Here is a 135,828-nt window from a genome sequence, read left to right on the forward strand (position 1 = left end):
GAAGCCACCGCAATGAGAAGCCCATGCACCGCAACGAACAGTAGCCCCCACTCACCGCAACTAGAGAAAGCCCGCGCTCAGCAACGAAAACCCAACACAGCCAAAAATAAATAAATAAAATAATTTTTTTAAAAAAAGGAAAAGACACTGATGAAAGAAATTAAAGCTGATACCAGCAGATGCAGAGATATACCACATTCTTGGATTGGAAGAATCAATACTGTGAAAATGACTATACTACCCAAAGCAATCTACAAATTCAATGCAATCCCTATCAAATTACCAATCGTGTTTTTTACGGTACTAGAGCAAAAAATCTTAAAATTTGTGTGGAGACACAAAAGACCCCAAATAGCCAAAGCAGTCTTGAGGGGAAAAAACAGAGTGGGAGGAATCAGACTCCCTGACTTCAGGCTATACTACAAAGCTACAGTAATCAAGACAATATGGTACTGGCACAGAAACACAGATCAATGGAACAAGATAGAAAGCCCAGAGATAAACCCACGCACCTATGGTCAACTACTCTATGACAAAGGAGGCAAGGATACACAATGGAGAAAAGACAGTCTCTTCAATAAGTGGTGCTGGGAAAACTGGACAGCTACATGTAAAAGAATGAAATTAGAACACTCCCTAACACCATACACAAAAATAAACTCAAAATGGATTTGAGACCTAAATGTAAGACCGGATACTATAAAACTCTTAGAGGAAAACATAGGAAGAACACTCTTTGACATAAATCACAGCAAGATCTTTTTTGATACACCTCCTAGAGTAATGGAAATAAAAAGAAAAACAAACATATGGGAGCTAATGAAACTTCAAAGCTTTTGCACAGCAAAGGAAACTATAAACAAGACTAAAAGACAACCCTCAGAATGGGAGAAAATGTTTGCAAATGAATCAATGGACAAAGGATTAATCTCAAAAATATATAAACAGCTCATGCAGCTCGATATTAAAAGAATAAACAACCCAATCCAAAAATGGGCAGAAGACCTAAATAGACATTTCTCCAAAGAAGACATACAGATGGCCAAGAAGCACATGAATAGCTGCTCAACATCACTATTAGAGAAATGCAAATCAAAACTAAAATGAGGTATCACCTCACACCAGTTAGAATGGGCTTCATCAGAAAATCTACAACCAACAAATGCTGGAGAAGGTGTGGAGAAAAGGGAACCCTCTTGCACTGTTTGTGGGAATGTAAACTGGTACAGCCACTATGGAGAACAATATGGAGGTTCCTTAAAAAACTAAAAATAGAACTACCATATGACCCAGCAATCCCACTACTGGGCATATACCCAGAGAAAACCACAATTCAAAAATACACATGCACCCCACTGTTCATTGCAGCACTATTTACAATAGCCAGGTCATGGAAGCAACCTAAATGCCCATCAACAGACGAATGGATAAAGAAGATGTGGTACATATATACAATGGAATATTACTCAGCCATAAAAAGGAACGAAATTGAGTCATTTGCTGAGATGTGGATGGATCTAGAGACTGTCATACAGAGTGAAGTAAGTCAGAAAGAGAAAAACAAATATCGTATATTAACGCATATATGTGGAACCCAGAAAAATGGTACAGATGAACCGTATGGACACCAAGGGGGGTAAGCCGCCGGGGCATGGGGGTGGTGGTGTGATGAATTGGGCGATTGGGATTGACATGTATACACTGATGTGTATAAAATTGATGACTAATAAGAACCTGCTGTATAAAAAAAACAGAAAAAACCTATTTATTAAATAATAATAAAAAATAAAGCTTTTTCAAAAACAAAGTTCTCATCTCATACACACACAAAATTGTAACTATGTGAGGTGAAGGATGATAACTAGACTTATTGTGGTGATAATTTCACACCATATGCAAACATCAAATTATTATGTTGCACTCCTGAACTAATACAATGTTGTATGTCAATCTTACCTCAATTTAAAGATCATTATGTACATCTAAAACTAATACAATGTTATATGTCAATTATATGTTTATTAAAAATTAAATTTTAAAATGGAAAATAAATAAAGTTAATATCTTCAGGACTTCCTCAGTGGCACAGTGGTTAAGAATCCAACTGCCAATGCAGGGGACATGGGTTCGATCCCTGGTCTGGGAAGATCCCACACACTGTGGAGCAATTAAGTCCGTGCACCACAACTACTGAGCCTGTGCTCTAGAGCCCGCAAGCCACAACTACTGAAGCCTGCACGTCTAGAGCCCGTGCTCCGCAACAAGAGAAGCCACCACAGTGAGAAGCCCATGCACCGCTGCAACTAGAGAAAGCCCGCGCGCAGCAATGAAGACGCAATGCAGCCAAAAATTAATTTTTAAAAATAATAATAAAGTTAATATCTTCACCTTACTGTTGAACAATAAAAATATCTTAGAATACTTAAACCCAACCATCTGTCACACAAACCCCACTATCATACTAATTTTGTTCACAACATAAGCTATATCTTGTTTTACTTAACTCTCAATATTTAACATTAGAATATAGAATTTAATCATTCTTATTTTCTTCATTTATCCAAATGTTTACTCTCTACTTTAGTCAACATTCCTTATACCTTAGATCTTTCTGGGATCATTCCCTTCTTTCTGAAGTTCATGAGATAATAGGCAAATACTACTGAAATATTACTGTTGTCTGTTACTAACAGACAAAACAGACTTCAAGGCAAAAAGCATTACTACAGATAAAGACAGTCATTATACAGCAACAAAAATATCAATTTACCAGGAGATACTACAAGCTAAAACATAGCTTCAAAATATATAAAGCAAAAATTGCTAGAACCCCAAAAAGAAGTGTGGGATTTCAATTCATATCCTCTATCTCTCTCTCCCTCCACCTCTCCCTCCCCGCTCCCCGCCCCCGCTCTGTAGTTGCTATATCAAGTACACAAAAATTAGGAAGGATTTGGAGGATTTGAACTACACAGTTTATAAGCTTGACGTGATGATCCGAATGGGCATATAGAATACATCCCCAACAATCAGAGAACACAATGTTCTTTTGAACACACAGGAAAGGTTTATAAAAACTGACAGTAAGTTCCAAAAACTGGTTATCATATTGAGCTTGTATGCTGAATACAATAAAATTCATCGATAAATTAATAATACCAAAAACCAAAAATAGAGCAGCATTACTTGTAAATTTTTTTTAAAAAACAAGTTCTAGAAAATCTCATGGGTCAAAGCAGCAATCATTATAGACACAGGACCCTGAATGATGTAAAACCTAATTTGAGGGTTTGTGGAAGACTTTCTCAAGGAAGTGCTTATATTAAAAAATAGAAAAGCTAAAGATTAATGTTCTAAGGATCCAAAATAAGCCTACAAAGTAAAAAAGAAAAAAACGTTAGGGCCTGAAGCTTGAGCTCCAGTATCTTCGAGGTAAATTTAAATCCTCCTCAGGGATCTAGAGAAGGCAAAAGGAGCTAAGGAAGAAGATATCCCTAGGCACCTTAATCATCAATAATTTGGATTTCATGTGTGACAATATTAGCTAATAGCAGCTAACTTTACTAAGCTAGGTAATGATGTTGTTCTAATTGCTTCACATGTGTTAACTCATTTGATCCTCATAGCAACCATTTGAAATATAAGATGGGTACTATTATCACACTCATTTTCAGACGAGGAACCTGCGATACAGAGAGATTACATATATTTTTCAAGACTGTACCCTGGAAATGCAAAGCCAGGTTACAAACTCAGCCTCTCAAGGTCCAGGTCCTATGGTCTTAAGTAAATATTAGATTACTATTCTCTATTAACAATAAAATCTTGCTAACAGTCATACAGGGAAGATAATTTTTTTTCTTTTTTCCGGTACGCGGGCCTCTCACCGCTGTGGCCTCTCCCGTTGCGGAGCACAGGCTCCGGATGCGCAGGCCCAGCAGCCACGGCCCACGGGACCAGCCGCTCCGCGGCACGTGGGATCCTCCTGGACCGGGGCACGAACCCGCGTCCCCTGCATCGGCAGGCGGACTCTCAACCACTGCGCCACCAGGGAAGCCCCAGGGAAGATAATTTTTAAAGTCACCACTCCATACAGCCTACCATATAAAAAAGCCATGAAATGAAAAGTGCACATCTTTATTCTCTTCTCTCTATAGTCAAACTCATCCTCTTACTGGCAGCCACAACCTACTCACTCTCGTAGTCTAGTGAAGAGAACAGCCCTATACCCAATGCTTAATGACGTAATAAGAATGGTCACATTATGTACAATTTCACACCCAGAGTGACTGGCCATTTGCAAGGTAATTAGTTGTGAGTATAGATTTTATTTGTAGCTGACATGATACTTTAATAAGAGCAGAAGCAATGAAAGAAGGCAAATAAGCAGCCCTAATTCTTTCCATGGCTACATTCATCTCCTGTGCTGAAAGAAGTGAGCCTGGGGGCGGAGGGGAAAGGTGTTGGCTGCCTAGAAGAGTAGCATTAGGATTTCTAAACACGCAGTGCTATGAAATCACTGGAATTTTGTATCATTAAAAATCACTATAAAATCGAAATAAATTTTGAGGTCAATAGATGTAATAAAATATGAAAGTAGACGCTACCAGCTCAGTGTGTTTTCCAAGTCCATGGTAGAGTGCTTCAGGGAACAATGAATGCATGAATGACCAACCGCCAATATAATATCTTTCATGAATATTAGTAATAAAATTCCCTGCAAGCTAAAACAGCTTTTGGAAATTCTATTAATCATATTATTCCAAGGTCTCAAGTAGTAGGTACAGCACTGACTTATAAAAGCTAGGGCATTTTAGTCACCTAAAAACAAGAACAATTTCCAAAATTTGCCGACTTTCTCTAAGAAAGGTATTTACATACTATGTAAAACTGCTACACAATGATCAAATTGCTTTACACTGGTATGCAAAGATTATCTCCAATTATTTATAATTTTGGTAACAAATGTTCAAAAGAAGTGAAGTCTTGGCTGAGGTTTTCCTTATACTTTTATTACACTGAGGTTTTTAGTGTAATGCTACCCAACGAAACAGATTTGTTTATATTAGGAGATTTAAGATAGGAAGTCAATTCATTTTAAAATTAATAGAAAAATGTTTTTGTGAGACACCAAAAATAACAAAATATTACAATACGATCATTACTGTGATTATTATTAATGAGTGGACAACTTTTGGACATTAAGTTGAAGATCTGGGTTTGTTGTTGTTTTTAATTAATTTTGTTGACCTTTATGAATCTTCCTTTCATCTATAAAGTAAAAACAGTTAACTTGCAATGAAGTGGTTATTAAGATGACATGAATTAATTTATGTGAACATATGTTCCAAATCATAAGGCACTAAGCAAATATATTTTTTAGGTTTTTTCAAAAGTGCTTAAAATATTTTGCCTCAACCAAAATTAGACAAATTTGTTCAAATGTCAATTTATTTTATAAAGTACACCAGACCCTTTCAGGAAACTACTTAAGGTTTCAGATAAACAAATACACGAATGCACACACATACACACACACACCAGAATTAGTGATATCTAGCAAACTATACATTAGTGAATTGGACATGTCTTTTACTTAAAGCCCAATTCTCAATCAAGCGATTTAATGAATTACCCTCATTAACAAAATAACATTTTAAAGCTTCTGTAATTTGTCTTAGTAGCAAAAAAAAATTATCTCATTTTGTCAATTCAACCATATCATTTAGATGAGTGCCTTCCAAAAGGAAAGAAGTCATCAGAAAACTGAATTCAGTTGCATCAGATAATATACAATCATATTTCCGATTTCAGCATATCCTAGATAGGTCAAGCATTATGCCAGCCATCACCATACTTCCCGTCCTAAGAAAACCTACAGCCAGTGGTGAGGGAGAAGCTGCAAATTGTTCCTTTTTTTTGTTTTATCACAGTTTGGTTGTATTAAATGTCTTATAATTGGCAGAGATCTATGCAAGCAGAGTTCTAAGTGATAAACCTTCAGGCCATACTTGATGCATTTGCCTCATAATGCGACCCTAAGCTTAACAGAATGTATAGAAGGGATAAAGTTTTTCTAAATGCATCCTGGCTGTTTTATTTACCTCTCTATTGACCCAGCAATTCCACTCCTAACCAAGAGAACTGAAAGCATACGTTCACTCAAAAACTTGTACACGAATGTCCATAATATTTAGTCAAAACATAGAAACAACCTAAATGTCTATCAATTGATGAATGGATAAACAAAAAGTAGTATATTCATACGATGGAATATTATTCAGCCATAAAAAAGAACAAAGTAGTGATTCATGCCACAACATGATGAACCCTGAAAATATCATAGTAACTGACAGAAGGCAGACACAAAAGGCCACGTACTGGATGATTCCATTAACATGACATGTCCAGAACAGGCACATCTATAGGGACAGAAAGTAGATGGGTTGCTGAGGACTTGGCGGTGAGGAGAGAATGGGGAGTGAAAGCTAACGGGAACAGGATTTCTTTTTGAGGTGATGAAAATGTTCTGGAATGACAGTGCTGACAGTTGCACAACTTTGTAAATACATTAAATACCACTGAATTATCTACTTTGAAAGGTGATTTTTTTGTTTTGTTTTGTTAAGTGAATTATATCTCAATTAAAAAAAAAAAATCCATCCCACCCTGTACATTCAGTCGTCTTTTTCTCTTCTGTCAACAGTTCCAGTCAAGTTGATATAATTTGTATCTGGGACAAGACAGCCGGAACATTCTTATCTCTGCACCTTTGATCTGAGATGCTCCCCAGGCCCTTCTTCCTACCTCTCCCTACTCCTTCTCCTTTACCACTCTGCAAAGTCCAGATCAAGTCCCACTTTTTCCAGAACACTTTCCATCCTTAGTTGACTAGTCTGCCAGAGGACAGGCAAGCCTTCTTTGTTTCATTCCTAATCATCAACACTGCTGAATTTAGTTGAATAATATACAAATGACTCTAACTGTAGCTGCAGATAGGGCTTTCACTTTATATCGCAGATTGGAAATATAGAAGCTCAGGCAATTTTTTCATATATGTTCTCAATTATAATGATCACGTGCAAGGCTTGTATCTAATACATGCCTTCTTTCAGTTAAACATTATTTGAAAAAAATGAGAAATGTATTATTTTTCCAAATAATTACATAAGCACTTTGCAAAAACAGGACTGCATTAAAAGATGAGCTAAATTGAATTATTGCCACATGACATGGATTAAAGGATATCATTCCACTTATCCTAACAAAAGGATTATCATAACATACAGTGGTTCCTTCAGAGGGATATGACTATATACATGAAATATATCAACAGTACTATAATTATCAGAATTCATGACTAAAGAAGCTAACAAAATCTTATTTCCAATTAGCACACAAATACAAACTGTTGAATTATTTCCACAATATGCCTCAGAGCACTTGTTCATTTGTTATAACCCTTAAGAAAAAAATTATTTTCTCTTTTACACATATTCCCCACAGAATTCTTTCTTGCAGAAAGGAGCAAAGTCGATATAAATAATTAAGAATTGCTTCTTCTTTGTTAATTTTGAGTCATCTTAATTAATTCCAATATATATACCCTCTGTTTATTGCACATACTACATGCAGAAATAAACTATTAAGAGTATCACACAATGCCTTTTTGAAGGTGCATTCGATTTGAAGCTATTCAGTATCTTTCAACCTGTGCCACACTTCAATAATGACTATTTAATAATTACAATCATCCCCTTAGTAGCTTGGCATTTCATTTTCCTTGCCCTATAGCACCCTACAGCTGAAGGCAAGGAACACTCTCTGTTGATTAGTTATTTAAGACCAGCAACAATAACTATACTGGAGAGAAGGCTACTTGGAGAGGATTACATAAGAGCTGGAGCTCAACAGCCTCAGACAGAGAGCAGCAAATTATAAACCCAAGTACTTCGTTGCATGTAACCAAATTGGCTAGTTGAAATGCTAATTGCCTTTCAGCAAAACTAAAGACAGACAGGGGACCTTGTGCTTCAGAGAAAGAAGTGAATTTTTATTCCACTTCTGCACTATTGTCTTGCTGAGAATCACTGGAAATCTATTCATAAAAGTAGCTCTTTCCCTAACCTTTAAATTGTGGGAATTTTATTCAGCCTGTACCACCACCTCCAACCTGATGTGCCAAGATGCGAACAGATGGTTGGATTTAAGCCATGTTAAGCCCCTAATAAAGTAAAGCATGAAAGAATTCTACTCCCAAATACATAGTACAAATCAAAAAAACATGCCTAGGGAAAAAGAATTTTGAATAACAAATACATTTATTAAATTTAAATAGTCAAATAATATAATCTTTAAAATGAATATTTTCAACGTAATTACATTCAAATGCATATGGAGAGCTGGCATTGCCTCTCTCAAAGAGAACCCACCCCCGCCCCCGGCCCTCCTTTTTAACTAATAATTTTGTATTAGTTCAAAACTCATTTATGGACATCTATTCCAACAGTCAGTTTTAGCCCTTTATATGAAAGAAGGTCCATTCTGGGTTTTCAGAATCCTGAATAAATGAATGAGAAATGTCCTTTCAGCATCTTGCCCTCATTCTGAGGTACAGGCAGACTTACGCCTGACTGCACCAGAAAGGGCCCCCATGACCACCTGCCCAACAGCTGGGGGAGGGACTTGGTGTGGTACGTTTTAAAGTGTATAGTGTGTCACAGTGCGATCAGAAAACACAGCCTTTGCATTACCACAGCCTCCTGTGTCCCAGCTCCACCCTCCTCCTCCTCTGCCACACCTCTATCAGGACAACAGAGCTCAGCTTCCTGTGTGGCCTGAGATCCTAGCATATCGGGGAACCCTCCAAACTTGCAAAGATGCCTCCTGTCCCCCCAGTCCTGCCTTCTGAAGGGAAAAAAAACAGGCCTGCATACGTGGCAAAATCAACTTTCTGTACTACTTCATTCTGCATGAGAGGGAAAGAGTCTGGTTTATTAGCAGTATGTTTATCTTCATTTCTCAACAGATATCTTTGTTTATATATTGTTTGAGCTGCCTGAGAGTGAGAGAATACTAAGACTAAATAGAGCTTTAAACCGTAAACGGTTAAATAAATAATTCAGTTCTCACCCTGATTCAGCAGGATTTAAGAGAAGAAAGACATCTCTCTGGCTGGATGTTCACCAAAATCTTTGGATAGTGGAGTTCCTGGTAATTTTTCTTTTTTTCTGTACTATTTGAATTTCCTACATGACTTTGTATTATCTTTACAATTGGAAAAAAAAAAAGTTATTTGCAAATCAGCGAGAGAGAAATGTACACTCAAATGTGTGTAATACTTAGCTGTGTGACTTTTTTTCTCACAACATCAGAGAAATGCCCAACCACATCTCTCCAACATACTATATTTCATAGTCAAATTAAACAATCATGATCTAAGCATCTTAATATGCTTTATAAGCAAGTGTAAACTGTCTAGTTACCCTCTACATGAAGTCAAAGTGGTAATGGCATAGTGCTTCCACTATGCAGATTTTGGACCCAGTACATAAAATAATCCCTTGTCACAGGTAAATAGTTAACAAAGCCACTTGTTCAATATATTAACCACTTTGTTAAACCCTAGAGACACTAGAGAAATATATAATACAGTCACTGTCCTCAAAGATTTTATATCCTAATTGGGGCAACTTTGAAATCTTCAATAACAGTAAGACAGCAATATAAAAAAGGGCATGGGGCAGCATTTGGTTGAGTGGCAATAAATTCAACATTTAATGACCAAGTTAACGGTAACATGCTTCTCACTTATTAGTTTCTAGGAATGTACAGATGACTAAAGTCATAAATGGGAAAATAGAATATATGTCTTTAAGTGAATCTCTTAACTTTTCTAAGTTTAGTTTCCCCAAATATAAAATAAAGGAATTGGTCTAGTTTGGCTCCAAGTCTCCTCCCAGTACTTGAGGAGTTCAATGATACATTCACCGCCTATGAATTTCTGAACAATAAAGGGTCACACACCTAATCTAAGTCAAAATGTATTTTCTTTGTGGACTCTCCCAGAGCATAGATCTTTCTGCCTCAGTTTCTTCATCTGCAAATCAAGGAAATAGTATTTGACAACTAAATATAAAGTTACTCTATTTAAAGGGCCTAGTAGAATTCCTGGTATATAGCGGACCTTCAAAATATGTGGCATACTATTATCATTCATTGTGGGAATATGTACAAAAGGATTTACTCACAGCTGATTCTTCTATGAACACTTTTTCTTTGAGTGTAGCATAGGCAAGGGCACCTCCAAGTAGAAAGATAATCTGAAATACTTTTGTGTAACACTAGCCTCTGACTTCCCATATTATTTCTAATTGTTACTTTTTATTACCACAAAAGCATTTGTGTTCCAAATATACCTCATGTTATCATTTTGGGACAATGAATACAATTAGCACTCAATATTTGATAAATACATATACATTATAAACTATAATCATTGTTATTAAAATATAATAAATGTTGACTGATACATCATTTCTATATGTGATGATATCGAGATTCAGTGTTGTTTCATAATTTACTTTCACTCCATTATGAACTTACATTTTAGTCTAAGATTATTTCTTAGCTGGTGTTTATGGGTGGTTTCAGCTTTTAATCTTCACATTCATTATAGTGTAGATGCTCAAAGCACTTGGGAAAAACCCTTGATCCAGCTCTTATTAACTTTGGACAAGGAGCTTAAACTTTCCGTGCCTCAGTGCCATTATCTGTAAATTGGGATAATACTATTTAATTTATGGTCTTGTGAGTGTTACATAAAATATCGCATATAAAGGCCTTCTCAGAATTCATTACATAGCAAGCATTCAATACTGGGTGACTGCTATTGTCATTCATCATGGAGATAGGCTTCGGTCAAACTTATTTTTAGCATACACAGTTTGGTTGCTCCTTTTTAAAAAGTTATAATCTTGAGACATAATAAGTCTTTCTAAGCACCTAGTCCAATCCCTTTACTTTATAAATAAAGAAACTAAGGCACAGAAGGATGGGTGAATGTCCAAAGTCACTGTAAGTTAATGGCAAAGCCTGCATGTTATACCTAAACGCATATATTTAAAACGTTTTATTGCAACACAGTTCAAGATGTATTTGGCACGTCCCAGCATCCTAGGAAATTACCCCAAAATAAATAAATTGCTGGTGTTCATTTGTATCATGACTAGAACATAGAACATCTTTTTTTCTTTTGTGTGGTTCCATCTGGCTCTTTTGATAACTGACACACAGCGGAGGAAAAAGAACTTTAGTAATGTAAGGTAATAACTTCTGCAAGAATTTGTATATAATGCTGAATACATCAGTTACAGTACACTTTTTGAGCTTTATCCTAATTGTCAGTAATTATGCACCTTCAAGATTCGATGTTAGTAATCTCTAAAACAGTGTGCATCTAACATATAAACACGTTACACAAGTTTTTAAAGGTTTTGGGTTTTGTGAAATTTTTGTTTTACTTTAAAACAATAGTTACACAGAATTAAAAAACACTGCACCTTAAAATCAGCTGCACCCCGATGAAAACTGCCATAATTTCTTAGTTTTAGCTTTAAGAAAAAAATCAATTTTAAAATAGCTTAAAACATTATAAATGTGTAAGTTTTTAATATGTATTATTCTACAGCTCCAGGCTAATTTCTAATTCCCTGAAATCAATTCCCTGAAAGTTCTTCGACGTAGCGGTTATTCTGGAACATAAGACTCCTTAAATTTATCTCAACCTTCCCGTTATTTATTTCCTAAGGCGCGCCTTTCTTGATCGGTTATTTTTCAGGCAGACTTTTTAAAATTAAAGCTAGGTTTCGAGTTTCAAACAGGCAGAAAGAGAATAAAAGAAACTTTTCCCTTTGCTCACTCTCTTCTCACCTTCTTTGAGATGAGGCAGCTGTGGAAAGGGCGGGTGACAGGAACGCCACGCTCAATGCACCGCCGCGGCCGTAGACAGGGCGGACGCGGGCGGCGCGGCTGAGTTAGCCGCAGCCCGCGGCACGCTCGCCGCCCACCTCCAGCAACAGGTGCTGGCGAACGACCCCGTGCCGCCGAGGATGCGGCGGCGCTCCCGTGGGCCACCGAGATGTCCGCAGCACCACCCCGCAGCCACAGCCTACCTGGCCCCGGGGACACCGACATCCGCACGCTCCCCGAGGTCCCCGTCGGTCCTCCCTTCGCACAGTCTCGCTCTGCCTCTCACTCGCGTCCCCACGCTTCGCCGGGGCTGCCGAGTCTTTCTCCCGCTGTCGGCTCAGGAAGGTGGCTCCATCCTCCCCCTCTCATCCTTCCCCCGCCTCCTCCCCCTCCATCCTCGTCTGCTCCAATAGGACTCGCGGCTCCCCGGGCTGCGCTCACCTGACCAGCGGAGTGGGGGTGGCCACCCAAGGCAGCGCGCCCTCGTCTGCGCAGCGGGCAGCTAGGTCCGCGCTCCGGCAGCGGGAACACCCTGTCTTGGCCGTCCCTAATGGACTCTTCCAGCAGCTAGGCCCCCGAGCTGACCTGCCTGCGCGCAGGAACACGCGAGTCCTGCAGCTGCAGCGCGTCTTCGACCTCGAGAGCGGACTGCGCTTTCTGGTAGACAGCTTTGACGAAACTTGCTAGTTTGACCACTTGGGCACAAGAACCCCACACACGCCTAGACAGCGGGGTACTCCGCCCTACGTACACCACTGTAAGCAATTGCTGGTGTTCTTTCCGGAGAGAAAAAACATTTACTGAGTCTTGTTCCGTTCCTAAAAGGACATTTGTTTTAACGTTGAAGCACGCCCTGAGATGTTCACCTCTTGAGAATTTGCGCGTGAGTTGGTGAAATATTAAAAATGAGGAATCTACTCTCACATACTCTTATAAGCACAGACTGAGGTCAACATCTGAGTAAGTTATCTGTCTCCTCGTTTATAAAATACGAGTATTAATTCTTACCTAAAAAGGCTGTTGGAAGGATTAGATGAATGAGATCGTGTGAGGTGCAACTCTTTACACCTGGTAAATCCTCAACAAATGTTGGCAGTTATTTCCAAGGCTTAAAAGTAAAGCCCCCAAGGTCAGACCATCTCATCGGCAACGTGCAAATCACCATCTGCATCAGAGATTTTTAAAGCACATGCAGCATTCTTAGAATCATAGACGTTTGAAACCAGGAGGGAGATTGAAATTAGCAATTAGCAGTCCAGCACCACCTCACCGCTGATTTTATGGTCGAAAAAATTAAAATAAATGCTGATTGAGTGGCTTAAAGGCATAGTTAGGACTAGGTCCTAGGTTTCCTATTTCCAAGGTTCCCTTCCTAAGGAACGGTGTAGGAACAGGAATAACCAGAATGTTACTTTGAGTTCCAAACTGCTATCCAGGAGTATTCATTTAGCATTATTATGAGCTGTTACTAAGTGCATCATCTCAAAGCTGCAACAGTCAACAAATGGCATCAAAGCCGAAAGTTACTCAGGCAAAAGGGTTCTGATGCAGAAATGGTGTGGGACTGCAAATGATGCACTTCAAAGCTTAAGAGAAGTTTGTGAGAAAAGCGACCTAAATGATCTAGGGGATTGAACAATTCCCCTGTGAGGCTCAGCTGCAAAGGTGGGTCTAGAAGCTGTAAATCCATGAGGCCTTATTAACAGATTCGCTTACTTACATTAGTTATTGTTAATATGTGTTTACTCTGCTAATACACCCCATGAATTTACAGCTTCTAAATTATTTAAAACCTCTTATAGCTTCCAGATTATTTGAAATGTCTTACTAAAATACATATTCAGCCCACAGGTTTTGTTTGTTTTTAATTTATTTTTAGCTGCATTGGGTCTTCCTCGCTGCACACGGGCTTTCTCTAGTTGCAGTGAGCAGGGGCTACTCTTCGTTGTGGTGCCCGGGCTTCTCATTGTGGTGGCTTCTCTTGTTGCAGAGCACGGGCTCTAGGCACTCGGGCTTCAGTAGTTTGGCACGCGGGCTCACTAGTTGTGGCTCGTGGGCTCTAGATGGCAGGCTCAGTAGTTGTGGCGCACGGGCTTAGTTGCTCCACAGCATGTGGAATCTTCCCGGACCAGGGCTCGAAACCCGTGTCCCCTGCATTGGCAGGCGGATTCTTAACCACTGGGCCACCAGGGAGGTCCACCCACAGTTTTATTGTATTATTAGGATGCTTAAAGGCTTTATTTGCAGCTAAATGATACTTTACTGAGACCCCAACAAAGTCAGTGTTTATCAATGAACTATTCTGTCTTTTTTTTTTTTTTTGAACTATTCTGTCTTAATCATTGTTTCACCAAGTTCTGTGATTAAAGCCATTCTGCACAACTGGACTTAGCATGCATTTTCACTCTGTGTGACACCATCCTAGGCCCCGTGTGGGTCAAAATGAAAACTTAACACCCACTGTCTTTCTCAAAGCTACCTCAGAGAATTAAGTAATTCATTAACAATTATTACTGAGTGTTTAGGAAGCAGAAAACACTGGAAGGCACTATGGGAAAAACAAGATCTCTAAATCACAACCCTGAGTTCACTGAGGTTGCACTCTCTCTCTGGGTAAGAGTTTAATGAACCACAAAGCAGAATATGCCAAGCAAAAAAATGAGCATCCCAGAGAGTAGTAGCAATGCTTCGAGAGGAAGAGATTATATAGAATGCTGAAAGCTTCTCCCAAGAGCTGAAAATAAAACCACAGCAAACAGTATAGCTGATATTTTTAGCTAAATCATGTAGATGTTACCAACTGCTGAAAGTATTCAATGCATGTCTGTCCATTGCACTTAAATCCAAACTCCTCACCTGGACTGCAAGAACCACATGATTCTGTCTTTTCTTTTCCAGCTTCAACTTGTCCCATTCTCCCTCTTTTCACTGTATTCCCATCACACTGAACTTCATTCTTTGGCTCAAACACAGCAAAATCATTCCTGCCTCAGAACCTTTGCACAAGCTTTCCTCTCTGCCTGGCACGCTGTTGTCAGAGATCTTCATATGGCTGGCTCCTTCCATCATATCTTTCATTTGAGGGGTGTCCTTTCCTTGGAGGTGTCTGCCCTGATTACTTCTGTGGGCACTCTTACCTACTACTTTGTTTTATTTTCTTCATATTATTTATCCCTAATAAAGATCTTATTTGTTTATTTAGGTGTTTTTGTCTGCCCATAGGAATGAAAGCTCCAAGAGTGTAGGTTCCATGTCTCTCTCATTGGCTGCTCTATAGCTAGTAGCTAGAATAGGCTCTGGGATATAGCAGAAAGTTAATATGTATGGAAGAAAGGGAGGGAGAGAGGAAAGGCCTATATAATAAGATTGTGTGAAGAACCTGGAGGCTATCATATCAAAAGGATTCCCAGAGCTTATTTTCTTGTACTTCACAATCCAGCCTTAGAAAACATGACTTGATCCCATGTTAAAGTACAAATATGCTGGAATCAGAGATATTTTAAACTTCTTCCATCATTTACAGCTTAGAGACCTGGTTCTTCAAGTCATGCTTTGATAAGGAAAACAGAAAGGAGGGGGATTACTGGGCATCTGGAAGTGGGAGGTGGAGGGGCCACTGAGAGAGAAGGGTGTTGAAAGGAAAGTTGAAAGATCTGAAGGCAAGTTGGCCTAATTCCCAATTCTGCCTAAATGCAGCACTGATGGAGTGTAAGTCTTTTTCACTATTGTAATCTTCATGAAATCAAATCAATCACTAAATTTCACACATTAAAGAATAATTAGTTTTCTTAAACTCTGTAAGGAAAGTATTGATGTCATACAATTTTTCTTCCTTCTCCAATTTAGTTAGTCTTGCATACTAATAAGCCTTGTAAATCTTCTCCAAAGATCTCTTCAGTTCCTTGAAAAAGGTGTTTCTCATACTTGACATTCTGAGTTTAGATATCTAAGTTTAGATATGCATAAGGGAATTTCATCAAAGGAACAAAACCAAGCTTAGGCAGTAGCTACTTCTCCTTCCTTCCAAAAAAACTAGAAGTAGGATGTTACTGCAGGAGTACCCAAATCTGTCTGCCAGAGGCTTCTTCTGTTTGGGCCCAGACAGGAAAAAATTAAGATTTGTCAGGAGCTTGCTACACTCCTGGACTCCTCTTTCTCTAGGTTCAGACCTGCCTAGGCTACTAGCCAATCAAATTTCCTCCCTTGCACCCCCAATATGTCATAAAGTTCTCAATAAATTTTAGTGTTTATCATCTTAGCACTTCATAATGGAAAAACAAACAGAGCTTAAATCCAAGCTCTCAAAGGGCCTGGCGCACTGTAGTAGCTCATTAAACATTTGTTGAATGAGTGATGTGACTGGACAAATACGTCAGAAGGAGGCCCCACTGTCGGACCCAGAATTTCATTTCGTGAGCCAAAGGAAACCATTCTCTGCCTCAAAGGGACCAGCGAATCCATTTAATAACTGAGGATACTTTAAGCTTGAGGTGCTTCTCCCAGTTTAGAAAAAGAAAAATATTCTTGGACATTTTGGACATAAAAATCTGAGCGAGTCCCTGAAATATAGCTATCCCTTGGTGTTACTGCTTCCTTGAACACTCTACTCCAAATTCATTTAATTAATCTCTTGCTTACTGATAATTAAAAGCCATCTGCCTCTGAGCTGCCAGACCTTGCTTTTCCTCTTCTTCAGAGAGCACCATAATCCTGCTAGCTACTATTCGTCTTCTAAGCGAGCACCTACTTAACCAGAAGCATCGCTAGACCTTCAGAATATGAACATGGACAAAATGCGGCCTCTGCCCTCCTATAGTCCACATTGAATAGGCGAAAGAAGACATAAATCATGATAATCAAAAGTACCATGTGACCATCAAAGAGATTACAAAGATGGTTCAGAGAAGGGAGAGATGAGATTACAGGACTGCATCAAGATGACTTTCCTCTTGGCTCTGATAGATCTGTCATATCCACCCGGCTCTGGTTCCCAGGGCTTGCGTTGTCCTGTCTGACAGAACAGCCAGCTGCTCCCAGTGACCTCTGGACCTGAGTTAACCATGCTGTGACTGAGTCACACTCAACAGGAAACATATAGAAAAACAATTTTAAACCTGTATGCCAGGGATCAGAAAACTTTTTCTATAAAGGGCCAGACAGTAAATATTTTAGACTTGCAGGCCATGCGGTCTCTGTTGCAACTATTCAACTCTGCCATTGTAGTGTGAAAGCACCCAAAGACAATATGTAAACAGATGAGCATGGCTGTGTTCCAATAAACCTTATTTACAAAAGCAGGCGGTGGCCAGAAATGGCCAAAGAGCCATAGTTTGCTGATCCCTGCTCTATGCAGAAGCAAAAGTTATTTTAGTTAGCAGGTTTTCTTTTATACTGCTATACTAAATTGATTAATTCACTCAACAAACATTTATTGAGTGCCAAGGATCTATGATGTTTCAGAAATGTAAAGATGAATAAGGATATGGTCTCAGTCCTTAAGAATATTTCTGTAGCAGAATTTGCTGTCCTGTTCCACAAGGTCCCTCTACATATTCCATTTATAATGTATTCTAGCCCTGAGTCTTTGCAAGAAGTCTGGACTATCCCCTGTCCTAGATCCACATTTTTATAATCTGCTGTTTCTTTTTTCTCTACCTAGTTTCTAATCAATGTTTTAATCTGACCTTCACAACAACTATATGTGCAGATTCTGGCTAAGTTCTTGCTTGTTCTGATCTAAACTTCTGACCCTTAACAAACTTGCCTTGAGTTCTACATTCTCACTCTTTAAAAAAAAAAAGAAAAGAAAAGAAACTTTAAAAAAGCAGCTAACAACTATTATCAACTTATGCATCAACTGGGGCTTCTTGTCCATCTGCTGTGTACATTGTACAGTATTAAAAATCAATGTACTGGGGCTTCCCTGGTGGTGCAGTGGTTGAGAGTCCGCCTGCCGATGCAGGGGACGCGGGTTCGTGCCCCAGTCCGGGAAGATCCCACATGCCGCGGAGCGGCTGGGCCCGTGAGCCATGGCCGCCGAGCCTGCGCGTCCGGAGCCTGTGCTCCACAACGGGAGAGGCCACAACAGTGAGAGGCCCGCATACCGCAAAAAAACAATGTACTGAATGGGCCATTTTCTGCTCCCATAGAACTGTTGATTTGGCCTAAGCCAGGAACAAGAGACAAGCACCTGACTTCTAAAGAAAGGGCCAACCATTGAGACCAGACTGTGCCTCCAGGGCTTTTTAAGAGGTGGAAAGATAAATATAGGACAATTACCTACCTCTACCCTCACCTCGGGGGGAAGAAAATCATCCCTGAGTAGTCAGCCTATGGGGGAGGTTCTTGCTTTTCTCTCTCTTTCAGAACTGTGTTAGAAATTGGAGATCATAGTAGAGAGGCAGGATTGGCTACTCATTCCAGCATTGTCTGCTCAGGCCAATAAATTTGTTGATCTGCCCTGACCCTACCACTAAGAGGAAAGAGAAATGAGAAAGAAAGAAGGCAGAACAGAGAGAAAGAGGGTAAGGGAGCAGCCTCACTGTCACCTTTGTACAAAAATGTGTAGATCTCTCATGGATTGTGATACCATGGAGGGTGATCTTTGGTAAAATCTTGTCAATACCTGACCCAAGAGAACAGCCCATGAAGTGGGAAGATCCCAGGAACAAGAGACTATGTACTTCTGGGAAGTAGCTGAAGGAGGCGATTAAGAAAAAACTGACTTCAAGGAAACATGCAATGGGAAGGGCTCGCAGAACCCACCAGGACATACCCATGTGCCTTTGAGAACATCAGCACGCCAGTCACACAGAGGATAGCTAGTCTGTATTATCCAGAGAAGCAGCCACAGCCCTAAAGGAGGGGGCTATGCCGACAAGCAGTCAAAGAGATGTTTGTCCTTCTCCTAGTCTCCCTCTCAGCTCTCAGCATCAGAAGAGTTAGACCTTGAAAAGGAACAGGTAGAAAAGACAGGTATTCTAGAACCAGAATCACCATACACACACACACTACATACTTCAACACCTAATCATGTCTCCTTTCCATTTCAGGTCCCTGGAGCCATTGGTCTGGCCTGTAGCTAGGAGGAAAAAGCTTTGAATCCAATTTGAGTTTGGCATATATTGAAATTATGGAACTCCCCAAGAGATTTGCTACCCAATGAGAAAGAATAATTTGACATAGGACACAGAGGGAAGAGACTGTAGACAACAATATTAAATCATATTTATGTTTGGAGTTCATGTTTGAACCCCACTGAATTAAAACTCCTCAGTAAACCAGCTATATCAGCATTTCCGAAAGCATGTACTGTGGATTTCAGTTTCCCAAATTTGCAAATGGCAAAAGGCTCTGTAATCAAACCATAAATGTGGGAAACATTCTTAAAAAACCATTAAGCACTTTAAAATGTTAAAGCATCTGAATACTATGGTAAATAAACCAGTTTAAATTTGCTTAGCTCACTGTTATATATATTTATTTGATCATAGAAACTTTCTTTTTCTATGAAATTCTTATTAATATTCTTCAAAATACACCTTTGAAAATTCTGTTCGAAAAAAATATCAAAGCCTGGTTAATAAGTCTAAACTCAAAGTCATATGAATGCCAACTGGGCAATTAATGGAAAGAAACCTGTTTCTTTTGGGTTTGGGTTCCTTGCCTGTCTGCGTCACTCCCTCCAGGACTGCAGGAGCTGTGCAACTCTTGGCAGTATCATTTACATGGAAATCTATGTGAGGGATGCCCCCTGGAGTTGTTCGCACCAATGAGGACCACATGAGAAAACATGTAACTTTATGAGGGGGTTGAAAAGCCGAAAAAGGTCTTGGAAAACTGAGAGGAGTAAGCCCTTCTGGGGAGTGTAAGGCTTAAGTCAGGAAATAAAGTTGGAAGCCTAGAATAAGTGGAAGGTTATCAATACCATAGCTCCCGAGAGGCATTTTTCATGTCTTTCCTACCCTATGCAAGACTTTCATGATCAAACTTCTGCAGACTGTAAAAAATTAATAAACAGAAACCTCAGTTAAAATGGGGTCAGTGGGGCTTCCCTGGTGGTGCAGTGGTTAAGAATCTGCCTGCCAATGCAGGGGACACAGGTTCGAGCCCTGGTCTGGGGAGATCTCACATGCCGCGGAGCAACTAAGCCCGTGCACCACAACTGCTGAGCCTGAACTCTAGAGCCTGCGAGCCACAACTACTGAGCCCCCGAGCTGCAACCACTGAAGCCTGCGCACCTAGAGCCCATGCTCTGCAACAAGAGAAGCCACCGCAATGAGAAGCCTACGCACCACAACAAACAACAAAGTGTAGCCCCCACTCGCCGCAGCTAGAGGAAGCCCGCACATAGCAATGAAGACCCAATGCAGCCAAAATTAAATAAATTAATTAATTAAGTTTATTTTTTTTTAAATGGGGGTCAGGGGACTTCCCTGGTGGCACAGTGGTTAAGACTCCACACTCCCTGTGCAGCGGGCCCAGGTTCGATCCCTGGTCAGGGAACTAGACCCCACGTGCATGTCACAAATAAGAGTTCACATGCCACAACTAAGGAGCCTGCGAGCCACAAATAAGACCCAGTGCAACCAAATAAATATATATATATATATTTTTTAAGTGGGGCTGGGAGACAAGAAGAGGGAGCTCTCGTGCCTTGTGGCAATAGCAGAGCCCAGGAGGGAGAAAGACTCCTCTCCTTTCCTGGCAAAGACTCAGGCAAAGAATAACTTTTGTTTACTGTAGTCCTTCCAACTTCCTTTTCCTCTCTATGAAAGTGTTCTCCTTTCCTTGCTGTGGGGGTACTTGCATGTGGCTCACCATGGTTGCAGGTCCTGAATTGCTATTCTCTGCTGATCCCAAAGAAACCCATCTTTGCTGGAAAACTATTTGGCAGTCTATCTGGTTTAGATCAACAAGACAAAAAACAAAACAAAAATGATACCAAAGCCCCAGGAAAGTTGACATCTGTACAGTCATATGCGGGAGGAGCCAGGACAAAGGAGTATGGCAGAAAGGGTTCATACACAGCTTCAGCTAGAGATGGCTTCACACCTTCCGGAGAAAAGACTTAGGCGTGAGGAAAGGCTTAGTCTCGAGCCCTGGTTGGTTCTAGTTGGGCAAGTTGGGGCTGCTAAAAGCTACTGCTCAGTAGCCAACAGAGGAGGGCCAACTGGAAGAGGCTGAAGAGCTAACAGGAGCCATGGTCCCCATATTTTCCTGTCTTGCCAAAGCCTTTGGTTACCCTGGCTCTTACCTATTTACAGGTTGTCTAGAGGTGACTAATTTGTCATGATTTATCACAATTATTTTCAAATCTTTAATGTGCCCTGTCAGAACCTTCTCTGTAAAAGATTTGGTTCCTACAGAGATGAAGTGTACAAAGAGTAGTTCCTCCTTAATTTAAGACTAGTTGTTTGACAAGGTAGCAGTCAACCCAGACCACAACAGAAGTTGAGATGGCATTTTAGAATCAGAAATGTGATGCAAAAAAATAAATAAATAACAACATTAAAACTTTTTCTCTCTTGCTTTTTTCATGTGAAATTAATATTTCAGTTTTTCTGTACTTGGTATTATCTCCCTTTTCCAAGTTTCTCATACTCTCAATATTTAATTTTTCTAAAATTAAGTAAAGGATGAATTAAGTGTGATTTTTATGTTCCACTACAAATGTTTTAAATCTTTATCTTCCCAAGTTAAAAATATTCTTCCTCAAGAAGTCCATTTACAAAAGCTGATAGTTGTGACTTTGTGAGAACGGTAGCACTGTTTCTATTTCTAAAGGCACAGAAGAACAGGGACTTCCCTGGTGGCGCAGTAGTTAAGAATCTGCCTGCAAATTCAGGGGACTCAGGTTCGAGCCCTGATCCAGGAAGATCCCACATGCCGCGGAGCAACTAAGCCTGTGTGCCACAACTACTGAGCCTGTGCTCTAGAGCCCGGGAGCCACCACTACTGAAGCCCGTGTGCCTAGAGCCTGTGCTCTGTAAGAAGAGAAGCCACCGCAATGAGAAGCCTGTGCACCGCAATGAAGAGTAGCCCCTTGCTCGCCACAACTAGAGAAAGCCCACGCATGGCAATGAAGACCGAATGCAGCCAAAAATAAACAAATAAATTTATTTAAAAAAAATAAAAATAAAGGCATTGAAGAACAAAAATAAAAGCATTTCTCATAGTTAGGTCCAGATGATGCCAAGGGGTAAAGTAACATAACTAGGTCGAGCAAACATAAATTTATTAGTCTTTCACACTTTTACTTTCCTTATCTGCAAAATGGAGGTTTTTTATAATACCTACTGTACAGACTTGTGTGTGGATTGAAAGAGAGAGTGAAGTCTGGTACATAGTGAGATTTCAATAACTGACAGAAAAGCAATGAAATAAAAACAATGATTTCCTACTCTAGCTCTATTTTAGATGTAGTTGACAAAGTTTCTCTTGTGAGTTAACCAATCCAATATTGAAAGCACTATGGTAAATATACATAAATAATTTTACAAATTTATAATTATATATTTAAAAGCATTTTCCCATTAAAATTTTTAAATAATTTCTTTTCATTGCTATGATATGATGGCATCTGTCTTTAATATATCTGTGTATATTTTATACCAATAAAGAATAGAATATATATGTAATTGCTAAATAGCTCCATCAAATGAACATTAAGATCAAGTAATAGCCGAGCATACATATCACTTTCTAACAAATAGTCTCACCTCCTTATAAATCTAAATATACACAGTAGTAGTATTTGGCCATATATACTGTTTTTTATTATGGCCATATGCAATATCTATTCCATTATTTGGCAAAGAATGAATTAAGTACAATTTTATGTGCTGTAGAAAATATTTTAAAACTTTATCTTGCCAAGTTAAAAATGTTTTTTCCTCAAGAAATTTGTTTACAAAACATTTACAGAAAATGCTATCTGAGACTTTTTTTACATTAATAATAATTTCTATTTCTTAACAAGAAGCATGTCTCAGAACAGTTTTTCTCATATTTTAAAAGGAATTTGCCCATAAATTAGATACAAATGTGTATGGAATTTTTAATCCTTTAAGAACAGCTAATTAAATCTTTTTTCCTAGTTGCCTCTGGTTTAGGCACGCTGTGTGTGGTACTTCCCGTGGTTTGTCATTTTGCTTTAATGGCAGGGGAAGAAACCAGCAAAGCTCAGTAACCACACTGCATATCAAAATGTCGCCATGGCAGCATTTGTCCACTTGTCAGAGTCGTTCTGTGTGACTCAGCCATTCATTTTGTTGAATCAATATTGAAGCTTTTGAGATTTATTACTTGAGGTTTGGGAGCAAGCAAGGCAAACAAATCCTTCGTTCCTAATATCAAGTTCTATTTGGGTCAAGATTATGATTTCTGTCGACACTTTATTTATGAGGATAGACTATAAGGTTTCCACTCTTTGCATAATTATCTTGTAATAAGCTTACATTTACTGGCCTGATAATACAGTGAAAAAGAATTTAAAGTTTCTAAAAACATTCTGTGGACTGTGGTAAGCTTGTCAAATGCTGAATTCAAATATCTAATTTCCTGGGTGATATGGGGGAGGAGGGCAGGGAGGAGAGATTTTCTTTTGATAGAAAACCTTTAAATCTTTAATATACGATTCCTTAAATTCCATTTTTATATATCCCATCTAGAGGCATAATTAATAAGAACCAGGACAAGCATGTTAACTACTAAATCTTTCTGTTTATTAATGTCCACTTTCCCCCTTCAACAAATATAAAATTGTAAAACTCATCTTTTCTATTTTCAAATACTGAGATTTCTTCAGATTTTTTTTTATAATCACATAAGTTTCAAGTGGATAGGGTCACAAAATGAGTCTGATTTCTCAATCTAAATACTCCCTGTGTGTATTTTCAGTTATCACTGGGCTAAATTCAGTGTAGAGCTCATCAATACTGTCCAACAATGAAATGAGAAATTTTCACAAGTATGGATCTGCCCGGTGAGACCCTGAAATGTCTTTGAAGCTTCATTGACATATAGGGCAGGCTAATGTGAGAGAGGGCAAGGTTCTCTTCAGTATTCCTCCTTTATACATCTTCCCAAACCCAAGGAGTCTCCCATTTAACATCTTCTGACCTAAGCCAGTCCTACGAGGATCCACACAGGACGCTGTGATGCAATTATCTTCAGTGGGGCGAGTCTACACCAGAGAAAATTATGACGTCATCGGGGTTGGGCCATAGGATCTGCTATCCCAGGACCCCCAAGTTCTACCAAGAACTTCTTCAAACTGAGGTAATGTTTATTTTACCAATGGCTGCAAGGAAACAAAGCCACTGCAAACAAAGCTCCCGCTGTCTATTCCCCACATGGGTGGGAAAATCAAGCCCAGTGGGAAGAGAGGTTTGACTGATGCTATGTTTGGAGATCACGCAGGGCCTTGCAAAGTATATGTATGCGTGGGTGCTTGTCTACTTAAAACAGACATCGTTGCCAGCAGCCTTAGACTTAAGTTTGGAGGGCTTTACGTTCCAAATATCCAGTCAGCTTTCTTAACTTAAACAATTTCATACAGCCACAGGAATTTCAACTCATACTGAAATGCATATGAGTACTCTTTGCAGTTTCTGGCTAAGGTAATGAAAAAGTTTTTGAAGTGGATCATGATGATATATAACATCGTGAATGTAATTAATGCCACTGAACTGATGCTTAAAAATGATTAAAATGGCAAACTTTATGCTATATTTATTTTACTATTACCTTTCAACATTAATAACGTTATATATCAAAACCATTGAATTGTACATTTTAAATGGATGAATTGTATGGTACATGAATTATATCTCAAGAGAATGGTTTAAAGAAAGGAAAGAAAAAAGAGTATTCTGCAGAAAGCTTCATTGCTTTGTCTGTAGCTTGTATTGTAAGTCAGGTCATATCAGAAAATTACACTGGAATTGTCTCACTTTTCAGAAAATTTAAATTCTTTTGAGTTTTTCTCTTTGTAGGGTTCTGAAAAAGAAAAAAAGGTTTTTAAGATTATGCTTGAAAGAGTACTATGCAGACAAATACAGCCTTAGCATTGCATTAGAGTAATCCCACATGGAACACTCCCAAACAAAATGTTCACTCATACTCCTTAGTTTTTCTTTTTTCTCTTTTTCCTTTTCTTTTTTCTTCTAAAAGCAAAGAAGTGAATTGTGAATATTTCCTACAAGAAATGCTGAGCTGGTTAATTTTTGATAATTATAAAATCACGGGTGGTCACCAGTTCAAAGAAAATCTTTCCCAAATAAAACCAATTATGAGCAGAGATTTTAACTGTGTCCCTTAATCCACTGCCAAAATGCGGTGTCAATAGAACAGAATGTGAAAGCTGCAGCTTTGATATGAAAGGTACTGAAAGTATTCATCTTTCGGTAGTTGTTCTGCCACCATATGGAATGGAATAAAAGAAGAAAGAATTATGCAGCATCAACTTGAATTATGCAATTGGAGAAAAGGAAAAGCAAATCATAACCAGATGTGTCTAAGCATACATTTTTATTATAAAAATTTCCTTTGATATCACCAGGCACCCAACACACTCTGCTGGCAGTGTGAAGTAATTGAAAATAATATAAAAGAAAAAATTTAGACTAACATATATTATCATTTATTTACAGCAGAGAAATACTATCAGAAATGCCTTTAAAACATCAATATTAGGCTGAACCACATGAAACTGATATTTTCTTACGTTAAAATGGTCAAACAATGGCAAAATTGTTGAATAGTAGCAATTTTATATAATTTAATCTAATACACAATCTTCCTCCTAATTTAAAATGGCAGCCCATTCAGTTCTTTATCATCATCATTCAATAGAATAAAAGACATTTATTTAATTTTATGCAGTTTATTTAATTTTAAATTATTTAACATTTTCAGCCCCTTTCCCTAAACACATGAATGAATTAATGTTCCTTTTTCCCCCTTGTTTTTTTTTTTTTGATTTATTTTTTTTGATTTATTTTTTTGTCTGCCTTGGGTCTTTGTTGCTGCACGCAGGTTTTTCTCTAGTTGTGGAGAGCGAGGGCTACTCTTTGTTATGGTACATGGGCTTCTCATTACGGTGGCTTCTCTTGTTGTGGAGCATGGGCTCTAGGCATGCAGACTTCAGTAGTTGTGGCATGTGGGCTCAGTAGTTGTGGCTCGTGGGCTCTAGAGCACAGGCTCGGTAGTTACGGTGCATGGGCTTAGTTGCCCCACGGCATGTGGGATCTTCCTGGACCAGGGCTTGAACCCATGTCCCCTGCACTGGCAGGCGGATTCTTAACCACTGCACCACCAGGGAAGCCCTTTCCCCCTTGTTTAATAAATATTTTATAAGTTGGATATACTTACAGTTACTTACTTAAAATTTTTCACTCGTCCTTCTGTTAGGGGTACTCTCAGACAGTCATGAGGCACTTCAGTGGAGGCCCTTCTCTATTTGAGATGATGGTAGGAGGAGAAAACTCTTTTCCAGATCGACTCTGCTCCTATAACCGTTCTACAAAATGGGGACTAAATAATGTGCCAGGCTTCCTCCCTTTGCTACTTTGAGGGGCCCAGAAGCAGGTAGTATGGGCACGTTGAGGGATTGGAGGAGCTGAGAGAGAGGTGTAGGGCTGCTGGAGTGGGACTGAGTGGAATTTAACCCAAATGGAACTAGAGGGCAAAAGCAGATCCTACTATGGATGACCATCCTACCTCCAATCAGAAACACCACATCTCCTCTAGGGTCTCGAGAGAAAGCCTAGCGCTGGAAAACAGAAGGTAAAGCCAACGATGAGAAGCTGGCTCATCTTAGGAACAGTGTGAAAGGAGAGAAGAATGGGAAGCAAGAAGAGGGGCAGAATGGGACTGAGTTGAAAGAGACAAAGATCTCTGCCACTGAGCGCTGCCTGCACAACCTAGTTTAAAGATGTAGTACTGGGAGTTGGATGGGGAAGTGGACAAGCTCTGTCCATGTTCCAGGCTCAATGGCCAGAGCAGAATGGGTTTCCTAACACATGCTTGGCCCATGCTCAGACAACTGTGGTTGGCTCCCATTGTAGGGGCAGGATTTGGGTGGTACTACTGAAAAATATTATGTTGTCAGTGATAATCTCCTCCATTCAACAACTGGAAAAGTTCTGTTTGCAGTTCACACTGTTTGCAGTTCACAAAACTGTGCTTAGCACACATCTCTGGACATTTCCCAGAAGGAGAATAACCATTAAACAACTCTTCCTAAATTAAAGTCAAAGATCAGAGGCAGTCTGGCAGTGATGGAGGATGACGCTGTTTTCCAGAGTTACCTGAGGAGAAATACTGGAAAGGGGTTCCACACCAAAGTAGCCAGTTTATTAAATTAACTCAGTTTTGTTCTTTCTCACCACTGACTCATTAAAGCTACACTGCATTCTTCTCTGTCCCAGGATGAAATCTTGGGTGGATCCCATGTTTCACATTCACTTTTCAATTACTAACAAATGATCTCATGCTCAGATAGTATAAGCAAAGCTTAACCTCCCTCCCATTTACGCTTTGAGAGTCAGTCTGTTCTTGCTTGTGTCTGATCCAGATGATAAAGCCTGCAATGGAGAAGGAGGGCGTGATCATTCTTTTTCTCGATTCCTCCCAACTCTTTTTTTTTTTTTTTGCGGTACGCAGCCTTCTCACTGTTGTGGCCTCTCCCGTTGCGGAGCACAGGCTCCGGACACGCAGGCTCAGCGGCCATGGCTCATGGGCCCAGCCGCTCCGCGGCATGTGGGATCTTCCCGGACCGGGGCACGAACCCGTGTGCCCTGCATCGGCAGGCGGACTCTCAACAACTAGCGCCACCAGGGAAGCCCCCTCCCAACTCTTAAACTTATCCATTTTACTGTGCTCTTTTATGGGTCCTTCAGAGTTGGAAAGAAGGGAAAGAGATATATAGAGGTAAAGAAATGTTCTTTCCTAAATGAGTTCTTCGAAGAGTCTCATCTATGGGGATCTCCGACATGGAAGGGCTATGTTTCCCTGGGCAGGCCACTTAAAACTAACCTTTCAGCCCCTGCCTTCTCACAGTCTGTCACAGATCCTGAGGGTAGGGGTCGCTTCATTCTTCCAGATATACCTCTTGAGTGTGGTATCTTTAAAAGATTTAGACTCTCTCTCATGTCCACAACTGACCCTCAGAACACACCTTTCCCTTGCCATCACTCTACCTCAGAGCAGCGTCAAGCTCACCTTTTGACTTTTTTAGGATGAGTCAGGTACCAGTCTATCTGTCCCTCAAACTCCATGTCAAGTTCTCTAAACGATTCTCTGACTCTCTACCACTCTTGCCTGGGGGTGGCAGAAGTGGAATGCACAGCACGATGACAGCTCTCTCCAAAGGAATTCTCACGACAAGCCTCAAGATCAATCTCCTGGATTCCACTTATATACCCTGTAGGTAAAAGATAAAAATCACAAAATCAGTTATCAGTCTCTTTACAATGTTAGTTAGTGGTTAAGTTTGCAGATTCTAGAACAACTGAGCTCAGAACTCTGCTCTATACTATTTACTAGATAGCTGACCTTAGTTAGACAAGACACAATCTCTCAGCATCCTTACAAAGTACTGGAACCCATAAGAAATAAAAGAAATACCTACAACAAATTGTTTTAAAATTAAGTGTGTTAAGTACTTAGAAAAGTGCCTGGTCCCCAATAAGGAGGCAAATCTACACATTGTGTGTCTTTTGATATGATGCACTGAGAAGTACCCAACATCACCCATGTAGGATTCTTGTCCCCCAAAGTTTAACCAGAATCTAATCATGAGAAAACAATCAAACAAATCCAAATTGAGGTACAGCTACAAAACAACTGCAGACTAGATTTCTCAAAAATATCAAAGTTGTGTAAGATAAAGTAACTGAGATGGGGGAGGAGAGCTGGGGGACTCTTCTAAATTAAAAGAAACTCAAGAGGCATGAAAACTAAATGCAATGCATGAACCTTGATTAAATCTTGGATCTTATTTTAAAATAAATAAATAAAAACAAAAAGAAAACAGATAAAGGACATAATCAGGACAATCTTGGATGTCTACATGTAAACTGAATATTAGAGAATAAGATTTTATCATATTATATTTCTTGAGTTAATGTCCTCCTCAGGAAATATAACACATGCTGAGGTATTTAGGGATGAAGAGTCATGAAGTCTGTACCTTATTCTCAAATTATTCTTCAAAATATTATATTAAAAATAAAAATAATAGTCCAATACACATAACAAATCTCTTAGAACAATAATTGGCACATAATCAATAATCAGTAAATTATGTATTATTAGCATAGCTACCTAGATAACAGGAAAAATCACATTTGAAATTATTATACATTTGTCAAATTGAAGTACTGTACTGAATTATGAATTTCCTAACATCTTTCCTAACATTCCACTGTACATATATACCACATCTTCTTTTATCCATTCATCTGTTGATGTACATTTAGGTTGCTTCCATGTCTTGGCTATTGTGAATAGTGCTGCAAGGAACATTGGGGTGCAGGTATCTTTTTGAATTATAGTTTTCTCTGGATATATGCCCAGGAGTGGGATCCCTGGATCATATGGTGTCTCTACTTTTAGTTTTTAAAGGAACCTCCATACTGTTCTCCATAGTGGCTGAACGAATTTACATTCCCACCTACAGTGTAGGAGGGTTCCTTTTTCTCCACACCCTCTCCAGCATTTATTATTTGTAGACTTTTTAATGTGGCCATTCTGATTGGTATGAGGTGATACCTCATTGCAGTTTTGATTTACATTTTTCTAATAATTAGTGATGTTGAGAATCTTTTCATGTGCTTGTTGGCCATCTGTATGTGTTCTTTGGAGAGATGTCTATTTAGGTCTTCTGCACATTTTTTATTGTTTTCTTTTTTTATATATATACTAAGCTGTATGAGCTGTTTGTATATTTTGGAAATTAATCCCATGTCAGTAGTATCATTTACAAATATTTTTCCCCCAGTCAATAGGTTGTCTTTTCATTTTGTTTATGGTTTCCTTTGCTGTGTAAAAGCTTTTAAGTTTAATTAGGTCCCATTTGTTTATTTTTGTTTGTATTTCCATTACTGTAGGAGACAGATCCAAAAAAAATTTGGATTTATGTCAAAGAATGTTCTGCCTACGTTTTCCTCTAGGAGTTTTATAGTAGCCAGTCTTACATTTAACTCTTTAATCCATTTTGAGTTTATTTTTGTATATGGTGTTAGAGAATGTTCTAATTTCATTCTTTTACATACAGCTGTCCAGTTTTCCCAGCTCCACTTATTGAAGAGACTGTCATTTCTCCATTGTATATTCTTGCCTCCTTTGTCATAGATTAACTGACCATAAGTGTGTGGGTTTGTTTCTGAGCTCTCTATCCTTTTCCATTGATCTATGTGCCAGTACCATATGGTTTTGATGACTGTAGCTTTGCAGTATAGTCTGAAGTTAGGGAATGTGATTCCTGAAGCTCTGTTCTTCTTTCTCAAGATTGTCTTGGCTATTCAAAGTCTTTTGTGTTTCCTTGCAAAATTTTTAAATATAACATTTGTTCTAGTTCAGTGAAAAATGTCATTGGTGTTTTGATAGGGATTGCATTGAATCTGTATATTTCTTTGGGTAGTATGGTCATTTTAACAATACTAATTCTTCCAATTCAAGAACACAGTATATCTTTCCATCTTTTTGTGTTTTCTTCAATTTCTTTCATCAGTGTCTTATAGTTTTTTGAGTACATGTCTTTTATCTCCTGAGGTAAGTTTATTCCTTTTGCACAGCAAAGGAAACCATCAACAAAACAAATAAACAACTTACTGAATGGGAGAAAATATTTGCAAATGATATGATAAGGGATTAATATCCAACATATGTAAACAGCTCATACAACTCAACATCAAAAAAAATTTTTTAATGGGCAGAAGATCTGAATAAACATTTTTCTAAAGAGGAAATGCAGAGGGCCAACAGGCAGATGAAAAGATGCTCACCATCACTAATCATCAGGGAAATGCAAATCAAAACCACAATGAGATATCATCTCACACTTATCAGAATGGCTATCTTCAAAATGAACACAAATAACAAATGTTGGAGAGGATCTGGAGAAAAGGCAACTCTCATATACTTTTGCTGGGAATGTAAATTGGTACAGCCAACTAGAAACAGTATGGAGATTTCTCAAAAAACTAAAAATAGAATTACCACATGACCCAGAAATTCCACTCCTGGGTATATATAAAAAACAAAAACACTAATTCGAAAAGATACACACACTTCAAAGTTCATAGCAGCATTATTTACAATTGCCAAGATATGGAAGTGATCTTCTGTCCAGCAACAGAAGAATGAGTAAAGAAGATCGGTAATACATACAATGGAATACCACTCAGCCATAAAAAAGAATGAAATTGTCATTTGTAACAACATGGATGGACTTGGAGGGTATTATGCTACATAAAATAAGTTAGACAAAAATAGACAAATACCATATGATGCCACTTATATGTGGAATCCAAAAAATACAACAAACTAGTGAATATAACAAAAAAGAAACAAACTCACAGATATAGAAAAAAAAAACCTGATGGTTACCAGTGGGGAGAGGGAAGGAGAGAGGGGCAATATAGAGCTAGGGGATTAAGAGGCAGAAACTATTATGCATAAAATAAGCTACAAGGATATACTATACAACACAGGGACTATAGACAATATTTTATAATAACTATAAATGGACTATAACCTTTAAAAACTATGAATGACTATATTGTACACCGGTAACTTATATAATATTGTATATCAGCTCTAACTCAATTAAAAAAAATTTTTAAAAAGTTAAAAATAGGGGCTTCCCTGGTGGCACAGTGGTTGAGAGTCCGCCTGCCGATGCAGGGGACACGGGTTCGTGCCCCGGTCCGGGAAGATTCCACATGCCGCAGAGCAGCTGGGCCCGTGAGCCATGGCCATTGAGCCTGCGCATCCGGAGCCTTGCTTCGCAACGGGAGAGGCCGCAGCGGTGAGAGGTCCGCGTACTGCAAAAAAAAAAAAAGTTAAAAATAATTTTAAAAAATCAATAAAAGAGAAAAAAAGAAATTAATTAATTATAGATGTATAGGTTTATTTCTGAACTCAATTTTATTCCATTGAAAATATTCTGTATGTCTATCCTTATGCCAGTACAACACTGTATTGATTAGTTTAGCTTTGTGGTAAGTTTTGAAATTGGAAAACATGAGTCCTCCAACTTTGCTTTTTTTTTTGTTAAGAGTGTTTTGACTGTTTGGAATCCCTTGCCATTCGTTATGAATTTTAGTATTAGCTTTTCCATTTCTAAGTCCATTGGGATTTTGATAGAGATTGCATTGAAACTGTAGATCACTTTTGGGGAGTATTTCCATCTTAAAAATCATAAGTCTTCCAGTCCATGAATACAGGATGCCTTTCCATTTATTGATGTTGTTTTAATTTTTTCGGCATTGTTTTGTAGTTTTTTGTGCACAAGTCTTGCACCTTCTTGGTTAAATATATTCCTAAGTGTTTATTCTTTTCAGTGCTATAATAAATGGAATTATTTTCTAAATTTTCTTTCAGATTGTTCATTGCAGTGTATAGAAATACTAGTGATTTTTATGCATTGATCTTGCATCCCACAACTTTGCTAAAGGTATTTATTAGAACTAATGACAGGTGGATTCTTCTGTTTGCTCTGCATTTGGTCTGTTGTTATATATTGTTTTGGTAGAAGTATATGAAGAAAATCCAGCTTCTCATATTTATTTAGTTAAGATAGGAAAAAAGAATTTTAACAAGTTTTTCAGATAATTATAGATATTTGTCTTTGATAACTATATCAAGTCTCAGTAAGTGATAGTTTCTTAAAGGTTAGCTGCAATGTGGCATGTGAAATCATATCAATAAGCATTTTTTATTTACTCACATTAAAATCCCTTGGTCTTATACTTTACATTTTTAAAAAATATTTATTTATTTATTTGGCTGTACCAGGTCTTAGCTGTGGCACGCAGGATCTAGTTTCCTGATCAGGGATGGAACCCGGGCCCCTTGCATTGGGAGTGCAGAGTCTCAGACACCAGGGAAGTCCCCCTTGGCCTTATACTTTAAATGCATCTTTTATCTGTGCATGATTTTGTAACACTGTACATTTGGAAAATATTAGGTATACTGAGTTATGAACATTGTTTAAGAGTTGATACTTTTCATAATATGATATTTGAAAAACCATGTTATTATAATATCACCACCAATTTCATCACAAAATACTTTCAGTTTTGGGAAGCTGCCAAACTTATAGAGGCAATAAAAGTTTTCTAAAATCTAAATTTTGTTTGAGATAAAGCTTGAATTTTATCAATGGTAGCAAATGCTGTCTTGTTTTCCTTGAAGTAACTGGCTTACTCTGTCCATTTCCAAGAAAATGTCCACCAAATATCCAAGTCTTATTGACCATAGTTTTTCTATCAGTCATTCTATTAAATTTGTGTCCGATGATAAAAATGGCTTGTTCAGCTTCCAACTCAACTCAAGGGCTTTTCTTCCAAACAACCACTGTACTTTGATATGTAGTAGAAGAACTTTATGCAGCTTTAACATTTCATCAGAAAGAATAATAATAAGTAGTCAAGGGTTGAAATTTAATAATTAAGGAACATTCTCAAGTAAAGGTTTTTTTTTTTAAAAAAAATGAGTATGGAGAATTCCCTAGCAGTCCTGTGGTTAGGACTTGGCCCTTTCACTGTTGCAGGCCCAGGTTCGATCCCTGGTTGGGGAACTAGGATCCTGCAAGCTGCGTGGCACGGCCAAATAAATGAATAAATAAATAAAATTAAAAATAAAAAATGAGTATGTAGCAGTGAGCAATATAATGACTACTAATATAGTTTGATGGCACGGCCTTGATTCATTCACACAAGTACAAATGATACCACAGTGAGCAAGGCAAATAACTTAGAATTATTGCAAAATAGTTTTGACCTTGAGGACTCTATGAAGGAGTCTTGGGGATTGGCAAGACCACACTTAGACAAGTTTGGCAGACCACACTTTGACAAAAGCTGGTATAGCTATTGAAATGTCAGTTTTGCATAAAACTGCCTTAATTCACAAATGTTGAAAGAAGTGGATGTTACCATTCTTATCATAATCTCCTTGTTGAAGTTTTCCAGTCTACTAGCAATGCCTTTAGGTGCTCTCATTACACACACCCAACCAGCGTAGTCCCCACTTTCAATTATTATGAAATTGGAATTTTAATGGGGAAAGGACAGATATTTAGAGAAAGGTGAATATGGCTCATGGAAGGTAGGACAAGGCAGGAAGAAAAAAGATTTAGTATAAACCCTTTCGTGTATTCACATCACATTCACCACCAAACTCTACCCCATCCAGTTGCTAAAACCAAATAAAGCAGAAAAGCTAGCATATCTATTTTACCAGACTAGATTATGTAATGGTTTTAATGGCTTTTATCTTATGAGCAACCATAATTTTTTATTTTTTATTTTTTTATTTTTATTTTTGGCGGTACGCGGGCCTCTCACTGTTGTGGCCTCTCCCGTTGCGGAGCACAGGCTCCGGACATGCAGGCTCAGCGGCCATGGCTCACGGGCCCAGCCGTTCCATGGCATGTGGGATCTTCCTGGACCAGGGCACAAACCCGTGTCCCCTGCATCGGCAGGCGGACTCTCAACCACTGCGCCACCAGGAAAGCCCAACCATAATATTTTTATACAAAGAATTATTCTTTCTCAAGCTAATCCCTTCTTTTGCATCAGCATTAATTATAAAATCTATATAAATTGTCTTCACAAAGCCAAGAGTAATACACAAGGAATTTTCTTCTGAGGACTGCTGTAGTGAAGCAATAAGATTTAGAAATCTTTATAAACAAATTATTCATTTATATTATGTTATGCTATAGATAAGCAAATCTATAGTGTAACCTTAAAGGCAAGGTAATAAAAGGGAAGTAAATCAAGTTTCTATTAATACAAATCGATTCTCCTATAAAATAACAGATTAGATTTAGAATATTAGAAAGGAAAATAAGTCCTTTTCAAAATAACAGATCAAAAAAAAAATGAGTTTCAGTGTGTTTCTTCTTAACAGACTGTTCACTATACACCATTGCCAAGCACACTATTCTGTGGAAAGGAAGGAAGGTTCCACTACTCTCGTTATATGCCGCAGCGGGTAAATCCAAGTGTGAAACCCTCTTTGAAGTCAGCAGGCATTCTTTGCTTCAAATAATTCTGAAAGGATTTAGAAGCCCGATAGGATTAAAGCTTGGAAAAAAGAGGAAAAAAATCAGCTCAACCTTAACTGTAAATAAAAGAAAACATGGTGAGAAGGGAGAAGGGAAACTTAGATGCAACAATTGCTACAGTGGTAAATCTGCCTTATTTAGTATTAACAGGGAAAAGAGACTCACTAATGAAGGTATACAAGAAGGAACCAGTGAAAAATATCTTAAAAACCAAAATGGAGCAACCTCACGAAATTGGGTGCTTTGAAAAAATATTTTTAAACCAACTTTTTTTAATCCAAATCAATCTGATATATTATGTTCTCTCTGATTCACGCCAACCTCTTTCCTGCTCTAGTTACTGCAATAGCCTCCTAACTGATCTACCTGCTTCTATCCTGGCTCTCCTAAATGATCCATTTAAAAGGTAGATAATGTCCTCCTCTGCTCCAAACCCTCCCATGGTTTCCCATCTTGCTGGGAGTAAAAGTCCAAGTCCTGGGAATGGCCTACAAAGTCCTATCTGATTTGTCTCCCTCTAACCTCATGTCCTGTTGCTGTCTGACCTTGTGCAATCCACTCCAGCCACGCCGGCCTTCTTGCTGTCCCTCCAATACACTGCACAATTCCTCTAGACCTGGCGCTTGGCTGTTCCTTCTGCCTGGCAAGCTCTCCTCCCATGTGCCAACATGGCTCACAAACTGACTCTCTTCAGGCCTGTGTCTATCACTTTTTCAATCAGGCCTTTCCTTACCTACCCAATTGCAAAAGCAACCCCCACCCCACCCAAAACACTGCAAAAGAGAATGTCTATACGTATATAACTGAGTCACTTTGCTGTACAGCAGACATTGGCATAACATTGTAAATCAACTTCAATAAAAACAACAAACTACGGCAACCTCCTTCCCTACTTAGTTTTCCTCCATTAAATTATCACTATCTAACATACTAATGTTTCATTTATTTATTTTATCTCTCTTCCACCACAAGAAACTCAGCTCCATGAAAACAAGGATTTGGGCCTGATTGTTTACTACAGATCCCCAGTGCTTAAAACAGAGCCTGAAATCCAGTAGGTGCTTAGTTAATATTTGTCAAATGAATAGATGTAATTTCTGTCTATATTTTGTCAGATGAGCACTACCTTCTCATTAGGTATATGCACCTTGCTGTTCTATGATTCTTTATATGGGCATGGAAGCTTTGCTTTGAATTTCTATCTTGTCTTTTCAAATACTGTTGGTTAAGCTAAGGACTGTCACAGGAGTAGTCTCTTAACTATCTAGAAAGACCTAGACTAGAACAAGAAAACACTTTTGTGTCTTCATTTTGGAGACCTTTCCAGGTATGTCTTCATTTTTTCTTTATGCTTCCCCACCTCCTGATCTTCCTGACTCCATGAACACATTACTGAATACCTAAGAAATCTAACTGGATATCCACTCTCTGGACTTTATTTTGACTTGCCCTCCAATTCCAGATGCCCTCACCCAGTTCCATTGACTGGGTCATCTATCACGTTTTCCTTTGGTGAAGTGGACTCAATTAATTCTGTCTGACCATCATAGGTCGTTGGAGGAGTAGGCAAAGCAATAAGCAGGTTATAGATCCTAGGGCATTCACCTGCCCCAATTTACTTATGTGGCCACAGTAATTGTAGAGTTCACAGGAAACAAGGCATTTCAAATTATAGTCTACTTGGGACTTCCCTGGTGGTGCAGTGGTTAAGAATCCGCCTGCCAATGCAGGGGATATGGATTCGAGCCCTGGTCCAGGAAGATCCCACATGCCACGGAGCAACTAAGCCCGTGCGCCACAACTACCGAGCCTGCACTCTAGGGCCCACGAGCCACAACTACTGAAGCCCGTGTGCCTAGAGCCCGTGCTCCTCAACAAGAGAAGCCACCACAATGAGAAGCCTGCGCACCACAACAAAGAGTAGACCCGGCTCACCGCAACTAGAGAAGGCCCGTGTGCAGCAACGAAGACCCAACACAGCCAAAAATAAATAAATTTATTAAAAAAGCAAACTATAGTCTACTTAATTGTAAACATATATAACTATTGCTTTCTATGTGTAACAACTACCTAGCTAAAGAATTTAAGAATAGTATTTTGAGTCTAGTTTTCATCTAGTAACGTCTGTATAGATAGAGACATTTTTTTTTTTTTGCGGTACACGGGCCTCTCACTGTTGTGGCCTCTCCCGTTGCGGAGCACAGGCTCCGGACACGCAGGCTCAGCGGCCATGGCTCACGGGCCCAGCCGCTCCGTGGCACGTGGGATCTTCCCGGACCGGGGCACGAACCCGTGTCCCCTGCATCGGCAGGCGGACTCTCAACCACTGCGCCACCAGGGAAGCCCTAGATAGAGACTTTTGAAGTCATTCAAGTCACAGTTAATATCCCTGACATTTATTTGCATTTATAAGCATTTATATTTGCATATATAAATGCATTTATAAGCAACTCTGAATTCCTGAAGTATACTTGACTCTTCTTTTATCCACGTTATGGCAGAGCTGTGATTATGATAATCGCTATGCTTTAAAATCACAGGGTGAACAGCAACTAGGGAGCTCATCTGGTTTATCTCTAGCAGAACATAATCTGAATCATGCAGTCTGGTTTGTTGGGTTTTTTCAAGACTTTTGGAGAAGAGACACAATAATTTTTTCTACATATAGTTTGAAGATCAGAGATGAGGGGTTTTTTAGGTTTCCTCTCATAATCCAGTTTTAAATTCATTTAAGTATTTCCTTGGTGTACTACAGTCTTTTGCTTCTAGAAAGTAGAATGAGAAGGAACAGCTGATAAAAGGATACAAGAAGGAGCAAAGATTTAAGAAGCAAGGATGAAAGAAACCTGGCAGAGGGAAATAAAGAAGAAATATAAAAATAATTAAATGTTCCATTACTCTTTCATTTTTTTGATTTCCAAGAACCAGATTTGATCTCGTTCTTTTTTACAGACACTCACTACTTGAACACAAGGTACAAAGAGACTCAGGAATGACTAAGGAGTGCATGGTTGACTATTGGTTAACTGTGGATAAAACAAGTCCAGTTATTCATCAATAATATGTGTTCAGTCTTAATATTTTTAAATAATAATAAAAGCACATGGTAATAAAAATTCAGTCTATGTAGAGAGGTCTAAAAAGAAAAGGCAAAGTTTCCTGCCACATCTAGTCCTTTCAATCACTGTTAAAAATTCCTTTAGTAATTTTCTAGAAAGAAAAATTAAACGCATTTTCCTATATAGATATATGAATGCGTGTGTGTGGGGGGGCGATGAGGGCTGTGCATTTAAAATTTTATTACAGAAGAATAACATACCTCCTATGTGGCAGCTTACTTTTTTCTCTTTAAAATACGTTTTGGAGACCTTTCCATGTATCTAGTCATGGAAGCTCCATGAATAAGGAAACTTTGTCTTTTTAAGCATTGTACTCCCAATGCCTAGAACAAAGGTCTCACAAATACTTTTTCTCCAGAAAAAATGTGTTAGGTAAATGAATGAATAAATTAGAAAATAAGAAAAACAACTTCATTGTTTTGAGCAAAGGCATAATATTGCATTATTTAAATGTACCAGAAGTTTCCAGTCTGTTATTGATGAACATTTAGAATATTTTCAGATTTTTGGCTATTACTGTAGTAAACATTCCTGAACCTATCTGTTAAATCTTACACGTTTATCTGTAAGTGAATCCAAGGTAATTACTTTGCAATGTACTAGTTCAGTCAATTGCATTTTTAACTTTCACATTTCCAAGTAACACTCCTAACTGGTTGCATCACTTTACACTCTTATTAAAATACAATTTTTATTCTGGGGCAAACCACAAAACCTAAATGTTTAATGTCAGAAATACACATTCATAGAAACTACATATTCTTTCATCTACAGCCTTTTAATAAAAACTGTGTCAGATGAGATCTAAAAAAACTGAAAATCCTTGTGGCCTTGCTCAGCACTAGGGACATCATTTTACTCAAGGACAAAGTACTTGTTCCTTCTGGCCAGCTTTTTGGAACTTGGCCAAAATTCATGGCTAACTGCTTCCTTTGTATATTCTAATAATAAGATATAATTCTATTAGTGTCTTTTTGTAAAAAGCTCAATAACTGCACCTTTGTCAAATATAAATAATGGTTCAAGAGCATGCACATGTCATTGAGAAAGTATTTATACAAAGGAAACAGGTAGCAGTCCTGTAGAAGTGCTTGAAATTCTATCTCTCGGGCTTTCACATGGATTCCACTGCCTATTGACATTAAAATAAGAAAAGTAACCTATATGCAGAAAGAAGGTTGTATTCACATTAACATTCATGAAGGCTGAGCAGCTTGAGCCCTACACATCAAGTAGGGAATATATCCTTTGTTTACCGATGAGAAAATGTCTCAGTGATAAATGGTTACAGACAGGGGTGTCACAAGGGCAACAGCATACAGAACAGCTCCGACAAACTTAAAAAACATTTTTTTTTAAAAGTCTTCTTCTCCTCCAGTTCTTTTTGCAGATTGTGGAGCACAGTGCCTATCCCCTCAAATAAAAGAAAAATATTGCAATGCAGAATTCCTAACCTTTACTGAGGCACCTCCCAGAAAACAAAAACCACACTCTTTGAGAATAATTTGAAACAAAGCTTCAAAGGTTTCATGATGCATAAATATTCAGACATTCTGAAAAGAAGTGCCCTACACCCTGCACCCTGCCTGTTTGGGTCTAAAATGTATATTGTTATAAGACAGCACGGTCGTCAAAGTGCAAAGTCTAACGTCAACACTGGGAGACGTTAGGCACATCGTTAAAACGCTTTACACTCATTTACATAAATTCAAACACATTATCATACTCATTCAGTAAATTTCTGAGAAGAATCATATATGAGGTCACGAATTTGTCATTTTTCAAACTAATATCTTATTGACTCCAAAACTGACTTGGTAGACTTTCAGTTAATTTTCAAAACAAAATAAGTTATAACTTGTAGACAGCCTTGTCTCATTGAGAATAGGAAGCCTGGAACCAGGGCTCGAGGGCAATTACTTCCCGGGGCCTAACTCTAGGTGGCTCACTTTCCTCACCTAAAAACACAAAGGCTGAAACAACTGTCTCCCGCAGCCCAAGGGTTTTTTTCTCCAGCATTTTGTCTTTTCTGCAGGAGTCTAGAGGATTCAGCAGGAAGAGTTAGAAGCACAGAACAATCTAAAACATGGATGTCGATACTATGCTTTGGGGAGTCCTTCCCCATCACACAGAAACCTCCAGATGCAGAGCAAGAGGAAATGCACAACAGCCGCCGACAAATCCCCTGCTAGCACCTCCCCACTCAGTGTTTTCTAGCCAGCCTTTGCCAGCGCTGTGCGAACGAAGGACAAAGGCGCAGCCGGAAGGTCGCCCCGGGCCGCCGAGTTAGCCCCGAGCCTTGGCCCTGGATCTATTACTTACTGGGGGTGACGGGGCGGGGCCCAAGGGGAGGAGTCAGGGGCGGGGCTGGAACCGGACCCTACTCCTGGGCTGCGGCGGAATCTCTGCGTCTGCGCGCCCGCGTAGGCCTGTGGTTGGGAAGCCCCAGGTTCTAGGCTCGCCCCCGCGCCCCGGCCTCCGCCTCCTCCAGGTCCCTTCCCACCTCCGCCCACTTGACGCGATGACGCACGGCAGGTTTGCGGACGTGGCGGCGGCGCACTGCACGAAAGGCCGAGACGTTGGCGGCGGCGGTGACGGTCTACAGGGGAAGCCAAAAACGGAGGCTCGGCCATGAACTGGCCCGGGACGGCCTCCCCAGCGGCGGCGGCGGACTTGGTAGCCGTCTCCTCGTTGAGTCCCGCCTGCTAACGGGACAGGTAAAGATCGCGGTGAGAGGTCGGGGGTGGCCGGGTCCCGGCCGGCGGGGTTGGGCCCCAGCTGCACCCTCGCTGGAGGCGGCGCGGACCCCGCGGCCGCAGATGTGGCGAGGCACCTGGTTGGGGCTTGGACCCCAGCCCGCGTGGAAGAGACTCCGAGGCAGGGGAGACCTTCGAGACCAGCTCCACCAAAGCCCCTTGTTACACTGTCGGGGAAACTGAGGCTCAGAGGAAGGACTCCTACTTGCCCCAATCCCGGAGCAGCGCATTTCCCACCTAGACACACTACATTTCTCCTACAACTTCGTGTCTCTGTTGAATATTCGTTGACAGCATCTCGTCCACATCGTCCAAGTGTGATGGTGTAAGATAGAGATCTGAGATTTAATTCTCGCAGGGGGTAACAGGGAAAGAAAAAACAAGACGTGTGGAAAGGAGGAGGAGGGAAGTTAAGTTTTTAGAAACTGAATTGGCCCTGGCAGGTACAGTCCCTGTGATACTGTCCCAGTGCTGAGCTGGATTGTGACCTGTGGCCCTTTTATTGCTCTCTGCTTAAGGAATGTCAAAGCGAAACACCCAGCAGCATTTATGCAGCACGAAGGCGTTTGGGAAATCATTTTCAGTCAGAAAGTGAGCTGATGAGTGCTTCAACACGGTATCCATTGTGTTACTCTTGTCATCTATGTAGCATGCAGGCTTGTTTTAGTTTTCTGAAGGGGGTATTTGTGCTTTTTTTTTTCCTGCCTTAAGATAATTATGACAGGTGAAGAGAATTCAACCAGATGACTTGAATACTGGGTACTTTCTAATCTCTATATACTTGGCTCAGATAATTATATGCCTGGGCCAGAGTCTACCTTTTCGCGTCAATTAGGGACACAACCAATTCTTGATTATTCAGAAACAGACTACACAGTTTGTGGTATTCTACTGCCTGCGTTTCATTCCAAGCGGAGTGAAGAGATCGTGAAACAGATGACGTTCTAGTCTTTAAATATTATTTAGCAACATATCATGGAGGGACGTTGATATAAGTATCTAAAATGGCTTTGGGGCATTGCTCAGTGAATTTCAGCTGTACTAAGCCAGTTTGGGGTTCTAAGACCAAATTATCAGGGGAAAAACGTCTAAAGGGCAGCATAACTGAGTCAGTATAGCCATGGGTAAATCGCTGTATATTAAGTGGTTCATAACTTTTTAAACTTTTTGAGAATATGAAAACAATAAATATTATCCTCAGAAAAATGTAAATATGTATAAAATTTTGCCTAGGAATCCACAGGATTCACAGACATTCCCTACATTAAAGACAGGAAAGACTGTAAAATAAGTGGAAATTATCTGTTTTAGATGAAGGTGAGATACTCTACTCTTTCAACTTTTTTGAGAACAGAATAAAAATAAAGCATCCTTAATTTATTGTGGGATTAAAACAAGTTTAATCTTTAAGCTTGTTAGAGTTGTCACTTGTTAGAATTCCTTGAAGGAACAGGTGTGACTTTAAAACTGCTTTTAAGATGTAAAATGTGGTAGCTTTCTTTAGTTTGGTGGCTGTTGAGTTAGGAATTCCAGTTCAATAAATAATGTAGCTCTTGGGGGGACAGGTGAAATTATCGACTTAATATATAGCTATTAGTTATTTATGTTATCTGAATAGAAACCTTTGAGTTTTTGAAGCATTACAGTGTTGCCACAGAACAGAGTCAGAAACTGGTTTTCAAGGGTTCTATTCAATGATATGAAATAGTTCCCAAAATTTTAAAGTATGTCCCGACATAGAGAGTATGTAATCTATTGTCATGTATATTACAAACTCAGACTTTTGGAGTTGGTCTTTTTCGATTTTTTTCTTTTTCACCTGGTACTTGTCCATAGTATTCACAACTGGCTTTGATACATCATTTAGTCTTGGCTTCTATGGCACAACATTTTCTTGGTTTCCTCCTCCTCTGAACACTTCTTTTCGTCTTTGCAGTCTGATTTTCCTTCGTCTAGGTACTAAATGTAGCAGTTCTTCAAGGGTCAGTCTTGGACCCTCTTATTCTGCGTGCACGCTCTCTCTTCCTCCCTCCCTCTCTCCCTCTCTCCCTCTCCCTCTCTCTCTGTCTCTGTCTCTGTCTCTGTCTCTGTCTCTGTCTCTCTCTCTCTCTGTAATCTCATCTACACAGCTTCAGTTTCCACCTATGTGCAGATGAGTCATGAAATTATATCACCCAGACCTTTCTGAATTTGACCACATAGACCACTTGACTACCTGACATTCTTTTTGGTTGTCTTAAAGGAATTTACAGTCAGCGTCACCAAGCCCCCCCGCCCCCACCAAGCTCTTTTTCCAGTGTTCCACATCTTAGAGAATGGCACTACCATTTACTCAGGGATGCAAATCACAAGTCTTGGTGTGATCCTTAACTAACTTCTTCTCTTCATATCTGAGCCACATCATTAAGCCTTAAGTATTTTATCTCCCCAAATTCCTCTTACGACCTCTCTACTCTCCATCTTTCACAATAATTGAGGATAATCTACTATCCTTTCTTATGTGAACAATTAATATGAAGCTAAAACTGTGAATGTGGTAATAGTTTTTTATGTTCTTGTATTGTTTTTTGTTTTTAACATTGACAGACTTTATGGGGGCGGGGATCTGGTTTCCACCTGGGATCCTACCCTCTTAATATAGATAAGAAGGGATTTAGAAACCTTTGTACAGTATCTATTCTGGGCCCCCAGGGCAGGAAGGGGGTGATTGCTGGGTGGGCGGGCTGGAAGGGTGGAGGCAGGGCCCTTACCACCTGCATGCCCACATCCACCCTGAACATGAGGGTGGGGTGAGATGCTCTGGGAGGGATGAGGGAGTCCCCAGGCTAGGGGCAAGCTGGCAGCAGGGGCTGTGACAGGTAGCCATAGCTTCAGCAGCACTTGGCACCACAGTTGCAGGGCAGCTTGTTGCTGGCATCGTCAGTGGTGCACTTGTAGTCATAGGTGAGCTCCTCACCATGCAGGGTGCAGTGCAGGGTAGGTGAAGATGATGATGGGCTTCTGGCCCTCCACCTGGGTGACTTGAGAGAAGCAGTTGGGCTCACAGGAGTGGTTGATGACACGGGCAGCATTACCATGCATCGTGGCATCCCCACATCAAAGTCATCCATTCGGAACATGTAGCACCCAGTGCCCTTCCCATCGGAGAACTTCTCCCGCTTATTGTTCTTTTTTAATGAGGATAGATTAACTTGATGAAGGTGAGTTGAGAGTGAGTACACTTAGGTCAGCTCTCATCTCAGTCAGTCTTAAGATGTCTTTTCTTAAGTAGAAATGAATGTAGAACTTATAATCTGTTCACAATCTTTATAGACCATAAATTGAGTTTCATGAGGACTTTGGTAAGTTAAAGTTTGGTGAAAAGCTGCCAGGGAAGAAAAATCCCTGGTTGAGAGCAAAATTATGACCTGTATAGAAGGTACATACTATACTAAATAAAAATACTGAAATCAGCGTGATCCAGGGAAGTAGGTAGGGAGTTCAAAAGACAGTTCAATCCCATGGAACTTAAAATGCAGAACAACTCAGAAAGTTTGGGGTTCATAAAAGTGTTGTGTGTGCACATATAAAACATATACTTTGATTCTATCAGATCTGTAAATTGTATATATGATCACACGTTTTTAAGACATAATACAAAATTATTTCTGTAATTTTCTTCACATCCTCAGAATGGGGAAACTTAATTTTTTGACCTAAAAAAATATAGCAATTTGCCCTTGGTAAAATGTAATCATCACCATGTTTTGTGATATATGGTCTATAAGAATGGATTACTTCTTCCTCCCATCCCATTGTCTCCATTGCCAAATACGTTCATTGTACTTCAACAACTATAAAACTTGAACCTAAAACCATTCTTTAAAAAACAAAAGATAAAGTGTCCTGAATATAAGATTCATGTAAATTAGTCAAATGGATCAGCTACATTCCAAAGTTTTCTCTGCCTTCTTTCCCTACCAGATTTTGACATTATGGCAGGGAGGCATCAGAATCGTAGTTTTCCTCTTCCAGGAGTTCATTCAAGTGGTCAAGTACATGCATTTGGAAATTGTACAGACAATGATATGTTGGAGGAGGATGCTGAAGTGTATGAGCTTCGATCCAGAGGAAAAGAAAAAATCCGAAGAAGTACATCAAAAGATAGACTTGATGACATTATAGTATTAACAAAAGATATACAGGAAGGAGACACTTTAAATGCAATAGCCCTTCAATACTGTTGTACGGTAAGTTTTAATTTGATTTTGCATAATGCAGCCCCAAATAAATTATTCGTTCATAGCACAAAATTGAAATAAATTCTGTGCCCTTTTATCTTGTATTCCCCCCCACCCACTTTTTTGTCTTTTCACAGAAATCAGTATCATGTTGGTGGATGTTAACTTTTTAAATTTTTAAGTGAACACTTGAATTTCTGTTTATTTCTAAATCATGATTCTATTTTCAGATTGAAAAACACTCAAATGTGTTTATTTTTCTCCTTATTCAAGTTGTAAGGGAATGTAGAAATATATAAGGAAAGTTTTTTTCCTGCCCCAATTTCCTGAGATAACACACGTTGGTGTATTTCTTTCCATACGTTTTTTGGGGGGAGATATATATGTGTATAGTGATTTTTTAAAAATTGGTTTATATTATACCTATTACTCTGCAAGTTGCCTTTGACTTTTTCATTTCTTAGTATACCATGGATATCCCTCATAGCCTTATAGATCTAACTCATTATTTTATGTAGCTATATGATGTTGCATAGTATGGATGTACCATAATTATTAAGTTGTTCTCTTACTCATTGATAGGATTTTCTCCATGTTTTGCATTGTGCAGTGAATATCATCACAACTGGTACCTTATTTCTGTGAAATAGATTCTCAAAAGTGGGATTTATAGATGAAAGGTATATTTTTTATTTTACTAGGCATTAAACTCTGTTTAAATCCATTTAATGTCTGTGTCATGTCCATTTTGTATCCATAGCATGGAATCTATTTTCATGTAAACACATTGATATGGAAACTGTTGATATCTTTCATTTTCAAACTTTTTATTCTCATGCTTCCAAAAGAATTTTGAAATGTATATACTGTGTACCTCCTTGCACCTTTTAAAGTGAACATCTTAAATACATCCTGACTTAAAGTAGTTATAAAGGATTTAATTTCCAGAATGTTGTCAATATTGATATTTAAAAATAAGACTATTAGAATATTCTTTAAATATATGCATGGAATCCTAAATACCACCAGGATTTGCTACCTAAAATTATTCATTTAAAATATATATATGAGCTCTTTTTTTAGTAGCATGAAATTTTATATTTAAAAATTTTTTATATATTTAAAATTTTTTTCTCCTTGATTAATATTTTCATCCCCCCCCAAAATCTTTCATAGTATAAAATATTTTTATCTTGAAAACCTTTTATTGATTACCTGTCATAGTTCTCTCCAATAGAAACACACACATATATTGATAAATTTATATATATATATTATTTAATTTTAAAGTCTCTGATGACCATGAGGTTCTATGTATTATTTTTCCTGAATAATTATTGCAATTATTCACAATTGATCAAAACAAACATTATAAATTTTAATTTAAATGTTTAATAAATATTTTATTGAAATGCATTTCTTGATGAGGTAAGAAAGCTGGGTTTGGGTTTTTTTTTTGTGACTTGTTCATGTATGGCAACATTATTTATTGTTAAATCAGAAAATATCTGATTTCATTCTTTAATGCAAATAAAATTGTTAATATGTGTTCTGTAGAGAAATAAGACCACTGAGAAATAAATTATAGAATGTGCTTTAGAAGGATGATAATGGAAAGTAATCAAGACTTTAAAATTAGGGGCAAGACTGAAAATATCAAGGTGAAGATCTAAGAGAAGAGTGTGGTCCAGCAGCTTTATTAGAGAAAGACATTAGTTTTCTTTTAATGAGCCTAGAAAATTTTCTTAGAAAAAGAGAAATTTGAAGTGCCATCTGAATGATTAAAAATAGATCATATTTCCAATGAAGTGAGAAGGAGAAAGTATTTCAGGCATGACAGTGATGTGGAGATTTCAAGGAGGAAATAAGGCGGACAACGGAGGAAGTTTAATAGCTGTTTCAGAAATGAGTGACACAGACTAGGATGAAGTGATTTAATATAACTGAGGGAAAGTTTGATATATAGTAAGAGAACATCATTGTAAGATTTTAACAAGAGTGCTGCAAAATGGGGTGGTGGGGGGCGGGAACCTGCTGGTGAATTAGAGGGAATCCAAGAAAGAAGTTACTGGAAGATGATCCAATGAATATGATTCAGGCTTAGGCTAAAATATTTATAGTAAAGAAGAGAAGAAGCCAATAGAAAATGTATTGGGGGGGAAATCACAGGGTGTATCCGCTGTTTCCTTAATTAAAATGAAGAGTGATGAAAGGCAGCTGAACGTTAGGGAAAAGATGGCATTGGCCACAATAATGGGAAAATTGATACAGCAGAGATAGGGAGTTAAGCAGTGCTCCCTTTTGACAGAGCTCAACTAGCAAAAAAAAGATTAACCTTACAAAAGGATTTATCATTTAAAAATATGGTAATTAGTGCTATATTCCACTTGTAAATATTCAGCCTTAGGAATTATTAAAAACATGCCTGTTATAAAACAGTGATAAGAGGAACAAAAAGCTCAAGGTTACATTTGGAATCCTAAATGTAACCAAGGAAGTTAGCATAACAGAGAAAATATTATAGGGATATTTAGAGAGATAACCTAGTTAGATGCTAAACCTTGGAAACCTGGTTCAGAAAGATTATTGAGTAGTTATTAGTCAGACCTGGTACACAATACCAGGCAAAAGAGCATTTAAAGAGAATAGGATCAGGCTTTGGGGTTTGTCAGTGAATCTTCATTTGCCTTAAAAGAGTCTCAAGGTAGTAAAATGACAAAGCATCCTTTAACATTACACTCTCATCTCCAAGTTACTGTTCAGTCCTCTCTCCCTTTTCCTCCCACACATACACTTCAAAGGAATTGATTTTTCCAATAAGAACTCTCATTCTTCATCAGTAATATGCAGTTAATCCAGGTCACTACTACCTCTTAAAAACCCTGTCTGACAACCTGGATTCTGCAGGTTTCTGACTTTCCTACTATTAAAATTTAATAACAGCTAACATTTACATAACATACTGTGTGTCACTACTGTAGATGTTCTTTGGACATTTTAATACATTAATCTTCACAGTAGTCCTATGTGGTAGGTAGTATTATTACTGTCATTTTACATATGTGAAACTGATTTGCAGACAGGTTAAACAACTTGCCCCAAATCATACAGCTAGAAAGTGTCAGGACCATGCTTCAAACCCAGATAGTCTGTGCTTTTAACCACCATCATATAGTGCTTTCCTGGGCACTGTTTCTTAATCTCCTTTGTGGATTTCTCTTAACTCAGCATACCCCTCAAATGTTGGCATTCCTCAGGGATCTTTCCTATGTTACCTTTTTCTCCTAGACTTTTTCTAGTGAATCTACTCTTGTGACTTCAATTACCATTTTTGCTGGTAATCCACAAATCTATATCTCTAGCTGAGATCATTCTTCTGAATTTCAGGCATACATTTATAACTGCCTTTGGACATCTTCCACTTGGCACATTTCAAGCACCTCAAAGTCAACATGTGTGAAATCTGCGTTCATTCTCTTTTATCCCTCTACAGTGTTCCATAATCTCAGTGAGTGACATCATTATCCATCGAGTTGGCCAAGCCAGAAATCTAAGTTTTATCCTAGACTCACTTTACCTCTCTGATATCAATCAGGTGATAAATGATCAGTGCTTGGTTTACAGCATTGATGGAAATGGTGGATTAATAACTTAAAGGCAGTTGGAGAGCCTGGCATAGTAATTGGTAACTTGAGAAACACTCTCCTGCTCCCCTTACAATGGCAGGTGGAGAGAACATGTAGACAGGTTGAGGACTATATAAAATATATAAGGAAAGCTTATAAAAATGGCTGATCTGGGGGATAGTTGAATAATGCATTTACACCAGAGGTTTGGGGAAAAATGGCTTCAGGGGACAAATGAAGGAGACAAATTATCATATTTTATCAATTCTAAGGTGTATTTTTTTTACACATTTTAACATCTTTGAAGTTAGAATGGTGGCGTCTTCAATATTTGGTGGGGTTTTTTTTTTACCTTAATGATACATAAAATAATGGCACATCTTAGAGTGGATTGCATCTTGGTTTTGATAAAATATGGTACTTTTAGTTCGGTAAGTTGACATTTGCCTATACTCTAATCACCACATTAGAAGAAGGAACGTAAGTATCTGTAATCCTTCCTTCACAAATTGTTTACAAGCGGCAGAAGTATGATATTTGCGCATGATATAGAAAGAGAAATACCAAAAGATCCTAGAATCTACTTAAATAGCTAGGATTAGTGTTAATATTGATAATATGTGGGTGATTATAGAATGTAATTGGTGATTTCTTAAGACTGGTAGATCAAGAATGGTATAGAACTGTTATCCACAAATAATATAAAATCCTCTCTGGATGTGATAACTTACTACTTCTAATAATTAAGCTCAATTTTTTTTCCCTCCAAAAGTAACTGGGATGAATGAATATTACTACTTCTATTTTGATTTAGAATTTAGTTGAATTTTGCTTTTTTTTTCTTTACAGGTAGCAGATATCAAGAGGGTTAACAATCTCATCAGTGATCAAGACTTTTTTGCCCTTAGGTCTATCAAAATTCCAGTAAAAAAGTTTAGTTCATTGACTGAAACACTTTATCCTCCAAAAGGAAGACAGACTTCACGTCCTTCATCTGTCCAGTACCTTTCAGAACAACAGGAAGTTTTGTCAGCTAATGATTTTCTTTCTTCCAGTGAGTCAGCTGGTAGCTTTTTAAAAGAAGTAGACCGAGACATAGAACAAATAGTAAAATGTACAGACACCAAAAGAGAGAACCTTAATGAGGTGGTGTCTGCCTTGACAGCACAACAAGTACGCTTTGAACCTGATAACAAAAACATTCAACGTAAGGATCCTTATTATGGAGCAGACTGGGGAATAGGGTGGTGGACAGCTGTAGTGATAATGTTGATAGTAGGCATAATAACGCCAGTATTTTATTTGCTGTATTATGAAATTTTAGCTAAAGTGGATGTTAGTCACCATTCAACAGTGGATTCTTCACATTTGCATTCAGGAGTCACACCCCCATCACAGCAGAGAGAAATGGAAAATGAAATGGCTCCAACTAAAGGAATACCCTTTGTCCCACAAGATGACCATAAGCTTTATAGTCAATATTCTCAGTTACCTGCTGCTCGACACAAAACATAGCAGTTAGTTCAGTTACAGTGTTAGCGATCACATGTGTATCTGGAATTTGGTGGGTGAATCAGTTATATTAAATAACCACTTCAAAGGCAGAATTTAGGGAGATTGAAGATGCTTTGTTTTTCACCTTTTTTTTTTTGTTTGTTTTTTGGAGCCATTTACAAATGGATTGAATATAAAATCCCTACAGTTGCTAGTTGTTGATTCTGAAAGCAGTACATCTGTATATCTCTTTTATCAATGCTTAAAGCAGAAATGAATTTAAATATGTGTCTCGGAAGTTCCTGGAAAATGCATTTTTTTCTTATTCAAGACTGGTTACGTTCAAATTTTATTTTTTAAGCAATTGTTTTTGGTTTGAGGTTATTAATAGTAAATTCATTATGCAGAATAATGATAGCATCAGATGTCTGCAACTGAAGAAAATTTATTACTAACCATCAAAATATTTAGTTGCAGAAAAGTTTGATTCTAAAATTATTTGATAGGACTTAAAATTTCATTTTGAAACTTAAGAAAAACCCCACATTAGTACATACGCTATGAAAACATAAGTAGAACAGAAAGGGGAAAGAAATGTATAATGTCTGTAATAGAAGCTGAGATATATTATTATTTTTAAGCCCCCAAATTAATGTGTTAACTGTTGGGAAGTTGCCATTTGGTCACTAGAACACTGGATTATGTCAGGACCTAAAAGTTATCTTTGTCTCTGAAAGAATGCTGCCTCTGCTTCTGTGTTTTAAGTGATTATATTTGCCTCTGATGTTTGAAAGCACTTTTGTTGTTCTTTGATGAAAAGTGTTATACATGTACAGATTAGTATTAATTAGGAAATATTTCCTTACATACTGTGATAAGTTGTTGCTGTTACATGTAATAACATGCCTTAATTACATTTAATGCCTTATAATACTTTATGTAAACTAGTACAATTTTTAGAATTAAAATTAAGCATTATTTCAGATGGTCCGATAGGATTCATAACATAGGCTGTATAAATTTGTCTCCACCTTCACTGTCAGGCACAAGTTAATGGGATAGTAACATTTTTGTTGTCTGTCTCTGAGGTCTGTTGCAGAAAAGCAAGGGTAAAGAGACCTTTTGCATTAGCAAAAACAGACAAATTGTTCTGTATATTGATCCCTTAACCTCTGTTTTTCAAAGAGAAAATGTTCAGCTTAGGTCTTTTTTCCCTGAACTAGAGCATCAAATTGGAGAAGAGAGGCCAAAGGTGTATATGGATTGGTCAAAAGAGTGCCACTTTTAAGATCTGTGTGGATCAGAGTCTGGCTAAATAAGCATTTGCATACTGATTCCATCATTTAGTTTTTAAAAGTATGTGTTTTTAAAATGCTATCAAAATGATTCATTTGGTGGAGTCTGGCTTGCCTGTTTGTGTATAATAAAGTATGTACCTTAAGATATATTATACCACCTAATTTTCTGGGCATTATTTCCTAACTTTTAATGTTTCAGCTTTTTGACCAGTCATTTTATATTTCAAACTTCAGTCTTGATACAAAGTGGGGTGAATAAATATATATGCTTAATGAGGTTTAATGTCGTTTTAGGAGCAGTGTATCATAGAAAGACAGGACAAAGATGTCAAACATTAAAGCCCTTGCATATATTAGAGGGCCTTAGACAATTACCAAAAAGTGTTAATATGGAGATTTGTAGCAAATTGATTTTTTGAGTTAACTCTATTAGTTTAAGATTTAAAAAATTGTTTTAATGTGCTTTGGGCATCTTGAGAAAAGTATGATCTTTCTAGTTTATGCTCAGTGTTAACTTGGTCAGTTTACATTGTATTTATTAAGCCTGCTGAAAATCAAGTTTCAAGAAAGAAAATAAAGATTATTTTAGGGTAGAATGGGCTAGATGTCCTTTGAAGAACTTTGTTTACATCAAATTGATGAAATTACGGAGTCAGGGATTCCTTTTTGCTAGCGGTACTTTGAAATTGTGATAGAGAAGTCTGATTTATAAAATAAGTAACTTTTTAAAAAGTAATGAGGTATACCATGTACTTGATTAGAAACCTTTTCTGTCTTGCAGAGTGTCCTATTCCTTGAAGGCAGTATAACATATCCTTATGACACAGGCAGTTTCCTTTGTCCATATATTTGAATTACATTGGGCTGGCCAAAAAGTTTGTTTGGATTTTTCCATAACATTTTACAGAAAAAACAGAGGGAACTTTTTGGCCAACCCAATATATTTTTTTACTTAATTGAATATAATTTGAATTATATATAATTCTATATATATGTATAACATATATAGAATTCTGTTATATATATAGAATTCTAGATTCTAATCCTTAAATGTCATTTGTAAAAGAAAAATTTCTTAAGCATTTAATAGATTTAGAATAATTTTAGCTTTTAAAAAGTACTAATAAAAAAAAAAAAAAAAAAAAAGTACTAATACATCAAAATTTGTAACAAATGCAGATTACTTTGTAAAACTTAATAAAACGAAAAGTTATTTGATTTTGTGGCTTTTGTGTTGAAACCCTTATTTGAATTTACTTTGAGGCTTTACATTAGAAGATATATACACAAACACACACATACATGCAGATGTAAAAGTAATGGAACTGTGAATCACTGCATTTGATTCACTTAAAAAGTTGGAGTTGCAAGTGAAGAAAAACCTATTTTTAAAAAGGGCAGATTCTTAAAGTCTGGGTACAAATGGTTAAGATTGTTTCAAACTAATGGATGCCATTTAAATTAAATATTTTTTGCCATCGTATTTCTAGAAAATTATAGGATTCATGTCCCCAAAAGATATATTAAGATCAGTTATAGAGTCTGGTGGCCACGTCAAGAATTAGAAGACAGTAATGTTAAATTAATTTCTCCAAAGACTTTTTGTTTTTTAAAGCTTATCTTTTTCTGGACTCTACTTACTTGTTCAGTGGCCTGAAGAGTTCTTGAAATGAACCATTATTTAGTCATTAGTTCTTTTTAAAGTACTACAAAAATTACCTACTTGGGAATATGAAGGATACAGTTAGAGTTTTAGAAATATCGTGAAACAAAGATCCAGTCAAAGTGTTACAGAGTAAAGGTGTAGTTTTTAGGAGTCTGTATTTAAATGGTACATTATGATGGGAATCATTCTTATTTTGAATTACAAAGTTGCTCAGGAAATCAGTATTTTCTTCCAAGTATGTGCATATTGCACTGTTAGATCATAGAAATCTGATGCTTTATTTAATTCTTTTTATGTATGCAAATTATATAAGTCTTTTGTATAATGTATTTTATACAGATGCAGCATGGAATTGTAGAATGTTATGTTAGCATGTACATCTGTAAAACTGGTTTTTAAAACTTCTTGCCCCTCATTTTTCATATTTTAAAAGATCTGCAAAATGTAATAAAGTTTCTATTTTATTATTCAATCGAAAATGGAATCTGGTTAATTTAATTGAATAAAGCAAACCTTTTCTCCTCCTCTAACTATTAGAGATACTATGTAAGATAGACTGAATTGCCAAAGATTTACCAATTCAGATTCCCCCTTGTTATACTGAAAAAATACACTGGATTATTTATAGTACATAAGTGAAAGGAAATGAAAAAAATATCAGATGAATGTTATTTGTGGGGGGATCTCTGATCTCATGGAAGAAGGCCTCATGAGACCTGGTCCACATCTTCTTGGCAAGTTACAGATTGGTTGTGTGACAATATGCTCTATTTATATGTAAATTTTATTATCACGGAAACAACCTTTCCATTTCAAAATATTAATTTTTTAAAATACCAGTAGCAAAAAGAATTGAGACAGTTATTTGGAGTTTTTATTTATTTAATGGAGAATTTGTGGTGTAATCCTTGTTTTCTCCATTTTTAAAACTATCTTGATCTTAAAATTGTATTTACAGTTTTTCTTATAAGAAGTTTTTACTAACTTAAGAGCATTTAACCAAATTAAGGAAAGCCACTGATACTGTACAACTGAAGGTAGTGGGGAAGGAAAGGTTAACAAGGTCATCTGAGTTTCTTAGCATTCTCTCAATATCCAAATCTCTTAGTTTGTTATCACAACTTTAATCACCTAGAGTTTTGTTGTTGATGGTGGTTTGTTCAAGAACATTTGATACTGGCATCCCTGCTCAATAAATACACAGTTATTTTACTAGGTAAAATAAGTATTAACAAATTAGTTTTCTCTATCGAATATATTTCAGCAGGGTCAAAGAAAACAATATAAAACAAAAGGATACTATTGTAAGAATTTAATGTGTAAACAATACAGAAAAATAAGCATTAGCGCAACAAAACAGCCTTGCATCTTATATAGAAATTTTAAAGATACTTTACCAACAAGTAGGAGGTTAATCTCTGTATTAAAGCTTGCCTTCTTATAGAATAATTTAGCATTCTCTGAGATTTTAAGCCAGAAAAACAAGATTCATGCTGGTAAAGCAACCTGCAAATACTTTCTGCCTGTTCTCACAATTAGTCTACTTTAAACATAAGATCTTCCAAAGGAGGAAGACGACGCACTTAACAGAGGTGGCTGGGGCCTTCCCAGGAAATCCTTGCCCATAGGAGATGCTTTACCATCTGCAGGACTAAAATGGTGACAACAAATTGAAAGCCAGGGAAAGATTCCTGTATCTTTGGTGTATTTGCCCAATTTAAGTGTTATCTTCAGATGTGTAATAAAGCAAGTAAACAGAACCATAAAGATAAGCTTTCTATAAATTAAATGGTATTTGGCTATAATACTAAGGAGGTGAGAGATTAAGAAACTTCTGTTAATTATCAATCCTAAATGATTACTTGCCCATTACAACTGAAAACTGAGGATTCTACTCTAAGAAGTAGAATTGCTAATACTAGCAATTACTAATCTACTAATTAGTAGATTGCTAATACTTTAGAGTGTTTTATTCATGTTTTCCATTTAGAATCTTTAAAATTATTGATAAGCTCCTTTAAATAAGAAATCACATAGGATCAGCACAATACTGAACTAATAATGGCCCTCACACACATACTGAATTATCTGAGAAATATTACAATTGAAAGTGGTCTTTTTCCTGAGAAAGCCATGTCACAAAATGGCACAAGACAATACACATTTTCTCCAATTTTTCCCACCAGAAAATAAGATGGGAAAATCAGATTATAATATATTTTATGAGGAAAACATGTTTGTTTCTCAAAACTGTTTTCAATCACTTTACCATCTACAATTTTTTAAAGGGTGAGAACTAAATTTAAATTAAGAATGATCATTTCTACAAGGTGAGAGAATGAATACATATGGTAAACTTTGGTTAGAGTTTAAACAATTTTTATAGAAAATTGTTCACAAGTGAAGAAACTAAGGCACAGAAAACTTAAGCTCAATTTCAAGGTTGAGTTTAATAGTAAAGGTAGAAATAGAATCTAGGGCTCTTGATTCTCAGGTTAGAGGGTAATGGGTGGTATCTTCCCAAGAGGGAAAAATTTATTTCTTTTGGTGGGTAATGTTCATAAATCATTTTAAAAATATATGAATTTCCTTGAAAATCTTTGGCATATGTGAGTCATTGGAGGCTGAAGTTTATAGATATCCTCTCCCCCACCCCAATACAAAAAGGCAGGGGAGCTAGTTTTTAAATGAATCAAAAAAGATTAATCTAAATTTCAAAGTGACCTGAGTTTCATTCTGCATTGTTATATAAATCAATTGGAGAGCTCAGTCCTGTGAAACGTAACAGAGGCCACTACACCTCACAGATTACACATACATGCATACTGCAATGAGATTTATATGACTAGAATTTAGTCAACATTTTTATAAAGTACAAAATTAAATCTCAGTCTAATTTTTCATAAGCCAATGACTCAGAGATATCAAACTTGTTACAGTGGGATGATTCATTCATATATTGTATGGTATGAAGTTAGCCTCCAATTCAGGTATTTTTAATATGCATCCCAGGCCTTTGTATTGGTTGAGATGTAAGCTGTGAAATTTACTTAGCTCAGATAGGCATTTTTCCCTGTGCATGTGTTTCCAATCACGAAATTTTTAATCTCATAAAATGTGCACTTGTAAGAGCTCAGGTAGGTTTATGTAGTCATAATATAGTAGCACAGAACATAACATGTAAAAGTAAAAAATAAAATTATTTTCAAGTTTCTTTGTATTTAAAGTGCTCCATGTGCAGTATTAAACCAACTTTCAGATTATTGAAATCCGTTATGATGACTAGTAGTTTTAGAAAAGATCAGCAGTTAAACAAGAAAAAATTATTTAAGTATGAATACATAGATTAAAAGATGCAAAAACTCTTTAGGTACATTCTAATCCAAATAATACCAAAAAAAAAAAAATCCACTTGAATACATTAGAGAGATGACAGAGGTGTTGAGAAGGAATGTCAGAGACTAATTGGTAAGGTAACTAGTATGTAAACTCAAAGTGGTTCTGAATATTTTGGTAACAAGTATCTTTCCAACAAAACAGGAACAAAAATAAAATACTCATTCCTTATCAGAAATAAAATAGAAAACAAGTCTGTTCAAATGTTCAGAAGCTGTATCGTAAAAATATTTTTTGAGAAATTTCATAGCTAATAGGTTGCTTCATCCATGTTGTCATCACTGTCTGCACCAAAATCATCTCCATCTTCAAAGTAGGAATTAATGTAGTCATTTTCCTAAGTGAAATGATATATTCCTCAGTAAACATTAAAAGTATGAGTAGTAACATTGAAGAACATAATGTAGGCTGTCCCTTTAATATAAGTTTATAAAATATCAAAGTTAGGTAATTAGAAAATATGCCAGGCTTAAAAGAAGTCTCTGTTATTTCAATGCTTGAAACACACATTAACTTTCACATATCTAACTGTGCTTTCTTCCTCAAGACCACCATCTCCTACTATTCTCAGGCACCAACCAGCTGAGAGAACATAAACGGATGCCCATTACACCTTAATAGGATTATACATCTCATTCATTATACCTTAGTGGGATGATACATGGTTTAGTTAGTTAAACCACTAAACACTTACTGCAAACAAATGTACAAACACTCAAGAAACGAGGCCAATTTATACTAACATTCATTCGACTACACCAGAACTGAGGTTTCCAGTTACAATGCATAGCTGAGCATAAGCAGAGTGATTTTTGCTTCCTACCAAAAAACAAACAAACGAAAAGACCTCAAGATACTAAATCAAATGCAGAAGATGCCATATTATATTACATCTAGGGCCCCTCAGTTTATTTTTTTTTAATTTTTATTTGTTTTATTTATTTATTTTTGGCTGTGTTGGGTCTTCGTTGCTGCGCACGGGCTTTCTCTAGTTGCCGTGAACGGGGGCTACTCTTTGTTACGGTATGCGGGCTTCTCATTGCAGTGGCTTCTCTTGTTGAGAAGCACGGGCTCTAGGTGCGTAGGCTTCAGTAGTTGTAGCACGCGGGCTCAGCAGTTGTGGCTCACGGGCTCTAGAGCACAGGCTCAGTAGTTGTGGCCACACGGGCTTAGTTGCTCCGCAGCATGTGGGATCTTCCCGGACCAGGACTCGAACCCGTGTCCCCTGCCTTGGCAGGTGGATTCTCAACCACTGTGCCACCAGGGAAGCCCCTCAGTTCCTTTATAAATTAAGAGGGATTAAGCCCCTGGGAACATTCCAATTCTTATGGCTGAGTAAGACTACTATCTGTGTAAATGACTCAAGATATTTCTGCTTTCTATCAAAAATTTAAAAATCCATTTTGGATATAGATTAAAAGAAATTTAAGAGCGTTATTAAACAACTGCAGTGTATGGACTGCAGCTGGATTCCAACTGGAATAAGCAAAAATTTTTTTTCCAATCAAAACTATTTGAACACTGGTTTAATAATTGATGATATTAAAGAGTTACATTTTATTGTGTTAGGTATGATAATGATATTGTGATGTTGTTAAAGAGCCCTTATTTTTTATTTTTTTATTTTTGTGGTACGCGGGCCTCTCACTGTTGTGGCCTCTCCCGTTGCCGAGCACAGGCTCCGGACGCGCAGGCTCAGCGGCCATGGCTCATGGGCCCAGCCGCTCTGCGGCATGTGGGATCTTCTTGGACCGGGGCATGAACCCGTGTCCCCTGCATCGGCAGGCGGACTCTCAACCACTGTGCCACCAGGGAAGCCCGAGCCCTTATTTTTGAGTACATACTGAAATATTTATGGATGAAATGATATAATGCCTGGGATTTGCTTTAAAGTAATCCAAGGCAGCTGCAGGCTTGAAGTGGGGAGGAAAGGAGCAGACTGGGTGGATGAAAGAGTGGCTGAAAGGCTGGCTATGAATTGATCATTGTTAAAGCTAGGTGATGAGTCTGTAGGTGTTTATATTACTAGTCACTAGTTTTTGTAAATGATTGAAATTTGCCATAAAAAAATTAATTTCCAGGATACACAGTTTTGAGGGCATTAGCCCAACTGTGGCCTCCTTTGCCTAGCAAAGCAATAAAGCTATTCTCTTCTACTTCACCCCCCCCCCCCAATTAATCTCCACATCTCTACTATCTACAGCAGAAATTATGATAGAGTAAGAAAGTCTCCTGGATATCACCTTTTTTAGTATCTGCATGGATTTTATATATAGATTTATATAAATAATATAAGAAAGGTAACTTGTATTATTCAGATATGTATTTCATTACTTTGCCCTCCCTAAACACTTTAATTTTCCGTATCCAGCTAAGACCCTAGGAAGTTGGCCTGGTTTCTCTGGTGCCAAGAAATCCAACAGTCTGGAAACCTGGCTGAATCCGGAGTCCATGTACCAGGGACGAGTGGCATGGTTGAGAGTTCAAGTGAGTCCATCTTGTAAGTGAGATCTTGGCAAGGACACTTGTGTGAAAATATAAGCTAGCCAATTTGTACATAAGTGGAAATAAATAAGGAGGGGATACTGTATTTCAAATTGAGCATATGCCACTTGTGTTTAGACATGAGCACCTCCAAGTATGTTCAATGATGCGCATTAGGTAATTTTGTGAGATTAGTAATCTTGATACAAAGATTGGTACAAAGTGAGAACTTGTTGAAATTGATGGCTTAAATGGTTCTTGGCTTCATTTGGGCCCCTGCTTTTTTCTTTAATTGTAACACTCAAAAGACTGCAGAAAGAAAAAAGTCTATATTTTCTCAATTTTATATGTAGGTGTTACATAGATAATTCGCTCCACTTTACTCTTCAAAACAAAATGCTCTTTAAATCCTCAATATACATCAGGTGAGTTAATTAGCAGTAATTTTTCATTAATCAGTTAATTGCTAGAAAGAGCAAAGAGTAACTTTAAATCTGGAAAGGCTTTGAGCTTGCTTATACCCAGACTCACCCAGCCTCACACTCAGAATATATATCCTTTCTTTATTAAAGTAGAAAGTTGGTTGGTTTTTTAAAAATGAAATATAGTTATATAAACCCACTGGTGGTGTTTTGGACTCTGTTAAAGACCCAATACAGAATTCTGAAATTACTAGAATCCTAATGTTTGCTGTTCTTGTTAGGACAGATCTAAATTTCAACACAGGTCAACTCAAGTAGACTTTATAAACAGAGCATTTCAAAAGCCAAAGAATATTCAGGAAAATTCTGAAAAAGAAGGGTAACATGCTCTAAAAATATTAACAAATAATCAGAAGCTTCTATTAATTGGAACATCTTAGTGATAGTTCAGAAATAGATCAATGGAACAGAGCCCAGAAATACATCTAAGTAGGTGAAGGAATCTAATAGCTGATAAAAGAGAATTTCAAATCCATGCAGAAAGAAAATTTAGTAGTGAGGTAGGCAACTGGCTAACCACTTGGAAACAGATAAAAATGCTTCTGTACCCCCTCACTGCACACCAATATAAATTTTATAGGAATCCAAAATTTAATGTAAAGTACTTGTAGCATATAATAAAGATTTCTCAGGTGGAGCAATTCAGGTGAAAAAAAAAGATTCAGAGTGTGGTGTGAGAAGCTGAAATGGAGTGAAGACAATGGTCACTTGCAATGCAGAAGAAACTCTCAGCCTAGGGTTAATGCATGAGACATTTACAAAGTCCCAAAGAGGCCGTGACCAACAAACTTACCCTGCTTGACTGACTCCAGCTTATTTTGAAATGCACCATGTTTCTGAAAGTTGGAAATCCCAAATCTAAAACACTGAGTTCTGACTGAGATACTTGAGGTTGGATTATGAATGTTCTCTGATAGTGTCCACATGCACTTTGGGATTTAAAACCTGATGGTATTGCAGAGTACCCCCTCAAACCTATGTGACTAAACCCTTAATTACTTTATTGCTGACTTAAAGTTGTATGTATATAGATCTTAAACTAATCTGATCAATTTCCTTAACTTGTGGACTTCCACTTTCAAATTTGCCTATCAAGTTACTTTTACCTCCTACATTCCATTTGGTATCACTATAATTTCAATGCTATAATAATTCTCCTGGTACCAAGAACTTGATGCCAGTGATAATAATATACCCCTGGTTCCCATCAACTTGGTTTTGGTTTGTTGGTTTACTTTAATTATATACCATATTAGCTCATCCTTAAGCTTAGTTAGCTTTGTTACTCTCCCAGAATAGACCATTACCTCTTCTTGCTCTTCTTCGTCATATTCCTCTTGTTCTGCAGCATTGTCATCCTCCTCCTCATCACCTTCTTTACTTTTCTCTTTGCTTCCTTCTTTCTCTTCATTTTCTTCATCTGATTTTTCACCATCACCTCTCTTTTCCAATTCCTGGTATAAATGAGCTTCATTAATTTAAATGGAAACCACTAGACTCTGACTTGCCTGCTCAACCTCAAGAGAACAGCTACCTATCACCCTAATTCTAACCCTCCCTTACCGACGCCTCCAGGCCACCACCTAGGACACCGTGAGTTAACTCAAGAAAGATGGGACTAAATGGCCTGTCATTACACTGGTATTTTCTCTGAGTTTGCTACTTCATAACTGGGTCTTGAGTCATGCTGTGAAATCAGCTCTGCTGCCCAATGCTTTATTTTTATGATTCCTATCCTACCTCCTTCTAAAATATTGAGTTGATTCTGTTTATGGAGAAGCACTTTCAGAATGTTATTTTGTTTTCCTTCAAACATGAAAGGAGAAAAGAGAATGGAATGGTAACATTTCAAAATGTCTATGTTTTAGTTTCTAAGTGAAACTGTTTAAAATAATATCAAGTCATCCTATTTGCAGATTATCCATGTTCTTATCTCTATTCTCCCTCATTATTTACTTCCCATTTCCAAGGATTTTTGTTTCTTAATGTATCTGGCAGGTACATTAAGAAAAGAGAGATTAAAACTCAAATCTCAGTAAATATTAGCAATTATTAGCAACTCTAAGAATGCAGGCAAAGAAGAGATGCAGAGTTAGAGAAACTTTGATTACCTGATGGCTCCACTTATCCACCTTGTCAAAACCACTGCCACCTTCTCATAAGACAGAGATTTAACTTTAAGATTACATCTTTATATTTCTATTGTGACTACCAATAATTTTTTCCATTTGATAAAAAGTGACCTGTTTTTATTACTGTTACTATCCATTTGCTAAATTGTTCTAGGCTTAATTTGCACAAGCGATAGAATTTCACCAGTTTTCTAGGAGGTGGGGGACAGCAATAATTTCATATATTAATACTCATAATTAATGCATAAGATCACTTTAACTAAAACACTATTATTCTTAATCAGTAATCAGAACACTAATTCATAAATCTGTAAATACTCTACCCTATTATAAGATATTTGCTCTGTAGATTACATACAGAGAGAAAACATGTTTTGTATTTGGTGTGACTACAACTTAACTATTCCATTTGGTTCTTAAATATTTTTTTTAATCCCTTTAATTACATTCAAATTTGAATTTAAGAAAACCAAAGGCAATGAAAGACTACATCAGATAGTCTCAATTTTTAATCAAAATTCAAACTCTACCCTTCCTGTCACCTTACCCCACTTAGGTAGAACAAATAAGACCAAGGTAATAGACATAAGATGATTTATCTTCATACTGACCCATGTTACCTTATATGAGTTATTACTACAATATAATGTGTGCAATTTTTACCAATTGGCAATCCCTTTGGAAAACTGCATGTAAACAAAATAGTATTTACAGATTTTTTAAGTGTTTATAAAAACACATACATATAATGATGACATATTAATGTTAATTAAGATATGAAATTTTTTTCTTTTCTATTTTAATCAAACCCTAGTAAAAAGGCCTACAACCCACAAGATTGTATAGTTAAAAGGGAACTGTAGTGCTATACTTATTTAATTCTGTGCAAGGTATACGCTACATCTGAAAAAATCATGCTATTAGCTATTAGTTAATAATTAGCAACAGAATTATTTAAACCAGTTATGTAAAAATATTTTTAAATATAGAATTCACTCAGTGCTATGTAGGGACTAGGAGGTCTTGATTTCCACTACTGCCACCTCAATTATCTTTAAATAAATAACTTCAACTTTATTTCTACTACATAGACCTAAATCAAACCAATAAAATACCTAAATCAGTTAACAAATATCAGATTTATGAAATTTAGAAAAAAGATCTCATACACACTGTCTCATCACTTTATTCCTTTTGTGTTAAGATATTAGTTTTAATTCATCTACTTAGTAGTCTCCATTTTCTCTTCTGTGAGATATAACTATTTACCCCTACTACTTTATGGATTTATTTAAAGAACAATGTGAATAACACAATGTGAAAACACTTTGAAAACAGTTGAATTATGAACAGTTAACAGTTCTTCTAGCTTAAATACCATAGACCACTCACAGAGCCACCTGTATGTCATACAGAAATAAGCTCAAATATTAGTTTACTGCTGTCTGATTATTCACACAATAACCATGAGATTTGACTGGATGTCATCCCCTCTCCATCACAGAAGTTCCATTAAAGAAAACTTGCAACTACTTTTGCTGAAGAAATGAACAATAATGGAGTCATCTGGAAGCTAACTTTGCTCTATTAAATAAAGCTTCTAACTCATTGGGATTTCTAGATTTAAAATTCCAGTTTTAACGAAGTGTGTAATGAAAAAAGGTGTTTAAATGTAGGGAATAAGGAAATACAACTTGTTCTGAGGAGAAACCACATCCAGAGGTCCAGATCTATCTTCCTTATAGCCCATGTCATCTTAGCAACTTCTTTCCAGGAAGTTTTAAGAACAGTCAGAATCTGTGTTCAATCAATACAAGATGGCTAGTTCTGCAACTCCATCCATCATTCCACCACAGTAAAACCTGACAGTTATTGCTATTCCTTCAACAATCCTCCTGGCTTGATTTTCAGACCTGTTATCTTCAGCTCAAGTACTGGTCAAAAGTAAAATTTAAAAAGATGAGTTTCTGTTACCAGATAGCTATGCCAACTTGGCCAGGCAAGTAAAAGTTTTAAAGGCTTGACGTCCTCATCGGTAAGTAAGGAATAATAATACCCATCTCTCTTTGTTGTTATGAAGCCTTAAGCGCATAATGGATGTAAATAGCTCATCAAAGAGCCTGCTATTTAAAAAGTTCTTAAAAAGCACTAGCTGCTATCATTATCATCATCATCATTATCATTACCATCACCATCACCATCAATGCAAGGTAATTCACGCATTGATAGTGGGAATAAAGGGAATAAACTGGTATAACCTCATTGGAGAATGATCTGCCAATATTTATCCATATTTTCCATATTATACAGTACACATAACAGCTGACCTAACAAGTCTACTTCTAGAAATCTATCCTAAACATGTGAAATCGCATACTTAACATGGATTCACTGCAGCATTGTTTATAATGGTGAAACACTAGATGAAACATAATGTCCATCAATAGATTACTGATTAAATAAATTATGGTTCATTCTTATAGTGTAGCCAAAAAAAAAAAAAAGAAGAAAAAGAAAAGAATGAGGGAACTCTTTCACAGACTGACATGGAAACATTGCCAAGATATTTTAAGTGATAAGGTGAAGAGGCAAAACAGTGCAATATGCTGCTTTTTTGTCATTAAAAAGAAAAAAAATCTGTATTTTCTATGCATAAAATGTTTCTGGAAGGATATATAAGAAACTGGTAACACTGGCCATCTAAAATAGAGGAATTGAATGGATGGCTAGGGACAGGGATGGGAGGGCATATTTTTAGTTTATTCATCTTTTTAATTTTACATCTTTTTTTTGAAATATTAAAAAATAAAGATATAAAAATTAGTGCCATAAGATAGGATTTTCCCTCAATAGAATCTTCTACACTTAAACATAAAGCAGAAGAAAAGCATTAAAAATACACATATACCAATAAGAGGAAAAAATGAGAGATTTTTAAAGATATACATTCATGTTTCTTTCCCATGCATAATCCAAATGCAAGGGGAAAAGAGGAATAGAGTGGGAAAGGAGTCAGGTGACAAAAGGTGAGGCAAGCTGACAGGTGAGTCGTAGAGAGGACAGAATGGAGTCCCCATATCTCCCAGCCAACAATGTTCAAATCTTGCTAGTTACCCTGTATGCTGGGCTTGGCTCTGCCAAGTGTACACGTTATTTAAAAGAGAGAGAAGGTGTTAAGGTGGAAGAAGACAAAAAGAGGTATGACATTTTTTCAGTTTGTTCTTATAATAAGAAGAAAACCTTACCTCAATTTTCTTCAATACATCTGCAGTATTAGTGAGTGAAGTGCCTTTGCCTGTATCTTTTGCCTTTTTGGATTTGGGGCCTGCTGAAGTAAAACCACTGTTAACACATTTTTCTATAACAGCAATTGTATATTAAATGTCTTCGCCTTTTAATATGCCATCTAGCATGCTGGTATGCCATACCAGGCACACATAATTTGCAGGATGAATTAATTTTCCTAAAGAATGAACAAAATAAATCAGCACACATCACCCATTTTCCATGGTGAGGAGTAAACGATAATCACTTAATAGGATATTTTCTAAGACTGCAACCAGATATCTCTACTGAAAATTTGAATTGGCATTTACTGTCCTCAGGGCCAAAACTGCGACAATGTTCCCTCAGGTAGAAGCACTAGAGGGCCAGTGAAAGGCTCCCACAAATGTATCATCTGCACTGGCTTCCTGTTCACTGATCAGGAAATTTTAAATAGGGCAATCGTACCAGGTTTGGGAAAATAAAAAACAAACTTCCAGTTATAAAATATATAATCACGAGGATGTAATGTACAGTGCAGGGAATAGGTCAATAATATTGTAATAACTTTATATGGTGATCGGTGGTAACTAGACTCATAGTAGTGATCATTTCATGATGTATAAAAGTTGTCACAATACTATGTTGTACATCTGAAATTAATATAATATGTAAGTCAACTATACTTCAATTAAAAAACATACAAGTGTAGAATAAATATGTATTTGCCAGTGGTTAAAGAGATGAGAAAGAGGTTATATTCAGGGCAGCATAGCATTATCTTTGTAATGAAGATTAAAATAGTTAAATGGAACACACCCGTCATATGAATCTGAAAACTCAAAGCAATATAAATAAAATGTTTTAATAGCTTTGGGATACAAAATTTTTTAAGCTGTATCAAAAATATTGCATTTTGAGGCTAATGTGAAACTGCAGGGTATTAAGAATTGTTTCACATATAGATCCTGCTAGTCAGTTACCAAAATACTATGATATGTTACAAAATTGTCCCATGGTGATCAAAAAGTATTACCATTCTTTCCCAAAATCAAACTAAATACCTAGAAATTACTTGGTAACAGAGGAAAATATGGCTCAGAAAGATGTAATTTTGTTAAAGATTAACATTTAACCTATAGAAGAAGAAATTTTTAGATTGTGGTGCATGACCCATAACTGATGGAATTTACAATTTATTATGTGATACCAAATTGCCCCTTGGGGAGTCACTGAGTTCAGACCTCCCAAACATACATATTAGTGAGGTTTTGCTCAAACAAAAGTTATAAAAAAAATAGTTAGATTTAATGATGGGTAACTATCTCTGTTCCCCTTGAGAGCAAAGACTGTTTAATCTGAATTGTAGCACATAAAATATCATATACGAACAAGCTCTCAATATATAATATTGATGCCAGAAAACACTAGCTAAGAATGTAACTTACATCAAGAAGTCTTTTTCTCTAAGGAGTTTTTATCAAATTATTTAAATTTCACACACATAAATCTGTTAAATGGATATTATAGAACATGGTCAGGTAAATAAACTTATAAAAATTATTAATCTCTTAGCCAAGAAAGTCAGTTGCATATTCAAGTCTACTCAGCAATTCTGGCTATATATTATTTATAATTGAGAAAGAAGTGTCAAATTATGAAAAGTTGTTAAAAGACTGTTTCAACCCCAAAACATTTACATGAATTTTTTTTTCATCTTTGGCCAAATACATGCATATATTTGAATTTTTTTGTTTCTTTCAACACCTGCCAATAGCTGGTTCTTCAAGAAACAAACTTTTTCAGTCTTTGGCTCTTTTGGTATTGGCTACTTTCATGTAAATCAGGGGAGGCCATTTTAACAAAAGAGAGAGTATAAGCTTACCAGGAACATAACACAAAAATTATACAATATGAAATAAAAATATTAAGAAGAATGGAAAAAGAAAGTTTTGTTGTTTTCGTTGTCAACAAATGAAAATCCTGATGCACTGGAAGCTTTTACAAATCATCAATGTATATATGTGATTCTAGGGATGAGCAGCTGGTGGGATGTATTTGAACATTAATTCCTCCAAATCAGATATATTCTTTTCAGCTCTTTAAAGTCTGCTAAAAATTTGTGATCCACTAGGACATGACCAGTATCATTCAAGCAAATGTTATTTTATTGTGAAAATAATATATTTGTCTAAGAAAAGCCAAGGGTATAAAGGACAGCAGGTAAACTATCATATCTCAGTATATAATAATTCTGTTCTCAATCAAGCTAAATATTCTTATATGTTATAGCTTTGAAATAAAACAAAATAAAAATACTTCCATTTAAAATATATATGTCAAAATTCACCAAATTGTATGTTTCGAATATGTGCATTTTATTATATGTCAACTATATCTCAATAAAGCTGTTAAAAAGGGGAGGGGGATCTCTTTCAAAAGACAGAAGTCGAAGGAGTACTTCCTAACTCATTCTATGAGGTCAGAATTACCCTAATACCAAAATCAGACACATATTATGAGAAATCAAACTAAAGATCACTATCTCTCATGAATAAAGATACAAAACTCCTCAACAAAATATTCTCAAATCCAATCCAACAACGTATAGAAGGAATTATACACCACAGTCAAGGGGGATTTACCCCAGGGATATAAGGCTGGTCCAAAATCAATTAATGTAATCCATCACATTAACAAGCTAAAGAAGAAAAATCACATGATCATACCAATAGATGCAGAAAAAGCATATGACAAAATCAAACAGCCATTCATGATAAAAACTCTTAGTAAGTTAGGAGCAGAGGGGAAATTCTTCAACTTGATACAGAATATCTACAAAAACACCCTATAGTTACATCATACTTAGTGGTGAAAAACTTGATATCATTAATAATAAAAATCTGACACTCTGCCACTAAGATCAGGAACAAGGCAAGAAAGTTCCCTCTCATCACTGCTTTTCAACATTTCACTGGAAGTCCTAGCTAATACAATAAGATAAGAAAAGGATGCAAAAGGTATGTAGATTGGGAAGGAAAAAATAAAACTTCCTTTGTTCACAGACGACATGTAGAAAATCTGAATGAACTGGCTAAAAAACTCCTGGAACTAATAAGCAATTATAGCAGGGTTATAGGATACAGGTTAATACAAAAAATCAATAGATTTCTTATATATGAACAATTGACAAGTAGAATTTGAAATTAAAAACATAGTACTATTTACATTAGTACCCACCAAAATGAAATACTTAGGTAAAAATCTAACAAAATGATCTATATGAGGAACACTACAAAACTCTGATTAATGAAATCAGAGAACTAAATAAATGGAGAGATATTCCATATTCATGGATAGGAAGAGCTAATATCTTCAAGGTATCATTTCTTCCCAACTTCATCTATAAATTCAACGCAATCTCAATCAAAATCCTAGTAAATTATTTTGCAGAAATCGACAAACTGACTCTACTGTATGTATGGAGAGGCAAAAGACCCAGAATAGCCAACACAACACTGAAGAAAAATAACAAAGTTAGAGGACTGGCACTACCTGACTTTAAAACATACTATAAAGCTATCGTAATCAAGACAGTGGTATAGGTGAAAGAATAAATACATAGGCCAACGAAACCAAATAGAGAGCCCAGAAAGAGACCCACATAAATACAGAAAAAGGCAACTGGACTTCCACATGCAAAAAAATGAATTTACACAGACTTTACACCCTTCACAAAAATTAACTCAAAATGGATCACAGACTTAAATGTAAAACACAAAACTATAAAACTCCTAAAAGATAACATAGGAGAAAATTTAGATGACCTTGAGCTTGGTGATGACTTCTGAGAGGAAAAACCAAAGGCAGGATCCATGAAAAAAGGAACTGATAAGCTGGACTACATTAAAATTAAAAACTGCTGTATGAAAGACACTGTCAAGGAATAAGAAGACAAGCTACAGACTGGGAGAAAATGTTTTCAAAAGACGTATTTGAAAAAGGACTGTGTGGTCTCAGCCCCTGGTTCCTGGCACAGAACTCCTAAAACCCTTATAACTTCCTAAGTGACAATAGTGTGTTTTTTTGTTGTTGTTCTAATATGTGTCTAAATCCCTTGGAATTTACTGGGTGATAGGAGTGTCTTTTGTTCTAAGGAGGTGACACTTGGTGGGCTGCTGGGCAGCTTCAGGATGAGGTGGGTTATCATAAACATCAAGCCATGATTAGAAGCGTGGAACTTTCAGCCTCATCTCCCATCCCTTGGAAAAGAGGAGAGGGGCTGGAGATTGAGTTAATGACTGATCATGCCCATGTGATGAAGCCTCCATAAAAATCCCCAAAGTATGTGGTTCCAAGAGTTTCTGGCTTGGTGAACATATCCATGTACTAGAAGATGGCACATCCCAATTCCACAGAGACAGAAGTTCCTGCGCTGGCGACCTTCCAGACTTTATCTTATGTATCTTTTCACCTGACTGTTCATCTGTATCCTTTATCATAATCTTTATTATATAGTAAACTGGTAAACGTACGTAAACGTTTCCCTAAGTTCTGTGAGCTGTTCTAGCAAATCAAATCCAAGGTTGGGGGTGGAGGGCATGGGAACCTCTGATTTGTAGCCAACTCAGACAAAAGTCGTGGGTAACCTGAAGACACACTATACTTGTGATTGACATCTGTAGTGGGGAGTAGTCTCCTGGGACGGAGCCCTTAATCTGTGGGGTCTGTGCTAACTCCAGTTAGTGTCAGAACGGAATTAAATTGTAGGAGACACAGCTGGTGTTACAGAGAATGGCTTGATGTGCAGGAAAAAAACTCCATACATCTGGTGTCAGAATTGCTGTGAATGTGGTAGTGGTGTGACAGGAAAGGACAAACACCCAGCAAGAGTGTTTTTCCTACAGACTATCATCCAAAATATACAAAGAACTCCTAAAACTCAACAATAAAAACACATTAAAAAACCCAATTTCTCCAATGTCTCTCCCACAACCTCATCTTAGCAAGCTAGTACTCATCCTTCAATCTGGAGTTCAATTGTACCTCCTCAAAGAACCCTTCCCTGGCCTCCCAGTGAAGACAGTGTGTTACGTTTAATGTCTTTACTCCAACTGACTGTGAGCTCTGTGAGGGCGAGGATTACTCCTACTTTGCTCACTGTTTTATCCCTCTTAGCACAGTGTCTGGCAATAGTAGATGCTCAACAACTTTGTATTCAGTGGAATTATGAAAGAATAACACAACAGAAGGTTTCACTGTGATATTTTATGTACATCATAAAGTTCTATTCGACAGTTCCCAAACGTTACCAGTTCCAAATGTTTTAGTTAAAAACTTAAAATATAGCCAGTATAATCATTTTAAAACTTTCAAATATGCAAATGAGAATATCTACATAATTGAAAAGTCTTTCCTAGCATATCAAAATTCCATAATTAAAGGAAAAACAATTAAAAAAACAAAGAAAACAAAACAAAAAATCAACAGCAAAAGGCTCCAACAAAATAATCATAATGTCAAAAATATTTTAAGAAAAAGCATTCAGAACATTGAGTGTAACATTAGATTGACAGTTCCATATTAAATGGAAGTTAAGCAATAACCTTTTCCCACCTGGATTATTATTATTATATTAGTTAATGTACCTTTTTTGCATTTTTTTCTTGGCATCAACTCTCTAGGGAGTCTTCTCCAATCTGTGTGTACAAAAGGAGAAATATAAAAATGACAGTTTCCTCTAGGAATTACTGGCACTAGCTATAACTATTTAAAGAACATGATAGTTGCTCATGCAAAGGAAATAAAGTTTCTTAATATCTGACTATACATATTTAGCTGGGATCAAATTATAACAGTGATATATTTTCTCCTATGAAGAAAAAAAGTTTATTAAAATAGCTTTGAAACAGTGTTATAAAATTTCTACAACATTCTTTTAACAGCTATACAGTATTTATATAATTAATTTCAAACACAAATTTTCATAACAAAAAATATAGAAAAATATTTATGGGCATGAAAAGTTATTCATGATATACTGGTAAATTAAAAAAGCTTCTAAAACAATACATACAGAATTCCATTTAAAAAATAAACCTACCATATAAATATTTTTATATATATTTGTGCAGAGAAAGCTCTAGGTTGGGGACAAAATATTACAGTAATTCCTTGAGAATGTTAGGATTACAGCTGTTTTTCTTAACTGTTATTTATTTAACTACTCTGTATTTTGTAAGTTTTCTGTAGTTGATATGTATTTTTTTTTAATTTATTTATTTAACTTATTTATTTTTGGCTGCATTGGGTCTTCATTACTGCGCGCCGGCTCTCTCTAGTTGTGGTGAGTGGGGGCTACTCTTCGTTGCGGTGTGTAGGTTTCTCATTGTGGCGGCTTCCCTTGTTTCGGAGCATGGGCTCTAGGCTTGTGGGCTCAGTAGTTGTGGCTCGTGGGCTCTAGAGCGCAGGCTCAGTAGTTGTGGCGCACGGGCTTAGTTGCTCCGCGCCATATGGGCTCCTCCCACACCAGGGCTCAAACCCGTGTCCCCTGCATTGGCAGGCGGATTCTTAACCACTGCGCCACCAGGGAAGCCCTGTAGTTGATATGTATTTCTTTCTTTTTTTTTTTTTTTTTGTGGTACGCAGGCCTCTCACTGTTGTGGCCTCTCCCGTTGCGGAGCACAGGCTCCGATGTGCAAGCTCAGCAGCCACAGCCCACGTGCCCAGCCACTCCACGGCATGTGGGATCCTCCCGGACTGGGGCACGAACCCGTGTCCATTGCATCGGCAGGCGGATTCTCAACCACTGCGCCACCAAGGAAGCCCTGATATGTATTTCTTATGTAATAAAATTTTTTTTCAAAAGTTAAAATATGTGATCACAATCCTAATACATGCAAAACTAAATAAACAATTCTAATAATTATAGGAAAATTTTAAAATTAAAAATACAAATAGCTATGGAAAAGTAAATTCCCTCCAATTAATAATTTTGCCTGCATTAATTAAACAATTCCTTTAATTTGTCACTTCCTTTTCATTTTTAAGCTTAATCAGAAAAATGATGCAACATGAAAATAGATAAAAATGCTGCCTGCTAGGGCTTCCCTGGTGGCGCAGTGGTTGAGAGTCTGCCTGCTGATGCAGGGGACACGGGTTCGTGCCCCAGTCCGGGAAGATCCCACATGCAGCAGAGCAACTGGGCCCGTGAGCCATGGCTGCTGAGCCTGCGCGTCTGGAACCTATGCTCCACAATGGGAGAGGCCACAGCAGTGAGAGGCCCACGTACTGCAAAAAAAAAAAAAAAAAAAATGCTGCCTGCTAATAAAAGAAAAACTCAGTGTCTTTTGCAGAAAACATTTATATCTCAAGTTATTTTAGCCGAACTAATAAATTTTGCTTTAAATATGTTTCTTTTTATAAACAATACACAGGTGATCATAAGAAAGTATTTAAAGAGAATCATTTAGAGATGAATGTTTATGAAGTAGAAGAAATGAGAGACCTAAGACAGTGTTTTCAGAGGGACACAACCTTATCAATAATTGGCACTGAAAAGAAAGAGCACTGTAAGTCAGGAAAACAATAATGCTGTAAATGCAACTTATGCATTTACATACAGGCAGTTTCTATAACACACCAAGGACAGAGATGTCAAAGGAAAGTGAGTTAAAATGAGGAGACCTGGGTTTTAGAAGTATGGTCCATGTCGTCCTGACAGGTCTCTTCATTTCTATGGCAACTGTTAATTTTCTATAAAATGAATGAACTGGATGAGTTCTCTGCAGCCCCCTTTCACCTTGTCTCTATCCAAGGCAATTTTGTGAATGTTGAAAAAAAAAACCCTTAGGTATGGTTCTGTTAAAAAGGCATCTTAACAATCAAAAAGAGTCTATGCCTGCTGGAAAGAAAGGAAGATACACAAACTTGGCTTAAAATATTCAAAAAGCTAGACTTGATTTCTCCTCAGAAGCTATAAAATCACGCAGGTGCACAGCAGTGAGGACTACTGGTATTAGAGACTAAAACTGTGATTGTGGCAAAAGGAAATGGAAAACCCAATGGTTCTGGTGAGCCCCAGTTTATAAAAAAAAAACAAAGTATCCTAAGAATTTCCAAAAGAAACACTTCAACCCTTCTGTGTTACAATATAAAAATCTTTTCATCTTAGTTTTCAAAAGATATATGTTGCTAATTAATTATAGGAAAAGAGCCAGACTATTTTCCTATGGTGAAAATACAAAATTTGTCCTAAAAAGTATGGGGTAGGGAGATAGCCTTTAAAGATTATTTTAACATTTTCAGTTTTACAATTACCTGGTATCCACTCTTCTTTGTACACCTTCATATATCTTTTACTATATCTTTCAATATCTAGAAAAAAGATAGAAAAAACAAATTTTAAAATAATTGAAAACACCAGGTAACATCTTTTATTTCACATACAGGGAGTTTCTTACATTTCTCCACAATGTGTCCCTGGACACATACTGAACAGTTCAATGAGTATTACATGTTTAGGGAAGTGGCAAGAAGCACCTGGGTATGAATGACTGGGGGTGAGCAGAGACCTAAACCCTAATTATGGTTCTTAGAATCAGACAATCTGACTCATCTCTAAGAAAATTCACAAAAGCCCAAATGCAAGTCAGGAAGCCACTTACACATAAGGGCAGGGGGTCTACTTGGCATCTTCTATTTTCTTCTTGTGACACTAGCCTCCAGCTCCCAATCTCTAAACCTTGTATAACTGGAAGGTATTAGTATCTAAGTGAGGATGGAGGGCCGTTTGCTTACCTCCAGTAAGGTAAGAAAATGCTTAATACACACATTTACTTAGGCTTCTCAGTGAGCTACTTTTCACAATCCATTGGGGAAGAGAATGAGGAAAAGGATAGGAGTAGGCAAGGCTGGACTTGATGGGGCATGAATGAGCAAGCTGCAAGCCTTCCATGTCACTGCTGAGAACTCTGCAGGGACCTTACAAGCTCACCAAAAATGGGACTGTGGCTGTGGCTCTTGTTCTGCTTTGCCAACTTTGCCACAAGAAATTCCCTCGATGAGGGCTCAAACCCTTTCCCAACAGCACAAGTTAGCAAGTGACACCATTATACAATAGCTTGAAACCATGGTTCATCATAAAAACTGGTTTAGGAGGATAGTCATGAAAAGCAGACGGTAATATAAAAGATGAAAATATAAAAATCAAGACCCAAGTAGACACTGATTTTTCTTCCATGTTAAAAAAAATCCTTCCACAGATTCACAGATACAGGGAACAAACTAGTGGTTATGAGTGGGGAGAAGGAGGTGGGTAGGGGCAATACAGCGGTAGGGGATTAAGAGGTACAAACTATTAGGTATAAAATAAGCTACAGGGATATATTGTACAACACAGGGAATATAGTAAATATTTTATAATAACTATAAATGAAGTGTAACCTTTAAAAATTGTGAATCACTATATTGTACACCTGTAACATATAATATTGTACACCAAATAATACACCAAATAATACACCAAATAATACTAAGACCATGGTGTTATTTTAGATAACTAAAATAAAGAGTAGATCAGAAACTAAGAGACAAGGTTTTTCTAGATATTTAACTGTTTGACTTCAATCTTGCTCTCAAGTTTTTCATCGGTAAAGAGAAGGCAAATGAGAGATTCCCAGCATCTGCATTTTAAATTTTTCTCCAAAACAGATTCTATATTTTGAAAAAATTTAACCCTCAATTTACCAAGAAAAAATTATTACCATTTATTAATAATAACGGTTACTACCAATGAACCATTTTTATATTTTTAAGTTACTTTCAAATAATTTACAGAAGAATAAGAGATGTTGAAAACCAACTACTGGAATTCAATTTAAAAAAGCAAAGGATACAAATAGACGTTTCTCCAAAGAAGATATACATGGACAAAAAGCACATGCTAAGATGTTCAACATCATTAGTCATTAGGGAAATTCCAACAAAAACTACAATGAGCTACCACTTTATACCCAGTTAGATGGCTAGAACTAAAAAGACAGTAATAAGTGTTAACAAGGATGTGGAGAAATTGGAACCCTTATACATTTTTGGTAATGTAAAATGGTGCAACCACTTCAGAAAACATTTTGGCAATTCCTCAAAATGTAAAATAAAGAGTTACCATATGACCCTAGATATGTACACAATAAAAGTGACATATGTCCACCCAACAACATGTATATGAATGTTCATAGCAGCATTATTCATGGTAGCCCCAATGTGGAACTGACCCAAATGTCCATCAACTGATGAATGAACAAAATGTGGTATACACATATAATGGAATATAATTCAACCATAAAAAGGAATGAAACACTGATACATGGTTTACTATGTATGAACCCTGAAAACATTGTTAAGTGAAAGTAATCAGTCACAAAAGAACACATATTATGATTCCATTTATATGAAATGTCTAGAACAGACAAATCACTAGAGACAAAGCAGATTACTGGTTGCCATGGGCTGGAGGGGGAGGGGACAATGGGGAGTGATACTAATGGGTATGGGGGCATCTCTTCAGGATGATGAACAAGTTCTAAAAATTAGATAGCACTGTTGGTAGCACAATTCTGTGAGTACACTCAAAGGCACTGAAATACTTTAAAAAGTAAATTTTAGATATGTGAATTTTATCTCAATAAAGCTGTTATTTAAAAAGAAAGAAAATTAATTACTGGGAACTTTAATAACAAAGTATAGTAAACTCATTATACTCCACTATTTTCCTGGTTTTGAAGGTATATCCACCCAAAATGGGCTACATCCTTTGAATGCAGCTAACTGTGCATCAACTGTGCATCATGATTTGTCATGTACAAGCCTTAAATATAAGTATTTCATATACCCTGATTCCAGATTTCAAATACATCTTTAATAAATTCTAACTGATTATTTCTGTTTTTTCTCACACCTGCACCACCCAAGTGATTCTAGATTACAAATACATTTCTACTAATAGCTTTTAGCTTATCATTACTTCCAATTCTTCTTGTATTTGCATCATCAAAATGTAACACTTTAAAAAACTGTTATGGCTCACACTTTTGTTGAAGAGAGGATGGCCCAGCCATCTTCTTTGATCTATAATTGTAAAACATTTTCATTATTAAATTTATAATTACCAATTAATGTGATCAATCCAATAAATTGTTTCATTTCTACATAATCTATTTCCTTTCAATCATCTTTGTCTTTGCCTTTGCCTTCAGCAGTTGTCTTGTTACAAACTATATGAAATAAAATTTGGTACATAAATACCATCAAAAAAGAAAAAAAATATGGTCACGTCATTTTAGCAAACAGAATTTTCAAGGTTCCTATCACAAAATATTATGCGAAAGATTAACTGTATGAAAATACCATATGTCCTTTTCATTCTTAGAGATATACTGTTTACTCATTGATTCATGAGTTCATAGTAGAGAACAGTTAATGAAAAGTGATGAAATAATATCTATGATGATGAAACAGTAAAATATTTCAAGAAGCAAGAAAAATAAGATCACTAAGGTTCCAAAATGTATTTTAGATTTATGAAAGGGTCCAATTGGCCAGTATGGTAATGCTAAGATAATATGAATTTTTTTTCTTTTCTAAAGCAAATTCTCTTTGTTCTTTGGAAGATGTCTATGAAAAAATAAGTAATGAATATCAATCATTACATAAAATAGTAAGAACTGCTCATAAAGAAACTAAAACATTTAAAATGGACCCTAACAGTATATTGAGAGTTAATAAACCAAACAAACTCCATTTGTTCAATAACAGACCTTGTGGTCATAATGCAGGTAAATGTATGATTTCCATTAAGCTTCTGAAAATGGCTTACAGAACCATCACCACTGTCACCCCTGTTTCTAGCTCAGAGGACCCCAGTGGTTCAGGAACCTGAGCTGGGAACCACTGGACCAGATGCTCTCTATGCACCTTTGTAGCTAAAACTCATTAAAATAATAAAATTCATTGATTCATTTCTCTTTATTAAAAAAATAATAAATTTCATTGCAGAGAAACTACCAATCATTTCTATAATTCTACCTCAGAACACTATAAACAAACCTTGAATCTATCACAACATGAAATATGTTTATTCTGTGCCCTCTGTTCTTTGTGAACAAATCTCAGTGCCCTGAGCCACCAGCCATTTGATGATCAGGAAGAGATCTCCTACCTTATTTGTCAAGTCTGTACAGCTTTAGTTCTTTACATTAGTCCATAAATCTCTCTTTCCTAAAGCACATAGGTAGTGAGTGATGAGAGAAGGCTGGTGAACATACAGAGATGGAACACTATCTAGAATATGCCTCCCTATGACAGTTGTGTACTTCTATTCAGTCTGGCCAATTCTTTTCCATTCAAGGTGTGTATACGCACACTATATGTGTGTGTGTATATATATATAATGTATATATACAGTGTATATAAACCTGTACTCACACATATATATATTATGTATTTTTAAAAGCCTTTACTTTTTTTTATTTATTAATTTATTTCTTTATTTATTTTAACATCTTTATTGAAGTATAATTGCTTTACAATGGTGTGTTAGTTTCTGCTGTATAACAAAGTGAATCAGCTATACATATACATATATCCCCATATCTCCTCCCTCTTGCATCTCACTCCTACCCTCCCATCACATCCCTCTAGGTGGTCACAAAGCAACGAGCTGATCTCCCTGTGCTATCGGGCTGCTTCCCACTAGCTATCTATTTTACATTTGGTAGTATATATAAGTCCATGCCACTCTCTCACTTCGTCCCAGCTTACCTTTCCCCCTCCTCGTGTCCTCAATCCTCAAGTCCATTCTCTATGTCTGCATCTTTATTCCTGTACTGCCCCTATGTTCTTCAGAACTTTTTTTTTTAGATTCTATATATACGTGTTAGCATAAGGTATTTGTTTTTCTCTTTCTGACTTACTTCACTCTGTATGACAGACTCTAGGTCCATCCACCTCACTACAAATAACTCAATTTCATCTCTTTTTATGGCTGAGTAATATTCCATTGTCTATATGGGCCACATCTTCTTTATCCATTCATCTGTCGATGGACACTTAGGTTGCTTCCATGTCCTGGCTATTGCAAATAGAGCTGCAATGAACATTGTGGTACATGATTCTTTTTGAATTACAGTTTTCTCAGGATATATGCCCAGTAGTGGGATTGCTGGATCATATGGTAGTTCTATTTGTAGTTTTTTTAAGGAACCTCCATACTGTTCTCAATACTGGCTGTAGCAATTTACATTCCCACCAACAGTGCAAGAGGGTTCCCTTTTCTCCACACCCTCTCCAGCATTTATTGCTTGTAGATTTTTTGATGATGGCCATTCTGACTGTTGAGAGGTGATACCTCATTGTAGTTTTGATTTGCATTTCTCTAATGATTAGTGATGTTGAGCATTCTTTCATATGTTTGTTTTCAATATGTATATCTTCTTTGGAGAAATGTCTATTTAGATCTTCTACCCATTTTTGGATTGGGTTGTTTGTTTCTTTGATATTGAACTGCATGAGCTGCTTGTAAATTCTGGAGATTAATCCTTTGTCAGTTGCTTCATTTGCAAATATTTTCTTCCATTCTGAGGGCTGTCTTTTCGTCTTGTTTACGTTTTTCTTTGCTGTGGAAAAGCTTTTAAGTTTCATTACGTCCCATTTGTTTATTTTTGTTTTTATTTCCATTTCTCTAGGAGGTGGGTCAGAAAGGATGTTACTGTGATTTATGTCATACAGTGTTCTGCCTATGTTTTCGTCTAAGAGTTTTATAGTGTCTGGCCTTACATTTAGGTCGTTAATCCATTTTGAGTTTATTTTTGTGTATGGTATCAAGGAGTGTTGTAATTTCATTCTTTTACATGTAGCTTTCCAGTTTTCCCAGCACCACTTATTGAAGAGGCTGTCTTTTCTCCATTGTATATTCTTGCCTCCTTTATCAAAAATAAGGTGACTATAGTTGTGTGGGTTAATCTCTGGGCTTTCTATCCTGTTCCACTGATCTATATTTCTGTTTTTGTGCCAGTACCATACTGTCTTGATTTCTGTAGCTCTGTAGTATAGTGTGAAGTCCGGGAGCCTGATTCCTCCAGCTCCATTTTTCTTTCTCAAGATCGTTTTGGCTATTCCGGGGTCTCCTGTGTTTCCATACAAATTGTAAAATTTTTTGTTCTAGTTCTGTGAAAAATGCCATTGGAAGTTTGATAGGGATTGCATTGAATCTGTAGATTGCTTTGGGTAGTATAGTCATTTTCACAATGTTGATTCTTCAATCGAAGAACATGGTACATCTCTCGATCTCTTTGTATCATCTTTAATTTCTTTCATCAGTGTCTTATAGTTTTCTGCATACAGGTCTTTTGTCTCCTTAGGTAGGTTTATTGCTAGGTACTTTGTTCTTTTTGTTACAGTGGTAAATGGGAGTGTTTCCTTAATTCCTCTTTCAGATTTTTCATCATTAGTATATACAAATGCAAGAGATTTCTGTGCATTAAATTGTATCCTGCTACTTTACCAAATTCATTGATTAGCTGTAGTTTTCTGGTAGCATCTTTAGGATTCTCCATGTATATTATCATGTCATCTGCAAACAGTGACAGTTTTGTTTTTGTTTCTTTTTTTAACAGTGACAGTTTTACTTCTTCTTTTCCAATTTGGATTCCTTTTATTTCTTTTCCTTCTCTGATTGCTGTGGCTAAAACTTCCAAAACTATGTTGAATAACAGTGGTGAGAGTGGACAAACCTTGTCTTGCTCCTGATCTGAGAGGAAATGGTTTCAGTTTTTCACCACTGAGAATGATGTTGGCTGTGGGTTTGTCATATATGGCCTTTATTATGTTGAGGTAAGTTCCCTCTATGCCTACTTTCTGGAGGGTTTTTATCATAAATGGGTGTTGAATTTTGTCAAAAGCTTTTTCTGCATCTATTGAGATGATCATATGGTTTTTCTCCTTCAGTTGGTTAGTATGGTGTATGATTTGCATATATTGAAGAATCCTTGCATTCCTGGGATAAACCCCACTTGACCATGGTGTATGATCCTTTCGATGTGCTGTTGGATTCTGTTTGCTAGTGTTTTGTTGAGGATTTTTGCATCTATGTTCATCAGTGATACTGGCCTATAGTTTTCTTCCTCTGTGACATCTTTGTCTGGTTTTAGTATCAGGGTGATGATGGCCTCATAGAGTGAGTTTGTTCCTCCCTCTGCTATATTTTGGAAGAGTTTGAGAAGGATAGGTGTTAGCTCTTCTCTAAATGTTTGATACAATTCGCCTGTGAAGCCATCTGGTCCTGGGCTTTTGTTTGCTGGAAGATTTTAATCACAGTCTCAATTTCAGTGCTTGTGATTGCTGTTTATATTTTCTATTTCGTCCTGCTTCAGTCTCAGAAGGTTGTGCTTTTCTAAGAATTTGTCCATTTCTTCCAGGTTGGCCATTTTATTGGCATAGAGTTGCTTGTAGTAATCTCATGATTCTTTGTATTTCTGCAGTGTCAGTTGTTACTCCTCCTTTTCATTTCTAATTCTATTGATTTGAGTCTTCTCCTTTTTTTTCTTGATGAGTCTGGCCAATGGTTTATCAATTTTGTTTATCTTCTCAAAGAACCAGCTTTTAGTTTTATTGATCTTTGCTATTGTTTTCATCATTTCTTTTTCATTTATTTCTGATCTGATCTTTATGACTTCTTTCCTTCTGCTAACTTTGGGGTTTTTTGTTCTTTCTTTAACGGCTTTAGGAAAAAGGTTACGTTGTTTATTTGGGATTTTTCTTGTCTCTTGAGGTAGGATTGTATTGGTATAAACTTCCCTCTTAGAACTGCTTTTGCTGCATCCCATAGGTTTTGGGTCATCGTGTTTTCATTGTCATTTGTTTCTAGGTATTTTTTGATTTCCTCTTTGATTTCTTCAGTGATCTCTTGGTTATTAAGTAGTGTATTGTTTAGTCTCCATGTGTTTGTAGTTTTTACAGATTTTTTCCTGTAGCTGATATCTAGTCTCACAGCGTTGTCGTCGGAAAAGATACTTGATACGATTTCAATTTTCTTAAACTTACCAAGACTTGATTTGTGACCCAAGATATGATCTATCCTGGAGAATGTTCCATGAGCACTTAAGAAGAAAGTGTATTCTGTTGTTTTTGGATGGAATGTCCTATAAATATCAATTAAGTCCATCTTGTTTAATGTGTCATTTAAAGCTGTGTTTCCTTATTTATTTTCATCTTGGATGATCTGTCCATTCGTGAAAATGGGGTGTTAAAGTCCTCTACTATGATTGTGTTACTGTCGATTTCCCCTTTTATGGCTGTTAGCATTTGCCTTTGTATTGAGGTGCTCCTATGTTGGGTGCGTAAATAGTTACGATTGTTATATCTTCTTGGGTTGATCTCTGGATCATTATGTAGTGTCCTTCTTTGTCTCTTGTAATAGTCTTTATTTTGAAGTCTATTTTGTCTGATATGAGAATTGCTACTCCAGCTTTCTTTTGGTTTCCATTTGCATGGAATATCTTTCCATCCCCTCACTTTCAGTCTGTATGTGTCCCTAGGTGTGAAGTGGGTCTCTTGTAGACAGCATATATATGGGTCTTGTTTTTGTATCCATTCAGTCAGTCTATGTCTTTTGGTTGGAGCATTTAATCCATTTACATTTAGGGTAGTTATTGATATGTATGTTCCTATTACCATTTTCTAAATTGTTTTGGGTTTGTTATTATAGGTCTTCTTCTCTTTTGTTTCCTGCCTAGAGAAGTTCTTTTAGCATTTGTTGTAAAGCTGGTTTGGTGGTGCTGAATTCTTTTAGCTTTTGCTTGTCTGTAAAGCTTTTAATTTCTCAGTTGAATCTGAATAAGATCCTTGCTGGGTACAGTAATCTTGGTTGTAAGTTTTTCCCTTTCATCACTTTAAATATGTCCTGCCACTCCCTTCTGGCTTTCAGAGTTTCTGCTGAAGGATGAGCTGTTAACCTTATGGGGATTCCCTTGTATATTATCTGTTCCTTTTCCCTTGCTGCTTTTAACATTTTTTCTTTGTATTTAATTTTTGATAGTTTGATTAATATGTGTCTTGGCATGTTTCTCCTTGGATTTATCTTGTATGGGACTCTCTATGCTTCCTGGACTTAATTGACTATTTCCTTTCCTATATTCGGGAAGTTTTCAACTGTAATCTCTTCAAATATTTTCTCAGTCCCTTTCTTTTTCTCTTCTTCTTCTGGGATCCTTATAATTTGAATGTTAGTGCGCTTAATGTTGTCCCAGAGGTCTCTGAGACTGTCCTCAATTCTTTTCATTCTTTTTTCTTTATTCTGCTCTGTGGTAGTTATTTCCACTATTCTATCTTCCAGGTCTCTTATCTGTTCTTCTGCCTCAGTTATTGTGCTATTGATTCCTTCTAGAGAATTTTTAATTTTATTTATTGTGTTGTTCATCATTGTTTGTTTGCTCTTTAGTTCTTCTAGGTCCTTGTTAAACATTTCTTGTATTTTCTCCATTCTTTTTCCAAGATTTTGGATCATCTTTACTAGCAGTATTCTGAATTCTTTTTCAGGTAGACTGCCTATTTCCTCATTTGTTTGGTCTGGTGGGTTTTTATCTTGCTCCTTCATCTGCTGTGTGTTTCTCTGTCTTCTCATTTTGTTTAACTTACTGTGCTTAGGATCTCCTTTTCACAGGCTGCAGGTTCGTAGTTCCCGTTGTTTTTGGTGTCTGCCCCCAGTGGCGAAGGTTGGTTCAGTGGGTTGTGTAGGCTTCCCGGTGAGGGGACTGGTGCCTGTGTTCTGGTGGATAAGGCTGGATCTTGTCTTTCTGGTGGGCAGGACCGCGTCTGGTGGTGTGTTTTGGGGTGTCTGTGACCTTATTATGATTTTAGGCAGCCTCTCTGCTAATGGATGGGGTTGTGTTCCTGTCTTGATAGTTGTTTGGCATAGGGTGTCCAGCACCATAGCTTGCTGTTCGTTGAGCAGAGCTGGGTCTTAGTGTTGAGATGGAGATCTCTGGGAGAGCTTTCACTGTTTGATATTACCTGGAGCCAGGAGGTCTCTGGTGGACAAATGTCCTGAGCTTGGCTCTCCCACATCAGAGGCACAGGCCTGACACCCAGCCAGAGCACCAAGACAGTGTCAGCCACAGGGCTCTGATATTAGTAGTGCCAGAAGGCTCTTAACAGCGGTCTCAGCCACAGAATCTCAGCTTAGTGACATGCTCTGTGCCTTTGTAGGAGCTGCAACACCCCCACCACCACCACCGGCTGCATGCTCTTCCAGCTCTGCACCAACCCTCCTTCCTCCACGTGCCTCTAGGCGGTGCCCTGGGCCTTGTGTGCCTTTTACACGTGGTAAATGGAGGCTCAGAGTGCAGGTCAGCCGAGGTCATGCCCCAACCCAAAAAGCCTTTACTTTCAACCATAGTTTTTTTAATAACACATTATATCAGGAAAGAGAGGTAAACATGAGTATATTCAAAGAGAATATACTTGTATCAGTTTAGAAAATTCTATGCAAGAGGTTTCTTCTGGAACAGTAGCAAAAGATTCCTTATATATTTAAATACTTTATTATGCAGTTATCAAAGGTAAAGATCCAGGATTCCCAGGTGGTGCAGTGGTTGAGAGTCTGCCTGCTGATGCAGGGGACACGGGTTCATGTCCTGGTCTGGGAAGCTTCCACATGATGCGGAGTGCCTGGGCCCGTGAGCCATGGCCGCTGAGCCCGCGTGTCCGGAGCCTGTGCTCCGCAACGGGAGAGGCCACAACAGTGAGAGGCCCATGTACCACAAAAAAAAAAAAAAAAAGGTAAAGACCGTCTTGATCCAGGTATAAGCCAGCTGCTCTCTGAAACCATGAACAAAATTATGTTCCTGGTTTAAAAGACTCAAATAAATGTTTCCATGGTATGACATACTTTTAAATTGGACATGTACTTTAATAACAACCACATTTAAGTAAGTACATCCCATAATCTAGAGAAGAGACTAATTTTAAAAAGCCTAATTTTAAAAAGCCTAAAGTATATCCTACACTATGCACTGAGATTGAATATTTATTAGTTCATTTAATCTTACTTATTTAAATCTTTAAAATGAGATTTAATTTCATTTTTAAACTCAAATAGAGAAAAGCATGCAACATAATCATGAAAGTAAAAAAATTCAGTACTTTTGAGGTAAAAATATCAAACCATTTATTACATAACTTCAAGAAGCTATGTTTTGAAAAATTAAGTAAACTTGTCTAAAATGCTTCTTACAATTATAAGCATGTGTAATATTACTATATAAGCCTTCCTTTTTGATTCTTATCCAATCTAAATCTTTTAGAATGAGGGAAAAGGGTATGCATTTTTAATACTAATGGAATTAAATGATACTATATGAATTTCTCATGTTTTAATGATGTTGTTTTGAGAACTCAAGGATGATATTGATCTCTCTAATTTCAACATTCAGGGGCAGAAACTGAAAATCAATATAGTTCTACTGTGCTAAATAACTACTCAGGAATGTGTTCTCTTCCTCTAAAACCACTTTGCACTTCCAGTCTGAGACTGTCAAGCCTTCTCCAACTGTAATTTCTCCTCTCTGTCCTTGGCATAACCAGTGAATATATATTTTATATTTTATATCTGATAAATGGTAAGCCAAAATACAGTCAAGCCTTTCAAAAATTTTAACCAAAATATTAAATAATCAGAGACCTGATCAAAGATTTATGTATAAGGATAGTACTCATAGTATTATAAATATGAGAAAAAAAACTACAAACAATCTTAAATCTTACAGCAGGGAACTAGTTACAATTAATAATGTTATATCCACACAATGGAATACCACATAGTCATCAAATATCATATTTTCTAAGAATGCTAAGAATATGTGGATAAAATAGATAACTAATAAGAACCTACTGTATAGCACAGGGAACTTTACTCAATACTCTGTAATGACCTATATGGGAATAGAATCTAAGAAAGAGTGGATATATGTATATGTATAACTGATTCACTTTGCCGTACACCTGAAACTAACACAACATTGTAAATCAACTATACTCCAATAAAAATTAACTAAAAAAGAATATGTGACAATGCTAATAATATGCTATTGAGTGAAAAAGGAAGATACAAAGTAATATGACTCCAATTTTATAAAAGGAATATACACACAGAAGAAAAATCTGGAATATATAATAAAATATTAATAGTAGTTCTCTAGACATAAGGAATACAGGTGATTCTTACTTTCTTAATACTTCTGTTTTTCATAAATTTCACTGAACATATAAAACTCCTATTTTGAAAGATAATTTAAAAATAAAATATCAAAAAGTTTAAAATATATTTTCTGCTAAATCAACATAAATATGCTTTTTCAAGGTAGTTGATTGAAATTTCTGACTGAATCAAATCAATCAGCATTAAAGGTCATATATCTTATGCTGAAATGCTATTTCATCTGTAGACAGTGAACCACATAAAGAGTCCAATACGCACCTTGTTTTTCTTCAGGTGTTTCTACAAAATAAGGCATTCTTTTCACTGTTTCTCTCAACTCCTGTTTCAGGGCCAGCACATAATCTTCACCCTCTCCTGTTTTCAGTGGCACTGGTTTATAATCTGTATCCTGTTTAAATTAAGAGGCAATTTTTAAAAATAAATTAAATATTTTAATATCCTTTTTGTCTATATTCTGAAAAATGTTAGTTTTATTGAAAAACTACATTTTACAGGTATTAAGTTTTACCATCAACTTAAAAGATTTTGAGCTTTTATAATCTATTAAACCTTTCACCCATCTCCGATTTTGCTCTTCTTTTAGAAGTAGAAAAGATACTTAGTTTTCCTACCTGCCCTAATTTTTCTACTGATCACACCAATAATCATTTTGCTATATAGTCTGTTGATTGTGATTCTATATTTTAACAATCAAGGCACCCAAATAAAAGCAGCCGCTCTAGTCTCCTATTAACCTCAGTCAGTGGTGGTGGTATTGATGGGAGCAGCAGCATTAAAAAAAAAGTAGTAGCAGCTACCATTTAACAACTGGTTACTACATACTACAACCTAGATGTACTCAATATTCAAAATCCATGAACTCATCTAAAGTATCAATATCTCCCCTTTTACAGTGAGGAAACTGAAAAATGAACAATCTATATGCCCATATAGCACAAAAGTGGCAAAGCAGAAATTTGAATCTGTATCTTCAATTTTTAAAAATTACATGCACACCCACATATGTATATATATTTATAATATATATATTCATTAAAATGTGGGTCCTCAGGGTACATAAAAAAGATATTTCTGGTTTCACAGGCTAAGTATAGGGTACATTTTAAAAATTTCACTCCGAATTTATTCATTCTACAACTATTTATTGAGTGCCTACTATAAGTCACAAGGGGTTAGACAACAGGAGATGAACTAGTCAAACTTCCTACCTACATGGAATTTACATTCTAGGGGAGAAAATAAGTAAACAAATGAGGTAATATATAATTTCAGATAGTGATAAGTGAAATAGAAGGGCTGAAGCCAGGAAGAGGAAAGACTGACTAACGGAGTACGTGGAGATTGGAAGTGGCTGGTCTAGACAGGGTTATGCACGCATGATCTCTCGGGGAAGTCATCTTTGAGCAGAGATCTGGATAAAATTACGAAGCCATCCATGCAAAGAAATGGGGAAATCAATGGCTCCAGCCAGGGAAACAAGCAGAGGAAAATGCCTAAGGGAACAAGGAGATCAGCATGGCTAAGGAATGAGGACAGTGGTAGGAAAAGGGTCAGAGAGACATCAGTAAGGCCAGATCAGACAGAGCCTTTTAGCCAGTAATAAGGAATTTCATTTTTATTCCATGCAGAGAAAAACAGTATGTACTAATATTCCCAAGCTTTAGAAGTAACCTCACACATGAAGAAGAGCTTGTTTTAAAAGAAATCAATGTAAAGTGACATAATGTCTATACCTGAGATATTTATCTTTGTTTTTAGGCTATAATGAATATCAGAAAGGCAAAATACCAAGAGCAAAAAGTAGACACTCCCCATGTGAGACATCTAGATTCCCAATACATTTATCCAGGGTCCTCTACTTACATAAATCTTTCAACAAAGGATGTTTCCTTTTAAAAGAGGGAAAAGATTCCTGGAGGGAGTATCTGGTTATTTATGATTTTTTCATATTTTATACTACAGCACATGTGCATCTGGAAATGTAAGCTTACATTTTAAACTTAATATAAAGCGAAAACATTAGATTAAAAATTACACCAATTAAGTCTGCAGCATACTCATTAAATTTAAAAGCAACAGTAAATGTAGTAGAAATGCTTATATTCTGAGAAAGAGTAACAAAATTAAAATTGACTTTAATAAGGAAATAAGCAAAAATAAAGTTCAGTGGGTAAAAGGTCAAGTGGTATACTAGGGAGCAAAATTAAATTCTATAGATACAAGATGAGAAGAAAATCATTAGGTGAAGATCTGGCACAATGGGAAGTGAGGACCACTGTAAAACCTGACTTTACTTTTAAAAATATTATTTTAATATTGGAATATATCAATAACAGCATTATAAGATGCAAGGATTGAAAAAAAATTCTTTCTTGGTTCAAATAGTACTGAATACATTCAGGAAAAGGTGTATATAGTTTTCTGTATTTTAAGAAGGCAGTTTGAAAATTAGAAAAGTTTCAGAAAAGAACAGTGGAAATATATAAATTAAAGGTAAGTGACACACTCTCTTTTACTTTCTTATAGTTAGGATATCGTAATGATATCATATATTCAAGTCTTATACAGAATTTAAATTTTCTCTGAAACATGAAAAAACACCCTGTGAGCATTTTGCTGTTAATGTACTTACAGGAAATAGTGGGGGTGGCTTCAATACTACATCAGGTAACTTTTCACCTCTGCTAAATCCAACTGCCTCAATATTAAAGGTGTAAGCAGCACGTCCTCTTCCTTTATTCCCAGCCATCAGAACTAGTTACATCAGAAAAAGTGGGCAAATTAAGACACTGTTAATGATTAAGATTCACTGGATCAAATGATAAATGAAACCAACATTTTAAAACAAAATACACTCCACTCCTTAAATAGCATGGCCCATTTAAAACACTTCTGGAAAGCAAAACCTGTAAATAAATAAATATGTGATAAACTGACTCCTGAACCCGTCACATCTAGTCATGTTTGGCAAGTAAAGTGATGATGGGCTCAACTACCTCACCCAGATCCTGGGTGGAGGGCTGATCCTGGGGCTCCTTTGCGATGCTGCCCCAAGCGCTGTGCAGCCAGCTGATGCAATTCTCTCCACCTCTCTGTGGTCTGGCAACAAGATCTCAGATAGATATTACAAAATGTGGCCAAGGAAAGGTTGTGCTGATGAAGAGGGGACACCTCGTTTTTTTAATCAACTTGAAGACTATCAGCAGCCATGTATACTTTAAATTTTTAAATAATTTTTTATCCTAAAATTTGAGTGTTAGAATCCTTGAGATCCTCCAATGTCCTCCTTTTAGAAATGGGAATGGGCTCAGTAAAACTTTGAAGAGGTCTGTCCAAGCAAAAAAAATTTTTAAAGTTCAGAGAAAAAACATCCCAAATAGTTAAGTTAAAGGTAAGATAAACCTGTACTCTTTAACTTTAGAGATAATAACAATGTCATTCTTAAGTCCTGAACTGAATTTCTGAATCGTCTGAAATGTGATTACACTATACAGTTGATGCTTGAACAACATGGGGTTAGGGGCACCGACCCCCCCATGCAGTCAAAAATTCATGTATAATTTTATAGTCAGCCCTTTGAATCTGTGGTTCTGCATTCTCAAATTCAACCAACCTCAGACTGTGTAGTGTTAGTATTTATTGAAAAAAAAATCCATATATAAGTGGACCCATGTAATTCAAACTTGTGTCGTTCAGAGTCAACTGTAATGCGAAAACAGGATTCCTACACTAGGGCTCTTTCACTACAACTCTGTATTGGACTGTAGTGAAGATTATAATGCACATTCTTTAAATCTTTCCCCCAATGATGCTACTGAGTATCATTCAACTCTGTAAGCCCAAGAAAGCAATAATATGCCCTCCATACCACTGTAACAGTTCCCTCCCTTTTATCCCTAACCATTTATGTGTTGGAAAAAATACGGTCATTGTCCTTTGCAATGCTTCTCCAACTTTAAGGCATGTGCAAATTACCTAGGAATCTTGTTAAAAGGCAGAATCTGAACCAGCTGGCCCAGGGTAGGCCTGAGAATCTGCATTTCTAACAAGCTCTCTGAAGCTATCAATGCTACTGGTTTGCAGACCACACTTTGAGAGTAGGAAGGCTGTACAATTCCCCATATTCTGGATTTGCATGATTGATTATACAAGATGTGGTTTAATACATTCCTCTACTCCCTGTATTTTCTATAAACAGATAGAATAGAGGCTTACTCAAATTTGGGTTTGATTTTTTACAAGAATACTTAAAAGAGATGCTCTGTTTTTCCTACTGCATCACAGGACGCACATGAAGTCTTTCTCGGTGATGTTCTCTGGTCATTGGGTTTAGGTGCTGTCAGTCTGTTTCATCCAGTATGAAGTTCCTATCAGTTTTCACTTAATGATTTTAAAATTGCAGCCATTGATGATCATAGCCTAGATTCACGGTTCCATTACAGATTGTAATGTGGTGATACACAAATATTATCATTCTTTCTTTACTAACTAGAATCCCACCAGTAATCAATTCCCCTCATCTACTATTTAGTTACTATGAAACACAATTCATACAGAAAAGATACTTACTTTAATTACCAAGCTCATTCCGTTTGTCCACACTAAGAGAGGGAAAATATCCAAATGGCCTTGCTTCAATTGTGGAGACACTAAAACATATGCTGAGCCTACAGAAAGCAGGTCTCCCAAGTACAAAAATTGCTGAGCAGAAGAGCTCACACCCTCACTCTAAGGAAAACCCACCCTACAAAAGAGAGTATATCAGCTGCCGTTGCTTGATGGAATATCCCTTGAGAAATATCAACTCTGCTGACTCTAAACTTTCATATTTATCAAGAAACCTTCGGGTGTATAAACTGATTACCATTAGTGAATGTACTGCCCTTGGCAGAAAAATCAATCCTAACTATTGAGACACTCTTAATAGTTACATGGCATTCTGGCCTACAAATCCATTTCTTTTTAGTTTGGTTATCATGAGTCAGTTCTCCTGTACCTGGGGAAGCTGCTAAATTAATTTTCTTCTATTGCAGAGCTGAAAGGTAATCCCTGGACTCGGGTAACCATCTCATGGAAAAAGTGGCTCACAAGTGTGGCCTAAGCTTCACTGTTTGAAATCCTTAAAGTTGATTTAACCATTACTGTGGTCCTTTTTCATCCTGCTAAACTTCTTGAATGAAGAGTCTTTTTAACCAGCTTTTCCCATTTTCTCATTATCCAAATCATCCTCTACTTCATGTGGGCCAATTTCATCCAACTAATATTGAGCATTCCAGGCACTGTGGTAGGACTCAGAGAGCACTGAACAAAACCAAGTCCCTGCCTTCAGGGCTTATATCCCAGTGGATGAAAGAACGCAAACAAGCATAAGTATGTAGCATAATATTATGTGCTCCTATAGTGTTGAATTATGTCCCCCCACCCCCAAATGTGTTGAAGTCCTAACGCCCCGGGGACCTGTGAATGTCACCTTCCTTATTTGGAAATAAACTCTTTGAAGATGAAATCGAATTAAGATGAGGTCATATGAGATAAGGGTGAGCCCCCTCCTAATGACTGGTGTCTTCATAAGGGGGAAATCTGGACAGAGAGAGACACACACAGGGGAAACATCATGTGAAGATGCAGGCACAGACCTGAGTGCTGTAGCAGCAACCCAGGAACACCAAGGAGTGCCAGGAACCACAGAAGCTGGAAGAGAGGCACTGAACAGATTCTTCCTCAGAGCCTCCTGAAGGAACAAACTCTGCTAATACCTTGATTTCAGACTTCTGGCCTCTAAAACTGTGAGAGAATAAATTTCTGTTGTTTTAAGCCACCCAATTTGTGGAAATATGTTATGGCAGCCCTAGGAAATCAGTACAGCTCTGAAGAAAAATAAATCGTGGTAAAGGGGTAAAGAATAACAAAGGGGTATGGTACTGACTTTTTCACACAAGGGAAGTCTTTCTGTGGAGGATAAATCGGAGCAGGGTGCTGGAGGGGGGCTGTGCTTCAAGATGAAGGAATGAGGTGAAGATGGCTATGGACAGAAGGAAGAACAGAGGCAAAGGAGGAAGCCACAAGCTGGGAGCGTCTGAGGAACATGAAGCTCATGCAGCTGGTGAGGAACAAGGAGAGTCTGGTTAAGACCAGATCTTGTGGAGCCCTGAGTGAGCTATGGTAAAGGGTTTGGCTTTTATCTTACTTGTGATGGGAACTATACTCAGGCAGATGCTGAAATGCAAAGGTCCCTAATGGTCGTCAATGGCAAAACCACAGGACTTTTTCCCTTGTTCATGCTCTTGAACTTCCAAAGCATACCACTCATTATTGCCTCCATCCTTATGAAACTGTCTCTTCTCTAGGTTTTAATAAAATCCCAGGGACTTCCCTGGCGGCGTAGTGGTTAAGAATCCGCCTGCCAATGCAGGGGACACGGGTTCGAGCCCTGGTCCGGGAAGATCCCACATGCCATGGAGCAACTAAGCCCGTGAGCCACAATTACTGAGCCTGCGCTCCAGAGCCCATGAGCCACAACTACTAAGCCTGCGTGCCACAACTACTGAAGCCAACGCGCCTAGAGCCCGTGCTCCGCAACAAGAGAAGCCACCGCAATGAGAAGCCTGCACACTGCAATGAAGAGTAGCCCCCGCTCACTGCAACTAGAGAAAGCCCACAACGAAAACCGAAAGCCCACAACGAAAACAACGAAGACCCAACGCAGCCAAAACTAAATATAATTAATTAATTAATTTAAAAAAAAAACACCTCCCTATTACAAGTACTGGGGGCCCTTTTAAGATGGCTGCACTGATCCTCCTGACTCACTTGCCTATAATCACGTCTTGACTAGCATTCTCTCCACTGGAACCCTCTTCCTCCTTGCCTGGCTGCATCCCTTTTTACCTTAAGATCTAGTTTAAGTCCCTCAACATCCACAACTGTCATTTCATCCCACCTTGCTCTTGGAAAGATCCTCTTGCTAAAATAAATGGATTTTTAAAAATTGAGGTAATACATACAATGCAGCAGCATTCTTCAATTCTGGAAGAAATATAGACAATGCCTCTTTTGGGAAATGGACCTGTTCCAAAGAGAAGGAGTTTCACTTCCATTTTTTTTGTTTATTTCTTCAACTATATTAACAGTAGAGATTTTATATCCCCCACTGTTCAGTAGAATACTCTCTATACAACAGCTCTGTAATCAGTGTTAGGCTTTCCTTATTTATTTACTTACTTACTATGATTTGATAAGCAAATTTACCCACAGAAATACAATTCAGTCAGCCTACTATTAAGGATTTTTTTTTTAAACTTCTAGAACAAGTTTGCGACCTGGCTGTACACTGGAATCATCAGGAGAGTTAAAAAAACAAAACAAAACAAAACAAAAAACCCTCAAGCATCACCCCAGAACAATAAAATCAGAATCTCTGGAGGTAGGATTTAGGCACTAGGACTTTTTAAACCACTCCAGGAGATTCCAATATGTAACCTACATTAAGAACCACTGCTCCAGGGCTTCCCTGGTAGCGCAGTGGTTGAGAGTCCGCCTGCCTGCCGATGCAGGGGACGCGGGTTCGTGCCCCGGTCCGGGAAGATCCCACATGCCGCGGAGCAGCTAGGCCCGTGAGCCATGGCTGCTGAGCCCGCACATCCAGAGCCTGTGCTCCACAACGGGAGAGGTCGCAACAGTGAGAGGCCCGCGTACCGCAAAAAAAAAAAAAAAAAAAAGGAAATGTAAAATCAGATGCACCACCCTTCCATTTTGGGATGCCTCCTGAAAATTCCTATTCAGAATTGTTCTGAGATAGTTTGATGAGTGTCATTCAAGTATCCAAGAGCTGAAATGCAAAAGCCTATTCTAATTAACAGTGGAAACAACTTTGTGGCAGAGATTTAGCTCATCTCTGAAATTCCTCCTAGCTCTAACATTTTATGAGTTATAATTGTGGCTTAACTGTATTGTCCTCCACATCTCACACAGTCTCTCGCACATATTACCTTGGTCAGTAAACATACAAACAGATATAAGCAGGCATGGAAGCTAGGAGAGGCACTGAAAGCCAGGTCACAGTTTCTTTCCTGATGAATAGCACCTAAATTGCCCTAATTAGAAACTAACAGTCATGCTGACCTTGTCTCCACCTCCCTTGATCTCCTCATCTAATAGTAGAAGACTATCAGCTCTGTGTCCCTTCTTATATGTTTGTCTTTCTTCACTTCTGCTTTAGTTCAGGCCTTTACCATCTCTTGCCTGGACCTCTAATACAGAACAAATAAACTTCTCATGGCCAGACTCCCCCTTTCAATCCACTCTCCAGTCATCTCTCTAGAACACAAAACTTGATGTATCACTCTCCTTGACTAACAGAGCTTTGGAGACTAACTTTCCGCTTCTTGCACCTTGCACCTCCCCTTCCCCCCACCCCAGCTCTAACCATTCCCAACTCTGCTACACCAGCTGCTGCATGTCGCGGTTCCTTCTGCTTGGAAGGCCACACCCACGTAAGCAAGCCCCCATCATCATTTAAGATACTATGCAAATGCCACTTCTGACCATTTACTCCATCCGAAACGGAGGTAGGCCTATCTCTTTTCTGTTTCCCAAGTACTACACTGCTTTTATTACCCTTTTAAAAATCATGTTGTAATTGTCAGTTCTTGCCTGTCTCCCCAGTAATTTCTTCAATTATCCATCCTTCTAGTATTTGTTAAGCAACCTCTGGGTCAGACCACCTACATAATGAGAATATAATAGCGAACAAAACAAAATCCCTGGTTTCGTAGTGCTCATAGTCTACTATGGGAAATGGAAAAAAATATACTTTATAGAGTGCCAGGTAGTGATTAGTGCAAGAAAAAATAAAGGCAGGAAACATGGGTGCTATTATGGAAAGAATGGTTGAATAAAGTCCTCCTGTATTTTGTAATATTTGAGCACAAACCTGACAAAGAGAAGGAAAAAGCCAGGCTGAGAACTAGGAAAGGATATATAGGGGAAAGTGTAATACAAGCAGAAGGATCTGTAAGTGTGAAGGCCTCTTTATTTGAAGACTTATTCACCTTTTCCTGCCCCATTACCAACCAGAGCCTGGCAAAAGTCCAATAAAAATTGGGAGAATTATTGCTGAGTTCATGGCCTAGTAAGGATATTACTCCAATTCACCTCTCTTTGCCTAGAGGAAAAATAAAACTGCAGAGAATTCTGTACTTCCCTGTTGAGAACATCCTAACCAACAGTGGTCTTTTAAGGCCAGCTCAAATGCCACTGAACAATCCCTTCCATGCATATTCTCACAGCACCTAGTTTTTACTTCCTCTGGGGTACATATCTCATTTGCTTTACATTGCAAACATTTGTGTACAGTTATTATCTTCCTTCAAATTGTTGGGAACCCAGATCATGACTTTTTTTTTTTTAATTCTGTTTTTTTACACATCTTTTAGCTTGGGACTTGCACATAAGAATAACCCTGAACAGAGTGTCTGGATAAATTCTAACTAGGTTAGGCAAATATTCAGAAAGGCTACATCCTCATCGAAGACTTAAGGATTGTAGGGGAGGAGAACACACCTCTCCTTCTAAGAAGGCTTATTAGCAGCTGCCACAATAAGTGTTTTCCTAATTATCTTTTATAATGCTGTCTCATGGGTCTCTTTATAATTTTTCCTGGCTGAGCAAGGAGGTTAGTCAAGTTCTCAAGGGAATTTCTGAAGCCTAAATGGATGTTTCAACAGTGGGGAGATGCAGGATGGGGACAGGAACCTGGTGTTAATAGTGGGGGTGATTTCTGTGGCTGTTGGGGCCACGCCCAGGCATTATCCACTTTTCCCGTCCTCTCAAGGTGCGGCTGCCTCCACCTTTCCTCAGTTGAGCCTTTTTCCCAACTTTGTTTGCTCTCTTCCAAGAGCGGACAAACAATGCAAAACAAAGGAGGGTAGGGGAACGAATATATAATTTAATTTTTTAGAAGACAGGAAAAATCTTATCAACAACACCTCTCCCCCATGATACAGGGTAAAGTGCTAACAGTTAAGAAAACATACTGAATAGTCTGTCCTTAGCTGCAAGTCTGCGGCAATGACTCGTGTTTGAACCAATCATACCAAAGGAATTGGAAATCTACCATCAGTAAGAGTATAAATTCCATTCTCACTGCAAACAGTCCTAGGAAGTGGAGACTAGGTAAAAATTGGAAGCGACAATTTTAAACGATTGTGAAGGGATTAGGAGAAGGGGACGTAAAGCTATCTCCCAATGCCCCTCAATCCAGAGGCTCTTTAATCTCCACTCCTGACTTCCCCCACCTTCTCCATGTGCCCCTTTAACTCCCCACTTACCCTCTCCAACTCCTCCCAAGCCCTCAATTGCCTCCTCTGTTACCTGCTCACTAAGTCTCGAGGCTTGGAAAACTGTGCAACCGAAGTGCCGGCCGGCAAGGAAGGGGTGCGGACAGAACGTTCCGACGCTCCGGTGCGGGTTCCACCTCTGGAGAAGCACGCTCCGCCCTCCACGCGGCCTCAGAGCCGCGTTCAAACCCAACCAATTAGCCCCACCCACTCCCTAGCTAGGCCCCGCCCTCCTGGCAAAGAGCTTTTTAGCCCTTGGCGGGCGCCGTAGTCGTCCAACCCCCTTGGCCTGACTCTTTCTGCGCCAGCTGGAAGTGCGCAACATAGCGCGCGGTGGGTGGGCTGCCCTGCTCCCTCCCACGCTTAGCTCTCGGCCTCTGCCGTCAGACCCCCAGAGGTGGGAAGAGTTATCACTTTCTGGATCTCTCGTCTACTGCATTGGCCCCTGCATTAACGCTCCCTTGTGCTACGGCCAGTGAGGCTGCGATTGTTCCAGCGCCCCGGTACGAGGAGAGCAGCTCCTGCTCTCTGCGGACCTGGCAGGAGGGTGCGGGCGGACGCTGCAGGCAGAGTCTCCGCGCGTCTTTCCTTCTTCTGGTTCTCCCCGCAACCCTATCCGCATCCCCCGCCCCCTCCTTGCTCTGCGGTTTCTCCCGGGCTGCGGGCAGACCGCTCCATACAGCTGCAGCGCCCGAGTCTGGGCAGCCTGCGGGAGGCACACACGCCCACACCCACTCCGCCTGGCCGCATCCTTGCCCAGCATGTCTGCGCTTGAGTGGTACGCCCACAAGTCCCTGGGCGACGGCGTCTTCTGGATTCAGGAACGCTTCTATGAGTCTGGCAACCGCGCCAACATCTGGCTGGTGCGCGGCTCCGAGCAGGACGTGGTGATCGACACAGGCCTGGGGCTGCGCAGCCTCCCGGAGTACCTGTATTCCTCCGGCCTCTTGCAGGACCGCAGGGCCAAAGAGGATGCGGCGTGCCGGCCACTGTTGGCTGTGGCTACCCACGTGCACTTCGACCACTCCGGCGGCCTCTACCAGTTCGACCGGGTGGCGGTGCACCACGCCGAGGCCGAGGCGCTGGCTCGCGGGGACAACTTTGAGACCGTGACCTGGCTCTCCGACAGTGAGGTGGTGCGGGCGCCGAGCCCGGGCTGGAGGGCCAGGCAGTTCCGAGTGCAAGCGGTGCAGCCCACCCTCATCCTGCAGGATGGTAATGGTCCCTCACGGGCGCGCGTTCTCTCATTAAGGGAAGGGACTGGGGAGAAACTGTCCGAGGGGTGCTTGTTGCACACCTGCTTGGCTGTAAGGTGTCATATCGCAGAAACACTACTTCTGTTTCTCCCTTCCCTGAGTCAAAAGCCCACTCGACCATAGAGTCTGTGGAAGGCCACTGCAGCCTTCCCTACCAGGGACAAGCTCCGGCACCTTGTAGTAATGCTGAGTACTCGACTGAAAGCCGGCCCCACCCCCTAGTCAGTTTCCTGTGTAACGTACGGTATGTAGTAACGCTATAGAGATTTCTGACTAGGATTCCCATTCTTTTCCCGAACACAAGTCTGACATTTCCAGGCACTTTTCTAGCGAAAAGACTCTTAAGGAATGGTGCCTCATGGAGAGTGCATGTCATGTTCTATGCTTTTGAGAACTGCTGACTTCATCGGCCGGGTACGAACAATTCCCACCTGTAGGCTTAGAAAGCCGTTAGAGAGCAGTGGTTCTAATCTGCTCATGCATCTTTATCTTTCAGTTCTTGATGTTGCCTCACAAGAGAAACAGCTTGATTGTGAACATAAAAAGTAGAATGTGTCTGAGTCTTATGACAGCTCTCTATTCTGGTTGAAAGCAAGGCCTGAGAAAGATTAATAAGGAGGCTATTTCCCGTAATGGTGAAGTATGTGGACTAATGCTTAGATAGCCTTGGGCCTCTTTGGCTCTGTGAAAAGCAGGATGGGGTTCAGAAAGAAACTAATGGAATAAAATAGTGTAGGGTTCCAGCCCTTCCAACCTCACACAGTCACTTAAATAATTAAGCCAGTTGGTCACAGCAGTGATATTTGTATATTAATTTCTTTTTTGTTTTTAGAATGCTTCTGTTGATTTTAGCCTCACAACACATTTGAAGTGAGGCTACTGACCCCCAATTAAATGGCTTGTCTAGAGTCCACAGAGCAAGATACAGATAAAAGCTAGGATTGCAACCCAGGCACAATAGATCAAAGCATGCAGATCATACATAAATCCTACCCCATAAATATATTATGGTAATCCTGAGAAGGAGGTGAAACCCTCTTTCCTTTCTATCTTGAAACTCTTTTATTTGCCAAATTAGTTTATTAAACCATTCCCCTACGAGGCAGAAAAATCCAGTTGCTGCAGTACAATAAGTCTCACTTTTATGACCAACCAGTATGACAAATAATGAAGTACTTTACAAAAATGAGTTTATCTTACAGATGAGATCTTGATCACTTGAGGCATAAGAAATAGAAAGCAAGATTCTATACCTCACACCCCACTTAAACAGTCTTTTCATTAAAATTTTAAATCTAAAGATTAAAAAAAACAATGGTTTAGATGGGAGTCTTACATTACCTGACAATTTGAGATGAAAGAAAACTAAATTTACATTAAAGGTACTTTTAATTGCTGTATTTCTTGATGGAATTGATACTTTTAGAGGTAGGATTTCCATGCAGTTGATGGGTATTTAGACTAAATTAACACCCAGCCCCCCCCCAAAAAAGTTTACATTAGTATTTAAAATATATTTAAATTGTCTAAATGAATAAATGACTTTTGATTTATTTACTTTTGCTTCTGTGCCAGAAATAGGAAATGATGAAAGAACGATAGGAATTATTGTTTTATAGATGAAGAATCCACACGGGCTTGAATATCATACCTGAAGTCACATAGTTAGGGAAAGAGCTCGGACTGGAAACCAGGTTTCCTAAATCCCAGTTGATGCTGGAATTACAGGATTTTGGAGTTGCAAGGAACCTGCAAGCTACCTTTGTGGTGCTTTAAGCCTTTGAAAGTGTGAAATGAAAGGTTAATATTTACTAAAAACTTTGAAGGTGGTAATACTGTGTTAAATTAAAAATTGTTTTTCATTAGGAGCTGGATGTCTCACTCTCTCAAGTAGTATCTAATATCCTCTTTTCTCAGGAATATTAATTTCCTGTCTCTTCTGAATGGTGTGGCCTGCTAACTTGATATTATCATAATCCAGGTACCTGGAAGGAAATAGAAAATATTTATATTAAAAACTCATACACAGTTACGTACACACGAACCGTACATACCTAACAGCATGAAGTCTTCATTGTTTTGGTTAGAAAATAAGGAGGCTGAATTCGTTAGCTTATTACATTTCATTTAGTGGATTGATGACCACCTGTCGTGGAGAAGCATAAATCTGTGCAGTGTATCACTAACCCAAAAGCTTACTTGTGTATAAGGGACAAGGAAGACAAGGAGAGGTCATCATCCAGTGCATGCATCATTTTTGATGGAAAAACAACTCACCCTACTAATAGTGAAATCATATCTTCCTATAAGAAGATAGCAATAAACCCTAAACTGATACAGCACATTCTTCTTGAATGGGCACACATCATTCTGCCTGTTTTTCACAATAGGCAGGCATTTTGGCCCCTACTGTACATGTTTAAACAATTTTCCTAGAGTCATCAAGATATTAGAACAGTTGTTTCAGGTAAACTTAAAAATCATTTGGGGAGGTTAAAAACAAAAAATGGATTCCAGAAAGGTAGCAGATTGAACGAACACGTCTAATTTGACTCCCTCTCAAAATCCCACTAAGATTACAGCAGATGCACCATGGTTTGTCTATTTGCTTTATGTATAAATCCACATTGAGGTTCTGTTTTGGATGCTGGAGAGTAAATGTGATGACTGAGTTAGCAGTTTTATCCTATGCCAGCAATAGAAAATTGAGAGCCAATCCAGTTTGCACTGCAGGAGACTTAAAAGGCTCAGGAATTAGCAGTAGCTGGTACCTTAGTTGGGGCAAAGGGAAGAAAACTAAAATAAGTAGAATTGGTTGAAAGCCATTTAAGAAGCTGTTAAAACTCTGAACTCTTCTCCCTAAGTGAATGCTCCTCTCCCCGGAGTTAGTTTGTTTTCTGGCAAGAATAAAGTAAAGGGGTTTCTTTTTTTTTTTTTTTGGCTGCGCCATGCAGCATATGAGATCTTAGTTCCCTCACCAGGGATTGAACCCATCCTGCAGTTGAAGTGAGGAGTCTTAACCACTGGACCACCAGGGAAGTCACAAGCAAAGGGGTTTCTTGATTGAGGGATGCCAAGTACTAATGAGCTCAGGAGTTCAGATGGAAAATAGGGATAAGTGTATGTGTATGTATATATAATTTGCATTTCCCTAATGACTAATGACATTGAGCATCTTTTCAGGTACTTATTTGCTATTCAAATATCTTCTTTGTTTAAGGGTCTATCAAAATCTTTTCTCTTTTTTAAAAATTGAAAAATTGTTTTCTTATTGAGTTGTAAGTGTTCTTTATATATTCTGAATTCAAGTCCTTTATCAGATATACATTTTGCAAGTATTTTCTCCCAGTGTGTGGCCTGCCTTTTCATTTTCTTAATGGTATCTTTTTAAGCAGGGAAGTTTATAACTTGGATGAAGTCCAATTAGTCTATTTTCCTTATGTTTTATGCTTTTTGTGTCATATCTAAGAGCTCTATGACTAGCCCAAGATCACAAAGATTTTCTTCTGTTTTTTTTTTTTGCTGGAAGCTCTCACATTTAGGATTATGATCCATTTTGAGTTAATTTTTGTTAATATTGTGAAGTAAGTGTTGAGAGGTGCCTATTGTTTATTTGCATATATATATATCTCCAAAGTATTCCACTCTAATTTGTTGAGGAGACTATCCTTTTACCCAGTAAATTATATTAGTTGATACTTTTGTCAAAAATCCACTGACCATGGGCTTCCCTGGTGGCGCAGTGGTTGAGAGTCCGCCTGCCGATGCAGGGGACACGGGTTCGTGCCCTGGTCTGGGAATATCCCACATGCTGCGGAGTGGCTGGGCCCGTGAGCCATGGCCGCTGAGCCTGCGCGTCTGGAGCCTGTGCTCTGCAATGGGAGAGGCCACAACAGTGAGAGGCCTGCGCACCGCAAAAAAACACTGACCATATATGTGAGTGTTTTCTTCTGGACTCTAGTCTCTTTCAATGATTATGTCTATCATTTAGCCAGCACCACACTCTCCTGATTATTGCAACTTTGTTATAACTCTTGAAATTGGAAAAGTCCTCCAACTTTATACCTCTATTTCAAAATTGTTTTGGCTATTCTAGGTCATTTGCATTTCCATATAAATTTCAGAGCCAGATTTTCAATTTCTGTAAAAAAGCATGTCAAGGTTTTGATTGAGATTCTTGAATCTATAGATCTACACTGACCATTAAAGTAGTCACTAGCCACATGTAGCTATCTAATACAAATTTAAATTAATTAAGATTGATTAAAATTAAAAATTTAGTTCCTTGTTGCACTAGCTTTATTTCAAGAACCATTAGCTACACATAGCTGGTGGCTACCATATTGGACAATGTTGATACAGATAATGTTGTTCCATTATCCTAGAAAGTACTATTAGACAGTGCAGTTATAAGAAAAACTGGATTTAATTACCATCCTAACAGCTTTGAGTCTTCCAATCAATGGATATGGCACGTTTCTCCTTTTGCTTAGATCCTCTTTAATTTCTCTTGAAAATGTTTCTGTAGTTTTCAGTGTACAAATATAACAAAACACCTTTTTCATGTGCAATTGAAAAGAATGTGTACTTCACTGTTTTGGTGTAAACTATTTTATATATGTCAGTTAGGTCAAGCTGGTTGATAGTGTTGTTCAGGTCTTCTGTATCCTTACTGATTTTCAATCTACTTGTATTATGAATTATTCAGAGAGGACTATTCAAATCTCTAAGCACAGTTGTTGAACTGTTTATTCTTATTTTAATTATGTCAGTTTTTATTTGAAGAAGTTTTAGTCTCTATTTTAGGTACATATGCATTTAGAATTTTTTTTCATGTATTGACCTAATGTATAGCCTCATAAAATGTACCTCTTTCCTCTAGTAATATTCTTATATAAAAAACCATTTTGTCTGACAGTATTGCCACTCTAGTTCTCTTATTGTTAATATATTTTTTAAAATTAATTTATTTATTTTTGGCTGCGTTGGGTCTTCATTGCTGCACGCGGGTTTTCTCTAGTTGTGGCTAGCAGGGGCTACTCTTTTTTTTTTTTTTTTTTTTTTTATGGTACGCGGGCCTCTCACAGTTTCGGCCTCTTCCGTTGCGGAGCACAGGCTCCGGACGCGCAGGCTCAGCGGCCATGGCTCACGGGCCCAGCCGCTCCGCGGCATGTGGGATCTTCCCGGACCGGGGCATGAACCCGTGTCCCCTGCATTGGCAGGCGGACTCTCAACCACTGCACCACCAGGAAAGCCCAGGGGCTACTCTTAGTTGCAGTGCACTTCTTCATTGTGGTGTCTTCTCTTGTTGCAGAGCTTGGGCTCTAGGCACGCGGGCTTCAGTAGTTGTGGCGTGTGGGCTCAGTAGTTGTGGCACACAGGCTTAGTTGCTCCATAGCATGTGGGATCTTCCTGGACCAGGGCTCAAACCCGTGTCCCCTGCATTAAGTTAAGGCGGATTCTTAACCACTGCACCACCAGAGAAGCCCTTATTGTTAATATTTATATGGTATAATTTTTCAAACTATTTTTGTCTTTGATTTTATAGTTCCTCTCCTGTAGACTGCATACATATCTCACTTTTTAATCTAGACTGACAATCTCTGCCTTTGATTAGAGTGTTTATCCCTTTCATATTTAATATAATTATTGATATGGCTGTATTTAGGTCTGCCATTTTGTTATCTGTTTTCTATGTCTCATTTCTTGTTTATGTCTTTGTTTTTCCTTTATTTTCTTCTTTTATGTTAACAATTCCTGATTATTACACCATTTTAATTTCACTATTAATTTTAGCTATATTTCTTTGATTTTTTTCTGTATATGTTTGCACTAGAGATAACAATATGAATATTTTAACTTATTATGATTTACCTAAGTTAGTACTGATTTAAATCCAGTAAAACAGCAATTTGTATTCATATAGCTCAGTTTCCTCCCCACTGTCAAATAACTGAGAAGAGTGTGAGATTTTACCGTACTTGCAGGTTAGTAAGTTAGCTTGCCCCAGTTTCATGGATTCTGACAGAAGACATGAGGTTCCTGGGTCAGAGACTAAGAACAGTTTATTACAGCAATACCAGTAGCCAGAGCATCATCATTTGTACCGATTCCTCAGGTCTTAATTTCCACAGAGTGACAAAACAAAGGGCAAAAATATAATACTGTTCACTAGAGCACCATTCATGAATTGTGTCACCAGATACTAGTACAATGGATATTCTGAAAAATGAGGTTTTTGGTCAAATAAATTTGAGAAACTATACAGCCACATCTCCCTTGTGTATATCCACAATGTACGTTAGCGTATTAAATGTACATTAGCATATCTTGCAGAAAAGAAAGCTGCTTAATTTTCTTTGAAGGGTTTTCAAAATTATTTGACCACAGAATCTTCTTTTCTTCTTTTCTTTTATATATTATAACAACCAGCAGAAATTGTGTTTCACTGTTTACTTTGGCAAACACTGGTCTAGCAAACAACAGAAGTGAAATATAGGCAACTTATTTTAAATCATCAATAAGAAGTAGGTATTTTTAAAATAAAACTAAAATAAGTTCATCCTTCCCAACATCTTTGAAACTGTTGTGTTCTTCTATTCTTTAAGCGATTGAAGTCAAATATATAACATGTTTATCTGTAAATTCTGTTTCCATTTTTAGGGGATGTGATCAACCTTGGTGACAGACAGCTCACTGTTATGCACATGCCTGGTCATTCTAGGGGCAGTATTTGCTTACATGACAAAGACCGAAAGATTCTCTTCAGTGGAGACGTCGTGTATGATGGATCACTGATTGACTGGCTCCCATACAGCAGGATAAGTGACTATGTTGGAACCTGTGAACGTCTGATAGAATTAGTGGACAGAGGTCTGGTAGAGAAGGTGCTTCCTGGGCACTTCAATACCTTTGGTGCTGAAAGGCTTTTTCGATTGGCTTCTAACTATATTTCAAAAGCTGGGATATGTCACAAAGTTTCTACTTTTGCCATGCGATCTCTTGCAAGTTTAGCCCTACGTGTAACAAATTCTAGGACCTCGCCCTAGTATTTAATTCTATAAATTAATACAATTAATTCTGTGTTGTTTAAAATAGTGAGCATTTTAAGAAATGCTTTTTTACTACTATTATGTATTAGAGAAAAAAAGGTTGAGAATGAATAAGCCAAAAATGGAACTTCTTAAATTTTTTTCTTTTTTCCAAATAAGAAACCACTTAAATAAGATTATAATTTGCCAAAGCTTGTAATTTGCCATCATTCTGTAATATTTGTTCTAGAAATGATATAGAGGTATATGGGGAAGCAAGGAGGCATTTTGCAGTAAGAAAAAGAACTACCTTGCGTCTCATTTCTCTCATTTTATTTCCTAGATGACCTAGAAAAAAGAGCATAAAGAGTTTTATGTTTATACTCTGAACTTGATATTTTTAATATATTATTTGAAGATAAAGGTTTTGGGGTTTAAAGTACATTAGAACTCAAAACTTAAACTAACATTTAGAATGACAGCTAAAACAATCCATTGTTACGGTACAGAATTTTTTTTTTTTTTTGCCTCTCACTGTTGTGGCCTCTCCCGTTGCGGAGCACAGGCTCCGGACGCATAGGCTCAGCGGCCATGGCTTACAGGCCCAGCCGCTCCGCGGCATGTGGGATCCTCCTGGACTGGGGCACAAACCTGTGTCCCCTGCATCGGCAGGCGGACTCTCAACCACTGCGCCACCAGGGAAGCCCCTATGGTACAGAATTTTTATGCTTCATTTTATTTATTCTTAATGTAATTATAGTGTACATTATGTGTTATGTAATTTTACGTACAAAAAGTACAATGAATTTTGTTTTATTGTGAAGCTTTAAATATAAATTGCAGAGTGCTTCAGTAAAAAGAAACTACTATATATTGTTGTTTGTTATTATGTAAGTGTAATACTTTCAATTGTAAAAGTGAAATTCAAATGTCTGTAATCTAACTATAAATTGTCAGATTTCTCAAAAGGACACTGTCAGGGAAATTTGAAAATATACACATTAAGAGTAATTTTAAAATTATATCCTATTTTAATAATAACAGCTATAATAAACAAAATTTTTCTTTTTAAATAGCAGCTTTAGTATATGTGTCATATTTTATAGTACCAAACAACATCCTAATATAAACCATTCTTTTACTTAACATAACATACATATTTGCCACGGAAGGCTTTTCAAATCAATTGCAAAATGTGCATTAGATATTGACTTAGAGTGAATTGCCTTTTTTATCCTGATTCACAACACCTATTCCTGTTCAGTATTCTTTGTCTTGAATGAAAAGAAGTCTACATTTATAAAGATATAGGAAAGATTATCCCACTATTTAGTAAAATGTTTTAGTTTGGTACTCTTAATAATTTATTGAAAAGCCTTTTGGAATATTTCATGAGGGTTTTTTAAACAGTTTTTTCACTGCCTTTTTATTATTGACATAGCCTAAACCAAACTCAGATAGCTTTGGAAATCAGATTTTTTAGTATTAAGAAGGTCCAGCAATTTTGATTTCTGAAAAAATATGAAACTTTTCCTACCCAACACCCCACTCAGGTTCTTTAGTCTTTTATTCATTCAACACACACACACGCCCCCCACATGCATACACACAGTCACATACATACATGCATACATTGTGCTAAACACTGTGGAAGCTTAAAAAGTCAGAGACTATATCCTAGCTGGAAGTAGAAGACAAACAAAACTTGAATAATAGTATATGCAGGTTGAAGTTAATACAAATTACACATGAGTGTCAGGGACATAAATGGAGGGGTGTGAAGTTTGGTTAGGGAAAGGTTCCTGGAGGAGGAGTTTTTGAGTCAGATTTGGAAGGATGATTTGTTGGGTGGTGAGGGTAGAAAACAAGAATGGGGTTATTTCTGCATCCTCAGTGCTAAGAATAGGGATGGAAGTATTGCTGTCTAGAGTAGGCTATTCCTTGTGTCAATTCAATTTTCCGGTGTCTTAGATCTTCTAAACACCAAGCATTTAGCATGAGAAAGATGGGTCTGTGATTGTATATATAAGAATCATCCTTATGACAGACAAACTGTACTGCCACATGCCACAAAATGAACTTACTTAAAATCAGCAAGGAAGCCATGGTTGTTGAAATGAAGAATATCATGGGAATTTCTCTCTGACAGTCATTCAAGGCAGTAGGTCTGTTTTAATTGATAGTGTAACATCAAGAACATAGATTTGGTTCAGGGCAACTACAAACTATATCACTTAATGAGCCTTAAATATAGCCATTATTTTTATATCAATAGCACAAGAGAAAACCAAAAGTCCTTAACCATTGACCATTTTATCATATTTTAGGACTTTTTAAAAAAATCAGGTTATAGTAGGCACTAAGTTTTATTGAAAAATATTTAAACCTGATGAAGGCTTTCCTTATTTCTTAAAAGTGCGATTTTTTCAAAGCACATTGCACATTGATTTTATTTTTAAATTTCCCAGTTTTTTTTCCTGGTTTTTCAAATTGTACCAAAACATAAGACTGTGATATTTTGCTATGGCTTCAATGTGGGTAAATTAGGGAAAGGATGTATCATTCATTTAGTGCCCATGCTATGCATTTTAAAATAGGCATTATTTAATTTAATCCTGGCCCCAGTGCCAAGAAGTAATTGACCAGCCTAACACGACTTTGGACAAAGCTGGTAACTCAACACAGGTCTGTCTGCCTCCCAAGCTGAGCTCTTTCTCTTATACCTGCACAATAACATAAAACTGGCAAAGTGTATTTTTACTTCTCAAGATGCCACATGTGCCAAGAATAAATCAAGTGATGTTAAAGCATAATAGCATATTTTAAAGAAGCTTTGAAAATATATATTTTCACCCTGACAGTGACCCTTGTTGTAATTTATGGTTTGGGGAAATAATATTATGTAAGTATAATTCAAAGTTGTCAAAACCTAAGACATTTAGAAATAATTTTTATTATTCATTTTGTTAATAACTTAATTTTTGGAAATTCAGTTCCCTTATTTGGTGTTTCCTTTTAACTGAGAAGTCTAAAACAAACAAAACCTTGTGTGTTATCCTGATATAGTTGAATAAATGAATATGTGTCGTTGTTCTTATATGGATAGTAATATGAATGTGACATGCACAAATTGTCCTCTTATAATTTTCAGATAAGTGTAAGTAAACATTTATGTGATAACTATTAAAGTGGACATTTTATTTCAATCTATAGTTGGTATTTTTTATAATGTTAGCAAATTTCCATTTAATGTCTTGCAAGGTTATTTTCTATGTGAAGTGCAGTTTTGAAAAGCTTGTAATAAATAAGCTGTAAATCCCTAGGCAAGGATAGAGAACCCAGAAACTGAATAATACCTGTATAAGCCTTAAGTAGTTAATACATATAGCATTTCAAATAAATGGATAAAAGAGGGACTATTTAATATATATTTCAATTGTTGATGTGGGAAAAAAGGCCCCTGCCATCATAAAAATAAATTCCAAATGGATTAAACATCTAAATGTAAAAAGCAGAATCACATGTGTATTGAAAGAAAATTTTAATCATGTTTAAGACATTAGGATAAGGAAGATCTTTTCTATATAGAAACAAAAAGCAAAACTATATCAAAATTTAAAATGTCTTAGAACTCGGATGTCATAATGAAAGTTAAAGAGGGAGAGAAATTTAAAAATATTCCTAACTTGTGTAACAGAAAAAAAATTTAAAACAAATACAAAGCATGCCTACAAATCAACAAGAAAAAGGTAAACTAATGTATGGGAGGAAAAACCTTTCCTTTACCCTCTTAGATTCTGAGGCTGGGCCTGAGAATTAAACTTACAAAAGAGATTAACAGGAGCAAAGCATACAAATTTTTTTTGACGTTAATATTTTTACATGTACACAGAGGTTAATATATATGAAATATAAACCCAAAGGAATGGATAGGCTTGAGCGCATGTATACCATTTTAGCAAAGAATGACAAACTGGAGAATGAAGAGACAGGAAAAAGGGGCTTGAGCTAGGGTTGGTAAATTGTGGAAACTAGTGAAATACAACTTTTTTTTGTTTTTAATTTTTGGCTGTGTCAGGTCTTTGCTGCTCGCGGGCTTTCTCTAGTTGTGGCGAGCGGGGGCTACTCTTCGTTGCACTGCTAGGGCTTCTCCTTGCGGTGGCTTCTCATTGCAGAGCGTGGGCTCTAGGTGTGCGGGCTTCAGTAGTTCTGGCATGTGGGCTCAGTAGTTGTGGCTCGCAGGCTCTAGAGCGCAGGCTCAGTAGTTGTGGCGCACGGGCTTAGTTGCTCCACAGCATGTGGGATTTTCCTGGACCAGGGATCAAACCCGTGTCCCCTGCATTGGCAGGCAGATTCTTAACCACTGTGCCACCAGGGAAGTCCCAGGGTTATTTTAATGGATTTTTTTATACAGATTAATCTTGATGTTGGATCCCTATCTCCAGTGATAAGAATGTTCTCCTCGTCCTCGTATAGGGAGGGCATCTTTCTCAAGGGAAATTTTATGCCCTGCTTTGGGTAGTAAGGGGGAAGTCAGAGAGCCTTTCCTGTATTTGCTTTTTCTCAATTGCCTTCAGCTTAATCAGCATGCCACAGTGATATTTTGGGATGGCATGTTCTGATACCCTTCACTACCTATTAGAAAAATGGGTAAATTATATAAACAGGTTATTCACAGAAGAGGAAATACAAAAGGCTAATAAACATAAAATTATCCTGAACCTCACTAGTAATCAGGGAAATGCAAATTTAAGCAATGAGATAGTTTAATCAGATTCAGAAATGTGGAGGATATGGAGTGTTGGCAAGGGTAAGGTAAGTGGATATTTTCATGCTGTGCTGCTAGGAGTGTAAAGTCCTCCAGCCATTTTGGGGGGCAATTTTGGAGTGTGATATGGCACATTCTGATTTTGGGTTAAGAATGGCAGGTATAGCACACCTTAACTTTTGCCCCTTTCCGAAACTCAGTAAAATGACAAGAAAGACTTTTTTTTTTTTTTTTCCAAGCAGCATAAATAAGAACAGCAAGAATGTAAAGGACCAAACAGCATCAACATTTTGGACATTGGAAAGCTGATAGAGAAACAAAAACTAATTTGGCAAACACAAGAAGGCTGAAAACAGGAATGTGGAAAGCAAAGAAGCAATCCTTTCCAACACAACTCCCCCTAAAAAGGCTTAGAAATTGATAGTAGCAGGTACCTCTAGGACTTGGAGTGAAAGTCTTTTTGCTTCAAAGTTTGTTTGCAATTTAAATCAAATCCCCCCTAATTCTATACTACTAAGCAATTTCCTCTCCCCCCACCTCAAGGAAGATTGGAGGCTAGTTTAGATTTACCATGAAATTAAGTAATCTTTAGGTCCAGAGCCTAGCACTGTCATGGGTCCCTTCCAAGGCCCTGGGAGGGGCCCAAGAAATGTGTTCAAATGGGTCATTTTTTGGTTGGTTTTAATTTTTTTAACTAAGTTATTTTTTATTCTCTGTCTCAAAGCCTCCAAATTTCATGAGTTTCAGACACTGCAAAACTGGGATCTGCTGCTGACTAGAGGATTATTATGTGAGGAGGATAAAATAGGATCTCTACTCAAAAGAAACTAGACATTGTTAAGCCAGGGTCCTATGCTAAAAAGAGAGGGATTTAGCAAAGCTTTATGTACAGTGAAGTTTGTATACTAAAAGTTCACATTCCCAGACTCCTCTAACCTAGTTTAAAGAATGCTGGCAACCAAGATTTACCCTCTAGGCAGTAGATTTTAAAAGCCGTTTCTTAAAAATTTGACTCCCCAAAGAAAAGACCTAATGATACTGAATCTAGAGTCCCCAAAGAAAGGTTCCTGTGAGATTACCCTACAATGCAGTGCACAATTGCTGAGCCTCCTTTCCTTAGCACCTTCACACATGGAAGTGTAAAGTCTTCTACTCTTAAGTTTAAATATATACACCAAGAGCCAGCATCTTATGGAAAACTAAAAGAATAAACTAAAAGAATAAACTAAAAGAATAAAACTAAAAGAAATAAGTGGAAAAAAAAGCCCTCTTAAAGTAGTAAGAGAATTTAACAAAGTAGCAGGATATAAAATTCACATAAAAAATATACAGTCTTCACCAAAGAAGATATACAGATGGCAAATAAGCATATGAAAAGATGCTCCATATCATATGTCATCAGGGAAGTGCAAATAAAAGTGAGATATCACTACAGACCTACTGGGATGGCCAAAATCCAGGACACTGACAACACCAAATGGTGGTGAGAATGTGGAGCAACAGGAACTCATTCATTGCTGGTGAGAATGCAAAATGATACAGCCACTTTGGAAGAATGTTGGCACATTCTTACAAGACATATTCTTACCAAATGATCTGATTGTGCTCCTTGGTATTTACCCAAATGAAGTAAAGATGCATGGCCACACAAAAATCTGCACATGGATGTTTATAGCAGCTTTATTCATAATTGCCAAATCTTGGAATCAAACAAGATGTCCTTCAGTAGATGAATGGATAAACTGTGGTACATCTAGACAATAGCATATTATTTGGTGCTAAAAAAGAAATCAGCTATTTGGGAGTGGCCAAGATGTCAGAGTAGGTAAATCCTGAGCTCACCTCCTCCCATAGGCACACCAAAATTACAACTAGATTATCTACAGAGCAACTATTGATGAGAAGGACCAGCAAACTAGCAGAAAAAATATACAACTAAAAATGTAAAGAAGGAACCACAGTGAGACAGGTAGGAGGGGCAGAAATGTCGTATAATTAATACCTGTACCCACCAGTGGGCGATTCACAAATAGGAGAATAATTACAACTGCAGAGTTTTTCTTCAAAGAGTGAGGGATCTGAGCCCTGCATTGGGCTTCTCAACCCAGGGCTTCTGCACTAGGAAGACAAGCCCTCAGAATGTTTGGCTTTGAAGGCCAGCAGAGTTTACTTTTGGGAGACCCTTTTGGGAAATAGAGACTCCACTCTTAAAGGGCACACACAAAATCTCACATGCTTTGGGACCCAAGGCAGAAGCAGTATTTGAAAGGAGCCTGGGTCCAGACCTCCCTGCTGATCTTGGAGAGCCTCCTGGAGAGAAAGGAGGCAATGGGAGATCCCATTGGGACAGACACTGACTGCAGCCATTTGGGGGAGTCATTCTACCATGAGGACACATGTGTTGGCAAGATGAACTTAATAGATGTATATAGAACATTCCATCCAAAAGCAGCAGCACCTACTGCTGCTTTTCAAGTGCACATGGGACATGCTCCAGGATAGATCACATGCCAGGCCACAAAACAAATCACAGTAAGTATAAGAAAACGGAAATATCAAGCACCTTTTCCAACCACAATGCTATGAGACTAGAAATCAACTGTAAGAAAAAAAAACTGCAAAAAATACAAACATGTGGAGGCTAAATAATATGCTGCTAAACAACTAATGGATCACGTGATGAAATCAAAGAGGAAATCAAATAATACCTGGAGGGACTTCCTTGGTGGTGCCGTGGTTAAGAATCTACCTGCCATTGCAGGGGACACAGGTTTGAGCCCTGGTCCAGGAAGTTCCCACGTGCCGTGGAGCAACTAAGCCCGTGTGCCAAAACTATTGAGCCTGCGCTCTAGAGCCCACGAGCCACAACTATGGCGCCTGTGTGCCACAACTACTGAAGCCTGTGTGCCTAGAGACTGTGCTCCACAACCAGAGAAGCCACCGCAATGAGAAGCACACACACTGCAACAAAGAGTAGCCCCTGCTCGCCGCAACTAGAGAAAGCCTGTGTGAAGCCACGAAGACCGAACACAGCCAAAACTTAAAATAAAAAAATTTTAAAAATACCTGGAGACAAATGAAAAAGCAGTTCTAAAAGGAAAGTTTATAGCCATGCAAACCTACATTAGGAAATAGGAAATATCTCAAGTAAACAACCTAACCTTATATCTAAAGGAACTAAAAGAAGGAGAATAAACAAAACCCAAAGTTATTAGATAGAAAGAAATCATAAAGAACAGAGCAGAAATAAATGAAATAGAGACTAAAAAAAAAATAGAAAAGATCAAAGAAACAAAGATCTAGTTCTTGAAGAGATAAACAAAATTGACAAATCTTTAGCCAGACTCATCCACAAGAAAAGAGAGAGGGCCCAAATCAATAAAATCAGAAATGAAAAAGGAGAAGTTACAACTGACACTACAGAAACATAATGGATCATAAGAGATTACTACAAACAGCTACACAGCAATAAAATGAAAAACCTAGAAGAAATGTACAATCTCCCAATATTGAACCAGGAAGAAACAGAAAATACGAACAGACCAGTAATGAAATTGAATTAGTAACAAAAAAAAATCCCAACAAACAAATGCCAACACCAGATGGCTTCACAGGTGAATTCTACCAAACATTTAGAGATAAGTTAACACCTATCCTTCTCAAACTATTCCAAAAAATTGCAGAAGAAGGTACCCTTCTGCACTCAATCCACGAGGTCAGCATCACCCTGATACCAAAATCAGAGAGAGAATGTCAAACAGAGAAAGGCAAATACTGTATAATTTCACTCATATGTGGAATCTTAAAAAACAAAATAGGCAGTCGCTGCAGGTGTTAGCTCTGGTGCAGGCAGCTCTGACTGAGCTTCCACTCGTGGACGGACCGACGGACTGACGAGGTGCCGCGCTCCCACCGGCCTCCTCCGACCGCCCAGCGGCAGGCGACCGCCCTGGGCGATGCAGCCGGCAACGCTGCAGAGCCCAAGCCCGAAGGCGGCCGCCTGGCGATGACTTTTCAAGATTTTTCTCCTTTTTGCAGGACTTCTGGTTAAAGTTCCCGTGGGGTTGTATTCTTCCTGAAAATTACTGCTTTTCCAAAGCCTCCTGTTAATGTCCCCTGAGGACAGTGGCTTTTGCGCGACCATTGTCGCGGTGGTGGGCCTGCATGTGGTGCTGGCGGGGTTCGTGTTCATCGTGTGGAAGGAGGGGATGCCTGAATGGCGGGAAGAGAAAAACGAGCAGCGCAGCCCTTGCTTCCAAAGCTGCAGGCGTGGGGGGCCGGGAAGTCCTGAAAGGGGTTTTCTTGTCCGTGTTTAAAAAGAAAAAGTGTGGGGTTTTTTTTTTTTTTTTTCTGTTTAAGAGGGGAGGGAAATTAAGTATTTACTGCAGCTTACACTGGTAGAAATGCGGGCGCGGGGAGGGCTGACATTTTTCTCCACTGCCTGTTAAGGTGCCAAGTGCTTTTCGTTCTGGACATAATGCTTTTGACCGAGATCATGTCTGACTAATGTAAATATTAGTGTCAGAATAGAAGCTAAGATAAAGTAACACTAATTAGTAGGTTTAGAATTTATTTCATATTAAAATACGTGTCGTGATGTAATTTTTCTGGCTTGGCTCGAGTGACAGTTTTAAGGGTGCACCCTCATTGATGCTGCTCGCAGAGACGTGGATGTGTTGTTACTGCTTTCCAACTCTGCCTACTACGTGGCCTATTATGATGATGAAGTTGACAAAGTAAACCAGTATCAACGACTAAGTCTAGAAGACCTGGAAAAAAATTGAAATAGGTCCTGAACCCACTCTTTTTGGTAAGGCAGAGTTCTGCTGCGTGCGACTGCACTACAGATATAAAGAAGCAAGTGGCTATTCCCTAACCCTGAGAGCTGTAATGCTCAATGCAGAAGAGGATGGAAAAGATACCCTTCAGTGCATTGCAGAGATGCTGCAGATCACCAAGGAAGCCATGGGATTAGATGTACCTATAATAGAGAAAAAGCTTGAGAGGAAGAGCAGTAAACCTCATGAAGACATCATTGGCACCAGATCTCAAAACCAAGGCTCTTTGGCCCAGGGGAAAATTTTTTAATGAGCAAATTTTCATCTCTAAATCAAAAAGTGAAACAGACCAAATCCAATGTAAATATTGTCATTCTACGAAAGCTAGGAAACTTTACAAAACCTGAAATGAAAGTTAACTTTCTGAAACCAAACTTAAAAGTAAATCTTTGGAAATCAGATAGTAGTCTTGAAACCATGGAAAACACTAGTGTGATGGATAATGAAGCCCAGGCTGAGTCAGACGGGGAAATGTGTTCAGATAATGACTCATACCACTCTGATGAATTCCTTACAAATTCCAAGTCTGATGAAGACAGGCAGCTAGCAAACTCTTTAGAGAATGTAGGGCCAGTAGACTATGTTCTTCCTAGTTGTGGTATTATTGCTTCAATACCTCGATTAGGCGGTCCATCCCAGTCTATTAGCAGCACTGATATTAGCGTTCATGTTCCTTCAGAGGTTACGCTTGCTCATGAAAGTGGGCTTGGAAAAGGCTATGCGTCTTCTTTGAAGAAAAGTCCTTCTGCTGACGACATACACACATTGACTGGCTTTACCTAGCCTGTGGATATTTATTGCCACAGATTTGTTCAAGATGCATAAAACAAGATGACCCAGCTGTCAGAAACCAGGTCTGTTTCTTAGCAGGCTAGTGAGGAAGGAAATCAAATGACCAATCGAGTTTCTAACGAAGAAACTCACTTTGAATCAACGGAACAGATACCTTCTCGACCATCTCAATTAGATGTGTCTTTTTCTGCAGCAGGCCCACATCTTTTGTCAGTCGAACCAGTGCATTCAATTGTATCTCAAAAGACCCCCAGCTCCGAATCTGGCACACCTGAACTTGAGAGAAGGCTTCACGTAACTCCTTCTCCTTCAGAGGGCTGTAGCAGCAGAGCAGTCTCTCCCTTTGCAAAGATTCGAAGTTGCATGGTCCAGGTTGCTAATATTACCCAAGCTGGATTAACCCAGGGGATAAACTTTGCAGTGGCAAAGGTTCAGAAGAACGCTGCAGAACCCGAAGTAGTTAATGAAGTCCCGCAGAATGAACTTAAAAATATGTTTACTCAATGCCGGACACGAATAATTCAGATTTAGTGTTTAGCCACACAGAATCATGTGGCTTTTATTTAATCCAAAAAAAAAGGAGGAGTCATATAACCTGTACTGTCTTTGAATCTACGGATCCCAAAATCTAATTATGTTTATTTGGAAAGGTTTTAAAAAGAGACTGAACCTGAGCAGATTTCCAAATTTGAGAGCTAGGACAATGGAAGTGCATCACCCTAGAATGTGTAGACCTAAATAGGTTATACACTACAGAGCAGTTTGTCTCTCTTAAAGTAATTCAAGAATACATTGCTTTGGGACATAATGACCTGAATCTTTTTTGGAGTGGGGTGGGTGGGTAGAATGTATGAAGTAGACACAAAGGGTGGACATGGATCCATTTAGGTGAATAGCATTTTTCATAATTTGTTTTTTTCTGTTTGTCAGTTAATTTCTGTGTGTTTCCTCTACAAGGTAAATACTTAGTTTTTAGTGACTTCAAAGTGTTACTAGTATGGAGAAGCACTTTAATATAAAAACTATCGGTTTAGTTTTTGATGGCTTAACCATTCCCTATAAAGAGTTAATTGAGGGCTAATGGCACTACAGTCAAGAAATGAATGTCCATTTGATCCTGATCTTCCCTACATTCTACCTAAACAAATTTAAAATACTGCTACCTTGTACACCCCAAAGTCTAGGAGCATTAAGACTTGCCAGTCATAAAACCTGAGATGTGAATAGCAGCACCTATTAATTTTGCTCTATTTTCAGAAATGTTAAGAATGTATACATATTGGATACTGGTAATGCATTCCATAACATCCTGTGTAGATGAGCACAACTATCGAAAATTTAGTCTGAAGCACAATTGTACTAAAATTTTAGGTTTTATGACTGTAACCTTTACCACATAGAATCAGGGCCTTGTCTGTAAGCCTATACAGTAAGAAAGTTGCACACCTTCTTCCAAACAAATATTGGTCTGTCTGATATCTTAAGAGCTTTACTCTGTTGAAGTGATTCTCAGCTAAACATTATGTCTGCTGTAACTTTGATATTTCTACTTTTGTTATTTATTAGTGGTATCTTTTTTTGAAGTGTCAGATGTTGTGACTATTTAAAATAAATATCATTATAATTTAAGTGAAAAAAAATGAAAAAAGAAAACAAACTGTGTTATAGTTACAGAGAATAAACAGGAGGTTCGGGGTGGGGGGAGGAAAGGGAGGAAAGAAATAGGTGAGGAAGATTAATAGGTATAAACTTCCAGTTGCAAAACAAATGAGTCAAGGGTATGAAATGTACACTGTGGGGAATATAGTCAGCAACTTTGTAATATCTTTGTGGTGACATATTGTAACTATACTTATCATGGTAATCATTTTGAAATGTATAGAAATATCGGATTACTCTGTTGTGTAACAGGAACTAACGTAGTGTTGTTGGTCAATTATACATCAAAAACAAGCAAACTAACTAACTCAAAGAAAAGGAGATCAGATTTGTGGTTACCAGAGTCAGGGAGTGGGAGAGGGGGAATTAGATGAAGATAGTCAGAAGGTACAAACTCCCAGTTATAAGATAAATTATTACTAGGGATATAATATACAACGTGATAAATATAATTAACACTGCTGTATGTCATATAGCAAAGTTGTTAAGAAAGTAAGTCCTAAGGGTTCTCACCACAAGAAAAAGTTTTTTATATTTCTTTAATTCTGTATCTATATGATATGATGGATTTCACTAAACTTATTGTGATAATCATTTCATGATGTATGTAAGTCAAATCATTATGCTGTATACCTTATACAGTGCTGCATATCAATGATATCTCAATAAAACTGGAAGAAGAAAAAGAAATGAGCTATCAAGCCATGAATAGATATGGAGAAAACTCAAACTGATATTACTTAGTGAAAGAAGCCATTCTGAAAAGGCTACATACTATATGGTTCTAGTCGTATGACATTCTGGAAAAGGCAAAACTATGGATAAAGTAAAAAGATCAGTGGTTGCCAGGGGTTGGGGTCCGGGGCAGGTATGGATAGGTGGAGCAGAAAGGATTTTTAGGGTTGTAAAAATACTCTCTGTAATATTATCACGATGGATACAAGTCATTGCAGCTCTGTTCAAACCCATAGAATGTACAACACCAAGATAGAATCCTAAGGCAAACTATGAACTTTGCATGATTATGATGTGTCAATGTAGATTTATCAACTGTAACAAATGCACCACTCTGATGGGGGATGTTAATGACAGGGGAGGCTATGCATGTGCTTTTCTACACTAACTTTTTAAAAAATGTTTATCATTGAGGTATAATTTACATACCATAACAATCACCATGTTAAAGTGTATAATTCAGTACTTTTAAGTATATTCACTAAAGTGTGCAACCAACACCGCTATCTAATTCCAGAACATTTTTATCATCTTAAAAAGAAACTTTGTACCTATTAGCAATCATAGTTTTTGACAAGGAGACTCCATATCATAAAGATATCTATACTTCCTAAGCTATTTATAAATTTAGTGTCATTCAAAAAGGCATAAATACCAAAAGAATTCAAAGTTAAATAAATTGTAAGTTGGTGCCTACAGAGTCCTTTCAGGAAAGTTGGCGTGTTCCTGCCTTATGGGGTCTCTGATATACACTGAATGTTTTTGTCCCCCCAGATTCATATGTTGAAACTGAATGTGCTGGTATTTGGACATGGGGCCTTTGGGAGATGATTAGGTCATGAGAGCAGGGCCTGCATGAATGGAATTTGTGCCCATATAAAAGAGTATCCAGAGAGTTCCCTTGCCCCTCTGCCATGTAAGGACACAATGAAAAAATGACTATCTACGAATGAGGAAGCAGGCCTTCACCAGACATGGAATCTCCCTTGATCTTGGACTTCCCAGTCTCCAGAACTGTAAGCAATAAATTTCTGTTGTCTATAAACCACCTAGTCTATGGTATTTTTGGTATAGAAGGCTGAAGGGACCAAGACAGCTCCAGACTGACAAATGGTAAGGAATTTTCCTTCCTGGCAGTCCAGATATACTCTTATATTTTGGAGACCTCAAGAATGAGGGATTTCCCCAAATTTATAGGTACTGTCTATGAAACCTGGTCAGAGAGTTGCTTGGGTTTGTTTTCCTAGCCTTGGAAGAGTAAATAGCAATGTATAAAATCCTTGTCTATAGAAGTGTAAATATATTTTTTTCTGGTGGAAGGACAATAGGGACCCTCTCACCCCAAAAAGCAAGTTTTAAGTCCCTCTGCAAATTCATTTCAGTATTTCTGATTTATAAATATCTCCATCCCTGCTTGCTGCAACTAGAGAAAGCCCACACGCAGCAACGAAGACCCAGCACAGCCAAAAATAAATAAAATTAAAAACTAAACAAGGGCTTCCCTGGTGGCGCAGTGGTTAAAGATCCACCTACCAATGCAGGGGACACAGGTTCAAGCCTGGGTCTGGGAAGATCCCACATCCCGTGTGCCACAACTACTGAGCCTGCACTCTAGAGCCCGTGAGCCACAACTACTGAAGCAGGCGCGCCTAGAGCCTGTGCTCCACAACAAGAGAAGCCACCTCAATGAGAAGCCCGTGCACCACAATGAAGAGTAGCCCCTGCTCGCCGCAACTAGAGAAAGCCTGCATGCAGCAATGAAGACCCAACACAGCCAAAATAAATAAAATAAAATAAATTAATTTTAAAAAAAGCTTTTCAAAACAAAACAAACACCTGATTTTTCACCACAGATGGTTTAAGAAGCACTGCTTTAAATAACATGCTTTCTTCCATTGGGAAAGGAGGGGCCGAGCTGCAATGAGTTTCTGTTCCTCAGAAAAAAATAAACTCTGACTAACATGTTAAAAAAAAAAAAAAACAAACTTCATTCTTTAACTTTGCCTTTGAATCAGTTATGACATTTTCCTGGTTCTCTCATTAGGAATAAGTTAAGTAGAATCTTTGATACATGTATACTTTATAGCTATATCAGAGCTTGATTTTAATTTTTTTTTTTTTGGTTTTTTTTTTAAGTATTTATTTATTTGGGTGCACCAGTGGCTTGCAGGCTCTTAATTCCCCGACCAGGGATCGAACCCATGTCGCCTGCAATGGAAGCGTGAAGTCCTAAACACTGGACCGCCAGGGAATTCCCGTTTTTAACTGTTTTTGAAAATTATCTTTTAATATGACTTACTCCCATATTTGCCTGCTTATACAAAATTTATTTTATTTTTTTACAGAATTTATCATATGCCCAACTCTGTTTTGTTTTGCTTACATTATTTGTTCCTCACAACAAAGTACATAAAGTAAGTATTGGTGATAGCTTGCCATCCTCCACTCTTTTGTGGCAGATGGGGAACCTGAGACCAAAAGTTCACAGATGAATGAAATAGGATTAAAATCCAGGCAGCTTGATTCCAGAGTCTACACTCTTCACCACTACATTATACTCCCTATACATAGAGAAAACTGTCTTGAGCCTCTAAGATTTCTTAAGATGAATCTATAAATTAGTTTCTAATTTTGATTTGGCTTCCCTTGGAACTTGAAGATTAGCAAAAGCGTGCTAGGTTAACATCAGTATTTCCAGTGTGAGAGAGTTAGAGTTACAAACTTGGCATTCTTGTACTATCCCTCCCCGCAGTGAGTATGAGTTTAATCTTATATGATCATGGCTCTAGGCTATGGTAAAAACAAGACAACAGGCCCAAAATGGAGTTGCTTATTCTAAGCCCCATGTCACCAAACCAAGACAATTTAATTACAGTTTCAGCACTACCAGAAATGGAATCTTAAATCAGTCAATCAGGAATTGCCTGATCACCACTAGTTAGGTAATCTGCCTGATAGATCCCTGTAATCCCCTAAAAAAAAGCAACTTTGCAATAACCACCTGCTTTTTTACCTAGTATAACTTCTTTGCTCCTGCTCCCTTAAGGCTATAAAAGTCTTTCATTTTGTATAGCTCCCTGGAGCTCCTTTCTATCTGCTAGATTGGATGCGGCCTAATTCAAATTGAATTTTGCTCAAATAAACTCTTAACATTTTTAATATGCCTCAGTTTATCTTTTAACACCTATGATAAGAATGATTCTCTGGGCCTTCAAGTTAGAAAGCAGGTCCTATTGACCTTGGATAACCCTGGCTCACCTCACCATTTCTACCTTTCTTTACAATTTCTTGACTGATTACTCCATAATAGTTGATAATGATTAAGAATCTGTATTAAAAAGAAAAGATTAAATTATACTCAATAAAATTCTTAGGAAAATAGTAAGTCTGTAACACAGTTGAGAACTATTTGTATCCCAAATGATTAAAGTAGGTTTTAAAGCTTAAAGGAAGAAACAAACAGCTATCCAGAAAATTGCCACCCAAAATGCTTTATTTCCCAAGGTGTCCAAGTAGTTGAACTTTTATCACATCAGTTAGTGGCCTTCCCAGCACTGCATGGAAGTCCATTGACTATTGTTAAATAAAATCCTGCTGTTCTTCACCCTGGAGCATGCTGTGCTGCGTAAGCCTTCTTTAAAATTGTGTGAATCAGCTCAAAACATACTGATTTCTGTAGCTGTTTTGCAGATGGCTGCCTATCTTTCTCAGGTAATCACAGGACTCACCAAAAGTGAATTGCAAGTCTACTATTAACTCTAAAGTTTAAGTCAGACCATCCCAGACCTGCCCTACAATTTAAAAAAGAAAAAGAAAAAAAAAAAATCCAGAGGTATTTGGGTGATAGGAAAATAGATATTTTAATATCTTTATATAAAAGTGAGAGAAATAACAATTCTCAGCCTGACTGTACATATAAATCATGTAGGAGTGTTAAAAATATGAATGTCTGGGATGCACACAAACCAATTAAAAAAGTATAACTGAAGGGCTGTAATTTTAAAAGCCTGGATATCTGAGTGCTTAAAATTTCCAGAGGTGATTCTGACGCTCAGAGAATGGGTTAAGAACCTCTGCTAGAAATATTATTATACTGAAATTTTGAATGTCAGTTTAGGTAACTTTAAGCAATAGATCTGTTGACTCATATTTTCTTTCCACCATTTCTAAGATATCCACGGTCTTTTGGATTGAAGTAATCAACATATTTTTAAATTTAAAAAATCCAGTTGTGACAAATGACGATTTGGTCGTCTCCTTTTCTTTTCTTAGACTAGGCAAAACGCCCAAAACATTTCTCCAAGCTGGCTTCCTTTATATTTGGGACTGACAGTGACAGTCACCTTGGCTGGTTAGAGGATGAAGAGCAGCCTATGCTTGAATGAGGAAAAAGTAGCTGGTGAATGCAGATTAGAACCAGCTGCATTTCTAGTGATATAGTCTGTCAAGAATTTTTTTTTTTTTTAAACTTATCTGCCACCAGTGTTTTTGTTTCACTGCCAACTTATTTTTAACTTTATGTTTTGGTGTCATCCATTAAAGATTAAATAGTTCAAAACCTGGAATTCCACTTAAGAGGCTTTTCTGACAAGCAAGGAAGTTGAATTTCTTTGTCCTGTATTGCAAATTGTGACTACAGAAAAGCAGTATTAATCTAGATTCCATCAAGTCACTATATGTGCTTATTCAGGTATGTGTTTGGCTACTTAATAATTCTATATGTGTATCTTAGCATAGGTATTATCTGCTGGGAACTAAGACTTTATGTGGGAGTTAAAACTTGTGATTCACATTTGTATTCCAGGACTATTAGCTCAAGATTTATCATGGTTTTGTTTTCTCCAGCAGACAAAGTACAGTCTCAAGACTGATCTAAGGTTTTGGATCACCAAAACAAAAAGTCTGTTCAGAGGACCAGCTACTTAATTTGTGGGACTCAGTGCAAAATGAAAATGTGGGGCGCCTTGTTCAGAAATCATGAAAAGTTTCAAGATGGCAATGGCAGAGCATTAAGCTGAGTGTAGAACCCTTCTAAACGCAGACCCTTCTACACGTGTGTGTGTGTGTGTGTGTGTGTGTGTGTTTTCCATGTGAATGTATATATACACAAACAAAACTTTTATATAAAAATTAGATTTTTAAGGAAAAATCTCAAATATATATGCTTTTATATATACATATATATGTGTGTGTATACACACACTCATAACTATTTCTCTTCCTTAAAAATTTCATCTCCTCTTAAAACTTGAGCTGTTACTTCTGGGAAGATGACTACAATATTTGTGTCTCTATCGTATTCATTCAACAAATATTTACCTTTTTGCCAGAATTCTGTTCTACGCATTTAGAATGGATATAATGATTCAGGTCCAAAACCCATCTTGGACCATAGAGGAAACTTAGGAATGAAAAAACATGGTGGAGCAACAAGATGAAAGGATCCTGGGTGACTGACATAGTGGGGCCATCGTGCCAACTCTGGACTGCCTATCTCAGACCTTTATGTGTTAATGTTATGTAAGCCACTGATAGTTTGAATTTTTCTGTTATTTTAACTGAATCTAAACCTAACTAGTAAAATAGACATCACAAATTTAATATGTCCAAAAATGGACTTTGGATTTTTTTCTCTCAAACCTCAGTAATGGCATCTTATATCCTTCCAGTTGCACAGGCTAAAATCCTTTTGGAAAAGGGTCCTTAACTTTGGGTTCATGAAGGCTCAAGGGGTGATGGAGTCTATAAACTTGGAAAAATTTACACCTATAATGCCATGAACCTATAACTAAAATTTAATATTTCCTTCATTTATGATCACAGGCAATAAACCACAGTACTGTTAGTAGTATCTGTGACATTGTCACCAATAAAAATCACAGATATTTTTATATCATATACAGTTGTTGCAGAAATTTCAAAATATCTTTAATACTTATCATTGCTTTGAATTATAGGAGCAATTATGAAGAAGCATATATATCACATATTTTCTAATATTTTGATAACAATATTTCAATATAATTGGCTTCCTTTGTAATCTTATGCATTTCATTTCATACACTTAAAACATTGTTCTAAGAGGGTGGTTCATAAGCTTCACCAAGGGCTAAAAGGGTCCATGCCATAGGAAGGGTAAAAGCCCTTTTCTTCTGGTCATCCTTGACCTCTCAGTTTATCTCATACCCATGTAGCAGAAGCTGCTAGGTACTACCAATATCTATTCTTCCTATTTCCTTAGTATCAGAACCTCAGGGTTTTTTGGCAGGGAGCAATAATATTCTCACTTGAGAGACTTCATTTCCCAGACACTCCTTGTAGTTAAGCATAGCCTTGTGACTAAGCTCTAGCTAAGGAGTTATAAGTCAAAATGTTAATATTTTGTAGGACTTCTGGAAAGGTTGTTTAAAAGGTCCGACTTAGCTGGATAGAAGACACAGAGAGCCACTGCACCTTTTTGAATGGCCTACTTCTGGGATTATTTTACATTAAAAAAAAAAACAGTCTAGGTAGAGTTCTGTTCCTAATTGATGAATACAGTTTCTAAATTCCTAACTGATACACTCCACTTATAACAAATCCTATTGGTTCTGCCTTCAAAATCTAATTCAAATTCAGAGTTTGAGTACTTCTCACTATCTCCACCACTGTTACACTTGTCCCATCAAATCTCACCTGAGTTATTGAAACAACAAATTCTAACTGGTCTCCCTTCTCCTGCCTGGCTCCCCATGGTGTTTTCTCAACAAGTGTCCAGAGTGACATTTTAAAATTCATAAGGTGGATCACATCACTCCTCTGCCCCAAACCTTTAACAGTTTTTTTTTTTTCTCATTTCAAATGAAAGTTAAGTCCTAATGATGGCTTATGTAGTTTTATAAGTTGCTACCAATCTACCCCCTTACTTCTCTGATCTCTTCCCATTCTACCCCAGCTCACATAATTCCTGTCCCATCTGCCCCCTTGTTGTTCTTTGAATGTGACAAACATGCTCAAGGTAGGTGCTCAGTAATATATTTATCTAATGAATAACTGAGGGAAAAAAAAAAAGAAGGCTATTTCAGAGCAATTTTTGCCCTAGGCTAGAATTATTCAATGTAGGTAGACCTGATTATTCCAAATGATTGGATTCTTATGTGTAATATTGATAAAATAACTATTTTATCTATCTATTTTATCTATTATCTAACTATCACTGATCATGAAAGGAATAGTTGTATCATCACTCTGACTTAGACAGTCTTGCCACAAAACCAACTCTCTTGATTTCCCCATTTCTCTCAACAGGTAGTCAGATTCAAACACTCAGTTATCCTGATTCTTCCCTATCAAAAATGCCATCATCTTCGTGATGTCTCTCAAGCTGGCCTTTTGCTTTTCATCCCTTCTGCTTCCCTCTATTTCAAGGTTCTATCGTCTAACACATGGATTTTACTGCAGGAACCTCCTACTGTGCTTCCCATCATTTCTCTCTCTCTTATCCTGAGTACTACCATTAGAATAATTTCCCTAAAAGACTGGTTTTAATAGATCCTCTCCAGCTCAGTATCATTTAATATTTATATATTTATTTACTGATGGTAAAAACTAATGTACAATGAAGCTTGTTACTAGAGGTAAAGAAGCTGAGGAGTCTATTTGTTCTTATTGCTATACTGTAAGTTCATAGCAAAATAATAATAATGAAATTTAATTATCCATAACATAACTGTCCACATAGTTGGTATAATTAGATATAATTACAAAGCTACTTGCCAGTAAAAGACTTGAAAAAAGATGTTTTAAAAAACTATGCTTTATGCATCTTCTATAATTCATTTCAATTCTTGCTTATTTAACATTTACAAGGTACATAGTACTGAACTATATGTTGTACTATGGGAATAGACAAATGAATACACAAATAGAGAATATTGGGAGTATGTTCTATATTATCAAGCTACATAGAAATTCTGGTAAGGTATTGGGAAAAATGAGACAATGGGAAAGGGGAAAAAAGGTAATTGAACCATTGATCAATGAATCAAGGAGAAATACATTTGTTTTTAGGTGATTTGTTTCCATTGAACTATTTAGTTTATTTCAAGTTTTTAGAAATATCTAAATAGACAATAAGATGTACTAAATTTTAAATATTTAAATGATATTTCTTATGGCAAAAACTGCAAAAATTACAACCTTTAAATGTAAGCCTAGCAGTCATCATGATATTTTTAACAGAAATGTATTGTGTTGAGAGAATTACAAAGGAAATGCCAAGGAAGACTCAATTTGACGCTGAGGTTCTATTTCATGTCTCTTCAGCAACACTTTAATTTAACCTCAGAATCAAAACGATAAAAAGTACTTGAGAATCAACTGTAAGAATCACCATGGAGACCACACCGTGTTCTCAGGTCACATTAATGAGGTCTCTCCATTCTGCCAAAGACGAGTTCCTTGCATCTGGCAGTGCTGCATCTAGTAGACAGAAAATTGTGTGGTTGCAAGTATAACAAATACACACTCAAATCAGCATCAGTAAAGAGGGGATTTATCAAAGGGATAAAACTGGCCATTTGAAAAACATTTGAAGAATAAAATACAGTTGGGTCACCTGGAAAGTGGAAAAAGACTGTTATAAACCCAACAACGTCCTTTCACCTCCCTCAGAGTGTTATGGACTCTGTTTGTCTCTGTTTACTTGTGGCATCTCTGCTCCCCCATAAATTATCTTATTCTTAGCTTTGATTTGTTGTCCTTTCTCATGTTTTGCCCTGACCTTTCAGTTCAAGCATTTAGCATCTTCTGACTCATTGGCTCAGTATCTGTATTCAAAAGTCCGAGAAAAAGAATCCGATTTGTTTAGTTTAGGTCAGGTGTCTCCAGGTGGAGCAACAGGGTGTGGAGGCCTTAGTATATGGCCTTACAGGGGCTGTGACCAGTTAAAATACACATCATCTACAGTTTTGTGAAACCCTTAAGGGGTAAAGAGGCCGATGGCGATAGTATATTTCCAGCTCCATTTTGGAATCTTACCATTAATTCATTCATGCTTTTCTTCCCTACTGAGTTTAAGAAATTAAGATAATACACACACACACACACACAGTCTAAATTATCGAACAGCTGACAAAAAATTAAGGTTGTTATTTTGATCCTTCTGTTTGACTTGTTATTTGAATGAAAACTCAATGAGGAAATATTTATTGATTCCCTTCAGTGAGCTCAGCACTGGACAACTTGGGGTGGGAGAGGTGAGGAGGACAATAAGTGATAAAAGTGGTCTTTGACGTCCTAGGTTTTTCTAAGTTATGAAAAGTCTAAACCCTTAAAGGACCCCCCATTTCTGGTAATTACCAATGGGCTCATAGGTGTTTAGTCTACACAAACTTATTGTTGACCTGCTCATTCGTGACGCTCAATTCTTGCCACTACTGCAATCATACTCTCACTTCTCAGAACTTGCCCCTTCAACAGTCTTCACATGAGAGAAGGATTCTAGAAAATTCCCTTAGGCAAATTATGGGGGAAGACACATGATGTTTATTTATTTATTTACTTTGGTTAAGTGGCCAGCATCATTAAAAAAAAAAAATCAGGAGAATTCAAATAACAATATGGTTTTCTTGTTTCTCTTGAAAAATCTGAAAATCTGGCCTTTGGGGATCTGTATTTTCATACAGCTGGACCCACATAGTAGTCTCCCTCTTTAGATGGGGCATGAGCTTCCCAATTTGTCATCGTTCCCCTACTGTGTCCTGTATTATATGCAGCCTGCTTGACTCATTTTACTTAAATGCCCTGCCCTTGTAGGCATTTGTGTTTGCAAATCTTGATCTTTCTTAGTTCACGAAATTTACTGTATTCTTTTATTTTTTTCCAAATCTAACTTCTGGAGAAATTGTGACACATCTCCAGATTTGAGAATGTTTTGTGGTGCCACATTACACTCAAAATTGTGAGCCAAGTCAGAGACAAGTAATTTCTATTCTTTTAATTTAGGGACAATTCTTTGCTTACCTCCTCTGACATCTACTTCCAGAGCTAAGGAAATCCATTGTCTGCTTAATTTATTACAAAACGTAATGACAGTATGCCTGATTTAATCAATGGTCCTGGTCACCATCTGTGCAGGGAATCTAGTGCAAAAAGTGCCTCCTTGTGGTTTGCCCTAAGATTGCAGCACATGGAATAAGGCTCTTTCTGCAACCGTATTGCTCATCCCAACAACATAATTATTTTAAAAAGTAGTAATGTTAGGAAAAACTGTCCACTACTTGGAGATAGGCAAAAGAGTTAATTGAGTTTAGCAGACCTTCTGGGGATTATCTGATTATATAACATTGTGCATCTTTGATTGACTTTCTACTGAGGAGGCTATTTTACATCTCAATATCATAGAAATTAACTTGTACAAAACTAATCGTAAAGCAAATAATGCTTGTGCATACCAAGGAAAATTAATTAATTTTGTGTCATAGATATAAAATTTATTTCTGCCTCATAGGAAAGATTACCACAAACATTAAATTTTATTGCCTTCTTGGTAATTAACCAGTTTTGCATCTATTAGCAAGTTCTTTTCAGCATTCCTGATTGAGTGTGTATGCATGTATGTTTTTGAAATTTTATTTTAAACTGATTCTCCCATTATTATTAAGTTGAATAAAATCTTTCATATGTGTTCATTTTATATATACATAAAAGTAAAAATATATATATATATTTTTTGAACATAATACTTTAGCAATTAAATACCTGCTATTTTGGGCTTCCCTGGTGGCGCAGTGGTTGGGAGTCTGCCTGCCGATGCAGGCGGCACAGGTTCATGCCCCGGTCCGGGAAGATCCCACATGGCGCAGAGCGGCTGGGCCCGTGAGCCATGGCCGCTGAGCCTGTGCGTCCGGAGCCTGTGCTCTGCAACGGGAGAAGCCACAACAGTGAGAGGCCTGCGTACCGCAAAAAAAAAAACAAAAAAACAAAAAACCCTGATATTTTGATTATTGTATTTCAATAGCTCCAAGTGAAAAAGAAACTCAGACAGGTTGCTAAATATGTAAACCTAAATTATACAAAAATTAGTTGTAGTGATAATTTTAGGTACAGAATATTTTAGGTATAGTGACTATAGTTTTGGCACTCAGTATGTAAACTTTTCTGTGGTAAAGGAATCTCCTCCACAAAGGAGTATTTTTTAATCCATAAAGGGGAAAGAGAAATTGGCTGTATTTTTTAATCCATAAAGGGGAAAGAGAAATTTTAGAAATAGTGAAATCAGATGAGAAAGCAAAAAAATTAGTGGTAAGAATGAAGACAGATTCAAGACCACTGTTTCAGCTGTCTTTCTGTACAGAGTATCCTTACAGGCCTAAAATCTTGGAAGTTTGTGTGCTCCAAAGTGAAGCCAAACTTCAAAGTGAGTTTTCACCTCAGTGACCCAGGGACACCTCTGGTTATTAAGGAAGGACGTTAATTTACTACCCAAATACAATAGAGTCCTCTTTAACTGGACTGGAGTTTTCTCCTCTGTATATTTCTTTCCTTAGAATTGAACAATAGCAATTTGGTAGCTGAGGTCAGAGCTTTAAAAAAATATGATAACTGAGTGTTTTCTTCAAGAGCCGTTTGTCTAGTGGATTCATAAAGAAACAAAGATATTGCCATCTAGTGGTTTAATTGAAAAAATTCAGTAAAAATTTTTCTCATGAAGGTTCACATTAATAGTTTCTTTATGTGGCCCTAAGTTAAAACAACAACCAAAAACTTGCTTTTAGAAAGCAACTATTAATATACTTTTAAAAATTACTGTTTCAGATTTTGTCACTCTTTTTTTTCATGTTATATTCCCTAATTATTAAGCTCTGTAGAATATGAATTAGAGCAGGCAAAGATGTTTTCATAATTTGAAGAAAATATTAATAAAAGACAATGTTCCACTGAATAAATTGTCAGATGTTACACAAACCACAAACCAATGTTAAACCAAATCATAAAATCAAATTAATGATAAAATTAATAGCTCAAATCAAATTTTAAAAAGGAACTATATAAAGTAAATAGGTGTACATTACATACAATTATAATAGCGTGTCTCTAAAGTATGGTCTAAAGCTAGGCTCTTATAACAGGAGCCTTTGCTTTTATTAAATAGCTTCATTACAGCAAATTGGCTACAAAAGAGTATTCCATTAAATAAATATTATTTTATCATTCATTTTGATTATAAGAAATGTATTTCTATAAAAAACTCTCCAACCCCCAAACTTTGACATTTAAACATAAAAATTATACTTAAAAGTCCAGCAAAATTTCATTTAGAGGTAAACAGAAAATTCACAGATATTATCATTTATTTTCTGCATTGGTATAAATTTTTACACTCCTGTGTAAAACAGAATTACTCTGTTGTACTATAGAACTATTTCATTTCTTTTTTTAATTTTTAAAAATATTTATTTATTTATTTGGCTGTGTTGGGTCTTCGTTGCTGTGCATGGGCTTTCTCTAGTTGCAGTGAGCCAGGGCTACTTTTCGTTGCAGTGCTTGGGCTTCTCATTGCGGTGGCTTCTCTTGCTGAGGAGCATGGGCTCTAGGTGCACAGGCTTCAGTAGTTGTGGCTTGCAGGCTCTAGAGCGCAGGCTCAGTAGTTGTGGTGCATGGGTGTAGTTGCTCCACGGCATGTGGGATCTTCCCGAACCAGGGCTCGAACCCGTGTCCCCTGCATTGGCAGGCTGATTCTTAACCACTGTGACACCAGGGAAGTCCCAAGAACTATTTCATTTCTAATAGCAGCATGAGAGACAATAGCTCCTGCAGATATTCTGACTGCATCTGGCTATGATAGGGATTTTTCCAGGTTCCCCTTGGATTTTCAGATCATCATGTACCCAGGTTTCTTCAAAGGGGAATTTTTAAATAAAAATTTCTGAGTACTCTGATTCCACTTTTAGAGCAAACTTTATACTCTGGGAACCATAATGTTTACATTGAACTTAGCAGAGCCTTCTCATCCTTGGTCAGGAAAGTATCATGATGGAATCCATCCAGCCTGGGACAAACAAGAGAAAAGATGTCTTTTCATGGCATCTTCTAGGGTACATAAAAATCTAAAGGAGAGACACAGAAACTAGACAGAGGGACAGATAGAATCCATTTATGATCCCTGTGTGAAATGATGAAACCTTCTATTCCAAAAATGGTTCAGGGGCACAGATTGCCATATAACCCTTGCGTAGTGTTTAGAAGTAAGGAGAAGTTTATTATATACAGTGAATAAACAACAAGGTCCTACTGTATAGCACAGGGAACTATATTCAATATCCTATGATAAACCATAATGGAAAAGAATATAAAAATAAATGTATATATATATGTATACTGAATCACTTTGCTGTACAGCAGAAATTAACATTGTAAATCAACTATACTTCAAGGAAAAAATATATATAAAAGAAAGATGACTGACAGTAGATGGTAAAAACAAACAAACAAACAAACAAAAAGAAGGAGAAGGAAGTAGTATTACTGTGTATACTCCTTCTCATCCTGCAGGCCCCCAACCGACCCACACACAATTTTTGTCAGGGTTCAGGTAACTACAGATCCTGTTGTGGTTCTAATGGAAAAAAGCACAAACTCAAGGTTTGGAGAAAGATTTGATTCTGGCATCTAGTAAGAAGGCTACATGCAGGAACGAAGCCATGTGAGCACACACAAGCCAAAGCTGGGTGACCACATTCCTAATCCTTGACTACATTTCCAATTTTGCTGTCATGGAGCTATTTAATAAAAGCAAAGGATCCTGGTAGATTAAGTATGTAATCTACATTTATATCTACTAAAAGCAAAAGAAAAAAATTAGACAATGTATTTTCTTTAGGTACGTTAAGTTACCAGGCAAGTCAATCAAGGCAAAATATTATAGAACTGCTAAACTTCAAGTGCTATTTGTAAAGTGTGTTGACAGTCTCTGCTGAAACAGGTCACACTATTTGTCTAGAAGAAATAAAACATGTGTCTGTCAGTTTGTAGAAATGTCAGACTTTTCTCTGTCTATATAATATGTAGATCTATTTGTTATAGGGGATAGTTTCTTCTTCAAGATCTTATTAAAAATATAGAGCCTTGCCCCTCTTCTCTCAAATACTACTGAGTTAGAATCTATGAGATTGGGGCCATATCTATTTTTAACAAGCTCTCCAGGTCTTTATGATACATCTTAGTTTGAGAACTATTCTTCTAGACACCATTAACAAAACCAATAAGACTAAATACTTTCCATGGAAAAGGTTTAAAGGCAATCAAGGGTGAAAAAGTGGAACAACAGGTCAAATTTAATAGCCACTTAGCTGGAGGACTGGCAGATCACCAGTGAGATTCCCACTTTATAATACCATTGGTACAGGGAATAATTTTTTAATGAGTCATATTACCATAGAGGGCAACCTGATAAAATCTCTGTGAAAGAATGGAAATTCTCAAAATGTAAACAGTAGTATTTATTAAACCAGGAGTTGCTTATTGAGTACCAACTACATGCCAGGTGCTATAAATAGGCACTAGAATTACAGAGAAAAATGTTTTCCCTTAAGAAGCACTTAGTATAATAAATTGACTCCTAGACTTCAGTAGGAATAAAAATCACCCTGGGTACTTGTTAAGAATACAGATGCTCAGTATCTGATTATGAAGCACATTGGTCTAATTAGTAAGTAAGAAAGTAAACAGACATTTATAATACATGTGGTAAGTTTTAAGAGATATACAAAAATGTTATTGGATCATTGATCTAGATCAAGAGGGAAGGGTAAATGTCAGGGATAGGCTTTTATAAAAAGATCCCAACTTGAATTCCTGAATAAAAACTAGTAGTTTTCTAGATGAAGAAAGGTGGTGAAGAGCATGAAAAATGGCATTGAATTATGAGAAAGTGTGGCATATATGAGGAACCAAGGAAAGTTTCTTACATCTGGAATTTAGGAGTTAAGAGCGAGGCACAGGGGAAATGTGATTGGAGAAGTAAGCAGGACTAGATCATGAAGAGTCTTGTATCCTAAGCTGAAAAGTTTTATTTTCACCCACAAATAAGTGGTGAATCATTGAAGTAGAAGGTTAACTCCCTCTGAATTGGGTTTTAGAAGAAGCATTCTCATGGTCCTGAATGAAGGAGTTGAGTGGGGTAGTGGTGGGGAAAGAAAGGGAGCCTGGCAGGAAGGCCAGTTAGAAGGTTACCTGATAATTCAAGCAAGAAACGTGAAATGCCTGCTTTAAGGAGTGTTGCTGGGAGCGGAACATGTTAAAGTGATTAGATTGATGGAATGAGAGGAAGGTAGAGTGAAGGATGACTTCTAGGTTTTGTTTTGAGTCCATTCATCTCATCTCCTTGGTAAGAGTGCTTCTTCTTTTTAATTGGGAAGACTTTCCCTTTGGAATCTTAGTATTTTGTACTTTAAGTAACTAATGTCATTTGCTAGGGCTGGTTATGTTCCAAATGCTACCATGACAAACACATTATCTCCCTACAGAAGATGCTGTCAATGCCCTTCCCATATCCTCTCAGCCCCCTCCAGAGGTTCTGTAGTCTTCACTGACAGTTCCTGGAAAAATCCAAAGCTTCTTACTTCAAGCCCTGAACCTTTCTCTGTGAGGGCTTTCTCTGACCCTGGAGTGTGCCTGACCTGTGCTCAGGGTAAGCCAGAAGTGTATAACAGTTAATACCCCAGGGGCAACCCTCAATCAGTGGGGAATAGAGGTCATGGATAACTATCCTTCCAAGTTTCCTAGCCCATTAGTGGAGGATTCCCCAGCAGGATTCCCTTCCTTGTCTCACTTTATCACACCCTCACCATGTTTCCTGGGATCACCTCCCAAATAAACTACTCGAACCCAAATCCTTGTCTAAGAGATCGCTCTGGAGGAAACCCAAACCAAGGTATTCAATTCTCAACGAACTCAATGAGAGTGGTAGAAATTATTCTTATCACTGTTTTACATATGTGCAATCTAATGCTTGGAGAAGTTAAATAAATTGTTCTTATCACTTAGCTGGTAAATGCTAGAGCCTGGATTCAAATCCAAAGCCTGTGATCTTAATACTATGCTATACTGCCAGTCTCAAATTCCAAGATGTAAACCAGGCATCACTAACTTGGAGTGAAAGCCAGAGGCAGCCTGTCAGTCTCTTTTGAGCAATATTGAGACTGATTACTATTTTCAGATTCTGGTCCTTATTATTATAAAGGTTGAGCCTGAGACTTGGCTGCCAGCATATGTTTCCTCTTTTCATGTCCACTTTAGAAGGTTGAAAATTCATTATGTAGTTTCTTCCTCTTACTGAGAATGGTAGTCATGTAGAATTTAGAAGCTGAGCCGATCCCTTTTGAATGAGGTAAATATAACAATGTAATGGCAGAAAGTGGTATGATACATCAACTATTCTTAACCCTTCGTTCTTCTTTCAGATTCCCCTAGCACTTTCATGGTTTAATTCCTGGTTAAAAATTTGAAGTGGAAGTGAATGATGAAAGGAAAAGGCAGCTGCTACTTGAGGTCATTAAAAATAATATATCCAGAACTCAACTCATATTTTCCTCTCCTTGCCTACAATGAAAATAACTCACGTTGAAGGGAAGTATGGAGGAAGAATATCAAAAATCGGAAGATCTAATTTCAGATCCTTCACCAATTAAGCAAATGTGACATTAAGCAAATCACCTAGCTTTTCAAAATCTTGGTTGTTATCTGTGGAAAGAAGGGCTTCAAGTACAGATTACCTGTGAGTTCCTTTCTAGTATTAACATTTCTGTGATTCCATCCAATCCTGATGGAATACTAGAGTTACTGGAATGAAGGAGTCGCAGCTTTAAATATACTAGTCTGCCATCCTAGTCCCTCCACGTGTTTTGTACTTTCCTAAATTCATGCATTTTTCCTTTGATTTTCCTTCCATCTGAAATGCTTTTGACTCTCTTATAAAATTTCAACCCAACTTTAAAATTCTTTGCCTTAATGATTGTAGAAATTATTGTGCCCTCCTCTGAATCATCAAGCATTTATTATTATACCATTCATTCATAAGGCACTTTACATTTATAGCACAAGAAAACTCTGCAAGAGACATTACAATAGGCATAGAGTACAGGATTAATGGCTAGACGAGTGGTTTGGACTGTAGTTCTCAACATGTGGTGGACAAATCACATTGTTTCTATGACTATATTCCTTTCTCTCTCACTGATCAGACCCACACTAGTGTGTCATAACACTCCAAGTTGAGTATAATTAGTATATAAATGAACTCAAATAATTATACAGGCCATAATGCACAAAGTGAAGCAGTTCATTTGCAATAAAACGAGTGAAGGGAATTCCGGCATAAAAGAGCTCAAGTCCCACAGAAACGGGGCAGCAGTACCTTGGCTGTGAGCGGGGGCAGCATCTGTAATGCTAAATCTTCAATTCTTTAAGACAAGCTAGAAATTGCAAATTTTTGTTCCTTGTTCCTGGTTTGTAAATATTCGTAGCAAAATCAAACATTTTAAACATACCTTCTGTAGGTCTTATTAAGCTAGTAGGTGGTCTCTGGTCATCTCTTCCTTAGCCCATTACTTCCTCACTCTGGCTTTTCCAGTGAGATTACTCACCCAGAAGTTACCAGTTACCAGCTTTGTGACCCAAGAAAAATAACTTAACACGTCCTAGCATTAATTTTGTGTGTGTGTGTATGGCACTGACCTCACAGGATGTATGAGCAGTAAATGAGAAAACACCTGTAAGACATAGCACACAGAAATAAGCATTCCATGAATGTTTGTTCCTACTATGCTTGAATCATGCTGCAGTCTGGCTTCCTCCATCAACACGGTATAGCCATCTCTGTCAGTGCACAATCTCCCCCCTTCACCTGCCAAGTTTTAACTCTTTTGAATAAGGTCCTTCTCAAGTTGTGTGTAAGTTTTTTGATGGTAAAGACTATCCTTGTTCTTCCCTCACACTTAAAAAATCTTTTTATTCTGGAAAATTTCAGTCATATACAAATGTAGAAACATAGTACTATAATCAACCCCTGAGTTGATTATCCTCACAATTTTCAACATGTGGCCAATTTTGTTTCATCCACACCCTCATCAAATCCCTACTCTCCTACCCTACACACATACTGGATTATTTTGAAGCCAACTGTAGACATCACATCATCTCATTTGTAAATACTTCAAAATTTATACAGTGTCCTAAGGAATGTATGAAAAACAGTGGTCTTGTGGGAAGATTCTTAGTGATGATAGGGAGGGGAAGGGCAAGCAAGAAGGGATGGTCTCATAATAGAGTCAGGTTAAAGGAAGAAATTCTTTCTCCAATTATCAGGTAAACCTATGTATATAAGTAGTTTTCTTTCTACCTTATAGTTCTCTTAGGAGAAAATTTCAAAATACATTTTGCATAAATCTTGATCAACAATAGAAATGCTATGACCATTTTAAATTAATCCAGTCTGGCCTCCAACAACAACCTTTCACTAAATGTGCTCTTGCTGAAGTTACCAATATTGCCAAGTCCAACTGAGTTGACCACTTCCTCCTATTTGGTTTTGAGCACAACATTTTCTCCTGGTTTTCTTTCTTTCTTATATTGACCATTCCATTTTACATGCCCAGGATTTCATCTTGAAGTTTATTTTTTTTTTAACACACGCTACTTTTTCTAGTTGATTTTATCTAGTTATATAGCTTTACCATTTAAATACTGATGACTGGGCTTCCCTGGTGGCACAGTGGTTGGGCGTCCGCCTGCCGATGCAAGGGACACGGGTTCGTGCCCCAGTCTGGGAAGATCCCACATGCCGTGGAGCGGCTGGGCCCGTGAGCCATGGCCGCTGTGCCTGCGCATCCGGAGCCTGTGCTCCACAACGGGAGAGGCCACAACAGTGAGAGGCCCACGTACCACAAAA

The 135,828-nt window shown here is 37.5% G+C and overlaps 3 protein-coding genes and 1 pseudogene across 7 annotated transcripts; 3 read left to right on the top strand and 1 right to left on the bottom strand.

The window, feature by feature from the left end:
* The first annotated feature begins 40,874 nt into the window (after positions 1–40,874).
* Positions 40,875–52,663, top strand: LYSMD3 (LysM domain containing 3). Of its 2 annotated transcripts, none has more exons than XM_027100634.1 (3): positions 40,875–41,111; positions 45,114–45,379; positions 49,846–52,663. In XM_027100634.1, the coding sequence occupies exons 2-3, from the start codon at positions 45,125–45,127 to the stop codon at positions 50,509–50,511; spliced, it is 921 nt and encodes a 306-aa protein (XP_026956435.1). In that variant the 5' UTR covers positions 40,875–41,111; positions 45,114–45,124; the 3' UTR covers positions 50,512–52,663. The 2 variants fall into 2 exon arrangements, with proteins under 2 accessions (XP_026956435.1, XP_026956436.1); XM_027100635.1 differs by lacking the exon at positions 40,875–41,111 and adding an exon at positions 41,144–41,766.
* Positions 52,664–54,751: 2,088 nt separating this feature from the next.
* POLR3G (RNA polymerase III subunit G) lies at positions 54,752–95,965 on the bottom strand. Of its 4 annotated transcripts, XM_027100639.1 has the most exons (9): positions 95,856–95,933; positions 90,054–90,085; positions 88,117–88,238; positions 85,743–85,872; positions 73,532–73,588; positions 70,861–70,911; positions 65,194–65,276; positions 61,124–61,270; positions 54,752–57,187 (listed from the first exon to the last, which is right to left on the bottom strand). In XM_027100639.1, the coding sequence occupies exons 3-9, from the start codon at positions 88,231–88,233 to the stop codon at positions 57,101–57,103; spliced, it is 672 nt and encodes a 223-aa protein (XP_026956440.1). In that variant the 5' UTR covers positions 88,234–88,238; positions 90,054–90,085; positions 95,856–95,933; the 3' UTR covers positions 54,752–57,100. The 4 variants fall into 4 exon arrangements, with proteins under 4 accessions (XP_026956440.1, XP_026956439.1, XP_026956441.1 ...); XM_027100638.1 differs by lacking the exon at positions 90,054–90,085 and having other exon boundaries at positions 95,856–95,965; XM_027100640.1 differs by lacking the exon at positions 90,054–90,085 and having other exon boundaries at positions 95,813–95,912.
* Positions 95,966–96,040: 75 nt separating this feature from the next.
* MBLAC2 (metallo-beta-lactamase domain containing 2) lies at positions 96,041–104,709 on the top strand. The gene is made up of 2 exons (XM_027100637.1): positions 96,041–97,036; positions 103,741–104,709. Exons 1-2 carry the CDS (start codon positions 96,583–96,585, stop codon positions 104,124–104,126), a joined length of 840 nt encoding a protein of 279 aa, XP_026956438.1. The 5' UTR covers positions 96,041–96,582; the 3' UTR covers positions 104,127–104,709.
* Positions 104,710–113,465: 8,756 nt separating this feature from the next.
* On the top strand, positions 113,466–115,321 carry LOC113617663 (phosphatidylinositide phosphatase SAC2 pseudogene; annotated as a pseudogene).
* Positions 115,322–135,828: the final 20,507 nt, after the last annotated feature.

The sequence above is a fragment of the Aethalodelphis obliquidens genome, unplaced genomic scaffold (assembly GCF_003676395.1).
Source record: "Aethalodelphis obliquidens isolate GAN/ISIS:26980383/991018 unplaced genomic scaffold, ASM367639v1 scaffold4, whole genome shotgun sequence".
Lineage (NCBI taxonomy): Eukaryota > Metazoa > Chordata > Mammalia > Artiodactyla > Delphinidae > Aethalodelphis > Aethalodelphis obliquidens.

What these genes read in the sequence shown, in the direction of transcription:
- LYSMD3 (XM_027100634.1), top strand. Translation starts at nt 45,125, where the DNA reads ATGGCAGGGAGGCATCAGAATCGTAGTTTTCCTCTTCCAGGAGTTCAT. An exon ending in CCCTTCAATACTGTTGTACG is followed by an intron (nt 45,380 to 49,845) that starts GTAAGTTTTAAT and finishes TTTTCTTTACAG; the next exon opens with GTAGCAGATATCAAGAGGGT.
- POLR3G (XM_027100638.1), bottom strand. Translation starts at nt 88,233, where the DNA reads ATGGCTGGGAATAAAGGAAGAGGACGTGCTGCTTACACCTTTAATATT. An exon ending in AACACCTGAAGAAAAACAAG is followed by an intron (nt 73,589 to 85,742) that starts GTGCGTATTGGA and finishes TCTTTTTTCTAG; the next exon opens with ATATTGAAAGATATAGTAAA. An exon ending in CAAAGAAGAGTGGATACCAG is followed by an intron (nt 70,912 to 73,531) that starts GTAATTGTAAAA and finishes TTGTACACACAG; the next exon opens with ATTGGAGAAGACTCCCTAGA.
- MBLAC2 (XM_027100637.1), top strand. Translation starts at nt 96,583, where the DNA reads ATGTCTGCGCTTGAGTGGTACGCCCACAAGTCCCTGGGCGACGGCGTC. An exon ending in CACCCTCATCCTGCAGGATG is followed by an intron (nt 97,037 to 103,740) that starts GTAATGGTCCCT and finishes TTCCATTTTTAG; the next exon opens with GGGATGTGATCAACCTTGGT.